Source organism: Pelophylax lessonae (genome assembly GCF_965119305.1).
Source record: "Pelophylax lessonae genome assembly, chromosome: 3".
NCBI lineage: Eukaryota > Metazoa > Chordata > Amphibia > Anura > Ranidae > Pelophylax > Pelophylax lessonae.
In genome coordinates, this window is record NC_138770.1 from 142,881,016 (window position 1) to 143,025,194 (window position 144,179).

General features: G+C 43.8%; 3 protein-coding genes across 4 annotated transcripts; 1 reads left to right on the top strand and 2 right to left on the bottom strand.

Moving 5' to 3' along the window:
* Window positions 1-14,074: 14,074 nt before the first annotated feature.
* SLC66A3 (solute carrier family 66 member 3) lies at window positions 14,075-41,975 on the bottom strand. Its single transcript, XM_082248905.1, has 7 exons — window positions 41,713-41,975; window positions 28,285-28,367; window positions 26,248-26,317; window positions 21,904-21,961; window positions 15,540-15,660; window positions 15,028-15,069; window positions 14,075-14,358 (listed from the first exon to the last, which is right to left on the bottom strand). The coding sequence occupies exons 1-7, from the start codon at window positions 41,859-41,861 to the stop codon at window positions 14,252-14,254; spliced, it is 630 nt and encodes a 209-aa protein (XP_082105031.1). The 5' UTR covers window positions 41,862-41,975; the 3' UTR covers window positions 14,075-14,251.
* On the top strand, window positions 41,947-60,107 carry KRTCAP3 (keratinocyte associated protein 3). Of its 2 annotated transcripts, none has more exons than XM_082248904.1 (6): window positions 41,947-42,068; window positions 52,361-52,545; window positions 56,352-56,411; window positions 57,090-57,290; window positions 58,327-58,461; window positions 60,004-60,107. In XM_082248904.1, exons 2-6 carry the CDS (start codon window positions 52,387-52,389, stop codon window positions 60,082-60,084), a joined length of 636 nt encoding a protein of 211 aa, XP_082105030.1. In that variant the 5' UTR covers window positions 41,947-42,068; window positions 52,361-52,386; the 3' UTR covers window positions 60,085-60,107. The 2 variants fall into 2 exon arrangements, with proteins under 2 accessions (XP_082105030.1, XP_082105029.1); XM_082248903.1 differs by lacking the exon at window positions 41,947-42,068 and adding an exon at window positions 42,088-42,206.
* A 16,973-nt stretch (window positions 60,108-77,080) lies between these two features.
* CIMIP5 (ciliary microtubule inner protein 5) lies at window positions 77,081-97,340 on the bottom strand. Its single transcript, XM_082251979.1, has 3 exons — window positions 96,885-97,340; window positions 79,616-79,655; window positions 77,081-77,344 (listed from the first exon to the last, which is right to left on the bottom strand). Exons 1-3 carry the CDS (start codon window positions 97,118-97,120, stop codon window positions 77,153-77,155), a joined length of 468 nt encoding a protein of 155 aa, XP_082108105.1. The 5' UTR covers window positions 97,121-97,340; the 3' UTR covers window positions 77,081-77,152.
* Window positions 97,341-144,179: the final 46,839 nt, after the last annotated feature.

The window sequence follows — 144,179 nt, forward strand, 5'->3', positions numbered from 1 at the left end:
TCCCTCTTAGGGGGCTGTTGTCTCAGGTAATATCTCCTCAGCAGTGAGGAGCACGTTTCTGCCTCCACCATAGCACAAGAGTGGTGGATGCACTAGTTGTGTCCGTCCGGGAAACCTTTAGTCTTGAGGTTACACCGGCAGAGGTAGCTGAGACTGAGATTCCTTTTTGGTACTTGTTAGCCTACCAAAAGGGCGAAGGATTTTCCTTTACCCAAAATGGGTCGTTTTGAAACGAACCCCTGTTATTTCCAAACGCATGGCTAGGTGCTATCCGTTTGAGGAATTCCTCTTTATAGGATAGACGGTACCACCTGCTGTCTTGCCACAGACTGTTAGGATAAAAAGACCTCGTAACTAACGAGGACCTTCCTTTTCTGCTCATATAGAGTTGTTCGTTCCGCGAGGGCGGGCGATAAGGCGAAACCCTCCAAAGCCCCTTTAGAGGGGTTTCAAAGGGCGCTGGTCGGGTAAACAAAGAGTCCGGCTCAGCCAAGCCTGAAGAATATAGCCTGATGCGCCCCTACCCATCTCTGGGGTGGGGGGGGGATGTCTTCACCGGTTTCTGGAGGACACAGGATCGAGTTTCGATCACTTCCACCGGTGCGATTCTGCCCTTCTAACATTGAACGGTTTCAGGGGTTCTATTCGAACCTATTCACAATGCCCAGGAAAGAGGGCAAGGTGCGTCCAAATCTGGACTTGGGAAGAAATAGAGTCCATCCGTACAGTGGTGGCCTCCCTGCATAAAAGAGATTTCCTGGCGTCCATAGACATATAGGATGCCTATCTTTATATCCCCATCATCGCAGGACATCAGCGTTTTTTCGCTTTCCCAAAGATCATCCCTGGTTCCCACCAGGAGACTGAACTATCTGGGCCTAAGGTTGGATACATCCTGGGCAAGAGAGTTTCTCCTTGCTGGGAAACTCCAGAAGGTTCAGTCAACGATTCGGATGTTGCTGTCCGTCAATTGGCTGGGACTGATGGTGGCCTTCTTAGAGGCAGTACCGTATACCCAGTCTCATACCCGAATTCTCCTGAAGGAGATTCTTTTTTAATGGAATCAGAATTCCGATTCCCTGGACAATCGGATCCGGTTGAGCGAGCGGACCAGGAAGTCTCCGATGCTCAACCAGGGGAAGTCATTTCTTCCGATAGTATCCAGATTACCAATAAGGGTATCGGAATTGAGAGCGATCAGATTTTGTCTGATTTACTGGATCGAGCAGCTCTAGAGCAGCCCGATTCGGATCCAATCGCATATGGCCTCTTCATCCAGAGGTTTTTTCCCTAGCTGTCCCTTCATTGGGACATCCCGGATGTGGATCTGTTGGCACCTTGGCCTAACAGGAAGGTGCGGAGGTTTGTAGCTCGCGCCACGATCCTCTAGCGGACGCAGCAGAAACGCTGATCGCCCCGTGGGGGCAGTATCAGCTACGGCATGCCTTCCATCCTCTCAAGTTGCTGCGGGAACTTCTTCGCAGGATAGAGGTGGAGGGAATTCCAGTTATTCTGGAAATTCTGGATTGACCTCGTCAAGCCTGGTACGCCGACTTGGCGAGGCTAGTCGCAGACGCTCCTTGGAGACTTCCTCTCAGGGAGGATTTGCGGTCTCAGGGACCGATCTTCCATCTTGCTTTACAGTCGCTGGCTTAATGGCCTGGCCATTGAGACCCAGGTACTGAATGACAAGGGAGTGTCAGCTTCAGTTATTCCTACCTCCCAGTTAAAGCAAGGAAAGCGACTTCCAGCACATGGAAGTCTTATATTGCATGGTGTGAATCTATTGGATTTTCCCCACATACCTATTCGGTGACCCGAATTTTGGTCTGTCTGCAACAAGGGGTTGAGCAGAAACTATCCTTGAGCACGATCAAGGGTCAGGTTTTCGGCGTTAGCAATCTTCTTTCAAGAAACCTTTGGCTAATCATTCCTTGGTGCGGAATTTCATCCAGGGGGTGCGACATCTGGCTCCGCCAGTGCGCGCACCCTTACCGCCTGGTATCTTAATTTAGTGTGGTCGGTTCTTCAGAAACTTCTCTTTGAAGATATTAGGGAGATTCCCTTGCTTACATTCCCAGAAGGTGGCCTTCTTGGTGGCCATTACTTCTCTACGCAGGGTGTCAGAACTGGCCGCATTATCCTGTCGTTCCCCAGATCTGGTGGTTCATAGGGATAAGGTGGTTCTTCTTCCGAATCCATCCTTCCTTCCTAAAGTGGTTTTCGTAAGACGGACTCACTTTTTGTGATCACGGATAGCCCTTGAAGGGGGTTGCCTGTGTCTGCCGCGACCATATCTACATGGATTAGTCAGACGGTGGTACAGGCTTATTCTATTAAGGGTCGGAATCCTCCGTTCCCTGTTAGGGCGCACTTCACTCGAGCGCTCAGTACTTCCTGGGCCTTTCGCCATCAGGCGTCAGTGGTCCAGGTATGTAAAGCGGCCACCTGGTCGTCGGTACATACCTTTACAAAATTTTATAAAATTGATGTGATGGCATCGGCGGATGCCTCATTTGGCCGCAAGGTTTTGCAGACCGCAATTTGAGGAGACCGGTGGTCTACCTCAAGGGTTTTTTTCTGTTTGAAAATATTTTTGTTGAGTCTCATCATTAAGGATGAGCATTGTAAACTTCTAGTTGGCACCGGTTGGGCCTTCTAGATTTGGATTTGATTTCCATTTTCCCACCCCTCATTTGTGATACTGCTCTGGGACTTCCCGAAGGTGCTGTATCACCGAGGACTACGTCTGTCAATGAGCGATAGAGAAAAATGGATTTTTGTAAAATCTTACCGTAAAATCCTTTTCTCTTAGCTCATTGACAGACGTAGTACCCGCCCCTCTGTTTTTTTGAGTTGGGTTGGGTTAAATTCTCTAAAGACTGCTTTTATGACATAACTGATTTGCTGAGGCAGAGAGAGAGAGGATATACCCTCTGGGACTGCCCCTAGGGTGTGGCCAGAGCATTTTATTTCCTGTCTAGTCCTACTCCTGTGGAGGCAACATAACCCGAAGGTGCTGTATCACCGAGGACTACGTCTGTCAATGAGCTAAGAGAAAAGGATTTTACGGTAAGATTTTACAAAAATCCATTTTTTTCACATGAATAGCAATTTAAAGCCCAACTCTGGGCTCAACCCCCAACTGGGTAGTATGTTATGCTTAATTATTGTAAACTTATCTTCAGGTCAGGTACATGAAACGCAGGATTCTCGTCTTTGGGCTCATTGGCCTTGAAGATGCAGAGAAGATTGCTGGTGGGATGACATCAGTGTTGCTCTATGCAATGTTACTTTGAATGAAGGGTATCATGGTGACGCCCTGCACTCAATATGTCTCCTAAGTTGAATAACATTGGGCAGAAGACTGAGGACATCTTGTGGCCAGAAAGGTATTAATGTGGGGGACGCTGGGTGGGAGTATTGCTTCCTGAGCTACATTTTTTTTTTTTAAGCATTGGGGGAATATTTTATTTTAAATGTTTATGTGGAGTTGGGTTTTAACCACTGCAAGCTTTTCTTTCCCACAGATTTCTCTTATCAGCTTCATGTTTGCTCTCCTCCACAGATACTTAATAGAACTGGAAAAAAAAGATGAACAGGAGAGCAACACCCAGGAGGTTGGAGTCCAAATTTGCTTTAAATCATTTTAACAAGATCACTCGGTGCAAAAAATGTTTTTTCAGGGGCTCAGAACTGCCCCCTTCTACAGGGCATGTGTTATGTATAGAACAGGCTTTCTTAACCAGTCTTCCTCCAGAGGTTACTAGGTGTTTCTTGAATGGTGAGCAATGACAAATTAATTTCTCATCGCCAATCTAATGGGGTAATTTCCAATTGACACTGATTACCAGTGCAGAGGGGCAGTTTCCCACTAACCACCAAATACAAAAGGGGCATTTCGCCACTGACCACTAGGGTAAGGAGGGAACACTACAATTTTCAGTCTGTCTTTCTTTTCTGGCTAATAATATTCATTTATTTTCATGCTTGTTATTGACATATCGAGCAAAGGAATACTGTAAGATTACTGGCGCTTGGTGTCTTATATTCTAGTAATGCCATTTTCCTTTGTTTAAATCTTTCAGCAACTTGCTGAGCATGCTATTTTACTATAAAAGGAGGATAACTGGATTTTTTACTTACAATAAGATCCTTTTCTCAAGTTCATTGAAGGACGCAGTCCTCTGATCCATATTAGTTGGGTTATACTGCCCCCTGCAGGAGTAGGACACTAGGCAGAAAAAAAGTTCTGGGTACACCCTATCTCTTCCTGCATAGGATGTCAGTTTTGTATCAAAGCAGTGTCAGAAAAGTAACACCAACCCAACTCCAAATAGAGGGGCGGGTACTGCGTCCGTCAATGAACTTAAGAGAAAAGGATTTTACGGTAAGTAAAAAAATCCAATTTTCTCTATCATTCATTGACGGACGCAGTCCTCTGATCCATATAAGTAGGGACATCGCAAAAGCAGTGCCATAAAATGAGGGGTGGGAACAGCAAAAAAGGAACAAGTCCCCAAGGCTAAACACAGCCAACCAGGCAACATAGGACTCATCAGAACAAAAAGATGAGACCCACCTGAAACAAACAGTAAACACCGTCAAGGAAGGCCAAAAGCCTTCCAGACGGCAGCCAGCAAAACTTTGCGGCCAAAAGAGGCATCTGCAGATGCCAGCCCATCCACCTTATAAAATGTGGTAAAGGTGTGAACAGACGACTAGGTAGCCACCTTGCAACCTGAAGCACAGGTGCCTGTAAGACGAAAAGCCCAGGAAGCACTAGGAGTCCGAGTAGAATGCGCCAAAATAGGGAAAGGTAGGACCTGACCCTCAATTGAATAAGCCCGTACCACCGTATGTCTGCTCCATCTGAAAACATTCGCAGCTGACGCAGGCAGCCTTGTTCTTGGGCCATCCGCGAGTACAGAGAGCAAACCAGACTCACAAAAAGACTCAGTAGTCGCCAAGTACACCTTGAGTGCCCGAACTACATCCAGGGTATGCAATGCATATTCCTTAGGATGTTTGGGCTTAGGACACCGAGACAGTAATACAATGTCCTCGTTCAAGTGAACACTAGAAACCACCTTCGGAGGGAAGGACGGATCCGGGCGAAGTACCACTTGTCTCCGTGAACCAACATATAGGGAGAGCAACAGGACAGTGCCAAACACCCTGCTCGCAGAGTGACAGCAACCAAGAAGGCCACCTTCTGTAATAGGCAGGGGATACTCCCTTGAATACTTGCAAAAGGAGGTTCTTGAAGAACCGACTGCACCAAATCAAGGTCGCCAGTTGGCGACGGATGTTGCACCGGAAGTACCAAGTGTCTCACCCCCTGGAAGAAGTTACGCACCAGGGAACCGGTGGAAAACGGCCTTTGGAAGAAAATTGCCAAGCCGAAACCTGACCCTTGATAATACGCAAGGCCAACTTTTGATCAACTCCCCATTGAAGGAGAGCCAAGATCCGGGCCACCAAGTAAGAGCGAGGGGGAGCCCAAAGAGACTCACACCACGCAATATAAGACTCTCGTACGACGAAAAATCCTAGAAGTCGCTTCTCACGCTTTAAGCAGGGTGGGAATCACTGAAGCAGACAATCCCCTGCCCTACAGCACCTGACTTTCAACAGCCAAGCCGACAAAGCCAACGATCGTAAATCAGGATGGAAGATTGGCCCTGGAGACAATAAATCCTCCCTGAGAGGAAGTCTCTGAGGAGCGCCTGCGGCTAGCCTGACCAAGTCGGCGTACCAAGCTTGGCGAGGCCAGTCCAGAGCCACGAGAATGACTGTAATCTCTTCCGCCTCGATCCTGCGAAGAAGTCTAGGCAGGAAAGGCAGACAGCAGCTGATACTGACCTTGGCCCATCCGTGATCGCTCACACACGACTATGCCGGCGTCATCCTTGCGCAGGCGACCATGCTAAACTTCTCAGCATCGTTCATGTTGAACTCAGCATAAGTTCTTGCCTACGACAGAACCCATGGTGCCACCAGTGCATCTGCCAGAGGGTCCCAGGAGCGGGCCACAAACCTCTGCACTATCCTGTAGATACAACCCAACAGATCCACGTCTGAAGTGCCCCAACAAGGACACAACTGCTGGAACACCTCCGGATGAAGGGACCATTCCCCTGCATCCAGGACCTGTCGGCTGAGGCAATCCACCTGCCAATTTTCCACACCTGGAAAGGGCACAGCGGAGAGAGCTGGAACAAGACGCTCTGCCCAACAAAGAATGCCTGTCACTTCCAAGACCGCAAGGACACCCTTGGTGCCCCCTGGATAAATGACATAAGCCATGGTCATGGCACAATCCGAATGAATGCGCACTGGACAGCCGCAGGTGCCCGGTCCAGTTAACTAGGCAAAGTCGGATCGCTTTCAGCTCCAGGACATTGATCGGTAACCTGGATCCTCCAGGGACCATACTCCCTAAGCAGAGAACCTGCCGAGGACCCCCCCCCCCCCGGACAAGCTTGCATCCGCAGTAACAATTGCCCAGTGAAAAGGGGAGGAAAGAATACAGATCAAAACTCCCTGGATACCTGGCTCAGCCGGATTAGAGTGTCCAGAGAGTTTGGAGTCTGGTCCCATTTGAGAAGAATTGCCTTCTGGGGGATCCTCAAGATTTTTTTTTCCCCTTGAGGGATAAATACCCTGACTGAGGACAAGTCCAAAGTCAGACCCAGATAATCCAGTCTCATGGAAGGGACCAGGGATGACTTCTGAAGGTTCAGAACCCACCCGCACTCCTCCAGAGTGCTCATGGTGACTTCCAAATGCGTCATCAGCTCCAAGGGAGAAGCAGATTGGTCAGGAACCCAGGACTGATGCACCCCGCTGCCGCAACAGTGCCAGGACCGGAGCCAACACCTTGTGAAGACCCGAGGAGCAGAAGCGAGACCAAAAGGGCAAAGCCACAAAGCGATAGAGATCCTTCCCCATGGCAAAAAATGGAGAACCCGTTGTCCTGCACAAAAATGGGACACCATCTTTGACGTCTATGGAGGCCAGGAATCCCCCTGATGTTGGGAAGCCACCATCATGCGAACCGATACCAAGCCTTGTCGAACCAGAGCCTGAACTGCCCCTTAGAGCGCCTGTAAGCGATCCAGGGACAGCCTTCCATTGAAAGGGAAAACCTTACTGGAAAAAACAGATTGAAACTTGATCTGCATGACCTGAAACTGCATGACCTCCTGAACCCAGCTGTCTGGGAACCGGGCCAGCCGCAGTTCCAAGAACCGGCAAAGATGTCCCACCACCCCATTTATGGGTGAGGACGCACCTTCAGGCCGAGTAGGCCTTGTCCCCAGGTCTAGAAAAAGCGATCTCTTGTTCGCCAGACAAAGGTGGTTTGTAACCACCTGAGGAAGTCTTGAAGGACTTCGCCACATCGACTGTTATCGAGGGCCGAAGAAACTGTTTGTGAGCGAAAAGGAGGGACCCTTGTTAGCCTGTGGAAGAAAAGCACTCGTCCTCCCGTGATACCCTTACAAAATGTCATCTAGGCCAAACAGGCGATCCCCCTGAAAAGGGAGATCCATTAAGGCTTTCTTAGAAGTTTGATCCCCAGACCAACACTCCGGCCAAGTATACGCCGGACAACCACTGCCGAAACTGAGAGGTGACCCAATAAAGGAGCCGTGTCCAGTGCGGCATGCGCCAGCTGGTCCAACAGCTCCCCCTGGGCAGGAGAGGCTCGCTCCTCACCAAGTCACTGCGTTGGAGCTGCGCCCTTTAGGCAGAGTCTGTGTGGCAATGGCAATCATAAACACTGTTTCCAGTGCAGACCCCACCAGGGAATACAGATCGTGGGCCACAGCCCGCACCATCCTATCCCCCAAGTCCTTAAAGGACGGGGGATTCCTCCACCGGAACAACGGTAGTCCTCTTTAGCCTAGAGACCGGTGAGTCCACCTTAGGCAGAACAGTCCACTTTACTAGAGACTCCTCAAAAGGGTAACGTCTAGCAGCTGCTTAGACACCCCAGGGGACCGTTGGAGACGGTCCCATTCTTCATGAGCATGCTAGCAAATTAAGCTGCTCCGGGTGCCATGTGAGTGCTAGATGCCACCTGTGCCCCAGGCGCAGCTGCTTCCTTCAAATTGCAGGGTGTCACGCAGCGAAACAACCAGTGCATCCACCAGCACCTGTATCATGCGTGGCAGGGGAGGTAGAAATGTGATCCTCCTTATCCGAGCAGACAGGGCACGAGGTAACAGACCCGGCAGGGAGGCCCCCCCCGTCTGCGGCGGCTGAGTCAGACTCAGAATTCGAGACATCAGATGAGGCAGAGTTAACGTTTCAGCGCACATCTCTCAAGGCCACCTCCACCCGGGTCCAAATGCTTCCCGAACCACCAAAAATGCATTGATGGACAGTGGAGAACCGGAAGGCCCTGCGGCCTGTGAGGGGGTGACAACATTTTTTTTTTTAAAAGAGCGGCCCACAGCGCCCCCCCCCCCCCCCCCGAGGTCAGGCACGTGCTAATGAACCCCCACACCGAGAGAGAGAGAGAGACTACCCTCAGTAACTTACTGTAACCAGATAATCATTCGGATTAGGAAGGTCCCAGCGATGGCTCAGTGAAAGGAAGTGAGCCAGGAAGCTGCCCGGGGTGAAGGGAGGGGCTCCTCCCACCAAAAAACACCTCCAGGCACACCCGCCAGCCTTCACAGCAAAGAATCCTCCGCAAAATGGCCGAAAATGGGTGTACCAAGATGGCCACCGTCATGGAAGCAGACGAGGCTACAAGAAAATGGTAACACAGTAACCAGGACCCACAGGGGGACCCCCCGCCAGCCCTCCTAACACCATCCAGCTGGAGGAACCCACCTAACCTAAATGCCAGGACCAAAGATCCCAGCAAGGAACTAGGTCCTTAATCCTGACTAGGCAGATTAAAACTGACATCCTATGCAGGAAGAGAGGGGGTGTACCCTCCGGGACTGCCCATAGGCGTAGCCAAAACTTTTTTTCTACCTAGTGTCCTACTCCTGTAGGGGGCAGTATAACCCTACTGATATGGATCAGAGGACTGCATCTGTCAATGAACGATAAAGAAATATTATTTTTTTTTTTTTAAGAAATTTTTAATCAAGGTTTCTCTAAACCCTCAAAATTATTTCAGGGGTTCCTGCAGGATAAAAGGCTGATATAGCGAAATGATGGGTGGACTCGCAAGACAATTGGTATATACTCGATGGGGGGGAACTGTTCTGGGCCTATGAAATACGATGGCAAAACATATAGATCTTGTTAAAATGATTTTTGTGAAATAAAAAAAGATTGTGGATCTCCTGTTCTTTGTTTTCCCTTGAATTCCACCCAGAAGTGCCCTGGAAGCCTTTCTACACACAAGAGGGGGCCAGCCAATCATTAAAACGCTACACACCACAAACCTCAATAAGGTTGTGGAGAATTACTCAGGATTTCAGCACCATCCGTCCACCTCACTGAATACCTATTTAAAGCGGTAGTAAAGTCCATGGTGTGATTTTTACCTACAGTTAAACCTATAATAAAGCTTACCTGTAGGTAAAATTAATATTTCCTAAACATGCAGTTTAGGAAATATTCACCCAGGGTGCAGCCAGTGACTTCACCGGTGCATGCGCTCTGAAGTTCCGGCCTTCTGCAGGAGCCACTGAACTCAGAAGAAAGACCAGAGGAAGATGGAAGCCCTTTCAGCGGTGACAGCGCGCCACTGGAGGGCTTAGTTCTAGGGCAAGTATTTTATAATGTGCTAGTATGCAATTGCCTTACTTTTTTTTTTTTTTTAACTGCTGTGGTTTTCTACCACTTTAACCTCATAGTGATCACAAGTAAGTATTATAAGCAGTGAAGACCCATGCAAATGTCCTTGTGAGCTGAAAAAAACTGTGCTACAAAACGTTCTAGGATGGGGTCGGCAACTCATTGAGAGCAGCCATGTGGCTGGTACGTTGCTTCCTTGTTTTGCTGACCCCTCTCCCATTACCTATTGACCTCTGCATTACTACCTACTGACCCCCTGCACTACCCAAACTAAATTATAGACTGCCCTGAAAGGATGGAGCCAGCTAGCTGAGCCAGAACTCAACCCATCCAGCTGGGTCAGAATTCAACTCAGGTCAGCCAGATGAGTTAAGCTAAAAGAAAAAGGAAGGATTAGTTTATTTTACAGTAACATTTGTATTATTAGGTTTTCTTCAAACATCCCTTTAATGGTGTCTTGCGCGCTTAGCTTGTTAAAAAGGACAATACACCCTGGTTATCTTTTCTCTCTTCCATGTTGTTCAGGTAGCTCTCCATAGCTCCAATGTTCCCCACCCCTGCTCTAGAGAATGTAAAACATTTTTAATTTTATATATAAGCAAGAAAAAAAAAAAAAAAAAACGACAAGGGTGATGAAAAATGCTTTGTGCATTATGCCTAATGAACCCCCCTCCCTTCCTCTCCAGTCTGTAATAGTTAGAAACCCTTGATTCACATCCAGACTGATGGAGTTCTAGTAGGACAAAATCTAATGTCAAGAAAAACAAAAATGCAGACAAGTTCTACTGTGATAAAATAACCACTTTATTCAGGTTTAAAAGCATTCTTTACTTGATAACAAAATCATCCTTTTTATTTTTCCCCTTATACTCATAGTTCAGTTTATAAAAAAGCAAAAATATACAAATCGCTCCATTTTGCACCAAAATATACATGACCTTTATACCAAAAACATTTCCTCTTGCAGTATACAGTTAATAAAAAAGGCAAAAATATAGTGCCCATTTTTGACCAAAATATACATGACCACTTTCTGCTGCCTGGAATGAAAATAAGATTCAAGACATGTTCCACGAATAAACAAACAAATGTAAAAGAGTAGCTAAAATAGTAATTTAAACAGAAATAAATGCTGTAAAACTGCAGTTCTTTATTAATGCAATATTACATCAAGACTGTGCAAATAAATGCATATACACAGAACTCCCATCATGTGCAGCTTTGAAAACTTCTCCCATTTTTAGGACTCCAGAAAATTGATATTTTCTTTGTTTAAAGGATAATTTCACCCTTGGGAACATGTTACATGTTCCACCCGTTTTTAGGGTGTAACATGTTCCCATTGCTGCAGCCGCTGTGCGATTCCCCCCACCCCACCGTGACAGCATTACGGGGAAAATCTGTCACTTTTTTAAATCAGTGTGGCAGTGTCATTCATTCACACAGCTCCTTAGCGGCTGTCGGCTTGTAGTTCTCAATGAACTACCACTGTGAAACGCCATGGTAGTTCATTGATTCTGCCTGCCCGTATGTCATGTACAAAAAATAGACAATTGGGGCAAGAAATATAATTACATGTCATGTACTGGCACACAGATACTCTGACAGATCTGGAGGAGACGCGCATGTTCGAATCTCAGCCGGTTCAGCAGGAACTAGCTGAAATTCCAACCATTAATGGGTAGGCTGAATGTACTAAGCTGATCGATCAACTTGAGTACAACCAGCCTGTAGGATTCACTTCCGATTATTGCTAGCGACTGCTATAGTCGCTAGCGATAATCATGGTCTTCTCTCGACGGTTACAGCTTCCTCCACCCGCCCCTGTTGGGAGCAGAGAATTGATCAGCAGGAGGGATTCCCCTTTGTACATTCTGGCATTCTGGGCAAGACTTACCCCTCTTTACCCTATAACAAAAAAAAAAAAAAAACTAAAAATGAAAATGACTTGAGATCTACCTCTGTATATGTGTTGCATAACAAACAAAACTGTAATAAAAAAAAAAAAAAAAAAAAAAACACACACCTCTGGATATGCACCATATTTTCATATGCAAGATATGGTTTAGAAAGCCACTTTAGCCTATAGGCAAATCAAAGAGTTTGGTAATACGTTTTAGGTGATATTCCAGCATGCTTAGAATTTTCTCAGATTCTATGCTGATAATGCTACATGCCTGGCTGCCTGAGTACATTGTGAACTACTGACCTGGAACAGGTATGCAAATCAAGAATCTCAGAAGTCTTTACCTCCATATTTGCTTTGGGTCAGTGACCTACAGTATTAAAGCGTGAGGGTCAGCATATTAACTAGCAATGAGGTTAGAGGTCCGCCTAGGGGTTCCTTTAAAAGGGATTATATATATATATATATATATATATATATGCCATGTGCCATACTGGAAACTAGCTGCAGAGAGGCCAGAAATCGGGCTGAACAGATAAAGATGGAAAAAGGAGGTGGTGGGATGGCAGGATAACCTCACTGATGACTCATTCCAGTATTCATGTAACATGCAAAGAAGCACAGCAGTCAGGATCAGAAGCTGGGACTGCTCATTTGAACAAGACATGTCTAGAACAGCCTATTTCAACCAGGGTGCCTTGAGGTTTCTTCAGGGGTGCCTTGGCAAAATGCCTAAAAATGGCCCAAAAATGTATACAAGCCAGTAAGTGGATCAAACCTGCATTTTAGTTACACAAAGCCACAGGTTTTTGTTGTGCACCATTTCAACCTTCCAACCACTGGCGTCCTAACTACCAGTGTTGTCATCAGTGTTAATAGGAAGGGTGTTGGTCACCTGTACAGCATCCTTGTTTGAACCTCCTCCTCTCCGTCAGCACTGGGGTCACATTAGCTGAATGACGGAGAGACACTGAGGGAGAGGAGAAACATTGGAATAGTAGTCAGTACCGGTGTGCAAAAGTGTACTTGTGGAAGAAAAAAAATCACCTATAATGTTTAGTGTCCTACGTGTGTTTATGCTGCCAAATTACAGTATGTAAAAAAACTATTAGAATAGTATTTACATTTTACAATGGTGTGCCTTGAGACTGTCCCTATTTGTTATAGGATGCCTTGAGATAGTGCATAATTTTAAAGGGTGCTTTGAGACTGTCCATAATTTTAAAGGGTTCCTCGAGATTGTCCATAGATTTATAGGGTGCCTTGAGACTGTCCATTTTCTAAGGTGTCTTGAGACTGTCCATAATTTTATAGGGTACCTTAAGACTGTCCATAATTTTATAGGGTGCATTGAGACTGTCCATAATTTTATAAAGTGCCTTGAGATTGATCATTTTATACGATTCCTTGAGACCGTCCATAGATTTATAGGGTGCCTTGAGACTGTCCATTTTCTAAGGTGTCTTGAGATTGTCTATAATTTTATAGGGTACCTTGAGATTGTCCATAAGGTGCCTTGCCTCTAAATTGTCCATAATTTAAGAAGGTGCCTTGAGATTGTCCATAATTTTATAAGATGCCTTGAAATTGTCCATAATTTTATAGGGTGCTTTGAGACTGTCCATAATTTTGTAGGGTGCCTTGACTGAAAAAAGTTTGAGAAACACTGTTCTAGAACACAGCCAACAAGTGGTCACCTTGAGAAAGGGACCCTGCAAGAAACATTGGCTATTGTACCCTTTGTGCTGCTTCAACAATAAAATGAGTGAAATGGACATTTAGGGAGTGCTGGGGATAGAAGCATTGGGTAGGTCTGCTATATTGACTTCATGTCTGACTGGAGGGTCCAGTGATCAGCATGTCCCTGTATGTTCTGTACATAGTCTTGTGGGCTGGATAGCTCTGCATCCAGTAGTGGTTGTCTCTATTACATACTGCAATCAGCATTTCTTTTCTATTAACGAACTGCTGACCTCTTTGTAAACAGTGGTTGACTGGCTTTCTCTGCTTCTAGAAGTATACCTGAGGTGGCCATTCTTGCTGCAGCAGAAATGTATCATCTCATGCACAGCTCAGTGTCAGAGTAAAAGTCTCTGCCTGGCTGCAGTGCCTGGCAGGTGCAGCAGCACTGCACTCACCAACACAGAGCCCGCAGTTCTAACAGGCTGGGCATTGAGCCTTCTAACCCCAGGCCTGTGTTGTTTACAGGCTCACAGTTACTGAACAGCGTTAAGACCACAATGCCGGTGGGGGGGGGGGGGGGGACTCAATGAGTGGGGCTACCGCTGGCCTCATGGATGGAATGGCACTGTTTGCTTTGTGTCATGGAGCCAGGACAAGATTCGATTATTTATTTCTGCATACTTGCTTTTGATTAGGGTCTCAATGTATCAGCACAACAGCCAGGCAACTAGCATTTTCAGAAGTAGATGTCAGTAATGCCAACCTTCATGTTCTCTTTGTACAGGATTTAAATTTTTTTTAATATAACATTGTTAGTCCTTTTTCCTGCTAACCTTGCTGTGGCAGGAATACCCCAAGAATGTTCCACCCATGTGTGGGGTGATGCAGGGGATGCTAGTCTCTTTTCTTGGCGATCTTCTCATCTTCCTTCTTCCTGTATTTCATAATCACCAATGTGACCCAGAGATTGAGGATTAGCAGCACGATGAACCGCAGCAAAACTGTAAAAGGACGATCACGTATATTACTACCTGATGCATTTAAAATCTCACACAACTATCAAACTGAACCCCAGGCAACAATGTAGAAGAGCTGGAATCTCACTTGCAGATTCAGCATCAAGTAGGGTGCATTCACACCTGCTGACCATTCAGTCACGTTTTTTCAAAGAAAAAAAAAACACAGATGAAGTTTACATCCGTTTTATTGCATCTGCCAGCTAGAGTCCTTAACTAATTGAGTCCCAGAGCCATTTTTTCAATGCAAAAAACAGACCGTTTGTCTGCTAAATCTATTTTCTGTTCAGAAGAAAGAGGGCTTTTGATTACCATAAACAGATATTGACGGAAGCAAATGTTAACAGATGTAAATGTTGGTCATCCATTTTCCCATAGGAATGCATTAATGTCCATTTTTCATCCATCAACAGCTGGATGAAAAACAAACGGTCTGTATGTGTGAAAGGGGCCTTACTCTTCTGGGTGGGGGGAATGTACAAACAGTATGTTCTGTATGCTAAACTGTATTCTATATACAGAAACACATTCATAAACAATTTACAAAAGACTGTAAAATGCAGGGAACTGCAGGGGTGGGTTTTAGATCAGTCACGGGGTTTCAATGGTATCGGGGTCAGACCTTGAAGTGCTGTGTCCTGGGAATTCCCTTACCTGCTTTGTCTCCTGTGGTCATCAATGTTGTAAATATTCTTGCTGTAAAGAGAGAATAGTTTTGTTATATGCATGGGTAATTATACAGAAATGAAAACATTTCTCAGTTATGCTGCAGATTTTCTTTATCCTATGTGGTCTCTAATAATTATTACAAAAAGATTGAGATGAGTATTATGCTCATTGATCCTAGACAGACTATTACTCCATAAAAGGTCAGTTTCCACTAAAGAAACCCTGTGAAGAGTGCAACCTGGAGACCGCCATTACTAATCTTGCTTTCTAAAAATGTCTAATGTCCTGGCTGTCCTGCGGTTCCAATGCCTTCAATTTTTTTTTGATTTGCAGACCCGGAACAAGCAGGCAGATCAAGAGTTCTGACTTCACTCACTACATTCTAGGCCAACGGATCCAAGAGGATCAGTATTTCAAAAGGAAGTCAACAATGGCAGCCCCCTCTTCCTTTTAAAATTTGGAAAACGTTCTGCCTTCAATTTTAGTGAGAGTCTTACTAGCAGAGGTATAGGTTGCCATGGCCCATGTGAGGGCGCTAGCTTGTCCAGAGTCTTTTGCGCGCCAGAGATGTTGCAGCTGGAGAAATTTGCTTGAGGCACTGATCACTGTGCAAAGATTCTGAAAGACACAAAGTTATCATTAAAATAACAGCACATGGAATAATCTAAACCAAGTGACAGGCTCATAAAGAGCAAAGCAAAGATTTGGCTAATTACATTGCGATTAGGGGTGGAACACTCCACACTGTATAAGAAGTGGTGCACATCATAGATGCAATCATTGTAAGGTTTTGTTCAGTTCCTTTTCTTTATTGTACATCACGGGACACAGTGTAGGCTAGAACAATGACAATCTGGATTATACACCATCTATAGGTGAATGGACACTGGCAAACCAATAGACAGGAAGTTCCCCCTATATAACCCCTCCCACACAGGAAGAGCCTCCATTTTTTTGAAGGTGATGGTCATGGCCGTTTAAAGCTTCAACCTACGATGATGTCCCAGTAAAGGGGAGTTGTGATCAGATCCATTTGGATGGCTAAGCACTAAAAGGATGTTACCCGAGCCTCGGATGGAGAAGAACGAGGTTTTGCCTGTATTGTGACCCGATGGGTGCTGGACCCTGAAAGTTGGAACCCTGATTATTATTCCCAAGGATTTTCCAGCAGGGTGATATACAGGTCCAAGGTGTGGACCCCGTTATAAAAAGGGGGACCCAGTCCTTGAAGGTCCAGGGATGACAAGGCCCACCGTGATGGGTGAAGTTTGCATCCTGTTTCAGGATTCTGCGGCGGGCCTGCTAAGTCTCCCCCCCCTTTTTTTTTCTTAAAAGAGAAGAACAGGTCACAGGGAAAAGTTTGTGCACCATTATGTCTCCAGTACCTTGTTTGTCCACTAGGGATCAGTAGTCTTTAGCCGTAGATGCCTTGTATAGTGTTACCTTGCTCTTGTGTTTCGCAGAATAGAGCTCAGCTTGCCACAGGAGGAAGCGCCCAGCGGGTGGACCGCGTGGTTAGTGAGTGTGCGCGTATGCAAGATACCTCATCCGAGCATGCGCACGCACGACAAAGCATGCATGCAGGTGGCACTCTGTATCAATTTGAAAGCAGGCAGAAGTTCGCAGGGCTGCTGGCTGAAGCTGCAAGGAACACAGAGCAGGTTTTGCTGGGGCATGCAAGTCTATGGGGCTTGGACATGGCTGCAGGTACTAGTCTGGAAGGGGTAGTAACTGATATCTACAGATGGTTGATCAGTTTTTTCTACAGGATAGTGCAAAGAGGTTTTTACCTCAGAACTGGGTCTTAAAGTAAGCAATGTCTTCTGGAAAAAGAAGGAAGTGGGGGGGGGGGCAGCAGGTAGGGGAGCAAGTGCTCCACCATCAGGATTGGAGGGTCCTAATCTTTTCCCTGCTGTGCTATCTTCCCGATAGGCCTGAAGCAACTGGCCAATCTGAGCCATTACGCTTGTCATGGAATTATTGCTACTTCCTCTGCCTCATCCTAGGTCCCAAAGGATGACTCGGCATCTGCCTTGGCTATTCTGGAGGGTAAAATATCCGGAATGATTGCATCTGTATCACAAGGGGGAGGGGGGAGAAAATGTGATAGATCTCCCTCTCCTGATTTCAGGCCCTGCAGGGGTCCGGCTGAGCATCTGGACACTCAGGCCCAAGGTGGGACCCCTGGATTAGAGCCAGAGTGGGCAGAGGATGTAGAGGAAGTAGCTGTCTTCAGAGGAATCAGGCTCTGAGAAGCCATTTTCAGCCTCTCACTCTCAGATGTTGCTGATTCAGTAACTTACCGAAATGGTCCCGGCTGGTTTTAAATTACCTCCATTAGAGGTGTCAGAAGCTCCCTTCTCTTCATTGGGCTCCTTACGCCCTCAGCAGAGTTCCCAGGCTTTCCCTTTACACCCTCTGGTTGAACAGCTGGTGTATGCGGATTGGAATCACCCTGATAGGGTGTTTATGCCTCCAAAGAGGTTTTCCTTACTATGTTCTATGGAGGAAAAATTCAAAAGAAAGTGGTGTATGCCTTTGGTAGATGCTGCTATTTCTTCTGTGAATAAAAATGTAACCTGTCCGGTTGACAATGCCCAGGTATTTAGGGACCTACCAGATAAGAAGTTGGGAGTTCTTACTAAAATCTTTTGTTGCCGTTGCTGGGTCGGCGGTTCAGCTGGCAGTAGTGCCAGTAGGAATCTGCCAGTCCCTAAAAAAATTGTTTTATAAGTTTGGCTAGGAACCTGCCTAGTCAGGGGGAAGCTACAGAGGAATTGGCAGAGCTTCCTCGCGCCTTTTGTTTTGAAAAAGATGCTTACAAGGATTACATTCAACAGGTGTCTCGCTTTGCTCTTCTCCAAGTACACATGCGCAGAGTCCTGTGGCTGCTGAATTGGTCAGCAGAAATGTAGTGTAAGAAGTTACTAATGGGATTTCCATTCCATGGGGAACATCTATTTGGTGATAAATATATCCAAAAGATTTCAGGTGGGAAGAGTGCACTGTTGCCTGTTAAAAAATGAATAAGCATCCATCTTTTAAAAGGTCCCCAGTGATTCTGTGCCTCCTAATAAGTCATCATCCAAACAGTTTTCACGGCTTCAGCTGTCGGGGTTTAGGAGACCTCAGGGCCAGAAAAAAAACTGGGTCCAGAGGTCTGCCAAAACAGGGGTGCTCCCACTCACATGGGGAAGGCTTCTACAGTTCTCAGAGGCTTGGGAAAAGGTAGTTTCTCTGTCGCTCATTGACAGACGCAGTCCTCTTGATTAATATCAAATCGGGTTATACTGCCCTCTACAGGAGTAGGACACTAGGCAGAAGGAAAACGTTCTGGCCACACCTTAGGGGCAGTCCCAGATGGTATATCCTCTCTCTCCCTGCTACAGGATGTCAGTTTTTTTCTGTCTAGTTAGGAGTAAGGACCCAAGTTCCTTGCTGGGATCTTTGGTCCTGGCAAGATTTTTTTAGAAATTTTTTTTTTAAAGGCAGCTTTTTTCTCCAGTTGTTCCTGTGAGATCTTCAAGCAAGTATGCTGAAACTGGGCGACGGGCTGGATGTTGAGATCCAGTGGTCACCCCAGTCAGCCTACGAGCGCGTGCAGGCCCTAGCTCCGCGCTGGGTCGGCCGCGACATAATCCCACTGGACGGGGACTGACCCTGCGAGTTAAACGTCTCGCCTGGACGCCGACGACCAGTTGGAAACTGAGTCACGGCGTCCGTATTGGTCGACAGCCCCCCCCCCCACCTCGGTGGAGAGGGGTTCTGTCAGGAGTTGGCGCCTGAGGATACATACTAAACATGAACATACACTGGTTATTTCTGTGATCCTACAGTAATGACTGAAAGCCAGTCACTTTCTGGTCATATTGTCACTGCAAAAACCAGTCCAAATGGCCATAGCCAAAAAACATTTAAAGGGATACAACCTAGCTTTAACATGAAGCTACATGGGAGACCCAAACCTAATATGACAAAGATAAAAAAAAAAAAAAAAAAAAATGTAATGTACTGTCTCCTTGAGGTATCTTCTACTGCAAGATATGGCAGTTCATACTACCCAAGGCCAAGCTCCCTTTAAAGAGGAAGTAAACCCTCCTCTGCAAGTTGTACCTATAGGTAAGCCTATTAGAAGGCTTACCTATAGGTACTGTAAATATCTCCTAAACATGTACCGTTTAGGAGATATTTACTTTAAATGCAGCCAGTGACATCACTGGTGCATTCGCTCTGAAGAACGGCCGCTGGCGCCGTTCCTTCAGAGCCCCGTGCCATGACCGTCGACTCCCAGGCGCATGCAATCAGATGGCCGGATGACGCAAACCCGGAAGAAGGGCGACAGAACATGTCACCCATGGGAGAGGTGAGCGGTCGGCACTGCAGGGGCTTCGTTTTAAGGTATTTCATAATGAGTTAGTATGCGATGCATACTAGCTCATTATGTGTTTGTCTTTCAGGTTTTTGCTTTTAAAAAAAATAAATAAATTCAGAGGTTTACAACCTCTTTAAGTGGAAGTCCAAGCTTCTCCCACCAGACTGCTGGAACTGACTCCTCCCTTAACCCAGCCTTACAGTGAGCGAATTTCAGCTGATGTCCAATGTTTAACTGAAATTTAAGCTTTGGGCAGCCTCGCTGGCTCCCCTCTGCCAGACATCCTTCAACTGAAAAATAAAGGAGCCAAGCAGAAAATTTCCAGCTGAACAGAGCCTGCATCCCATCCGACACACTCTGCCGCTAGATGTCAGAAATACTTGCATTGGGAGATTTGTCCATCTGTGCTTTTCAATGGGAATAAAGGAATCGGTTAGGGCTCATTCACACGAGCCGTTAAGGGGTGATAAAACCCCACAATTGAGCTGCATTTTTACCACCCTCTAAATGATCTCCCTTTAGCTGCAGAGGCAGCAGATGGAGATGTATACATGCAGCGTTTGTATTGCTTTGCCGACCGCAACAAGAAATTATACACTGACGCTTTCGGCAGAAATAGCGCTCGCTGAGTGTGACCTACTCAAATGAATGGGGGTCGCTCTGCAACTGCATGCAACACATGCAGTTGAAGAGCACTAGTTTTTGGGTTCAAGGGGTTAAAGCACCTGTGAAATGCTCTCTGTAGAGCAGTCTGAACACGAAGATCTGAGCACCTTTGAGTTTTTTCATTCAGCCCATAGGTTGAACGAAAAAAATCTACAGGTGTGTGGCCAGCTTTACTTCCCAGATTTAGGACCATCACATTTCTACTACACTCCTCCCCACCCCAACAAAATCACAACAATCAAGGTCCCACCATCTCCCTGGACAAGAAGATACACAGGCTGATTTACTAAAGTGTGTGAATATCCACTTCAGTTATCTAATCATGTGAAAAAATAATCTGTTTATCCATTTCATCTGGACATAATCGGATAATTGAGGCGATTTAATTCAAGTCCTGTAGTAAATCAGCCTCATAATGTGCATCAGCAAGTACAGATTGATATATACACCGATCAGTCACAATTTTAGGACTACAGACAGGTTAAGAGAAGAGCATTGATTATATCATTACAATGGCATCTGAAAGTATTTGGGATAGATTAGGCAGAAAGTAAACATGTTGTCCCTGAAGTTGATGTGTTGAAAGCAGAAAAAAAAAAAATGGGCATCAGTTTGTGGTGTATGGGGATGCATAGCTGCAGACCGGTCAGAGTGCCCATGCTGAACCGTGTCCTCAGCCAAAAGCGCCAACAATGTGCACGCGAGTATCAAAACTGGACCACAGAGCAATGGTGGTCTGGTCTAATGAATCACATTTTCTTTTACATCATGTGGATGGCCAGTTGTGTGTGCATCACTCACTGTACCTGGGAAAGAGAACATCAGGATGTAGTATGGAAAGAAGGCAAGCTGGCAAAGGCAGTGTGATGCTTTGGACAATGTTCTGCTGGGAAACCTTGGGTCCTGCCATTTATGTGAACATTACTTTGACACATACCACCTACCTAAACATTGTTGCTGACCAAGTACATTCCTTTATGGAAATGGTATTCTCTGATGGCAATGGTTGCACACCACCGCGGAATCCAATGAAGAAAAGTTCTTTATTCACATGAGTGGTACAAGGCACAGCAGGGTAGGACAGTAGACGCATTTCATACGACTGCCACGTGCTTGTTCACTACCAACAAGCACGTAGCAGCAGTCATGTGAAACGCGTCTACTGTCCTACTCTGCTGTACCTTGTACCACTTATGTGAATAAAGAACTTTTCTTCATTGGATTCTGTGGTGGTGTGTGACCATTTTCTTCTTTTATTCAAAATTCTCCAGATCTCACTCCAATCGAGCATTTGTGAATGTGCTGCAAAAACAAGTCCGATTCACGGAGGTCCCACCTCACTACTTACAGGACTTAAAGGATTTGCTACTGATTGATTGGTGTCAGATACCACAGTATACCTTTGGAGGTCTAGTGGACTCCATGCCTCAACTGGTTATGTTGGGTGGTCATAATCTTATGGCTGATGGTGTATAGTATACAGTTTTTATCATACAAGGTTGCTTTCCTACAATACATGAAAATCAAAATATTCTAGACAACGCAAGACAAGAGATTACATGTCTGGAAGAACCCTGCCTTCCCCTGGGCTGAGTCAGGTTTGGTGAGTACAAAGGATCCCAACTGAACACAGTTCTCTGGAGACGCTTTGCACCACACTATGCAAGCCACCGCAGCATATGGGACCACTGCTCACCATCTTCCCTGAAGAAGCAGGTGGGGGTACAGGGGCGCTGTGGCTTTTCTGAGCACAGCCCAATGCAGGAAGACCTCTCACGTCTTAAACGCTTCTCTATACATGTCCTTATAAACATCAGACTTACCAGTGCCAAGTCTATTATCCATTTCTGGAGGACCAAAACATTCCACAGTGCAAAAAAACTGATGTGCAGTTAAAGGAAAACTATGGTGCATTTTCAGAGAGATCCTACTAGAATGTTTACTTTCTAGTAGGAGAGCAATTTGATTTGGAATCTTTTTTTCTTGCTGTGCCATATTTTTATACAGATTTGTAGTTGCACAATTGAGTGGACGAGTCAGATAATAAAAGGGGGGCAGCCATACTTAAAGCGTTACTAAACCCACAGTAAAATCAGTGTGTATATGCAGTAAAGCATGCTTGGTATACTCACTGTGGAATTTAAGAGGTTAATCCTCTGCATTGTGTAAAAAGGCTGTTTGATCCTGTCTTATCTGATCCTTCCTTCCACTGTCCCCAGTCCATCTCCTGATAGTACAGAGGGTAGGGGACAAGATGCATATGCTCAGATTGGTGTGTATCGCTAGTGAGTCTCCCCCGCCCCCCTCTTAGGTAAGGTGCATGTGATCAGCACAGGGCCAATCAGCACTGTTGAGACAGAGTGTCAGGAGTCCTGCAGGCTCACAGGACAGTCAGAGAATGAAAACTCCTCTGACAAGCTTTAACCAGACACTGCTGGAAGTTACAAGACTGCTATATACTGCTAAAGAGAAAAAGGTATTTATCAGTTTATATTTAGTAAAATAATTTCATTTTCATGTTCTGTGGGAGACCAGATATAGTGAATGCAGGTTCCTGGGTTTAGTAACACTTTAATGCCTGCTGAGACACCCCACCCTGTTGGTGTGAACAAGCCCTATACAAAGCAAAGCTTTTTGCATTGTGACTGCGTGGGCAATGCAGCCAATAGGGTTGGTGTGAACTAAATTTGCCAATTTTACGGTTTCCAAAAAGAAAGCTCACATTAGAGGAGTTCAATAAATTGTAATAAATCTTTAATCTTTAATACCATTGTTGTTTTCTAAAATGTTTTAATTTGAATTCATAAACAGTGTATGCTACACTCAAGGCATGGTGATAACTATAAGGCCCCTTTCACACGGGCGTTCCATATGTCCGTATATCAACCCATCCGTTTGTGGGTGATATACGGACATAATGCATGTCAATGGGATTGCGGATGTCAGCGGATGACATCCGATTTGCGTCCTTTCAGTTCTATTTCGTTCCGTTTTTTTGGAACGGAACAGAACCCTATTTTTTCTTCAGTTTAAAAAAATGGAAAGGACGCAAAAATTGGATGTCAACGGTGTCATCCACTGACATCCGCAATCCCATAGACATACATTATGTCCGTATATCATCCGCAAACAGATGGGATGATATGCGGACATACGTACCGGATGACAACAAATGTCATCCATGTCAGTTAAAATAAAAAAAAAAAGTGCCGGAGCGGATCGCAATACGGTCCGCTCCGTGTGAAAGGGGCCTTACAGTTGCTAGTGTACTTATGTCAGATCTACCCTAAACTTTCATGTCCTTCACTGAAAAATAAAACCCCAAAAAACGCAAATGACTGGTGTCATAGCCCATCACATGTGCAGCACCATGGCAATTGTAGATCTAACCAGAGGCTAAGATAGCGCCGTCTTCAGTGGATAGGACAGTTTAGATGGCATTATGTTCATTGTTAATTATGTATGTCAGTTTAAAATAAATTTGTCTTTAGGGAAATTAAGGACGCTGGCATGTCTGACAACTCTCAAAAATACTAGTTGCCTGGTTGTCATCCTGACCCTTTTCCTCCAACACTTAGGGTATATTATGTAAATGTTTGGTGAATGTCACATTTTTTGCATTATAAATTTGCCCCATAGAGTCACTGATCAATGGCAAATATGCACAAAGATTTGACCGTTCTCTTAAAATTCCTGATGTGCATACTTGTTCAGAGTACTGAGATCCATGGGCCAATTTTTCAGCCAGCAACCAGCATTTTTGATGGTGGTCAGCAAGGGTATCCCTTATATTTAAAGTCAATACAGATCTACTTTATAGTCTCAGTTCACTTTTTGCACCATGTAACGTTACACTAGTATTTAGGGTGGAATTGGGTGCAAATGAATGAACATTTATGTACATGTTTTTTTTTAAAGGTGAAAAATAAATTTCAGAGTACCCTAAAGTGGTATTAAAGGTTCAGTTTTTTTTTTTTTTTTTTTAAATAACAAACATGTTATACTTACCTGCTCTGTGCAGTGGTTTTGTACAGAGCAGTTTTGGCCCTCTTCTCCGGTCCCCCATTTGTGCTCCTGGATCCTTCAAGAACAAGCCGCTTGCTATGGGGGGCACTGGTGCATGCTTGCTGTTGAGCCCTGCTCTACCTGCATCCATAAGACACATAGAGCTGTAGCTTGGCCCCAACTCCCCCAGTTCTCCCCTCATGGGCTCACTGACTGTGATTGACAGAAGTGGGAGCCAGTGGCTCCTGCTGCTCTGTCTCAGCCAGTGAGGAGAGAGAGAGAGTTCCGGGACAGCAAAGGCTCCTGTCGTGCACATAGCTGGACTGCAAGGTGGCTCCGATAAGTATTAGGGGGTTTGTGGGGGGGGGGGGGGGTAGCAGAACAGGTTTTTTTAACCTTCATGCATACAAGGCAGCCTTTACAACCACTTTAAAAGAAAGTTAGGTGGAGTGATGGAAACAGCGAGGGGAAAAAAGTATTTGATCCCCTGCTGATTTTGTACATTTGCCCACTGACAAAGAAATGATCAGTCTATAATGTTAATGGTAGGTTTATTTTATACATGTTCAGTCGCCCGTCTTCCGGGATCGCGGCATCCGGCCATGGGATTGGCCGGAGCCGCGGTGACGTCACTCCTGCGCACGCGCGCAGGAGCCGACGGTCACGCACGGGGCTCTGAAGGAACGGCACGATCAGCCGTTCCTTCAGAGCGCATGCGCCAGTGACGTCACTGGCTGCATTAAAGGTAAATATCTCCTAAACCGTACATGTTTAGGAGATATTTACAGTACCTATAGGTAAGCCTTATCATAGGCTTACCTATAGGTACAACTTCCTGAGGAGGGTTTACTTCCTCTTTAAGCAGGGGGGGATCTTGTGGGCGCTGCAGGATTTCAGTGCTTCACAGAGTAGTGCATTACCAATGGTTTTCTTTGTGACTATGGTCCCAGCTCCATTGAGATCGTTGACAAGATTCTCCTGTGTAGTTCTGGGCTGATTCCTCACCATTCTCATGATCACTGAAAATCCACGTGGTGAGACCTTGTATGGAGGCCCAGACCAAGGGAGATTGACAGTAATTTTTGGTTTCTTCTATTTGCAAATAATCGCATCAACTGTTGCTACCCTCTCACCAAGCTGCTTGGCGGTGGTCTTGTAGCCCATTCCAGCCTTGTTTAGGTCTACAATCCTGTCCCCGACATCTCTGGATAGATCTTTGGTCTTGGCCATGGTGGAGAGATTGCTTCTGTGGACAGAAGTCTTTTATACAGGTAACAAGTTGAGACTAGGAGCACTCCTTTTAAGAGCTGATAGGGGATCAAATACTTAATTTCACTCATTAAAATGCAAATCAATTTATAGCTTTTTTGAATTTTTTTTTTTTTTTCTGGATTTTTTTTGTTGTTATTCTGTCTCACTGTTAAAATAAACCTACCATTAAAATTTTAGACTGATCATTTCTTTGTCATTGGGCAAACGTACAAAATCAGCAGGGAATCAAATACTTTTTTCCCCTCACTGTAAACATCATGGATCTCAAGTGGAGAGACAAGAAGTCCAACTACCTTAAAGCGGAGTTCCACCTAAAACCAAAAAAAAAAAGAAAATACATAAAAATACCCCCGGGACAGTCAGGACTAGTGCATTCCACAATGGATAGCCTCTGAACTGTCCCTGGTTGCACTTACTTGCAAGAAGAAATATTTACCTTGAAAATGTCTTGTCCAGCGCTGCCATCTCAATCCTCCTCTGAGTCCTCTTCCGTCCTCTTCGGTCCCACGATGCACTGCGCCGGCCCCGCCGTCACTTCCGGGGCTGCAGCGTCATCCCTGCACAGCTTCAGCCCATGCCCAGAAGCTGTTTAGCAAGGTATGACGGCACCTGCACCGGAACTGACGTCGGGGCCGGTGCAGGCGCATTGATTCCTGGGAGCGATGACGTTCAGCACCCAGGAATCATTGTAAGCCAGGAAGTGACGAGGGGCTGTGGCCGCCGAGGGAGGAAGAGGAAGTAAGGTAAGTATATTATCTTCTAAAACAAGGTAAGTAAAAAAAAAAAAAAAAAAATTGCGATTATCCATTTGTTTTTCAGGTGACCCGGAGCAAGAAGATGGACGGAAGTGTAATTTTAGGGTGGAACTCCACTTCAATTGTAAAGGATACATGCCAGAGTAAGTCAGGGCATTTTTCATGCTTCCAGTGTAGTAGAAGACAAACAGCAAAAGAACAACGTCTAGAGGAAAAAAAAAAATACTTAGCACAATTTAGTAAATGTAAGACAACAGAATTGCTTTTCCCCAATGGTTGTCTAGAGCCACTTGGTTGTTTTTATGACTGAAACCAGTTGAAATCAAGAAAGTCACAGTAATCAGCACATGAACCAGTAACATGCAGGTAAGACTGGAGTCACATCATTAATAATTCCCAGCAAAAAAAAAAAAAGTAGGGAGGACCATCAGTTCTTCAAAAAGGAATGTATATTTTATTATTTTTTATATTTATAAATTTTAGATTTCCCTGTTCTTTTCAGACAGGGAAGGACCAGGAAGGAGAAAGGATTTGCCCAGTATTGTTTTGGAGAAAGCATAAGAAATTCACTTGACCAACCATTAGATGGTGCCTTGACTAATTTCAAATGATTTTATGTTGGGAGTACCATATCAGGGTCTTGATTTTCATAGACAGAAATGGGTGTGCACAGAAGTGAAGAAATGTTGCTTAATCATTTGAATAGTTACAATTTTTCTCAGCCAGCGCCAATTCAATGATTAGAAATTTGTTTGTTCTCATTAGGTTGGAAAAACCTTTCCATCTTGGTCCTTCAATTTTGTCAAAACCAATTATTGAATCATGACCTATATAAAACTCTTCCATACATAGTCTGGGGGGGGGGGGAAGAAAAAAAAAAAAAAAAAAAAAAACACACCTCACAGTCCAACCAATAGAAGAGGGGGGGGGGGGGGGGAATATTTTGTATACACAATCCCATATCCACCGTTGATCCAGAGGAAGGCAAAAAAAACCCCACAAAAGCATAATCCAAATTGCTCCAGCAGTGGAAAACATTTCTTCCTGATCCCCCAAGAGTCAATCAGATATCCCTCTTAGATAATCGAACAAACATTCTGAAAACGACAACTTTCTAATAAAATTCTACATGGAAGAAAATGGATTCCCCTGGGGTGGGACTTTAATGGCAATTATCCATCGGAATAATAAAAGTGTATGCACAAATGTAAAAATATATATAGATTTATTGTAAATACACAAGTTGAAGAAAATATACAAAATTAAATGTAGCTGGGGAAAGAGTTCCAGCAGCTTACAGTTCTACCATCCCTCGTGGCCTCTCCTTATATATCTAGATACTTTTTTTACACTTGCAACTCGTCCTACCGGGATCCTCGCGGGATAGGTCACGAAGGGTTCTAACACAGTAACATCATCTAATAAACCTCAAATATGACGTCTACAGGGTCAATTTCTTGCTGGCCTCATTTTTCCCCATCCCCCTTTTGGCTGTTTTGCCTTCCCCTGACTGGTGCGCTTCCACTTAACACTGCAGATCCTTTGAACCGCGGCAGAATTTCTCTATGCGATTGCTTCCATCCGGAAACTTGGCGATTGATTATCCAAAGGTCAGTTGGGATACAAAGGGTTTCACCCGAAATGCGTCAGTTCCAATCTTGGGAAACCTTCTCATGTTTTCGCCTTGCAGGTTTTAATAGTAACGCATTTTTACTGTATATATGTTTTTCCTGTAATGTTGGTATTTTCTACATTTAATTTTGTATATTTTCTTCAACTTGTGTATTTACAATAAATCTATATATATTTTTACATTTGTGCATACACTTTTATTACTCCGATGGATAGTTGCCATTAAAGTCCCGCCCCCAGGGGAATCCATTTTCTTCCAAGTCTATATTAGGGATGTCGGCTACTATCGATCTCGACACCATCGTCCGAGCAAGATTTACATTTATAAATAAAATTCTATAGGAGGAGAGCAAGCTTAAATCTCTTCCCATTCATTGCTATGAGTCATACATCATCATTATCAAGGCATCATCCAGTTAGATAAAAATGATTGCATTCCCTCCCATTCACTGTGGCTGGTGGAAGACGACTGGTCAGTTCATACAGCTGTATCCGAGTAATGAACAAGGCTAAGCTGTACATTGGGTCCTTTACACTCACCTTGTGCTATGAGTATTGGATACTCCAGGTAGGTTTCCATTGGGTAGTCATAGTACATCTGGTATCGTAGAAATACAAGAAATCTAGGGAGGAAGAAACAATACAGCATAGTTCAGTGAAAAGTATGACTGGCTTCCAAAGAAAACATAAGATTATGAGAGAAACATGGAGGCTGCCATTGCCAAGCATCTTCTTTATGGCCCTTTTATTTCAATACTTAGGGGTCCCTGACCCAGACCCAGACCACAGATAAGAACTTCTGACTTTTTGCTGATCTGCAGTCATGACTCAAAAAGCATTGGAGAGAGTTAACTGAATAGCCAGACTAGCGATGGTCAGCAATGGTGGACTCCATATTTCTCCCATGGCAGGCCTTCTTTAGAGTGAACCTGTGAGGGTAGGAATACAGTAGTGAACATTGCTGACTTGCTTTATTTAGAAGCAAGTTCCAGTACCGTCATCATTATCCTCCAACACCTAGTAAGTCACAGGCCAAGCACGAAGCTTTTGAAATAAAACTCCTTCCTAGCAGATTTATTCCAGTTCGCTGACACACTAATAAGTTAGAGAATTGCAGTCTGGGAATGTGTACCTTTAAGCCTAGCACACACTCGCTGGGTTAAAGGGAAAAAATCCCCTGAAAATTGACAGCTCAGTTTGGAGCTGCTGTACGAACAATCTGATGTTAGTACAGCGATCTCCTCTGCTATGCTATTGAGTGTTCTGACTGGGGGACCGCCCCCCCCCACCAAAACACACCGGTTGGTAGTCTTTTTTTTTTTTTTTTAGGTTATGCCCCATTCGACAGAAGCTGGCCTAACGGACCCATGCCATTACATGGGTCGAACGTCAGCCGGTTTCCATTGAACTGTGTGTGTGTGCTTGGCTTTAAAAACAAGTCAGCAATGTTATCTCCCATATTTCTATCCTGAAAAGGTTCTGACCTGTCCTGATTTTCTCAACATCAATGATCCAAGCAAAAAATAACATTTTGTCGCATATGCCTAGTGCAAACAGTTCAGGCGAGAAACACATTAACCCTTTAATTTATCATTTGTTAGAATTTTCCAGCTCTGAAAAGTTAAAACCAATTTTATATTGGTGCCCATTAACTGGACGAAAAACGAACAAATGGACCAAATGACAGATTTTTGAAAGATTTTTTGGCTAGTGTATGGGCAGCATTAGCCTGTGAAAAAAATTGCAATAAAACATAAAAATAATGTTAAGGCTATATGCAGGTGAAGGACTGTGTAATTTTATATGCTTAAATCATAGCTCACAACTGTCCCTGATCTGGAACAATGTTCCCCTTTCCCTCATTTTGGTCTGATCTATATAGTTGTATATAAAATGCACTATTTATCTATCAAAAAGTGTTTCCCAGTGCTAAACCTTTCATCCAATTTCTAAATTGCTGCATTTGTAAATGTCAAAAGCCAATGTAAAAAGGAACAGTACTGGTAAAAAACTTGTGGGTTTAAAGCGGAGTTCCACCCATTTTTAATAGGTTGGAATACATAGCTGTATGTAATCCCCTTTAAAATGGCTTTTACCAATAGAAACTTTTTTTTTTTTTTTTTGCTAGTAAGTACCTTAATTTCAGCATTATTGCTCCTCTCCTCACTTCCTGGTCCGATCGGCGATGACGTCATTCGGCGATCCGCAGTGTCTGCTGGGATGTATTCAATTCCAGAAATCTCGGAGTAGCTGTATCTGTACTGAGCCGTGCCTGCCCCGCCTCCGCCCCGCCTCCTCTCATTGAGTTGCATTGTATGAATGTATTAAGGCCGTTCTCTGCCCCACCTCCTCTTACAAATCAATGAGAGGAGGCGGGGCAGAGAACAGCCTTAATACATTCATACAATGCAACTCAATGAGAGGAGGCGGGGCGGAGGCGGGGCAGAGAACAGCCTTAATACATTCATACAATGCAACTCAATTAGAGGAGGCGAGGCGGAGGCGGGGCAGGCACGGCTCAGTACAGATACAGCTACTGCGAGATTTCTGGAATAGAATACATCCCAGCAGACACTGCGGATCGCCGAATGACGTCATCGCCGATCGGACCAGGAAGTGAGGTGAGGAGGAATAAAGCCGAAATTAAGGTATTTACTAGCAAAAAAAAAAAAAAAAAGTTTCCATTGGTAAAAGCCATTTTAAAGGGGTTTACATAGATCTAAAGTTCCAAAAATGGGTGGAACTCCACTTTAACTAATCTTTTTTTTTTTTTTTTTTTGTATAATTCTCCTTTAAGGGGGTGTGTCCTATGCCTACATACTTTGATAATAGGTGTCCCTTGTTCTCTTCTCAAAAAGTTGGGAGGTATGAGCTTGCAGAGGGGTGGAGGTTCCATTAATTCTTAAAGGCACCCCATGCACTGGAATCCACATAACACTAAGCGGTTTCCCTGCGGCTGCGTTTATGAAAAAGAAGCAGGGACCTTTTCCCTGCATTTTCCATAGGTACAGCAGTCCATTCAAATGGCCTAACATGAACCTAGCCTAAGGGCTAATTCACACCAGCCCCTGGCATTACAGCACAGCACCTGATGTGCTCTGACGGGAATCATTGCAGTACTGTACTGATGAGCCAATCTTTGCGGATCACACTGTTCACTTTTACTTTCTTTTTAAATGAGCTTTATTAACCACTTTACCACTAGAGCATTTCGCTGTCTTACGTCTGAGCCACTTTTTGCGATTCGGCGCTGTGCGACTTTAACTGACAATTGCGCGGTCATGCAACGCCGTACCCAAACGAAATTTACGTCCTTTTTTTCCCACAAACAGAGCTTTCTTTTGGTGGTGTTTGATCACCTGTGCGATTTTTACTTTTTGCGCTATAAACAAAAAAAAGAGCGTTTATTTTGAAAAAATAACAATATTTTTAACATTTTTTGATATGAAATTCCCCCCAAAAAAGATGTAAAAACCAATTTTTTTTTTAAAATTTTTGGCCAATTTGTTTTCTGCTACCCATGTTTGGTAAAAAAATAAATAAATAAATAAATAAATCGCAATAAGCGTATTTTGATTGGTTTGCGCAAAAGTTATTGCGTTTACTAACTAAGGGAAAGATTTCTGTAATTTTGTGTTTTTTTTTTTTAAACGAGTAATGGTGGCGATCTGCGATTTTTTTTGCGGGACTGCGACATTGCGGCGGACAGATCGGACCCTTGACTGACATTTTTGACACTTTTGGGGGTACCAGTGACATTACTGCAGTAATCAGTTCTATAAATATGCACTGTTACTGTAAAAATGACACTGGCAGGGAAGGGGTTAATTTTATTGGAGAGGGAGGGGTTAATGTATGCCTGGTGCTTACTGACATGTGGGGGGGGGGGGGGAGGTGACTGAGTGAGCCAGGGACAGATCGGATGTTCAGCTATGCTGAACACTCCGATCTGTCACTCAGGAGATCCGCCCGCTCTGTTTACACAGGCGGGCGGATCTCCAAACTGGATTCCCTGACGATCGGGGCAGAGCAGCGGCGATCGCCGCCGCTCCTCCCCTGGCCCGACTCCCGCTGTGAATGAAAACAGCGGGAGCGCGCCTCCGGCGGCACGCGAGCGCCGCCTACAGGGGGAGGAGTCTAGCGACGTAGGTCTACGTCGCTAGACGATAACGAGCCACTGTGCCGCAGTAGCAGCACAGTGGCTAGTGTTAAAGTGGTTAAAATGTCACACAGACATTTCATTAAGTTCAATTGGCCCTGCAAAGTATAAAGGTGGTGGATTGACTTCACAACGCAGTCCAACCACATCTGGTGTGAATGAACCCTAAATATTGCAAAACATACATTTTTAAACACAGTTCACTAAAAAAAAACACACATTATTCAGACAGTAACTACTTTTCATATAAATGAGTTATTTTAAAGGCAAAAAAAAAAAATCAATGCAGTATCTCTCTCTTAGGGCCAATTCACACCAGTGCGTTGCTTTGCATTTTAGAGCAGCTGAAAAAAAATGAAGCTCAACGGAAAGGACGTCTGAAAAACTATTTCCAATTTGTCCTAATCACACCAGAATGCTGCACGTTATGGTGTACATTACACTGCAGGTCAATGAATGTCAAAATGTAGGTCAACGGACGTCAGTGCGTGGTAACATGAGACTAAAAAAGATGGAAATGTACCTGCATTTTCCATATGTTTTAGCACAAGTCATTGTGAATTGGTTCTTAGGAAATTGACCCCTCTGACCCTAATCTACTTGGGCAGCGTGTAGGGAGGGTATCAAGAGTCTAAATTAAAGAGTTTAAAAATGGTTAACTCTAAACTGATGAGCCGTAAAGGTTTCTAAAGTACTTTCTATGTACAAAATTGGGTATTCTAGTTTTTCACCTTTACATTGACACACAGTTTTGAGGTTAACATATTAAATATAGGTTTACACAATGTTTGATAAACAAGTGGATAATGCTGTGCAAAATGAAAAACTGCAACTATCAACTTTTTATTCTAGAATGCCTCTGCTTCCAGGTAAACCGGATTTTTATTCTATAATGCCTCCACTTTTAGGTAAAAGGGATTTTTGTACTCACTGTAAGAACCTTTTCTTGGAGTCCATTGAGGGACACAGAAAGGCTAAAACCTTTCAAGTTATACTGTTGCCGACAGGAGGATTGAGACCTGGCTAATAAGCTGTAGGGCAGTCCAGGATAAGCCCTTCTTGATACAGTAACGAAAGCATGATTGTAAACAGAGAATGGACTTTGAGAAAATGATTTTACAGTGAGTACAGTGTGCTCTTATTCATTGAGGGCCACAGAAAGCTTTTCACCTTTGGAATGCATTCCAACTAAGGGGTGGGCAACCAGCAAGCAAATGATAACAGGGTCAAGGAAAAAAAGAAAAAACATACACAACAGGGATTGCTTGTAGTGAAACAGCCACCTGAAGGTCCTTATGCCTGTAGCGGACATCAGAAGAGGCTGAAACTTCTACCTGATAAAACTTGTGAATGGATAACAGGTGGCAGCTTTGCAAACTTGGGAAACAGCTTCTTGATACTGAAAATCCCAAGAAGCACTCAGATCTAGCAGAGTGTGCCCTGACTAAAGCCTCGTACACACGCGTCGAAAATCGGCAGGGAATTTTCATCCGACGACCGATCTTCCGATTTTCGGCTTGTTAGTATGATGCTTCCAACAACCGACTCAGACTTTTCGGCCGAAAAAAATCTGATGTGCGGACTATAAAATTTTTGTCCGCCGTCAAAACACGGACGATTTTCGTGCAGTCAGTACAGATTTCGACAGGGAAAAATCTAATGAGCAAGACTGGGCTTGATCAGAGAAGAAAGAACACAAAGAAAGCAAACCAACACATGACATTAAAAGAAAAATGTGTAGCACTAATAATGGTGATATTAATGTCCGACAACATATATAAAGTCCGATTGTAAAAACAACTGAATGGAAATATGATGATGAAAAGTGATGTAAGCTAGTTGTGCAATGAATCCCCACACCAGTAAAGGTAAGAAACAGATTGCGCTCACCAAATGAATTGGACCCCAAATGCCTTATGGCATAGGGGTCATACAGGCTTGAAAGAAATGATGAAGTGTCACCACAGGATTCACCGACCACGATGGACAACGTGCGGATCTTTACATGTTTCAGCATACGTGCCTTTTTCAAAAGATAAGACATATCTTTTGAAAAAGGCACGTATGCTGAAACATGTAAAGAGGACTCAGTCAGCCCTGCTGTTTTATACTCTACATGCTCTTCTGTCATGGTTGTTTGTAAGTGTATCAGCTTTTTTTTTAAAATAAATTGTTTTTAGCAATATTACGCTATATGTCCCCCATCTCTCTTTTTGATACACCATCCATATTGGAAGTGAATTCTCTGATCGATTTCATCTACCGGAGATCTGCATGTTATCCATTGTGGTCGGTGAATCCTGTGGGGACACTTCATCATTTCTTTCAAGCCTGTATGACCCCTATGCCATAAGGCATTTGGGGTCCAATTCATTTGGTGAGCGCAATCTGTTTGTTTCTTACCTTTACTGGTGTGGGGATTCATTGCACAACTAGCTTACATCACTTTTCATCATTGGATTTTTTTAATCATCATATTTACATTCAGTTGTTTTTACAAATCGGACTTTATACATGTTGTCGGACATCAATATCACCATTATTAGCACTACACATTCTTTTAATTTCATTGTTTATCACTTTTTGGTCTATTTGGTCTAGTGATTGGGGTCAGTTGCTTTGTTTTATTTTATTTTATTTTCGAGTTAGCGCAGTATTTTTTGGATTGCACTATTGCAACACATGACATCACTTCTGAAGTAGAATTTTGTCGTGCGGGAAAATTTGTGTGCAGTCTAGGCACATTCCAACCAACAAAACACCACTCTGGACAAAAGACGACGACCGGTCGGCCGATAATCATTGCGTGTGTATGAGGCTTTAGGAGCTTGGATGACTATGTCTGAGCCTCCTAGAGATGGTGGAATAAGAAGCCTGTGCACCCTTATATGGTCCACCTGAGATGAAAAAGAGGGAATCCATCTTCCTGAAAGAAGCAGTGGCTGAGAGAAGGGTTCGCACAGCTGGAAACTCATCCCAATACTGGAGAGAAATGTCATTTTGGTGAATTGGAATCAGACAAAAAAGGATAGAACAATGATCTCCTGGTTGAGGTGTAAGGGATTGTAAAGGCAGAAAGTTTTTTTTTTTTTTTTATCTTAATGCATTCTATGCTTTAAGGTAAAAAAAAAAAAAAAAAAAAACCTGTGTGCAGCAGCCCCCCTCAGCTCTCCTAATATTTACCTAAACCTGTCTTTATCCAGCAATGTTGCAGGAATGTCATTCAGCCCATCAGGAGAGAGGGGGCCAGGTTGCAGTCCTGTGTCTGAATGGACACAGGGAGCTGTGACTCAGCTCAGGTGCCCCCTTAGCAAGTTGCTTGCTGTGGGGGCACTCAACAGGCAGGAGGGGCCAGGAGCACCGAAGAGGCCTCTAAAACAAAAACAGAAAACTTGCCCCTTAATAGTGCTTAGAGCCAAATGCTGGTCTTGACCCAGGTGCAAGAAGCAGAATTTAGCCCACAGGGAAAAACCTGGGATGAACTATGTCTTCTATAGTATGATGTCCCCATAAGAAGCAGTTTTCCTAGCTTTTATCAAAAGAGTCAAACTCAGAGATGCCCAGGTTCCCAGGGACAGGGCATCAACCGCCATGCTGGTAAAGCCAGAGAACATGACAAATGGGTCCTCAAGAAAGATAGATATTCTCATGATCGACAATGCCCACAGAGCATTTGCCAGAAGTCTTAGCAGGTCGACATACCATTTCTATGAGAAACAAAATGGCCCCTGCACCCACCTATAACTGGCCTTCACAACAAGGAGCACATGGAAGGGCAACGCATGCAAGACAAAACCAGAAACCACCAACCAGTTTGCTTACCAACTGAATTAACCTGTCTAACAGTATGCGTTAAAAACAGGGGGTTTAGTTAGCACACATTTGCAAATGCATATGTAAGCTGCAGGGCCACTTCAGGGCACCCTGAATTACCTGCAGTCCTAACTCCTTTAAATCTATGAGAATCTCCAATGGATAGATAGGGGACAGGTGGGCCTGGAGGTAGCCAATCCCTCCTAAATGCACAGGGGCACAATGGACGCCCAGCACATAACACAATGGCAGCAAAGGCATCCAGTGTGCCCCCTCACCAGTAGGGTTGCCACCTCATCCCTTTAAACCAGAACACACATTATTTACACAGGTTCTGTGGCTGATTAAGGTTGTAATTAAATCACTTGGTGCATCTCATCTGCATTATATCAGCCTCAGAACCTATGTAATTAGTATGTGTCCTGGATTAAAGGGATGAGGTGGCAACCCTACCTCACCAATATACATCAATAACAAACAAAATGGCCCCTGCCTCCACCTATAACTGGCCTTTACAGCAAGGAGCATATGGAAGGGCAACGCATGCAAGAGAAAAAAAAAAAAAAAAAAAATCAGAAAAATTAGTTAGCATGCGTTTGCAAATGTGTGCCAACTAAACTCCTGTTTTTAAACATACTGTTACAGGTTAATTCAGTTGGTAAGCAAACTGGTTGGTAAATTCGGCTGGGAATTTTTCTGGTTTTGTCTAGCGACATACCACTTCTACCTGGAGAGTTCAGAGCAATGAGGATCACCGGAACACCTACCGGCTCGGTTCACACATATGCGATTTGGATGCGTTTTGAACTGCATCCAATACACATAATGTGAACCGGCAGCCTTTTCTATTGAGCCGGTTCAATATCTGCAGGCCGGCCATGGCCTGTTTTTAAAAAGAGCCCAGTGTTTTTTTCCAGTCCGGTTCAGGTGAGATTTCAAGTAAAAAGTCACACCTGAATCACACCTGCACGGGTGACCAAAACTGTACCAGACTCCATTTAAAAAACACAGGGAAACTGCGGCTGGACATATGTTAACTAAGCATCCATCTCAATCCTGTAATGCAGATTAGAAAGACGTTTTAGGAAAGGAGAGGCATACATCAGGGTGTACTGATCCCACAGAGCATCTGCTACCCCCACTAGACCAGTGGTTGCCAACCACAGCATCTGAGGGTGAGTAAGCTGCAATATTACCTTTTTGCTCTTGGATTTATATACACTTAAAGGCATATTCCAAGTTTTGTAAAAGAAAAAACATAATATATTAACCACTTGATGACCTCCCCATAGCAGATTTACTGTGGCAGTGTGGGCAGGTACCAAGTCCTGCTAGAAAATAGAATTTTTTTAAGAACTTGCCGTAAAATTATTTTCTCTGAGTCCTCTGACAGTCGCCGCCCACTCATACAGTCTTCACTACTGGGTATTGGTCTTATCCACAGGAGTAAGCTAGGCAGAAGATTTTGTTAGAAAACATTCACAAAACCTTGTATAGACACACCTACAGGCGGCCGTCCCTCTGGTCCAATACCCCCCTGCTAGCAGCATTCCCAATTCAGTTTGGTAGCAAGCAGTAGATGTCCTTGAACCCCAAAAAGAGGGGTGGGGGGGGGGGGGCGACTGTCAGAGGACTCAGAGAAAATAATTTTACGGTGAGTTCTTACAAAAATTCCATTTTCTCTTACGTCCTCTGACAGTCGCCGCCCACTCATACAGTCTTCACTACTGGGATGTCCCAAAGCAGTGTAGATGTGAGGGGTGGGAAACCTAACCGTCTAAAAAGGCAATGCAGCACCCAGGTCAGAGAAAAGAACCTTATCTGAACCAGAAAGGTAAAACACTGGGTAACAATAAAGCTAAACAGGAGCGAACAAACCCAGGAAACTAAAATAACCAAGGGGGGAAAAAACCCCAACAGGAGGGGACAGTCTAAAAAACGCCATGTCTCCCCTAAAGCACTGCCGCACTCAGAACTTTGCGGCCAAAGGAGGCATCTGCTGATGTCAAAACATCAAGTTTGTAAAATTTTGTAAAGGTGTGCATGGACGACTAAGTCGCCGCTTTGCACACCTGGGACACCGACGCCTGATGGAAGAAGAAAGAAGAAGAAGAAATGCTGCTAGCAGGGGGGTATAGGGCCAGAGGGACATCCCCCCCCTGTAGGTGTGTCTATACAAGGTTTTGTGAATGTTTTCTAACAAAATCTTCTGCCTAGCTTACTCCTGTGGATAAGACCAATACCCAGTAGTGAAGACTGTATGAGTGGGCGGCAACTGTCAGAGGACGCAAGAGAAAATGAAATTAGCAACTCCATATAGCCATTCAGCAGAGAGAAGCATGAAGGGCTCTAGAATTTCCTTGTAGAGGGCTGCGCTGACTTTGGACTTGATAAAACACAGTGGACCAACACCAGATGACATGGCTCCCCAAATCATCACATACTGTGGAAGATTTTGCATTGCATTTGGAAATCAAGGGCCCAGAGTCTGGAGGAAGAGTGGAGAGGCACAGAATTTTGAGGTTTTCCAGCACGTCGCCAGGATTTGCCCTGGCGAAGTGCTGGAAAACAAATGCCACCAGATCAGGGACCCTCTTGTACCCTGGCTCACCCAGATCAGATTGTCTATAGACTGGATTCCTGTCCCATTTGATCAGAAATCTCTCTTTGCAGAGTTCTCAATTGGAACTGTGCAAACAGAACCACTTTGAAGGCAGACACCATCAGGCCCAGCACCCGCATGCTAGTCTGAAGGGATGACCGTCTGCTGGACAACAGAATTTGAATTGCTTCCTGCAGTTTCTGGAGTTTTTCCCAGAGAAAGTAACACTCTGGTGAAGTCCAGAGTCAGACCCAGATAGTCCTGATTTGTGGACAGAACCAGAGCAGACTTCTGAAGGTTCAGAATCCCAAACTCCAAGTTGTCCACCAGAGCAGTCGGAGACTCCGCTCGCAGCAAAAGAGCGTTCAGGTTCCCCCGTACCGTGATCCCCCACTGACGCAACAATGCCAGCACCGGAGCCAACACTTTAGTGAAGTCCTGAGGAGCAGAGGCAAGACCAAAGGGCAACGCCAAAAACTGATAATGCTCCTCTCCCACGGGAAAAGGAAGCTCCAAACAGGAGATCCCCTCGGAAGGGGAGATCAGATAAGGCCTTCTTAGAAGTCTGGTACGCAGCATTTAAGCCAAATAACATGCCGAAGGACCACTGCTGAGACAGACAGCCTCGCAATCAGGAGCCGAATCCAAAGAGGCATCACAGACAAACTGCAGCCCCTGGACCAACTGGTTGCCAGCTCAGCAAAAGCAGGGGGAAGCTGCTCCCCCTCCAAGTCCCGATGTAAAAGCTTGACCCACTCGGTCAGTTTGCAACACATGGATAATAGTAAAAACCGGCCTAAGTGCTGAACCAGCCAGTGTACATATGGTGGGCCACAGCCTCCGCTTTTCTGTCAGCCAGGGACTCCTCAACCGAATCATGGTTGCTTTGTTTAACCTAGAAACCGGATAGTCCATCACAGGTGGGACAGTCCACTTTTTAAGCAAAGAGTCCTCATAAGGGTACCACGTAGCAAAACACTTAGGGACCACAAGGGAGCGTTTTAGACAACCCCACCGTTTAGCGACAATTTTGTCAAAGTGAGCGGGAAAGGGAAACACCCTTGCCACTCTGTGTTGGCATTTGATCACTCCCAGTGAAGTATAGAATTGATAGACTGCCTCGGTTGCACCACAAGTCTCAGCGGGCCCGGAGATTACTCTGAACAAAGAGACATCCGAAGCGTATAATTGCTCAAAGTCATCTGACGCTTTATTCATTCCATACAGTTTATATGATAAAATATCCCCAACAGGAGAACAATGGGAACACAGTTACGCCTCCTTGACACGTTCCCAAAAAATATACATTGTTTCATTAGAACTTCATGTAGAGAGACAAAAACCAGCTGTGTCTGGGAATTGTACAGCTATTGCTTGGGAAGAACAAGATAAGAACCAAATGAAGGACATTGAGGTCTAACTAGATTTTGTTCTCAGCAAAATATAAATCTCATGCATGCTCAATGTTCACAAAATGTCTTCTAAAACTAAGATGGTTGAAGTCTTGCTCAAATAAACTAATAAAGAAGAACTCTTGCTAAAATTCTTCTTTCACTCTGGAGGGCTTGGGGGTCCCTCCAATGCGGCAATTAGCCGCATCCTCCATTTTTTTAAGTCTCACGCACAGATACAATCAGTGCATCCACCAGTACCTTTTCATGCGCGGCTACAGGAGCAGAGAAATCATCTTCACTGAGAAATCAGGGTGTGTGGACACAGACCCAACAGGGTGACTCCTGTCCGTGGCAGCCAAATCAGATTCAGGATCAGGATCAGATGAGACAGGTGAAGGCGGGGGATGCTTTTTGCTAGCCTATTTCCCCAGGACCAAATACACCTTGGCCAGCAAAGACTCCAGGACCGCCATCACTGCAGTAAGACACAGAGGGGATCAGGTGGGGAAATGTGCTCCAGGGACTCCATGAGTGAAAATGGGGGACCCACAAAAAAAAATAAAAAAGGGTGTAAAAACATTGCTAGAGACACCCCACCACTATGGCAGCACCACAGGTTGTCAGGCACAGAGCACCAACCGATACCATAGCAGAGAGGGAGGAGACCCCACCAGACTCACCCCCCCCCAATCAGGCACCGTAGCACCAGGCTATCTGCACACACATGCTGCGATCAGGAAGAGAAAGATCCAGAAGTCAGCACCAGGGGATAAGGAGGGGCTCCCACCGCCAAAATTACCACCCCTATATGCCTTACAGTAGTGACCGCTGCTATCAACAATGAGAATCCACTAAAAAATGGCCACCGAGGCTACAGCACACAGGCTACAAGAAAATGGCAACACTACGCAGCTCCCAGGGGCCCAGGAGGGGTCCCAAGAGCCCCCAAAAATGACACCAGCAGGAAGGGGGGGGGGGGTCCTGGCAGGAGCTCCCACCAGGTTCAGCCCCCTCCCAAAAGCGAATCGCCCAGTCCCTGGCAGCGCCCCAGACCATGTGGTATGGCCACCCCATGGGTAAGGGGGGGGCAGGTGAGGGATGAAGTGTTTGTAGGGACCACCAAGAGAGAGGGGACGCTGCATGTGAAGGAGGAGAACCCAGGAGTCCGACCGTCCCTGGGAGAGACCTACATGCAACCCAAAACCCTATAGGGGGGGGGGGGCAGCTACTTACCATACCAAGAACAGGGTGGGCACCGCTCCAGACAGAAGCTCCTCTCTATCAAAATGGGAGGGCTGTCAGCCAGGAGAAACGCTGCAACTCAGGCCGAGACCCGGTCATATGCGACCTTGTGAGACGTTTAACTCGCAAGCCAGCCCCCATCCAGTGGGGCTAAGTCGGGGACGACCTAGCGTAGAGACGAGGCCTGCACGTGCTCGCTGGCCTGACTGGGGTGACCACTGGATTTTAAAAAATATCCAGCCCGGCGCCCAGTCTAGCAGTTGATTGTAGAATAATAGAAAAATCCATATAAAAGGAACAAAATTGCCAGGACCGAAGATCCCTGCAAGGAACTGGGTCCTTACTCCTGACTAGGTATAGTTAAGCTTTTATCTGCCTAGTGTCCTACTCCTGTAGGGGGCAGTATAACCCAATGGTTAAGAAGATCAGGAGCTGTGTCCATCAGAAGAGAAATCTTTTTTTTTTTTTTTTTTTTTTATTGATCTTATGTAATTCATTTTCTGAGATACGGGATTTTGGGTTATCACTGGCTGTAAGCCATAATTACCAAAATAATAAAAAATATGATTGAAATATATCATTCTGTGTGTAATGCATCTATATAAAATATAGGAGTTTCATTTTAGATAATACTTTTATGAGATCACCTGTATGTATATTATGCAAAGTAAAAGGTGTGTCCCTTTAAGTGGGTGTTGGTCAGGAAAGGGTTACAGATCTGACTCTCCAGCCTTCCTATTGGTCATCAGTGGTCTTACCCGGTTACCTCCAGCAGCACACTGGCCTGGCTCAGCCCCTCCGCACTCCGGGCTCTCATAATGGACAGGATCTGGGGGAATTTCAGCACCATGCACACCAGTAGAGTACTCAAGTTAGCGAACACCAGCAGCTCCGTGTCCAGCCCCATGATGAGTGATGTGCAGGATGGAACCCTATCCCGTACTAACTCTACCACTGTCCGCTCAGCATTTCCTTTTCCTGACCGGGCGGCTCCGCCCCTCCTGTACGGACTCCTCCTCTACTGCCCGGACACCGCTGGAGAGAGTACAGTGAGGGGCGGGGCTCTATATACAAGAGGCGGGGTTTTGAGAAGTTCGAAGCCTGACATTCCCAGGTGGGTGCTGAGGCGGCAGGTGCGATGACGTCAGTGGGCGGGTCCCGGGAAGATGATTTCTACCTGGGCGGGTCTCGGGTGAAACTTGGAAAGCAGACATGGCCGCCGGGAGGAGTGGGGAAGCTCCCTGTGGATTTAGTGAGTACCGAGCACCCCGGGGATGAGGCTGACCTCACCAACCTCCAGAGTGCGCACAGGGGGGTCTTATGAATAATGACCGAGCAGGGCGACATGCAGCCTACATAACAGCCAATCAGACGGCAGTGGCATGTAATCTTTACGTGATTGGTTGTTGTATTTTGCTTTCCAAGAGATTGCAAACCTTTAAAAATTATTTTGGTGCAAATTAATATATATGAATATTTCTTATTCTACACATTCATATTAGATTTTACTTTTTTTATTCCCCGCTTGGATTTAATACATTATAAGATGTTGGGACACTGGCCATGTGATCAGCGCTCTGACATTTATCATGTAGTTGGTACTGGGCATGTGATGGGCATTGGCCATGCGATCAATGCTCTGACATTTTATCATGTAGTTGGCACTGGGCATGTGATCAATGCTGACATTTATCATGTAGTTGGCACTGGGCATGTGATCAATGCTGACATTTATCATGTAGTTGGCCCTGGGCATGTGATCAATGCTGACATTTATCATGTAGTTGGCACTGGGCATGTGATCATCAATGCTCTGACATTTATCATGCGATGAGCACTGGCTATGCGATGGGCATTGGCCATGTGATCAGTGCACTGGTGCTTATGTAGTTGGTACTGGGCATGTGATGGGTACTGGCCATGTGATCAATGCTCTGACATTTATCATGTAGTTGGCACTGGGCATGTGATCAATGCTGACATTTATCATGTAGTTGGCACTGGGCGTGTGATCAATGCTGACATTTATCATGTAGTTGGTACTGGGCATGTGATGGGTACTGGCCATGTGATCAATGCTGACATTTATCATGTAGTTGGCACTGGGCGTGTGATCAATGCTGACATTTTATCATGTAGTTGGCACTGGGCATGTGATCATCAATGCTCTGACATTTATCATGCGATGAGCACTGGCTATGCGATGGGCATTGGCCATGTGATCAGTGCTCTGGTGCTTATGTAGTTGGCACTGGCCATGTGATGGACCACTGGCCATGGAATCTTGGCTGGCAAATGATGGTTCAAGTGGTGAAGGCACATCATGGCTCCACTTGAGCAAGCAATCTTTTGACATTGTCCTTCCTACAACCCCCCCCCCCCCCCCCAATTATCAGCGGTCCCATTCCCTGTGTCAGTGAATTATGCCCCACTCACCTAGTCTCTAAGCTTTTGTTGCCCCCTTCTGTAACCTTGCACATTGTGCTATCTTATCACAAATAATTCCAAATGAAAAATTGTGTGAATGCCTGTTTTCTGTTTTTGCTCGGAGAATTCAGGTGGTATTTTCCCAAAATTGTCCTACTGAAGAATGTGCGGTGTATATGTTGTGTGGATGGGGGTGGTAGAGATGGTGGACTAGTACAGGTGGGGACTAACCTTCCCATTCTCTGATCCCCCTTCTTGGTCCCCTCCAAATATTGGCTTTTACTGCTAGTGGACACTTGCACACCACCAGACATGCCCCAAGTGTAGTACTCCATCCCTTGATTGGCTACATTGAATTGTACATTGCTGTGGAAAGAATGGGGGCGGGGTTGGTGAGTAGACTTCATCAGGTGCACCTTGTACAGTGAGGGTTATTATTAGATATGGCTTTAAAACCAAATTTTATTTTATCAACAAGTGTGTCCTGTGAGCTGCTATAATGTGTTGGTGTATATATTGCAATCACTCTGTGCTTTCTATATACACATACCCATATTATATACTTATAGTGCTGCGCATACACAAATGTGACTGATTGGTGAATAACGGTAAGATATGCTAATAATCTATACAAAAAAATCCTGTGCTATAAAATCAGAATCCATATACATTGAAGGTTGCTACCTTGTATATCCCAAGTGTTTGCCTTGGTGCACCAGATTAGTGCATATTAGAATGTGTGTCAGTTTTTATCAAAATGATCAATGTGACAGTAAATAATGCATATAATATGAGAAAAGCAATGTAACATAAAAAATAAAGTTCATGCGATTTTATGTACAATTTTAGTGAGTTATGAGTTTGCTGCTCTGTGGGTTTGCTTCCAATTACTACGCCACTATGTGTTGACACCTTAGATGGGTTCTCACCTCTATTATTATAACCTTGCTGTGAAAGCTTGGTCAAAAATCGCTTGTTATCCACACTGGGTTATTTTGGGCTTGTTGTTCCTCCTGTCTCCTTAGGGGGGTGCTCTCCTCTGGGTGACGAAGCTCCTCATATGTTGTAGTTAGACTTTTTTCTCCCTCTTTATGAAACAACACTAATAGGGCTTTACCCTTTTAAAATTCCCCTGAGGAAGGCACGTGACCCTGTGCTGACACGTGTAGAGGAGGGGCCAGAGTGGAGATGGAGCCAGGCTGCATACAGAGAGGAAAACACTCTGCACTATCCAAGTGCATATACTGCATTCTGCCTGTACAGATTGGTGCGCTACAAGCATCTAAGACGTGACTGTACCCTTGAATATGTCTTAATAAAATTTTAAAAAGGTGAAGCACTATTAGACTTTTTTCTCCCTCTTTATGAACCAATATGCACTAATTCGGTGCACCAAGGCAAACACTCGGGATACACAAGGCAGTAACCTTCAATGTATGTTGATTCTGATTTTTATAGCACAGGATTTTTTTGTATAGATTAGATTAGCATATCTCACATTATAATATCACCGGATTTCACCCATCAGTCACATTGCGCAGCGCTATAAAATGTTATGTTTTTCATACTGATTGAAAGACTTTCACTGTTTGTTTTTTTTTCTGATCTGTCTTTCCTTCCTTTTCATGTAATCCCCCATTCACTGGACCCGATTCCATTGCAGGGGTGGCTCGTTGGCTTGTAGGTTCCTATGGAGCCCCACCTACATGCAGCCACTGCCTGTGCTAGACACTCCACAGGCAGGCCAGGGGAATGGTAACAGTGACATCTTGATGGGGCGTGTATGCACAGCGGCGCTAGGGATGATGGAGCGCAAAGCCCTGAGGAATGCTGGAGACTTCGGTTTACATTCAGACTGCAAAGGCAAATAACCATGAACTGTCTGGTGATTAACCACTTAAGCCCCGGAGGATTTGGCTGCTAAACGACCAGGGGCTATTTTGCGATTCGGCACTGCGTGACTTAACGGACAATTGCGCGGTCGTGCGACGCTGTACCTAAACTAATTTGGCGTCCTTTTTTTTTCCCACAAACAGAGCTTTCTTTTGGCGGTATTTGATCACCTGTGCGATTTTTTGATCACGCGCTATAAACAAAAAAAGAGCGTCAATTTTGCAAAAATAGCAATATTTTTCCCTTTTTTTTTATATGAAATTCCCCCCAAAAAAAATGTAAAAATCAAAATTTTTTAACATTTTCGGCCAATTTGTTTTCTGCTACCTATGTTTGGTAAAAAAAATTGCAAAAAGCGTATTTTGATTGGTTTGCGCAAAAGTTATTGCGTTTACTGACTAAGGGAAAGATTTTTGTCATTTTTGTTGTTTTTTTTTTAACGCGTAATGGCGGCGATCTGCGTTTTTTTTTTTTTTTTTTTTTTTTTTTTTTTTTTTGCGGTACTGCGACATTGGGGCGGACAGATCGGACCCTTGACTGACATTTTTGACACTTTTGGGGTTACCAGTGACATTTCTACAGTAATCAGTGCTATATATATGCACTGTTACTGTAAAAATACACTGGTAGTGAAGGGGTTAACTTTATTTGAGAGGGAGGGGTTGTGTGTGTCCCTAGGGGCGTGATTCTTACTGTGATTGGCTGTGGCTTCAGCTGTATGCAGAGTGATCAACGGATCTACATAGTAGATCCATATGATCAGCTCTCATACAGAGGGGAGAATGACAGGCAGCTTGTTTACACAAGCTGCCTGACTTTCTCCCTCTCCCCCGCCGATCGCAGAGTGGCCGGCGGACATCGGGTCCGCCAGTCACACGCGCGGGGGGGTCCGTGACCACGCGGGAGCGCGCCTCCGGCAGCGCGCGCTTGCTCCCTAGACCCTCACAAGCTAGTGACGTAGCCCTACGTCACTTTGCCTGTGAGGGGCTGACCGCCGACGTAGTTCGGCGTGCGGCGGTCGGCAAGTGGTTAAGGACTGTCCGCTGCAGATTTACTGCGGCAGGCTGGCCCTCCTACGCGAACCAACGTAGCTCTGTTGGTCGCACGCCTGCCCCCACTAGGCAGCGGGGACTCCGATGCACGGGGCCGGTGACTCTGATTGCCCCCAGGCACCCGCGATCACTCCCCACTGAGAGAGGACGGTCTGCTGTTGTAAACACAGCTGACCATTCTTCTCTCTGGAATGATCACAGAGCACCTGTGATCCTTCTATATAGGATCACAGATTTCTGTGATCATTAAAAATGCCCATCCCCCATACAGTTAGAATCACTTCCCTAGGCTTACATTTAACCCCTTGAGCACCCACTGTTAACCCCTTCCCTGCCAGTGTCATTATTACAGTAACAGTGCATATTTTTAGCACTGATTACCGTAGTAATGTCACTGGTACCCCCAAAAGTGTCAAGAGTCCGATCTGTCTGCTGCAATGTCTGTCCTGCTCAAAATTGCAGATCGCTACCATTACTAGTAAAAAAAAAAAAAGACCTAAATCTCTCCCGTAGTTAAGACACGATAACTTTTGTGCAAACCAAACAAAATACGCTTATTGCGATTTCCCCCCCCCCCCCCCAAAATACGTAGCAGAAAACAAATTAGCCTAAAGTGTTACATTTTAGATTTTTTTTTTTTTTTGGGAAAGTTGTATAGCAGAATGTGAAAAATATTTTTTTCTGAATTTTCGGTAATTTTTGTGTTTATAGCGAAAAAAAAAAAATTTGTAGAGGTGATCAAATACCACCAAAAGAAAGCTTACGGCCACGCAATTGTCCATTAAAGTAATGCAGTGCTTAATCGCAAAAAAAAAATGGCCTGGTGATTAAGGGGGCAAATCCTTCAAATCCAGAAGTGGTTAATAATAAAGGCAAGAGAGATGTATTTCTAAAAATCCTAATAATTTAAGCTTTAGTACTACATTAAGGGAAAAGTGGTAATAAAGTGAAGAAAAAGACAGGCAGGGTTTTTATAACATAAGGGACCCTAGAGGTTTTTTCTGTCATAAATGTCTCCCCTGCGTGTCAGCGGGTAATGCGATCTGAGCTGCGCATGCGCAACTCAGACTACATTTATGACCCGCACTGTGTGCAATGGCCTTTGGACTCCCGGGCGCATGCATGGGAATGACTTCTCCGCCAGCCATTAGTTCGGCCAAAGATATGAAACCTGGAAGGAAGACCAGGCAAGGATGGAAGCTGCTGGGTAGAGGTTTTTCTTGACCATCTGCCATGGTTTGGATTGAAGAGTAAACCGATTATCCAATACTCGTTGTATTTGTATTGCTAGGACAGTTTGCCCAAGAGGGGCTTTGCATGTCTGCAACCTACTTCTCATGTATTCGGTCATGTGCAACCTCCCTCTATAGGAAGTGCAGAGGGTGGAGCTTAGAACAGGTGGACATGATATCTCCCAAATGGGAACACAGAAAACAGTCTTTCCCCACCATATGCAAAAAAATAAAGTGACAAACTACCAACCCTCTTCCCCCATTGGATAGTTGGAGCGTAAAAGTTGGAATGTGTGCAATGATGGAATTTGTATTTTTTTTGCACAGTGCTGGGGTTGGCAGGAATTCTGGGAAAGGACCCCACAGCTGCCATATTGTTGGCACCTCAGAATGGGGAAAAAATGGACACCACGTCCGATTCCTGCGCCTGATTCCTACATGATTTTTAGCAGAATTTTTAAATTGTAGCTCTGTAGATAGGCTGTCTATGACTAATCCCAGCCTTTGTGTGTTATCTGCTCCTCAGTACACCTTACCTGGTTTTATTAGTGACCGGTTTTCTATTTTCTCTCTGCTATTCAAATAAAACGTAGTCCTGTATTGCAGAGGAGAGATCATGGCTTCCACACCCAGTCTGTATTGTGTGCTGCTAAACCAGCAAGACCTTACTCAGCCCTGATCCTTTAATCATGTAAATACAGGACTTGTATGTCATTTCCAGACTCCCGAGGAGGGACGCAAACACAATGAGCCTTCCTACATGAACATTCCCAGCGGTTTGTGTTGTCCAGAGTACCACACTGGAAACATGGGGGAGAATCGGATTGCCTGGTACAGATGCACAATTCTAGTTTTATCAGGCATGCTTACACCAGCAGTGCACACCCTGCTGGTGTTTGACGTGAAGGCAGTGGTGTTAATGCACTGTACCAAAAAAAAAAAAAAATATACTATATATATATATATATATATATATATATATATATATATATATATATATATATATAAATATTGTATCTCACAAAAGTGAGTTCACCCCTATTTTTGTAAATATTTTATTATCTTTTCACGTGATAACACTGAAGAAATTACACTTTGCTACAATGTAAAGTAGTGAGTGTACAGCTTGTATAACTGTGTAAATTTACTGTCCCCTCAAAATAACTCAACACGCAGCCATTAATGTTTAAACTGCTGGCAACAAAAGTGAGTACTCCCCTAAGTGAAAATGTCCAAATTAGGCCCAATTAGCCATTTTCCCTCCCCGATGTCATGTGACTCATTAGTGTTACAAGGTCTCAGGTGTGAATGGGGAGCAGGTGTGTTAAATTTGGTGCTATCGCTCACTCTTACTGGTCCACTGGAAGTTAAACATGGCAACTCTGAGGATCTGAAAAAAAGAATTGTTGCTCTACATAAAGATGGCCTAGGCTAGAAGAAGATTGCCAAGACCCTGAAACTGAGCTACAGCATGGTGGCCAAGACCATACAGCAGTTTTACAGGACAGGTTCCACTCCAAACAGGCCTCGCCATGGTCGACCAAAGAAGTTGAGTGCGCATGCTCAGTGTCATCTCCAGAGGTTGTCTTTGGGAAATAGACGTATGATTGCTGCTAGCATTGCTGCAGGGGTTGAAGGGGTGGGGGGGGGGGGTGTCAACCTGTCAGTGCTTAGACCATATGCCGCACACTGCATCAAATTGGTCTGCATGGCTGTCGTCCCATTATGAAGCCTCTTCTAAAGATGATGCACAAAGCCCGCAAACAGTTTGTTGAAGACAAGCAGACTAAGGACATGAATTACTGGAACCATGTCCTGTGGTCTGATGAGACCAAGATAAACTTATTTTGTTCAGATGGTGTCAAGCGTGTGGGGGCAACCATGTGAGGAGTACAAAGACAAGTGTGTCTTGCCTACAGTCAAACAGGTGGTGGGAGTGTCATGGTCTGGGGCTGCATGAGTGCTGCCAGCAAGGGGGAGCTACAGCTTATTGAGGGAACCATGAATGCCAACATGTACTGTGACATACTGAAGCAGAGCATGATCCCCTCCCTTTGAAGACTAGGCCACAGGGCACAATTCCAAACACACCTCCAAGACGACCACTGCCTTGCTAAAGAAGCTGGAGGATAAAGGTGATAGACTGGCCAAGCATGTTTCCAGACCTAAACCCTATTGAGCATCTGTGGGGCATCCTCAAACAAAAGTTGGAGGAGCGCAAGGTCTCTAACATTCGCTAGATCCGTGATGTGATAGAGGAGTGGAAGAGGACTCTAGTGGCAACCTGTGAAGCTCTGGTGAACTCCATGCCCAAGAGGGTTAAGGCAGTGCTGGAAAATAATGGTGGCCACACAAAATATTGACACTTTGGACCCAATTTGGACATTTGCACTTAGGGGTGCACTCACTTTTGTTGCCAATGGTTTAGACATGCATGGCTGTGTTGAGTTATATGGAGGGGACAGCAAATTTACACTGTTATACAAGCTGTACACTCACTACTTTACATTGTAGCGAAGTCGAAGTATCCTTTCTTCAGTGGTGTCACATGGAAAGGAGTTGATAAAATATTTACAAAAATGTGAGGGTTGTACTCCCTTTTGTGAGATTATGTATATATTCTCTCAAGAAAAAATGTCCATCCTACTCCAATTTTTTTGTCACTGCGAACATAAATGAATGCCGATTTGACACTACGAATAATTTTACATAGTTACATAGTGAGGTCGAAAAAAGACATAAGTCCATCCAGTTCAACCTATGATGTGTGTGTGTGTTTGCTTTTAACCGTACATTGTATACCCCTGTATGTTGTGGTCTTTAAGGTGTCCATCCAATAGTTTTTTGAAACTATCAATGCTCCCCGCTGATACGACTGCTTGTGGAAGAGAATTCCACATCCTTATCGCTCTTACAGTGAAGAACCCCTTACGCACTTTAAGGTTAAACTGCCTTTCCTCAAGTTTTAGTGAGTGGCCACGTGTCTTATTGTATCTCCTTTCTCTGAATAGTTTGTTCCTTATGCTAGGGTCGCCAGTACAGTATTTGTACATTGATATCATATCTCCCCTCAATCGTCTCTTCTCCAGAGAGAATAGGTTCAGTGCTTGTAGTCTTTCCTCATAGCTGATGTCCTCCATTCCCCTAATTATTTTTGTTGCCCTTCTCTGGACTTTCTCCTGTTCCAGCACATCCTTCCTGAGGACCGGTGCCCAGAACTGGACAGCATACTCCAGATGTGGCCGGACCAGAGTCTTGTAGAGTGGAAGAATAATCTCTTTATTTCTGGAGTGAATCCCATTTTTTTATACATCCCAGTATTCTGTTGGCTTTGCTTGCGGCGGCTTGGCATTTCATGCCACTGCCAAGCCTGTTGTCTACCAGTACCCCCAAGTCCTTTTCCATCCTAGACTCACCCAGAGGTTCCCCCCCTAGTGAGTAGCTTGCTTTCTGGTTTCTGGCCCCCAAGTGCATTACTTTACATTTTTCTACATTAAATCTCATCTGCCATGTAGTTGCCCACCCCGTTATTTTGTTCAGGTCTGCTTGCAAGATTTCCACATCCTGCATAGAAGATATTGGCATGCCTAGTTTAGTATCATCTGCAAATACTGAGATTGTACTAGATATCCCCTCCTCTAGATCATTTATGAATAAATTAAACAGGATTGGTCCCAGGACAGAACCCTGGGGGACCCCACTTTCCACACCCGCCCAATCTGAGTACTCCCCATTAATCACCACCCTCTGTACTCTCCCCTGGAGCCAGTTCTCTATCTAGGTACTCACCTTATGGTCCATACCTACCTTCCTTAGTTTGTACAGTAAGCGTTTGTGGGGAACGGTGTCAAAGGCCTTTGCAAAGTCCAGATACACCACATCCACGGGCTTACCTTTAATTTGAAAATTGAGCATTCCTAAAACTTAACGTTTCAAATAAAATTCTACTAGTGTATGGTCAGCTTTAGACCTCTTGGGGTAACTTCCAACAGGAAAGTGAGAATGTTTTATGACCATTCCAAACCCAATGTTCCCCACACACACATTCAAGAAAACTGGCTATTCAGTGATGCTGGGTGTTGTAATGACCAAAGGCTGGAAACTGGATAATCCAAGTTAAGGAAATGTCATTCACACACCAGGGATTCCTCAAAAGGGTCCAAAGCTTTATTCTGTGGTCCCATTCTAAATCTACAGCAACGTTTCGGAGCCACGCAGATCCCCTTTGTCAGGAAAGTGACGAAGGGGCCCTGCATGGCTCCGAAAATGTTGATGTATATTATGTGACCACGGAAGCTTTGAACCCGAGGAATCCTTGGTGTGCTGCTGACATTTTTTGCTATGTTTTTTCCTGTTCCTCCTTCCTGGCTTGTTTTATCTATAGTAAGGCATCCAATATTGAGCAATTGGTTTAGAATAAATATACCGTCAAAGCCTCCCAATGTCTAAATACTGTTGACAAGTATGCATATTATTAAAGAACATATACTGGGCATTCTCCATCGGGACCATATGTACACACGTCAATAAAATCTCACCATTCCACCATAAGAAAAGTTGTCTTGTCTGAAGTCCACAAAAACTTTTATCCATTTTCAATAGCTGTCAAGAAGATAGTATGAAAAAGCTGGGGAGCAGCAAACTGGATCTGGTCACAAACTTCCTAACCAGAAAAATGTTTGTACTTGCATCTTAGAAGCATATACAGTGTATGGGTTATATGTACTGGTTTACTATGGCAGTGTTGTTCATCCCTTTCATTATAATAAAAACTTAAGCCCTTGTTTTACTGTTTTTTTTAGGCCTGGAAAAGGGGCCCCGGCAGTTGATGAGAGCTGGTATTGCCCTGATATTTGTTGGCCATATCAATTTTATCTTGGGAGCCATTGTTCATGGAACTGTCTTAAGGCATGTGGCCAATCCAGAGAAGAGAGTGAGCACGGAATATTGCACTGCCAATATTATCTCTGTCGTGTCGGGACTGTTGGTGAGTGGGGATGGGGGGTGGGGGGTCAATACTTAAGACTCAGGTCTGTGCAGTGTTGCATTATGGGGGTCTATTCCTTATGAGAGTACTGCCATTTTAAGCACTTTTTCAATGCACCAGCCCAGTGGTGTGAACTAAACTGAGAACTCAAGGCAGATAACCTTGCATTGGGGGATAGGCTGGTGCGAAAGGACCCTTGTGAGTTAAATATACTAAAAAGGGCCCACGCAGTCACCATCACATATAAATATTCAAAATTCACGTGTAGATATAGAGATATATATATATATATATATATATATATATATATATATATATATATATATATATATATATATATATATATATATATCTATCTATTTCTGCGCATGTCTACCCAGCAAAATGTGTATATAGTAGTAAGCACTCTTTCTGTACATAAACCAGTCCTTCACCATGTATATGAAGAGTGATTTCTTCAAAATCCTTCATCCTTAATGCAAAGTCCAGCCCACAAGTATATATCCTTATAGATTAGATAAAGGTACTTTCACTTATGTTCTGTGTTTTTAAAGAATTTAACTTCTGTCTAAACTCCAATAATTAAAGTTGACTCTAACATCTGGTGGATAGCTCAAGACTAATGAGTAATTGTCACAAATAAAACAAGTATTTGTAACTAGGAAGTTCTTTGATATGTGCTTAAGGCCTCATGTACACTGCTGCTGATAAACGGACATTTAGGTACAGTTGGGTATCTTTTTTTTTTTTTTTTTTTTTTTTTTTTTTTTTTTTTCCCAACCTCTGAACTTCCCCACTGTTATCTTATCTGTCCACTTACAACTGATAGAGGCAAGGTGAGTTTAGTGGCATTTTTTTTCAAAGTAAAAAAAAAAAAATGCATTCAGATGGAAGTTTATTGGCAATTGAAACGCCAAATGCTTGTAACCGCGTGTAAACATGGTAACTTGCATTTTTTATAAGCGTTTTCAATGGGGATTAATTTTTGATCATTTTACAATGTAAAAACGCTTGTAAACGCTACTAAATTGGCATAAACACGGCATGTAAACGTGCCAAAACAAGTTTTTAACCGTTGGTTACTAGCTGTCCCAGCATTCAGGAGAGGTTTTCAAACGTCCCGTGTACATAAAGCCTAAATGTCAATGGAGATTCCTGTGCCGGGCTGGCAATGGCTTCTGTGAGGTACCGAAATTACTTTGTGGCTATGGAGTACACACTCTGAATACTCCAAAAAATGGAAATGGTTAGCGTTCCTCTAATACACACACCTTCCTCTTGTGGAGTTGCACACGAATACATACCTATGTTGGAAGCATGCATTATTTGTACAGACACATGTGAAGTCAAGAAGAATGAAACCTGTCCACATAAATGTTACTTTCCACTAGAGCTGCACGATTCTGGATAAAATGAGAATCACAATTTTTTTTTTTTTGCGTAGAAGAAAGCTCATGATTCTGAACTTTTTTATTTTAACGATTTATAACCCCAGTACATTAGGTTAGCAAACAAGATGGCAATAAAATAAAACCTAATAACCTTTGTATCAGACAAAGATAGCCTTAGTGGGTGTGATTTAATCATACAGGAGGCCTCCAATCCTGATTAACAGATAAAAAATGAAAGGAACTGATCCATACACCCTAAGGGTGATCGGGTACTGGTGCCTAAAGATAAAATGATGGATATGTTGAGGAGGGCTCCTGATGGGTGAGCATAAGACAATTAATTCACATATTGAAAAAATATCATTTATTTAATAGGTCATCAAAATAAAATGAACAAACAGTTAAAAGAGAGAGAACATTTTTCATGGTACATTCAATACAACAGTCCGAATAAGTCTCACATGCGCCCTGGGACAAGTCTGACGCGTTTCGCCCTTGAGTGGGCTTTTTCAAAGACCATAGGCAGTCCCGGGTGGACACATTAAAAGAGACTGAAGATAGTTGCTGACGACCAGGAGGTTCCACAAACGGCCCGATGCACAACTCCGCACCTGTGCTCAAAGAGGTTCAGGCTGGGTACTTCCGGCCCCAAATAGGGCCAAGAAGAATTATCCCAAAAGATGGGGTGTCGAGCCCCGCCCCTTGATTTGGGGGTGATCAGAATTTATAACCTCGGGGGAGAGGGCTGCCCAATAGTGGATTGAGTTTTCCCCCTGAATAGGGTAACTCGGTTAGGCTTGCTTCAACGACCGGCCGAGCCAGGACGCCCCCGCCGCCACAAACTGATCACCCCCAAATCAAGGGGCGGGGCTCGACACCCCATCTTTTGGGATAATTCTTCTTGGCCCTATTTGGGGCCGGAAGTACCCAGCCTGAACCTATTTGAGCACAGGTGCGGAGTTGTGCATCGGGCCGTTTGTGGAACCTCCTGGTCGTCAGCAACTATCCTCAGTCTCTTTTAATGTGTCCACCCGGGACTGCCTATGGTCTTTGAAAAAGCCCACTCAAGGGCGAAACGTGTCAGACTTGTCCCAGGGCGCATGTGAGACTTATTCGGACTGTTGTATTGAATGTACCATGAAAAATGTTCTTTCTCTTTTAACTGTTTGTTCATTTTATATTGATGACCTATTAAATTAAATAAATTATATTTTTTCAATATGTGAATTAATTGTCTTATGCTCACCCATCAGGAGCCCTCCTCAACATATCCATCATTTTATCTTTAGGCACCAGTACCCTATCACCCTCAGGGTGTATGGATCAGGTTCCTTTCACCGAATACCCCTTGCTTCAATCAAAAATAGTGTATTACGTAAAGGATTGAAAAAAAATCAGCAAGAAAATAAATGACATGGAGAAAGAGAGTAAGGGGTTATTAAAAAAAAATAAAATAAAAACCAGACCGATATTCATCCCTTTTGATCTGCTAATTAACAGAAAGATACAATGTTTCTTTTTATCTCTTTGTGCACAGGGCAATGTTGATAGATATTGTCGTTTTTTTTTTTTTTTTTTTGGGGGGGGGGGGTGCAGCTGGGAACTGCTCTGCACTTGTTATGTGAATCGTGGAAATTCTGGATTAGGATCATGGGTGGTTGACTGGAGATCACAATCTTTTTAACAATTGTGTAGATCTACTTTTCACACAGCAATATATGTTGGTATAGGTAGGAAAGTTGTGTTCACAATAAATTAATGCTGAGTAATAGTGCTTACAAATGTTGCTTTCAACCGAGTAGGTTTTATAAGCAAGGCATGTTGCATGATTGCATGATTTGGGTCGACCAGAGTTTCTCAGCTAGAGTTCTGTGCAACCATGGGGGGGGGGGTTGGTGGACCTCCATGAGGTTGATGGGGGTTCCTTTAGAAATAATGTACTGATCTCCCACCAATACCAGGGGACATTTTTTAACTTATTATTAATGGTAGAGGACACCACATTTTATTTAAATAATTAGTAATTGTACTGAAACATTTTTTGTAGGAGGCTGGTGAAAAGATCTTGGCTCTAGATGTCAAATACTGGAATGATAATTTACCATAAGCCAAAGGGTGGATAGGATTAGCAGGGTTCTCCAGGAACCTGAAAATCATTTTAGGGGTTCCTCAGGCGTAATGAGGTTTACAAAGGCTCTGGTATTTTTCTTGCAGACTCCCATGTTGAACAACTTTGCCCCTGTAGTCAATTTGTGCACCTTTACCAGACTTTAGTTGTTCATATTAAATTCTTTTGTTCACGGTTTATAAATGATCTCTGTACAGCAAAGATGGGTAAAAAGTCATTCAGCCTTTACTGACTCGCACTCTTTCAGTAAAATGTTGAAATTTTAATAACTTTTCTGTGTCCTGCAGAGCATCACTACGGGCATCTGTGCTATCCTAGCCTCAAGGAACCTTGCAAGAGCCAAACTTGTAAGTACCACATTTTTTCAATGTGTGCCATTTCTTTTCTTTGATCTGAGTTCTGCCTTGCAGCACTAGGGTCCTTGGTTCCAACCCCAAGCAGGACACTACCTGCATGGTGCTTGCATGGATTAACTCCCACATGCCAAAGACAGCCTGTTAGGTTATTTGGTTGCTGTCTAAATTGGCCCTATTCTGTGTATGTGAGGTAGGGATATTAGATTGTAAGCTCCTTGAGTTCAAAGACTGATGTGAATTTACAATATATGGTAAATTGCTGGGGCTATATAATTACCTGTAGTAATAAAACCTGCTGGGGGGCTATAGACAACCTAGATGGGAGACCAGTGAAGCAGTTATCTTGCCTTGGTAATAAAAGAATCTAGTTGCTGTGTGCAGCCCTTCACTTTTCTCTAGATTTACTCCTGTGATTATAATCTATCTTCCAGAATGACCATAGACCTTACTATATTTGCATGCAATGTGACAGATCTTTGATCTCCCTGCTCCTTGATAGTAGGCTATTTTCTGTGTCTATTCACCTTTTATTTATAGTGTCCTGTTCTACCTTGTTCTCGATCTCTCCTCATGTCTTGGTTTACCACTCGTCTCCTGTTATCTTCTCTTGTTCCTACATCAGGACCCTTTTAGTACTAGGTCATTAACCTGTTCTTTGTGTCCATGCAGCACTGGGCACTCCTGGCCCTCTCCTTGCTGAACGCTCTGCTATCGGCGGCCTGTTTCGTGGGTCTTATCCTATCCATCTCGCTTACAATTGCCAATGGAGGCAAGAACCTCATATCTGGATGTAATGCAACGGTCCTTCCTGCAGACACCCGCTCTGTCATCATGAGTAATGAGTGCCCCTTTGACACTACGCGGATCTATGTGAGTTTGACAAGGCTGGTAATGCATGCCGGGTTTGTTTTGTTTCATATATTTTTCAATAGATTTGATTGGCATGTGTCGATTTAAAACCATACTCTAGTAAGATAACTACACAGTTGACATATGTATATGCAAATTGTATTACCTGCCAAAAGATTTTGAATTAATCATTCTTATGATTACCACCACCACCACACTCCATAGCCAGGCAAGGCAATTACTGGTTTAGGGTTACAGCTTCTCTTCCTGCTTGTAGGACAGAGGTGGTGATGATTTGTTCAATAAATTACTGTGAAGGGGAGAGGAGGATACACAAAACAAAGCAGGGCTAGGAAACTGGGGTGTGACCTACCTGCTTATACATAGTGTGAATCACAAGACTGGCTGAACAGAATTCCATCCCTTGGAAAGTTGGGTCTTTAGATGTTTGCATGGTGTTCTTTTTTTTTTTTTTTTTTTTAGTTGAACCCATTATGGTCTAGCGGACCACTCCAGCTGTAGAAAATGGTTAAAATTCATACATGTTACAACTTAAATATAAGAAGCAGCCCTTGGTGTCGGTGATCACACTTTTTGATTCAACATCACAGTTTGATCATACAGAAAGATGAACACAGTAAGATTTCCAAACCATATTGACTGAAAAGTTAATTTTAAATGCTGGTAGTATGGGTGCTCCATGTGGACCATGGTCTATTTTTTTTTTTTTTTTCCTTTTCATTCATGGGGGCACGGTAATGCATGGTATTGGCCAGATTATCAGATGAAAACTGAGGGAAATGATCCTAAAGAAAAAATGAAGCCACCAACTCGGATTGGTGAGCTGCAATATGCAAAATTCTTGGGGTTTAATACCGCTTTAATCACTTACTAAGATTGCAGCTTCGTCTTTTTATTCTTTGGCTGTGTTCCAGTGAACGCTGGTGCCATGATCATTGTCCCAGTTTTCAAAATGGTAGAGGAATTAAAATGTTAGGTCCTGATGCTCTAGGCAGTCTATCTTATCAGTGATGTCTCCTATTTCTTATCTGTGCAGGACACAACCCTGGCTCTCTGGTTCCCCTCCATGTTCCTGTCTGCAGTGGAGGCTGCACTGTCTACTCGCTTCTGTGTTGTGGCATTCATATTGAGGGGCATTGGCCCATGTGGGGAGACTTACCTCAGAGAAAAGGTATATGCTAAATTCAATGGGCCTAGCCTAATGTCTTGGAAAAGATTTGTCTGTCTGAGCGACCAGAATCCTCCCTAATTTATCTATGCAACCTGAGGGGGTGCAGTGCTGATGGGTCTTAAAACTACATGCTTACCAGAAAGCAGCCCAAAGCGCGATGGGTATGACCCAGATAGCACCGGTAGGCAGGCTCACTGTTAAGCATTCCTCACATCAGACGGACACCATATGAGATGAACCATGGATGGCACGTGTGTGTGTGTATGTATATATATATATATATATATATATATATATGTATATATATGTGTATATATATGTGTGTGTGTGTGTGTAATATATATATATATATATATATATATATATATATATATATATATATATATATATATATATATATATATATATATATATATATATATATATATATATATATATATATATATATATATATATAAAAAAAAAAAACAGAAGACACATAGCGTAATCCAGATAAGACAACTAAGCTTTATTAAAATTCCACTTGCATAGATTCCATCAATAGACTTATAAAACCATATCCTGATAATTGTAGGCGTCCCCGTAATACACTGGAAGCCGGCAAGAAGGGGGCGTGTTGACGTCACGTCTGGCACCCTCCGACGCGTTTCGTCATAGGTTGACACGTGTTTTCTTAAAACAACATACTTGATAAATGTTTAGGGGACCCACTCAGGCTGACAAGGTTGGTTGCATTGGATGCCGCTGACTAGTAAGGGTGCAGGCTGGGGAAAGGTTTGTCCAGACCCAAAGCATGCTGTAGAAAAAGGGAGAGAGAGCCCCACCACTGCACACTTTGCCCACCCTGGACTGGTTATCGGGTAAAAGCAGCCTCCGCTTGATTCATCCAGACCACACCAACATGTTTCACCCCGCCCCAAAGGGCCTACTCGGAGGTCCATGATTAAATCTCGGAGGAGGGATAAAATGTGGGACGTGGTCCGAATTATTCAAGCTGAGGCTGCTTTTATCTGTTAACAATTTAGGCCGGGCGAGCTGTGCGGCAGCCACATATTTGAGACTTTGCATTTTTATTTCAATTCATTTTTTATAATTCGCATTAATGGCTGAATAAATATTGGGACATTTGGTTTGCATGCAATGCCATTGCAAACATTTACGAGTTTTTAGTTAAGGTTGTTGCAAAACCTTTGGCAAATCAAATCCTGTTTCACCTGTGAAGATAATGCTGCCTGCAGTTCATGGCTGCAAAAAGAACATCTCCAGCCATGATAAAGTGATTGCTCAAGAATTGCACAGAACTACCTTACAAGGACTTTGGTTAAGCTCAGCTTACTTTCAGCATTGCTGACTGTGTAACCCAAATAGTTTATCCACCCAAATTCAAAAATCGTTGGTTTAGGAACTGGAGGTATGAAACTTTAGGACAGGGGCTCCTAAAGGTCCTATTTAGAACTATGAAGTACCAAGTGGTCGTGTCCTGAAGCATGCACGTTTTTGATTACTAATGTTCTAAACCAATTGTACTACATTGTTTTTCAGCTGCAGGAAGAGGAGGCTGAGAGAGAAAGGCTGGATGATGTTAGACCAGAAACCCACCAGCTGATTGAAGCACGGGCCTAAGAATTGCACTGAGGTGAGTGACCTGTCTAGACTGCAGATACCTCAAGGGGAGGATATCAGGAGACTTTAAATTTAATACACTAGTGGGCCTGTTGAGGGTCTGAGCATTGATCTTCTACCTGGATGTCCAGCATTCTAAATCCCTATAGTAGCTGATGGTATGCACACCAGCCCTGGAAGTGAGTTTGTGAAAAAAGCAGACCTATATATTCAATTTTTAGACACAAAAGCTGCAGTCTTACTCGGAACTATTGTGAGAAGTGTGTAAATTTGGAGGTACCAGGTTTCTGAAAACTAGGACTTTGGCAGAGTACCCACTCTTCTCACCTTACAGGTTAAAATGCTTTGCACCCTAGATTTGTTTTTTTGTCTTACTCCAGTTATCTGCTTTGTATTTTCATCCAGTGCAGGCAGAACCCTGCTAAGTGATTGCTAAGATATTTGTTGGCCACATAGAGTCGGCAGGCAATCTGTGCTGACTTGGGGGCTTGCATTGAGAGGGGAAGTGATGCTGAACCGTATTAATAAGGGCCTTTTCATCCTGCTCCGCAGTGAAAACTAAGATGCATCTTTGATGTGTTTTTAGTGCGTTTTTCTGGTTGCCTGACTCCCAGCATGCACCTGTGAACATGGACATGTGCCTCAAAAAGTGCACCAAAAATGCAACGGTCATGTATTTCCCATTGATTCAATGTGGAGGGGCAATTTTTAGGTGTGTGTTTTTTTTTTTTTTTTTTTTTTTTTTTTTTTTTAACCGGTTGCCGACCGCCGCACGACTATATACTGCGGCGGTCAGCCCCGGCCAGGCAGAGTGACGTATCGGTACGTCACTCGCCTGTCACTGACTTGCGAGCCTATCGCGGGCGGGCGCGCACCCGCCGAGGCGCGCGCCCGCCGCGGCTCGTTCACAGGCAAGTCAGTGCGTGTGACCGGCGGACTCTATGTCCGCCGGCCACACTACGATCGCTCCTGTGAAGGGAGAAAGACAGAGCAGCTTGTGTAAACAAGCTGCCTGTCAGTTCTCCCTGTGTAAAAGTGAAGATCTGACCGTTCTACTATGTAGAACGGTTGATCTTTGCTTTTACACCAATAGCCATGTCCCTACACAGTAGAAAGCACGCCCCTAGGACACACTTAACCCCTCCCTGTCCAATAAAGTTAACCCCTTCCCTGCCAGTGTCATTTTTGCAGTAACAGTGCATATGTATAGCACTGATTACTGCAGTAATGTCACTGGTAACCCCAAAAGTGTCAAAAATGTCCAGTCAAGGGTCCGATCTGTCCGCCGCAATGTCGCAGTACCGAAAAAAAAATCGCAGATCGCCGCCATTATGCGTTAAAAAAAAAAACACCAAAAATGACAAAAATCTTTCTCTTTGTTAGTAAACGCGATAACTTTTGCGCAAACCAATCAAAATACGCTTTTTGCGATTTTTTTTTTTTTACCAAACATAGGTAGCATAAAACAAATTGGCCGAAAAATGTTAAAAAATTTTGATTTTTACTTTTTTTTTTTGGGGAATTTCATATAAAAAAATGTGAAAAATATTGTTATTTTTGCAAAATTTACGCTCTTTTTTTGTTTATAGCGCGTGATCAAAAAATCGCACAGGTGATCAAATACCACCAAAAGAAAGCTCTGTTTGTGGGAAAAAAAGGACGTCAAATTCGTTTAGGTACAGCGTCGCACGACCGCGCAATTGTCCGTTAAAGTCACGCAGTAAAAAATCGCAAAAAAACCCCTGGTCCTTTAGCAGCCAAATCCTCCGGGGCTTAAGTGGTTAACATGCACCAAAAATGCAACATTCGGGACTTTTTTTAAAAACACACCGCACCTGCGTCACATTGGTGTAAAGAGTTCTATAGGATTTAAAGGGATACACTTTTCATGCATTTTTTCTTAAACCGCAAAATCAAAAACTGATCAGTGTGAAAGGGCCTCAAGCAGGAAATCTAGCCTGCATATGTAATGAGCAAATATGAATACATCCATATACTGTATATAGATTTACATTAGACTTGTTACACTTAAACATGCTCCTTTGTGTCCTGGCTAACTTTTAGGCCTCATGCAGGTGCACTGGACGTTTTTACAGCGGCTGTTTTTGGCTTCAGACGTGTTTTTTTTTTTTTTTCTACAGTCCATAAATTCCCCAGCATGTTATCCTATGTGTCTATGCACACAGAGGCTGTTATCAGCAGTTTTTGGCAGGGGCAGTTTCTCGCTGTAAAAAAAAAAAACTAGTCTTGAGTGGCGTTTTTCAGCTGTAAAAAAAACGTCAAACGCTGCTAACTGGCGGTTTTTGACTTTTATTTATTTTTATTTCCATTTCTTTTTTAAGCCTGGGTTCTGTTTCGAGGTGTCGTTCATGGAACATAGCCTGGGTTCACACTGGTGCATGCTGAACACCAAAAAAACACATTCCTGTGCACATCACATTTGATGTCTGTGCGATGCAATTTGAGCCATATATTTTGTATGGCTCAAATTGCATCCCATTTGCACCAAAATGTTGTCGGACCCTTTTTTCCTCCACACCTAATCGCATTGCAGGAGTCTGAACACCCATGCGATGCTATTCTGGCAAGCGCACTGCATTTTGCAATCTGTTTCCGGGTATCGTTCATGGAACGAACATGAAGCCCTGTTGACGTGCTGATTTGGCATGTGATTTGTCATGTTGGATTGGAGCCTATTGCCGGCAACGACTGGCAATGGGCTCCGGTAAACAGGCAATAGGCTCCGGTAAACAGTTTGAAATCATTCAGCTGAACCTGCACAATTTCAAACTCGCATGTCAGCGTGACTTCGGGGGCGATTTGACAGTCATCTGTATGGTTTCATGCACAGATGTCTATTGAAATCGGCCTGAAGTCACCAAAAGTAATGCAGAAACTACTTTTGGCAATCAGAGCGGTGCCGCAAAGTCAGGGTTGCACCAATTCCGACAGTGACGTTGCTGGCAATAGCCTCTGATTTGACATGCAATTTGACAAGTCAATTCTGCCCAATGTGAACGGGGGCTTAATGTTCCATGAATGACACCCTGAAACAGATTGCAAAATGCAGTGAGCTTGACAGAATCGCCTCGCATGGTTGTTCACACCAATACAATGCGATTTTTAATGCAGGAAAAAAGTCCACATTTGCACCAAAAAGTTGTAGGACCCTTTTTTCCCCTCACATAGATCTTATCGCATGGGTGTGAACACCCTTGCGATGCAATTCTGGCAAGCATTGCATTGTGGGAAAGTTGGAGTTAATAAAATGGCAGAGAGGTAATTTCTAGCTAAAAACTCTGAAAAACTCACTACAAAGCTACTGGCGTTTTTTATAACGTCCAGTGTGCATGAGGCCTTAAAGTTAATGTGTAATTGTTAAAGGGCTGTGGTATTGTCATTGAATGTGTTGGGGTTTTTTTTCCCCTTCAGATGTTTGAATAGGAGGGCTGTGGACGCATGTCTGAGAAGTATCGCCAGGCTGAGAGAGCCAGGATATGAAAATCCGAATGGTCATAATGCTTTTCTAAAGGGCCCTTGCAACCAAGACACTACCATTACCTGTGACCGCAGGAGCTGCTCTGTTTTTTTTTTTTTTTTTTTTTTTTTGTTTCCTCTGTGAAGATTATTGTTCAGGTTTTTTTAATATATTTTGTATTAAATAAAACACAGCCATTGTTTCCTGTTTGTTCTGCATAGATGAGATTTTATTGTTTCCAAAAAAAATTATTATAGTTACGTGTGTGTGTGTGTGTGTGTGTGTGTGTGTGTGTGTGTATTAAGCTTCTTGGAAATCACAATTCATATATTCCATGTTCACTGCAAGTTTTATAGATTTTAGCGCTGCACTTTTTTGTATTTTTTTTCTTTTTTTTTTTTTTTTTTTGTCGGGTGTCAAGATATTGTGTTTAGCAGCTCTTCTTGCAACTTTTTTAGCGCAGATTTAATTAGTGTTTTCCCAAATCGTCTTTCAGGACAGGCACCTTGAGAGAACCTGGCTCCTCCCTTCTGAGGAAACACCGCCCCAATTTCTTGGATTTAAGCCCCCTGCCAGCATGCTGCCTCAGTTCTGGTGTTTCCTCCGGAGCCAGGGGGCTGAGGCTAAACATCCAAAAGGGAGCCAGGCTCTCTCAAGGTGGCTGTAATGCAGAGTGCAGGCCCGAGGACTGAGTCCACTCACCTGCAAGGACACCGCATAGCGTCACCCCAGGTCCGGCTCACTGGAGTAGAGGACTGGGGGGCCCTGCTCTCCACGCTTGGCGAGAGCGTTGCGGCGGAAGAAGCGACCCGCCTCCCGCTTTTGCGGCAGGTTCTCGTGGAGTGACCGGGCCGGAATGGTGGGTGACGTCATGTCCGGCGGAGGCGGGCACTTCCGCCTGCAAAGGTCGCGACTTCCGGGTCGCATATAGGAGAGCGGGCCGGATGAACAGTGGCTGGTGCAGTACAAGCTGGAGGACAGCTGAAAACGGACGTGGCAAGCTACCCCTGGAAGATGTCGGAGGCACAGGCCACAGCGACTGCTCCTGGGGAAGTCAAAACCAGCCTGCAAAAGGTAAGGAACCCTGGGGAGGTGTTCCCTTACCTTTTCCCTCCTAAACTCCACAGTGTTTTCCCTTTCCTTGTGTGGCTTCAGGGAGGAAGGAGGGGTGTTAGGGGGGTACACTGGAGTCCTTGGTGATGGTTGTCCCTAGTAACACTCCCTAGGGGGTCCTTTCCTCAGCTCGGGGTCATTGCATAAGGATGGAAATTAACATTTCAGACTAAATCCCTGGACAGCTCCAAGTCATCTTATGTCTTTAAAAAGAAATGCCCATCATGCAAAGTTACGATGAGAAATTCCTGGCCCAAAGCACTCTGCAAAGAGTGTCTAGATAACTTAGTCAGGGAACATGAGGAAGAAAGGAATATGGACCTTGCTACCTCAATCAAAGAGCTCTCTAGCACTGTTCACTCATTTAAAGACTTGTTTTCTAAAATTCAAATACCTCAGAGTTCCCCCCAGCTGGCTCAACAGGAACCGACCCCACCCCCACCAGTGGTACCCTCAACTAGCAGGGAGGCACTGGGGGGTTTGCAAACACAGGACGAATGTGATAGTACCCCCCCGGCTTCGCAGGGGGAGTCAGACACGGAAGGTTTGGATGGTGAATCCCTAAAACCTTCCAGATACAAACTAACTCTTGAAGAGGTGGAAAAGCTCTTGGGAGCTATTCATACCACCTTGGGTATTCAGGAGGAGAAGAAGACTTTGTCTCTTCATGACCAGATGTATCTTGGGTTAAGCGAACAAAAGAAAAAGGCATTCCCGGTACATGAAGTGCTAATAGACGCGGTCAAAAAAGAATGGCAAGGCCCTGAAAAGGAGATATCCTTATGACGAGGATGAAACATCAGTTTGGAATAAATCGCCAAAACTGGATGCAGCCTTTTCAAGGGTATCTAGGAACACGGATTTGGCCTTTTGAGGACATGGGTTCCCTCCCTGACCCTATGGACAAAAGAATGGATTCCCTACTTAGAAAGACATGGGATTCCACTCTGGGTAATCTAAAGCCTGCTATGGCCATTACAGTGGTCGCCCGCAACCTTGAGTACTGGCTAACGCAGATTAAAGCACACATCGAGGGGGACACTCCTAAGGAGACAATTCTGTCTTCCTTTCCCGTACTACTCCAGAGCGTAGCTTATATTGCGGACGCCTCAGCAGAGTCAGTGCGGATGTCAGCAAGATCCTCAGCCTTAGCCAATTCGGCAAGAAGAGCTCTCTGGCTGAAAACATGGCAGGGAGACGTCGGTTCTAAAGCAAAGTTCTGTGGCATTCCTTTCACAGGGGATCTTTTGTTTGGCCCCGAGTTGGAAAGGTGTTTAGACCGAACAGCGGACCATAAGAAGTCCTTCCCAGTCAAGCAGGGACGTAAGGAATTTTCTAAGAAGAAATCATATTCACAACATTTTTCTGTCCCCAAAAGATTCGAGGGACAAAGGAAGCCATGGGTCCAAAGGGGGTAGGGGCTGAGGAGGGGCTATTTTTCGCCCTCCTGAACCCCCCCAAAAAAATCAGTGACACTCACCACAGTGGGAGGAAGACTGGGGACCTTCCTCACACAGTGGGAGGAGATCACCTCCAGTCAGTATATTCTACAGATTATACGAAGAGGATATCGGCTGGAGTTTTCAGCAACTCCACCTCACCGGATGTTTGTCACCAATCTTCCAAATTCCGAAAGGAAGGCCTCGGCCCCTTACTGTCCTCCTTAGAGGACCTGGAGAAACAGAGGGTCATATGCAGGGTATCACCAGAACAGTTGGAAAGGGGGTTCTACTCCCACATCTTTGTGGTACCCAAGCCCCCAGGAAAATACAGACTTATCCTAAATTTAAAACCCCTGAATCTCTCAATCGTGTACAAGAGATTCAGGATGGAGTCAATTTTTTCAGTAAAAACTATCCTTCCCCCAGACTGCTTTATGGCTTCAGTAGACCTGAGGGATGCCTACCTTCACATTCCAATCTCAGAGGAGAGCCAGAAGTTCCTGAGGTTGGCCATAAGAACGGAGAGGAGCGTAAGCACTTTCGGTTTCAGGCTCTTCCTTTCGGACTATCCTTTCCCCCCCCCCCCTGGACGACCTGCTCCCGTTTGCATCCTCACAGGAACAATTGTCCAGAGACTTAGTGGAGACGAGGCAATTCCTGGAAAGCCTAGGGTGGCTATTAAACCTGGAAAAGTCCAACCTGATTCCGTCTCAGAAAGTTACATTCCTGGGATACGAGTTGGACTCCACGCTACAACAAGTTTTTCTGCCCCTGACAAAGAGCCAGAAGATAGACGCGGCAGTCAGCCTTTTACAGGACAATCAAAGGATTTCAATAAGACAGGCCATGTGGACTCTGGGCTTACTTACAGCCACACTCCCAGCAGTTTATTGGGCAGGACTTCACTTCCGCCCGTTACAGCTATTCTAGAGATTTGGGATCACATGCAACACTCTCTGGATGCAGTAGTGCAAATCCCAACGCAGGTAAAAAGATCCCTGTGGCGGTGGAGAAAGATTGCGAATCTGTCGCAGGGCCTCTCCTGGACTCAAACGCCGTCAGTAATTCTCACCACAGATGCAAGCGGCACAGGTTGGGGGGCGCATCTCGGCTCCATGCCAGTGCAGGGGCACTGGTAAAGCAAGGAATTGGAGCACTCCTCCAACTGGAAGGAATTAAGAGCGGTGGAACTGGACCTGAAGAACTGCAGGGTTACAGAGTACAGGTCTGCTTGGACAACGCCACAGTGATGGCTTATATCAACCGGCAAGGGAGTACAAGGTACAAGGAGCAAACCCCTATCGGCCTTGACGGAGAAAATACTCCAATGGCCTGAAGCCCATGTTCTCTCTCTCAGCAGTTCACTTGAAAGGGTAACTGAATTAGGTGGCCGACTTCCTGAGCAGGAAGACCCTCAGAGAGGGTGACTGGACACTCAATCAAGAGGTCTTCAGTTCCATCACCCAGAAATGGGGTGTGCCGGAGATAATTTGTTTGCCTCTTGGCAAAATGCGAAAACAGGAATCTTCTTTTCCCTGAGCAGATGGGACGGAGCACTAGGAGTAGATGCTCTCGCACAGGCTTGGACATTCCCCATGTGTTATGCCTTTCCCCCGCCAGTATTAATACCGGCAGTCTTGAAGAAGTTTCGGGAGGAGGATACCATCCTAATACTCGTAGCACCACATTGGCCCAAAAGACCATGGTTCTCGGTTCTGAAAAAGCTAGCGGTAGAACCCCCCCTGGATTCTACCAGCACGGAAGGACCTTCTTTATCAGGGCCCAGTATTCTGCCCACAGGTGGCACGCTGGAACCTAGCAGCTTGGTTTGTGAGAAAGAGATACTGAAGAGCAAAGGGTTCTCAGATCAGCTGGTGGAAATGCTGCTTAAATGCAGAAAGAAAGAAACGCAAGCCATTTATCTCACAACTTGGAAATGTTTCAATCTCTGGTGCAAAAAGAACTCCTTGAATGAAAGTAGTCCTATTACAGTAATGGAATTTCTTCAGGCGGGTGCAGACAAGGGCCTAGCCATCAGCACCCTAAAAAGCCAGCTTTCCGCAATAAGCGTATTCTTAGAAACGTCCTTAGCCAGTAATCCCTGGGTAATTCGTTTCTTCAAGGCCTTAAGTAGACAGAGACTGGTAAACAATCTCCCGTTCCCTATGTGGGACTTGTCAGTGGTCCTACAAGCCCTCCTAGAGGAACCTTTTGAACCTATTACGTCTTGTGAGGTAAAGTTTTTAACCCTCAAGACTGTTTTTTTGGTAGCAATCACTACCGCAAGGAGAGTCAGTGAGCTTGAGGCACTCTCGATTAGATCTCCTTTTTTGCAAATCTTTGCGGATCGTATTATTTTCAAGACTGATCCGGCTTTCTTGCCCAAAGTAGTCTCTATATTTTATAGGGATCAGGAAATAGTATTGCCAACTTTTTGTTCGAATCCTGTGAGGGAACAGGAGGTTAGATTCCATAAATTAGACGTTAAAAGATGTGTTCTTCAGTACATAGCTTGTACAAAAGAATTTAGGAAATCAGATTCCCTTTTTGTTCTTTTTTTTTCTGGCTCTAACAAAGGTACGAGGGCATCGAGATGCTCGTTAGCAAGATGGCTTAGGTTAGCCATTAGCCAGGCCTACATTTCCTGTGGGAGAGAGGCCCCTATAGGTATTAAGGCACATTCCACTAGAGCTATGGCAACTTCTCAAGCGGAAAGAGCTGGTGCTACCCCGGAACAGATCTGTCGGGCTGCAACTTGGTCCAGTTATGGAACATTTACCAAACACTACAGACTGGACCTACTCTCCGCTAAGGATCAGGCTTTTGGCCGGAAGGTCCTTCAGGTGGTAGTCCCACCCTAAAAGTGAGTACTCACCGATCTCTCAAGGTGCCTGTCCTGAAAGACGATTTGGGAAAAATAGAGTTACTTACTGGTAACGTCTTTTCCAGTAGTCTTTCAGGACAGCACCGCTACCCACCCGATAAGGTCTGAACATAAGACGGTCAGAGGTTGGAGCTTGGTATAATTAACTTTGGTGTCTCCCCAGTGGCCGGAGGTGCTCTCGAAGAACTGAGGCAGCATGCTGGCAGGGGGCTTAAATCCAAGAAATTGGGGCGGTGTTTCCTCAGAAGGGAGGAGCCAGGTTCTCTCAAGGTGCCTGTCCTGAAAGACTACTGGAAAAGACGTTACCAGTAAGTAACTATTTTTTAATATGTAAGAACTATTTTATTTTGAAACTCTGTTTTAACTGGGGGTGCATAAAAACACGTGTGCAATGCCAGGCTCCTGCAGACAGAGGTATGAACTTTCAGTTCGAGAACTGGATGAAGTATCCACAAACTACGAATGAGGTGGGGAGGGGGCGCATTCACTAAATACAGTTTTAACCTGGTGAAAAAGGTGGAGTTGGCCTTTAAAGGTAAACTTAGGTCTAAAAAAAAAACTAAGCATGCAGTATCTCTACTGCAATAAAATAAACCTACCTGCCTGCTCAGTCTTCTCTAGAATGTATACCCAAGCAGAGATTATATTTTCTTTCCTGACAAATTGTTTTTCTTCGTACTTCAAATTTTTCACATTGTTTGCCTAGAAAGTGTAATGTGCTATACCTTTTTAATGCAGGTCTATTCCTATCGGATCAGAATTGGGGATAGACATCCATAGTGGTAATACCTCTCGCACCTCTTAGGGCTCATGCCCACAGGATGTTTTTTGCAGCTGCTTCCAGGGGCGTCATCGGGTTACCCCCCCCCCCCTTTTTTTTAAATATATAAATTGTGTTCAAAGTACAGTGAACAAATCATAAAGTGCAAAGGATGCATATATAATACCAAAACAAAAGTGTCAATATAAAGTGACTTGGTGCCAGGAGCAAATTAAAAATTATGCTTGATATAAAAATAAGTATGCATAATGTTAAAAATATTTCTTTCAATCAATAAATTCAAACAAAAGTCCAAGTTATAGAGTGCAAAAAAAATAAAAAATAAAAATTCGGTGCCAGTGATTTGCAATCAGCCATGAGTGTGGGTACACTAGTGCTCCACTTCTCTCCAAGGTCTGCACTCACCAAAAAGAGGAACCGCTGCAGGGGGTCATAAGCATTGATCATAGAACTGTATATCTTCTCCTAATATATGCCCAACAGTAGAGACCTCTGATATGGACCACAAACAGCAATCTCTTAAGGTACTCAGTTCCAGTGAATTAGCCAGGTATGCAGAAATGGAAACAGATGTCTCATAGTGTGAATCCATTAAAAACATAATCCAAAGCAATAATGGAAATACAAACAAATGAGGGACAGAAAGCTTGTATAAAACAATGCCAGCCCCACTCAAACTACTGAATATTTGGTGGACTATATCCGATTGTAAAAAAGGCAATACTGCCCCCAAAGGTGAAAATAGTCAGAACGGCCAATTATCAATTTAAGTATATTCTAAAACCACATCGCCTCTGCTAAGCAATCTACATATCGATAAATAAAGGCCACAGAGCCATATTTACATACCAATAAATACAAAATATAAAAACAGAAAAAAAGGCATAATATCTAAACATTCAGTACATCATACTATTTGATTAAAAATACATGAAAAATGATGTGTATAATATATATGTAGATACATAAAATCATATGCGTAAAAAGTATTACATTTTATATATATATATATATAAAAAAAAAAAGGGGGGGGGGTGGATATATAAAGGTATATGTATAAGGAGAAGTGTTTATATACTCGAATCTACCTAGATTAGTTGTATGGGAACTCACTCCATACGAACTCATGCACATAAGGCAAGTAAGTCGGATCTACCTCTCCCGAAAACCCTATCAGCCCGCCTCTACTAATGCCGTATAGGAATCAGCCCAGGGTATGGGTACAAACACTAAGGGAGAGGAGACAAAATAATCTATCATGAGCTTAATTATAACATGGGGTCAGAGTATATCTGTATAAAGGGAATGGAAAAGCATGTATATAACGTGTGCTATGGTACAAATTATAAATAAATGTCAACGATATAAACAGTAGGCGAGATCAAGCATAGGATATGGGTGCGAACACAGAAGGCGAGGTAGTAATTCGGTGTTCTTGCATGGCAAGACCACTTACTGTTATCTCACATACTGTTATAAATTCTTATTATTGCCAAATTTACCACCCTAACTCCTCCCACACTTTTTACACTACATAGACAGTAATATACCGAAACTTGTGGATTGTTCCTGATTGGTGTGCTATTACTTCAGCTATCCCTGCTGCCACTAAAAATGTAGTCCTGATCGTTTTCACAATATGACCATTTGTTTGCAACTCACGCCGCCCATTGACATTCATTGAAACTCCACTCTAGCCACCTAAAATTTGATGGGCAATTTCTAAACTGCGACTGTGCCTTCATTTTTAATATTTCAGAGACATTCTATGCATTGAAATGTAGGTCTGGGTCTTGTGATTATCACAATAAAAAGCTCTTCGCTGTAGGATTTATAGTTTTTAAAACTACGACCGTTAGAAGTTGGCAACCGCCAGTGAAGTGAGCAATTTGGAGCAGGATGTTTGTTTTTAACCGCTCTTCTCTGCCCTATTTGAAATCTAATTTTGAATTTGTGACAGTTTGTTTCCAACTGCCAAAATTTCAACTGCTGCCACATCCACACATACCACACAAACTGCTGCCACTCCCACACACATACGGCAAGAACACTTCACACAATTTCACCAGAAATTGTACGTTTTCTAGTTTAAATTATTGTTTGGAATTAAACGTTTTTTTAATGGATTCACACTATGAGACATCTGTTTCCATTTCTGCATACCTGTGGTAATTCACTGGAACTGAGTACCTTAAGAGATTGGCGTTTGTGGTCCATATCAGAGGTCTCTACTGTTGGGCATATATAGGAGAAGATGTACAGTTCTATGATCGATGCCTATGACCCCTTGGAGAGAAGGGGAGCACTAGTGTACCCACACTCACGGTTGATCACTGAAGATTGCAAATCACTGGCACCGAGTTTTGATTTTTTTGCACTCTATCACTTGATGGACTTTTTTTTTATTACATTTTGCATACCTTTTTTTTTTTTACTTCTGTCACCCTATTGGCACCAAGTCACTTTATTTTGAAACTTTTTTTTTTTTTTTTTTTTTTGTTTTTATATATGCATCATTTGCACTTGAGCACTTTATAAACAATTTTCTTTTATGATTTGTTTATTGTACTTTGTTTGAACACTATTTTATTTTAGATATATGATAGATTTAATTAATCTAGTAGCACACCCTCATTAGTATTTTACTAAAGATCTGTATTTTTATCTACTGCTTGGATACACACGTAGCTTGTCCCTCAGGCAGCGCCACCCATTGATTTTCATTTTTCATATCCCGTTAATATGATATATGAGGTACGCTGCAGCCTGTCACTAATATCCTTTTTTTCAAATAGAAGAAAGGCGAGTGTTTAGGGATAGTCTCTTAGTGTATCTGATTCAACAAATGCCATACATGATCTAAAAGATTCATCTCTTTATTACAAAAATAATGAAAAAAAAAAAAACACACACTCTGGGGAATCTACTGTAATTCCACCATGTATCCCATAAAATCAACGAGGCAACGGTCAGACTGGTAGAAGAATGTCCTATGTGTTTCATGGTCACAGCTACTTCCTCAGGGCTTCAAAGTCTCTTCATATGACTAAATGCTGGTGAGGGACCTCTTGGACATTGGGCCAGTGATGCCAATGGTAAGTATAGCTGAGTTTCTTTCCACTTTAAAGTCCAAGTCTTGTTATTGTCAATTTGGTTGGAGCAGGGAAGGGTTAGAGAGGAATTAAAGCGATGTTTTTTGTAATGCCCTGCAAAGTAAAGGCATAATATGCTAGTATGTATCGTTCGTTCCTTCAGAGCGCATGCACCGCTGACATCAGCTGCATATACAGTAAATATCTCAAATGGTGCACGTTTAGGAGATATTTACAGTACCTATAGGTACAAATAATCAATGGAAGTTTACTTCCCCTTTAAGCTTATATCAAGGTATTACTGTCTGTTAACCTCTTGGCAAGATATCCCCTTTTCTGTGCTGATCTCACTTATAGTGACAGAAAATGACAAAAACAGATTTTCTTTTCTTAATGTGGAAGGGTTTGAATCTGCCTTTTTTTTATTGTGGTTTACGATGTACAACTCCCAATTTCCTGAAATCACAACTCACTGTTGCACGTGCCTTCCTGTCCAGGTGGCACTTACACTCCTTCACATCTTTTAGACAGGAAGTGAGAAAACACCTCCCTAATGGGGTCACAGACAGACAAAAAATTGGAGGAATATTACATTTGAATTTCTGGCAGATATGAAAGGCAGGCATGAATAAAGCTCTATGTTCATTAAACATTTACTCATTGCATTTCATCCGCTGCTTATACCAAGTCAAACTCTGGTACATTAACCACTTCCCGCCTGCCCTATTACAGAATGACGGCGGGAATGTGGTTGTGTTATCCTGACCGGACGTCATATGACGGCGGCAGGATAACACAGCTCTGGGCGCCCCCCGGGGCGCAGAGCGGCGATCAGTGATGCGAGGTGTCAGTCTGACACCCTGCATCTCCGATCTCGGTAAAGAGCCTCTGACGGAGGCTCTTTACCATGTGATCAGCCATGTACAATCACGGCTGGTCACATAGTAAAACAGGAACAGCCGTTGATCGGCTTTCCTTAGTTCGTGCCTGACAGGCACGAGTAAAGGAGCGCCGATCGGCGGCTCCCCTGACAGGGGGGTGGGTCGGCACTGGTAATCAGATCATTGATTACCAGTGCAGAACCTCGGGGGGGGGATGCCACTAGATCCACCAGGGATGCCCACTATGACCCCAGGGATGCCCACCATGACCCCAGGGATGCCCACTATGGCCACCAGGGATGGCAATCAGGGCTCAGGGAGCCCCCCATTGCCCTCCCCATCAGTGCTGCCCACCAGTGTCCTCCCTATCAGTGCTGCCCACAAGTGCCCATCATTGCCATCCTTTAGTGTCGCCCACCAGTGCCCATTATTGCCCACCAGTGCCGCCTATCAGTGCCCATTAGTGCCGCCCGTCAGTGCTGATCAGTGCCGCTCCATCAGTGCCCACCAGTGCCCCCCATCAGTGCCACCTATCAGTGTCCATCAATGCCGCCTATCAGTGCCCAGCAGTGCCGCCTATCAGTGCCCACCAATGCTGCATATCTGTGCTACCTATCAGTGCCACCCCATCAGTGCCTGTCAGTGCAGTCTCATCAGTGCAGGAAAAAAATTATTTATTTACAAAATTGTATAACATAAACAAAAAAACTTTTTTTTTTTTTTTTTTAAACTTTTCGGTCTTTTTTTATTTGTTTAGCAAAAAGGAAAAAACCCACAGGTGATCAAATACCACCAAAAGAAAGCTCTATTTGTGGGGGGAAAATTACATAAATTTGGTGTAGGTACAGTGTTGCATGACCGCGCAATTGTCATTCAAAATGCAACAGCGCTAAAAGGGGAAAATTGGCCTGGGCAGGAAGGGAGGGAAGTGCCCTGTATTGAAGTGGTTAAATACTGGATTAAACATGCTTGTATTTGTCCATCCAGTCATGCAATTAGCATGTGCTTACTGAAGTACAGCTATTTAGCCCCCCATCTGAGTTCTACTGTATATGCAAGAAGCTGATGTCAAGGAAAATTCAGGCACTGCTTGCATTAAAAAAAACTTTAAGTACGAATGATTATCGGGCTGCATTAATTTGTGCCTTATAGAGCCTAGAGTCTGGACTTTTGAGATTGGCTGTACTAGGTGCATTAAAAAAATGTGCGCAAAGATTTACAGTTTGATTTCTTTAAAAAGCAGTGACAGCCAGAGTAAAAAGATTTTCCCCTGCAAGCATGCAGTGGAAGGGGGACCCTTGCTCATTGCAAGTAATAGTGATCTCTTTTGGAGAGGTCCAACATGCCCCCTGCTGAGTAAGCCCTCGGTCACCCCAGTTCGACTTCAGGCACGAAATGCAATTTCCAAATCGTACCTAAAGTAGCATCTAATGTGTATCTGTGGCAGTGTCTTAATAGATATGATTTCAAGTAGTACGATTTGAGAAGTAGCTCATGTATTACTTTTTAATGACTTCAGCACAATTTGACTGCCATAGACTATAATGTGAATCCTGCTGCAAATTGTTCCTGTGTCCTTATCAGCACTATTTGTGCCCCGAAAGAAGTTAAATATTACCCTTTGCTAGTTAAACTCTTGTTCATAACATCACTGTTCCTCAATGTGACATGGACAGCCCCTCTCACTGAAGTAGCACTGAAGTCCTATCAAATCGTTACAAAGCTCACAGAAGTAGTGCTGAAGTCGGACTTTAAATCGTACCCGGTGTGACTGCAGGCTCAGAGCTCTCCAAATCAGTGGGGAGTATGAGCTTTGCTAATCAGAGCTAAAGGTCTGCCTCAGTAGTGGTTGCGTTGGACCTCTGCTATGAGACCACTGCTTCCTCGCAGCCAGCAAGGGTTTCACTCTCTATCTGTTGCCTGAGGCCAGGCTTTTCTTATTGAGTTGTTGCTGCTTTCTAAAGAAAAAGGAAAAAAAGATTAACTGCACTAACTATATACAACTAAAGCCGCTAGCACAAAAACCAGACATATGGTCAGCAAAATATAAACAAAGTAAATAAAGTAATAATGACTAAACACACTAGTCCATGTGCATAAGGATTCACCAAAGATGAATACATAAAGTCCTGTGTGAATGGTGCAGAAAATCATCCAAAAGTGGTAAATGTGGTCACAGTGGCAGCCAGACCCCAACACCATCAGAGGAGAAATGATAATGCGCTAACCGGAGACTTTGGACCCAAACTACCATATGGCAAAAGGGTCAAATAGGCTGGTATCATGGAATTCTTGGTATCTCCAAATGCCCGCAATGCCCTCAGATGTTCCAAACAGTGGTCATAGATTGAATTAAGAAGAAAGAAAGTCTCAACCCACAGATGACATGAGGAATAAAACCAGAGGGAACAAATATAGTGTAAATCCGCTAAACAGATTTATTAAAAAAGAGGAAGTACACTTACAGACATCCAGAGGTACAAGCATATAATAAGCAAGCAAATCAGGCTGTCCTTGGCATCGAACTGACGCGTTTCGTTAGAGACAACTTTCTCAAAGGATATAGCCATTTACATTGTGTTTGTTCCCTCTGGTTTTATTCCTTATGTCATCTGTGGGTTTAGACTTTCTTTCTTCGGAATCCATCTTAAGACCACTGTTTGGAACAACCGAGGGCATTGCAGACATTTGGAGATACCAAGAATTCCATGATACCAGCCTATTTGACCCTTTTGCCATATGGTAGTTTGGGTCCAAAGTCTCCGGTGAGCGCATTATCATTTCTCCTCTGATGGTGTTGGGGTCTGGCTGCCACTGTGACAACATTTACCACTTTTGGATGATTTTATGCACCATTCACACGGGACTTTATTTATGGATTCACCATCTTTGGTGAATCCTTATGCACATGGACTAGTGTGTTCAATCATTATTATTTAGCGCTGCACTTTATTTACTTTGTTCTAAAGAAAAACTGCAAGACATTGATCACCTTTTTGGTTTGATTCACCTGGAATTTTAAGTTAGCCAATTCAAACTGAACGGTCAATTTGACTTATCTGTCACTATGTACAACTCCCAGTCTCTAGAAATCACAACTCCCTGTTCAGGTTTTTAGTATAAAATGGAGAATTAAATGGAGCTTATTTATTTTTTTCACCTTATTTGATGCAAGCAGTGAGACCGTACCCTGAAGAATGTGGCCCATGTTACCAGAGGTTGCCTTAGTTAGGGGCATCTGGTTCTATCTTGTTTACAGTGCAAACTTATAGCATGGGTTCTTCTTTCCTTCAAACCATGTGTAGAAAATGTTCTGCTAAGGTATATAGACATTCATGACCGTTTATCAGCAATTGCAGTGTTATGTTAATAAGTCGTCAGTCCAATGGGCTTCTAATTAACAGGGCAGAAGTTCTGTTCCCAACTTCTTCTTTTGATTTCCACTGGTCAGAATGAAATCCATGTGTATGAGGCTCTTCCCTAGGTCTGTGTTCATTCTGCTTCCGATGTTCTGATTGGTGGTGTTGGGCACTTGGTCTGAAAAAACTGCCACTTGTTCAGGTAGCTGCTCTACTTCTTTTTTATTGCCCTAAACAGAACAGAAAACCAGAAAGCTGGGTTAGTCAGGGGGGCAAGAGATCAAGGGCCCTGTACAGCTTACCTGATACCCTCCACCACCAATATGTAGTAACTTACTGCTGGCCTTGGGCCAGGCAGTTAATATTTAGGTGGGGGGGGGGGGGGTCAGCAATGGCAGATGGCAGCTCACACATGATGGCGATCCCACTCCCTTAACCACTCTACTTGGTCAGCGTGTGATTAGTGCAGTCCTTGGCATCACCCTGTACAATCTTCCCCTCTGCCAGCTTTACTCACAGGCCAGCTACTTTCCATGCCTGTCACATGACTAACCAGCCCTAGGAAATTGTCATAAAAATTCCAAATAATACACAACCTATACTCTCCAATCTTGCTGGCCAGAGAGGGATTGGCGTATCAAGGACTGAGTCCCCCTTGCTTCTCATCTGGTTCTGCCAATCCTACTCTAGCCAACCTACCCTGAATCACCATACTCCATCCTCACTACTGCCAATCTCACTAACCACCTTCTTCCTATGACTGCAGAGTTTCCCTACTCACCGGATGTAGCTCAGGCCCAGTCCTGGAGGACTGGCTGTATCCCCCAATCGGTGCCTCAACAAAGTTCTCAAAAGAAGAAAAAAAGATCTAAGGCCTAGTTCAAACAGGATACACACTGGGCTGCTTCAGAACAATGGGCAAAGCTAGGAACTCTCTGGCTTTCACCCAGAGACTCCAACTAATCAGTTTTATTACTTTGGCTCTGAGCCAGTGGCTAGTTTGATTACCTTGTTTGTCTGGGACATTGTATCAGGGTCAAGATCATAGTCAGGCTCAGCGTGATTACAAAGGAGGAAAAAAAAAAAAGCAGCTAAGGGGCACTATTATTTCTTGGCTGTACTCTGGCTAAAAACAGCAAATAATATACAGATAGGAGGTATTGTTGTGAATGCCAAGAGTAGAATCTATTTCCATTGCTTTTTTTTTAATTTACTATTTTGGGGCAGATTTTTAACATTTTTTGCATGTTTTTCTTAGAGGATACTTAACACTAAGGCCCCTTTCAGCCAGTCTGACCGATCCGGTCAGCCTGTCAGTTTTTTCTTAGGCAAGCCCATTTGGACCATCCATTGCCCTCTTTAGAGCGTTGACACCCACCGACATTTGATCCAATCCTATCCACTAAAAAAAGGCAGATGGGGGATCCAATCCCCATCCATCGATCAGATGGCCGACAGGCGGTCTGTTTATATCCAACTGCTCGTAGAGGACAGCGGGATGTGTCTGTATCTGCTCTGCATAAGCAGAGCGAATATGGACAAGCCCTCAGCCTGCAGCAGGGATCAGCGGACAGATTTCCTGCTGGGTAGGTGGACTCTTTGCGGAGTCTGCCCCATGTGAAAGAGGTCTGAGGGGTTAGTGGGCAAAAATGACAAGCATTTTCAGAAGGAAAGGTCCGCAATGACAGCACATATACCTCTCTCACTGAAGGTTCTCTTTTAAAGAGACTGGGGGGGGGGGGGGGAGATTTATTAAAACCCAAACACTCAGAATCTGGTGCAGCTGTGCATGCTAGCCAATCCGCTTCTAGCTTCAGCTGGTTTTATTAAGCTTTGACAATAAAACCTAATAGCTGATTGGTTTATATGAAGAACTGCACCAGATTTTGCACGCTCCAGTTTTAGTAAATGTCTCCAACTGTCTTTGCCAAGGCCCTGTTCCTTATACGCACCATACCAGCACTCCCTTTCCACTCATTCCTCTGTTATAGCTAGCCCTGAAATCACTGGCCCAGGAGCCTAACAAGGGCCTAACATCTCTCTTGACTGTTTGCTAGGCCTGAGAACTGTCACAGGGATGGAAGTCAGATGCTCCCCCATATCTGGAAGCACCAGATAGTGTCGCTGGCTGCAGCAAAGGAAGGATTTCCGGGGGGGGGGGGTCACTATTGCTAGGTTGGAGAGATTCCTCTGCAGATCCACTGTCACATTTGATGGGAAAGCGGACAGTGAGAGAAGTATGTATGCTGTCATTGTTGACCTTTCCTTCTAAAAATGCTGGATGCCTGGCTGTTTTGTTTCGCAAATTACATTAGTACTCTCAGTCACAAAACAAGTATGCAGATTAGGAAATCTCTTGCTTTATGCTGGTTCTAGGATAGACACTCAGCACCAAAGCCAGATACAGCTAGAAAGCTAGAATTTCCAGAAGGTTAGTTTTAGCAGCCAATATTTGTTTTCCATTTAAATTTTTAGTAACAATCATTTAAAGCTTGCCTTACCAGTGCATCATACTCCTTTAGGAAGCTCCAATTTTCATGCCTACATGAAGCAAAAGAAAAATCATCTTCATTACATATTTATTATTTCATACTGGTAGCAGCTTTGACCAACTTAAAGAAGAGGTATGGATATTTTATACATAGTTTTATTGGTCCAGCTTGGTCCAATGCAACTATGCATATACCATACCTGACCGATCCCCTTGATGTCCCTGCCCGCCTCTCCACATCTTCCAATTAGAGAACATTATTCATTCAGAAAGTGCAAAACATTCTTTGAATGGCACCTGTGGTCACGTGGCTGACCTCCTGTTTTCAGAATACAGCAAGGCAACCATTTGGCGTGGGACCTGGAAGTAAGTGTAGATCACTGGAATAGCGGTGTCTACTTCAGTGATTTCCGGTTTCCAGATACATTGGCCAGGTATGGTATATGTATAAATAAGTATGTAAAAATATACAGTACCATGCTTGGAATTTGTCTTTAATATACTCTATAAGGACACCCCCAAACCGATAGGTAGCTAGACAGACAGACAGGTATTTACAACATATATCAGCACCCTCCCTTCTGGTAACATATAGAAACTTTATTGTAAAAAAAAAAATGGAACAACTATGAACAGAAGTGTGACTCAACCTTTCCATAATAAAAGTGAGGGAACATATCCTGAATAGGTTAAAGCGGAGTTCCGGCCACAAAATTTTTTTTTTCAATAAAAATACCCCCGGGACAGTCAGGGCTAGTACATTCCACAATGGATAGCCTCTGTACTGTCCCGGGTCGCACTTACCTTTTAGAAGAAATACTTACCTTGAAAATTTCTTCTCCAGTGCTGCCATCTCGGATGTGGGCAGCTGATGCCAGAGTGTCCTCTTCTCCCACAATGCCCTGCACCGGCCCCGCTCGTCACTTCCGGTGCGGGCGCGTCATCCCTCCACAGCTTCTGGGCATGCCCAGAATCTGTTTAGCAGGGAATGAGCGCCCGCACCGGAAGTGACGAGCGGGGCCGGTGCAGGCGCATTGATTCCTGGGAGCGATGACGTTCAGCTCCCAGGAATCAATGCAAAGAGGAAGTGACCGTGCGGGCTGTGGCCACAGAGGGAGGAAGTGGAAGAAAGGTGAGTATATTTTTCTTCAATAACAAGGTAAGTAAACAAAAAAAAATTGTAGCTATCCATTTCTTTTTCAGGTGACCAAAAGCAAGCGGATGGCTCAAAATCGATTATGTCGATTTTGTGGCCGGAACTCCGCTTTAAAGACAGAAATGAAAAAGAGAATGAAACATTTGTAATCATTGTTCCCCACTCCATCCAAAACAACAAAAAAAAAAAAAAAAGGTGCTGGAGTTTGGTTCTCTACAGCTGTACAGTTAAAACAGTGGCTTGAAAATAAAACAATAAAATTGAATTACAATTTTTTCATGCGCTGATACATAATCCCTCAGCATTTGGTAACATTTGTCTCCGTTGCTTCTGATGAATGCTTTAGGGGATGTCAGACCAAGGGTACCCATTTACAAATATGTTGGGAACACCTCAAAATTAGAAGATACTGGACTGTTGTATCAATTGTTCTATAGGCTTCTGGGGAAAGATATTCCAAAAAAACCCAAAAGAAGCTTTATTAAACCTAAAAACCTGAGTTGTAAGTATGACCCATTTCATCTACTGACATTTATTTTCATGGTGGCTAAACACATTCTAGCAAATTCATGAAGGTTGTCAACTCCTACAATTGGCCAAATGAAACCGTAAATTAATTTCTCTAGCGCTCATTGACAGACGTAGTCCTCGGTGATACACCACCTTCGGGTTATGTTGCCTCCACAGGAGCAGGACTAGACAGGAAATTAAAAAGCTCTGGCCACACCCTAGGGGCAGTCCCAGAGGGTATATCCTCTCTCTCTCTGCCTCAGCAAATCAGTTATTTTCTGTCTAGTTAGGAGTAAGGACCTAGATACCTTGCTGGGATCTTAGGTCCTGGCAAGAATTTTTTTCTTAAAGGATTTTTTAGACAGCTTTTTTTCTCCAGTGTTCCTGTGAGATCTTCAAGCAAGAAAGCTGAACTGGGCGACGGGCTGGATGTTGAGATCCGGTGGTCACCCCAGTTCAGCCTACGAGCGCGTGCAGGCCATAGCTCCGCGCTGGGTCGGCCGCGACAAAGTCCCATTAAAAGGACTGAACCCGCGAGTTAAACGTCTCGCTGAAACGCCAAAGACCATGAGTCACGGCGTCCGTATCGGTCGACAGCCCTCCCGCCCCGGTGGAGAGGGGTACTATCAGGAGTTGGTGCCCGCCTGGTTCCGGTATGGTGATTAGTATGTTCCCCCTTTTTCCCTGACGGGTTTTGTGGTGAACACGGGCCCCTCTCTGTATGGTAAGAAAGAGTCCTTTCTATCCTATAACATGTCACAGATCCTCCTACTTTGAGTGTGATTTTATGTGTGCAAAAAGCCAGGAGGCTTGGTTTGGGAGCTAACAATCTATTGTATACATGTTTAAAAGATGTAATCTGTGGCATTCTGGGAATCTTATGGGTTAAGTATAAGCTACCTACCAGTCAGAAGCCACGGACATGTAGACTGCCTTCCAAATCAGATCTCCAGCTATTAGCAGGCCTCCCGAACGGCCATGCGGTCCGCCAGGGCCGGTACCGCCAACCACGCCATATCCCCATGCAGAGAGAGTGTTGTGTGCCCTGCAGCACACCGCTATTCAGTACAGGCCGCCGCCATTTTTTTTGCTGGATCGCACGAGCCGCCATTTTGGCGTAGCCTCGTGTCTCCAGCATGGGGGCGGCCATGTTTGAGGTGATCCAAACACCTCGTGGAGCTTGGGGGAGGCGCCGGAAGGCGTGCATAGGGGCGGAGCCGCCTCCTTTCTTCCTGGGCAGCCAGCCAAAAGACTTCCTGTTTGTCAAGACAGCGCTGTAACCTGTTGCAGTTAAACTCTGAGCATCAAGTGGTGAGCCTGGGGGTCTATCTCTCTCTCTCTCGATCGATAGGGATCCCTAGCAGGTAACACTAAGGGGCTTTTTGTGGCGCTGGGGGTCAGAAAAAGAAAAAAAAAAAAAAAAAAAAAAAGTTTTTTTCTTTACTTTTGAATTATATTATCCAGGAAGTAACTGGAGTTATCATGGACCCTGCCACACATATTCCCCCACCTGTTTCCCTCGAGGGGGCCTCGGGACCCGCCGGTGCACAGAGTATAGAGTCATTTACAGCAATTTTGGAGTCTATGGTGGCTCGGGTGGAGGCGGCCTGTCAGGGACGGGGGTCAAGGAAGCGACCCCCGCCTACCCCTATACCATCTGACACCTCTGACTCAGATTCAGAGATGGTCACGGCAGTTGCAGGTTCCTCTGCAAGGGCTGTTATCCCAGGTAAAGCCCCCTCAGACAGTGAGGAGGATGCTTCTTCTCTTGCTATAATTCAGGAAGAAGCATTGGTGGACGCACTAGTTGTGGCAGTGCAGGAAACCTTAAACTTGAGGCTTTACCGGCAGAGGCAACTGAAACAGAGATGCCTTTTGGTACTAATAAGCCCATCAAGACGGCGAAGGCTTTTCCTGTACCTAAATGTTTTGGTAATCAGATTAAAGGAGAATGGGAGCATTCTAAACGTACCTTTACTATTTCCAAGCGTATTGCTAGACGCTATCCGTTTGAGGAATCCATCATTAAGAAATGGACGGTACCACCAGTCGTGGATCCGCCTATTTCCAGGCTGAATAAAGCCACGGTTATTCCAGTGGAGGACACTTCGTCCTTTAAGGATCCGGTGGATCGAAAGATAGAAGCAGAGTCCCGCACTATCTTCTCTCTGATAGGGTCAGCATTTAGACCAGTAATTGTTATTGGTCTAGTTTCCCAGACACTTACGGAATGGGCGAAAATGGTACGCCAAGATCTTAGGGGAAAAGATATTCCCCAGGAGACATCTGATTTGATGGAACAGATTATACAAGGGCTACGGTTTATCTGTGACGCAGCCTTGGACACTACTCCCTTATTAGGGCATGCATCTAAGTTAGCAGTGATCCTCAGACGTGTGCTGTGGTTAAAATGCTGGTCAGCTGACCTAGGTTCCAAAAAGACCTTGACCAATCTCCCTTTTCAGGGGAATCGTCTATTTGGGGCCAACCTAGATGAAATCATTAAGGATGCCACTGGGGGCAAGAGCACTTTTTTGCCACAGGCTGCAAAAGCTAAGGGACCTCGCAACAAGCGAGGACCTTTCTTTACCGCCCATAAAGGGCGCCCGGCTGGTACTAGCGGGAAAGGCAAGACTCCTCCAGGAGGGTTCAAGAAGGGCTGGTCGGACAAGCAGAGGACCAACCCAGCCAAACCCGAAGTAAAGGAGTACACAGCCTGAAGGTGCGCCCCCACCCGGTTTCAGGGTGGGGGGACGTTTTCACCGGTATTCAGGACATTAGATCGAGCATCAACCACTACTACCGGTGCGATTCTTCCCTTCCAACATTTAAGTACCACAGGAAGCGGTAGTTACCGTTCCCTGAATAGATCTTTTCCTTTACCTTTTCCTAAGATTAGTCCCGATACCTCACAGGAATCGGATCTGGTTGACCAGATAGGCCAAGTAGCCTCTAGTCGGGTGACTTCGGTCCCTGAGGTTCAACCAGAAAAGATCACCTTTCCTGATAACTATCAGGTATCTGATAAATGTGTGGGAACAGAAAACGACCAGACTTTCTCGGATGGTCGGGGCCAGATAGCTCTAGGGACGCCTGGTTCAGATCCAATCAGCGCCAGTGGTCCTAGAAATTCTAGGCTGGCCTCCTCAAGCCGGCCTGGCCGACTTGGACATGTTAGTCGCAGACGTTCCGTGGGAACTTCGTCTCAGGGAGTGTCTGTGGTCTCAAGGACCAATTTACCATCGTGCTTTACAGTCGCTGGTTTTAATGGCCTGGCCATTGAGACCCAAGTACTGAAGGACAGAGGTTTGTCTACTTCAGTCATTCCTACCCTTATTAAAGCAAGGAAAGCGACTTCCAGCAAAGTCTATTATCACACATGGAAGACTTATATTGCGTGGTGCGAATCTTTAGGATTTCCTCCACGTACCTATTCGGTGTCTCGAATATTGGCCTTTTTGCAACAAGGGGTTGAGCAGAAGCTAGCCTTGAGCACCATCAAGGGTCAAGTTTCAGCATTAGCAATCTTCTTTCAGAAGCCTTTAGCTACCAAATCCTTGGTGCGGAATTTCATCCAGGGGGTGCGGCACCTGGCTCCTCCAGTCCGCGCGCCCTTACCGCCCTGGGATCTTAATTTGGTTTTGTCGGTTCTACAGAAACCTCCCTTTGAAAACATCAGGGAGATTCCCTTGCTTACTTTATCCCAGAAGGTGGCCTTCTTGGTGGCTATTACTTCTGCTCGCAGGGTGTCAGAACTGGCTGCATTATCATGCCAGTCCCCATACCTAGTGATTCATAGGGATAAGGTAGTACTTCATCCTAAGCCATCTTTTCTTCCTAAGGTGGTTTCAGATTTTCATCTGAATGAAGATATTGTACTACCTTCCTTGTGTCCTCAGCCCAAGCATCATCGGGAACATGCGTTGCATTCCTTAGATGTGGTTCGGGCAATCAGGGTATACCTGAAAGCTACGGAATCATTCCGTAAGACGGATTCACTTTTTGTGATCACGGATGGCCCCAGAAAGGGTTTGCCTGCATCTGCCGCGACCATTGCCAAATGGATTAGACAAACGGTGGTACAGGCTTATTCTATTAAGGGTCAGAGTCCTCCGTTCCCTGTTAGGGCGCACTCCACTCGAGCGCTCAGTACTTCCTGGGCCTTTCGCCATCAGGCGTCAGTGGTCCAGGTATGTAAGGCGGCCACATGGTCGTCGGTACATACCTTTACAAAATTCTATAAAATTGATGTGACGGCATCGGCGGATGCCTCATTTGGCCGCAAGGTTTTGCAGGCCGCAATTTGAGGAGACCGGTGGTCTACCTCGAGGGTTTTTTTCTGTTTGAAAAAAAAAAAAAAAAAATTTTTCTCTCTTTTGTTGAGTCTCATCATTAAGGATGAGCATTGTAAACTTCTAGTTGGCACCGGTTGGGCCTTCTAGATTGGGATTTGATTTCATTTTCCCACCCCTCAGTTGTGATACTGCTCTGGGACGTCCCGAAGGTGGTGTATCACCGAGGACTACGTCTGTCAATGAGCGCTAGAGAAAAATGGATTTTTGTAAAATCTTACCGTAAAATCCTTTTCTCTTAGCTCATTGACAGACGTAGTCCCCGCCCCTCTGTTTTTTTGAGTTGGGTTGGGTTAAAATCTCTAAAGACTGCTTTTTCACATAACTGATTTGCTGAGGCAGAGAGAGAGAGGATATACCCTCTGGGACTGCCCCTAGGGTGTGGCCAGAGCTTTTTAATTTCCTGTCTAGTCCTGCTCCTGTGGAGGCAACATAACCCGAAGGTGGTGTATCACCGAGGACTACGTCTGTCAATGAGCTAAGAGAAAAGGATTTTACGGTAAGATTTTACAAAAATCCATTTTTCTCCTCAATGCTAATATAACAGCGTTCCTCCAAGACCCCATCTAAATTAAAAAGGATTTGGATGCCCTGGATTGAGCTTTAACTTCCATCTGATTTTGATTGCATGTTGTTGGAACTTTGAAGAAGTGGCCATTAATCCGAACAATAGGGTGGCGTGAACCCAACCTTGACTCTAGGCTCCCACTCATCTGTAACACTCCTTTCTAGAACCCTCTATAACTCCCAACACTTCCATTATTTTACTCTAAAGCTGAATACACACTGTACAATTGTCTTTAGATTTTTTTCCTTTAGATTTACCAAAACCATATAATATGAGGTCAAACCTAAACACTTTCAATTTGTATGCAATCAGGCAGGCCCTTGTACTGCATAGTTGAAGGTAAATCTAAAGGAAATCTATCAACAAAAGTTGTATAGTGTGTATCCAGCCTAAAGGCCCGTACACACGATAAGAAAATCTGTAGGGAAAATTCATCCGACGACCGATCTGCCGATTTTCGAATTTTTAGTATGGTGCTTTCGACAGCCGACTCCGACTTTTCGGCTGACAAAATCCTGATGTGCAGGCTATATAATTGTTGTCGTCCGTAATACAACGTCCGATTTTTGTCTCATTAGTACAGATTTTGACGGAAAAAAATCTTAAGAGCAAGACTAGGCATGCTCAGAGACGAAAGAACACATACAAAGAAATCCAACACATGACATCACTTCTGAAGTAGAATTCTGCCGTACGGGAAAATTTGCATGAAAATAACCTCTTCACTTTCCACATCAGACTAGCATGCCACAAAAAACGGACGACAGATCGTTTGATAATCTGATTGTGTGTACGGGGCTTTAGTCTGACTTCCAACTTTCGCCTACCAACGATTTCATACCAGGAGTGGTAGATCTCTACGATGAGCTCTCCTCTATTTGGTTCCTTCAGGAATTTCGGAGCTTTGATTAAATGAAACTTAGTTACATAGTTACATAGTTAGTGAGGTTGAAAAAAGACATAAGTCCATCCAGTTCAACCTATGATGTGTGTGTGTGTTTGCTTTTAACCGTACATTGTATACCCCTGTATGTTGTGGTCTTTAAGGTGTCCATCCAATAGTTTTTTGAAACTATCAATGCTCCCCGCTGATACGACTGCTTGTGGAAGAGAATTCCACATCCTTACCGCTCTTACAGTGAAGAACCCCTTACGCACTTTAAGGTTAAACCGCCTTTCCTCAAGTTTTAGTGAGTGGCCACGTGTCTTATTGTATCTCCTTTCTCTGAATAGTTTGTTCCTTATGCTAGGGTCGCCAGTACAGTATTTGTACATTGATATCATATCCTCCCCTCAATCGTCTCTTCTCCAGAGAGAATAGGTTCAGTGCTTGTAGTCTTTCCTCATAGCTGATGTCCTCCATTCCCCTAATTATTTTTGTTGCCCTTCTCTGGACTTTCTCCAGTTCCAGCACATCCTTCCTGAGGACCGGTGCCCAGAACTGGACAGCATACTCCAGATGTGGCCGGACCAGAGTCTTGTAGAGTGGAAGAATAATCTCTTTATTTCTGGAGTGAATCCCCTTTTTTATACAACCCAGTATTCTGTTGGCTTTGCTTGCGGCGGCTTGGCATTGCATGCCACTGCCAAGCCTGTTGTCTACCAATACCCCCAGGTCCCTTTCCATCCTAGACTCACCCAGAGGTTCCCCCCCTAGTGAGTAGCTTGCTTTCTGGTTTCTGGCCCCCAAGTGCATTACTTTACATTTTTCTACATTAAATCTCATCTGCCATGTAGTTGCCCACCCCGTTATTTTGTTCAGGTCTGCTTGCAAGATTTCCACATCCTGCATAGAAGATATTGGCATGCCTAATTTAGTATCATCTGCAAATACTGAGATTGTACTAGATATCCCCTCCTCTAGATCATTTATGAATAAATTAAACAGGATTGGTCCCAGGACAGAACCCTGGGGGACCCCACTTTCCACACCCGCCCAATCCGAGTACTCCCCATTAATCACCACCCTCTGTACTCTCCCCTGGAGCCATTTCTCTATCCAGGTACTCACCTTATGGTCCATACCTACCTTCCTTAGTTTGTACAGTAAGCGTTTGTGGGGAACGGTGTCAAAGGCCTTTGCAAAGTCCAGATACACCACATCCACAGGCTTACCTTTATCTAAGTGGCAGCTCACTTCATCGTAGAAGGTTAATAGATTGGTTTGGCACGAACGATTTTTCATGAATCCATGCTGATTACTACTTATAATACCGTTGTCAGATCACTGGGTGGAGGCCGATGTGCTGAGAGGGCTTCCCTTGCAGCTCGGTGCGAATCACCCCTGGAAGTGAGACAGGAGGTGACGCGACCCAAGTAGCACTGGATGCTTGTGGTGGTGCAGGTGGATGGCTGAGAGGGATATCCGGGTCCCTTCTGAGAAGCTCCAGTGAAAGCAAGCAGTGCAGTGGTAAATGCCAGGCCGGGGGTCATACACGTGTGGTCAGTCCAAGTAACAGCAAGCCGGGGTCAGTACACAAGTTAGCAGGCAGAAGCAGATCCGTAGAGCAAGCCGGGGTCGGTAAACAGGTTATCAGGCAGAGACAAGTCCGTGGAGAAAGCCGGGGTCGGTACACAAGCAAACAGGCAGAGACAAGTCCGTGGAGCAGGCCGGGGTCACAACAGGAAGCAGGAAACAGGAAACAGGAAGCTGTCGATAATCCAGCACTGGATGAGAGGGTGAGCGATCCTTAAGAGGAGGCTGGGTTGGTACGATGTGCGACATGACGCACACGCATGCGCACTCGCCTAGATGGATCGTAGGCTGCACAGCGGCGTCTGAGTCCCTGACAGTGCCCCCCCCAAAGGGCAGCCTCCGGATGCCCAACTGGGCTTGTTTTTCAGGGAACTTGTCATGGAATTCTTTTATGAGTTTAGGGGCGTGAATGTTACTTACAGGTTCCCATGAATTGTCCTCAGGGGGGTAACCTTTCCATTTGATTAAGTATTGCGTAGAATTACCCTTCTTCCGACAATCCAGGATGGACTCGACCTCGAATTCCGATTCGGCTCTTCCCTCCCTGGGAAGGGACTAGGCATTGCAGGCTTCAGCAGGGAAGCATGGAACACAGGATGAATCTTGTAGGAGCCTGGTAGGGCTAGTTCAAAGGCCACAGGGTTGATGATCCTCCTGATCTTGAAGGGTCCGATAAACCTTGGTCCTAATTTCTTAGAAGGACATGAGATCTTTAGGTTGATTGAGGAGAGCCAGACTTCATCCCCAATCTTAAATGCAGGATTTTCCTTTTTCCCGAGATCATGGAATCTTTTGTACTCCTGTTGCGCTTTTGCAATGTTATCCTGTAGCAGTCGATAATTGGTTTTAATGGTAGTTATCCGATCCTGTACTGCAGGAACTAATGACTCAGGTAAGATGTTGGGTAAAAAGTATGGATGGAACCCGTAGTTTGCCCAAAACGGAGTCTGGTTAGTTGCAGAGTGCAAAGAGTTGTTATATGCAAACTCCGCGCAGGGAAGAAGCTGGACCCAGTTATCTTGAGAGCAGGTACAGAAGCAACGCAGATACTGTTCAAGGGTCTGATTGGTTCGTTCGGTTTGCCCATTACTCTGCGGATGATAGGCAGACGATAGGCAAACCTCAATAGACAGAGACTTACAGAGTTCTCTCCAGAACTTGGAAGTGAACTGAACACCTCTATCTGAGACTATACTGTCCGGGAGTCCGTGTAGCCTGACCACTTCTTTTATAAAGGCATTGGCTGTGTCAACTGCAGAGGGTGTGCCCATCATGGGCAGAAAGTGAGCCATCTTAGAGAGACGGTCTACAACCACCAGAACGGTGGTAAACCCTTCCGAGGGTGGCAGTTCCACTATGAAGTCCATGGAGATTCCCTTCCATGGTTGTTCAGGGATTGGCAGTGGTCTCAGTAGACCCCAGGATTTAGTTTTAGCTCCCTTATTCCGCTGGCACGTGACACATGAACTTACATAGTTGGTACAGTCCCGGACCAGATTTGGCCACCAGAAGAGACGCTGAATGAGCTCACACGTCTTCTTGACCCCGAAATGGCCGGCCAGCTTGTGGTCGTGTAAGGTTTCCAAGACCTGTAGTCTAGCTTGTGCTGGGACAAAGATCTTTTCACGGTACCATAAGAATCCTTCTTGTCGTCTCAAGGAAGAGACACCCGGCTCTATACAGTGAACGGAAGCTTGCTGGATTGCTGACCGTAAATCAGTCTGGATAAGTAAAAAATTTTGAGCCGAAAGAATGGTGTTAGGCTCAGTCGTATTTGGAATGTCTGGAAACATCCGGGAAAGGGCGTCTGCCTTCCCATTCTTTGATCCTGGTCTGTAGGTTAGGTGAAAGTTAAATCGAGAAAAGAATAAGGCCCATCGGGCCTGACGGGGTCTCAGGCGTTTAGCTGTCCTGAGATACTCCAGGTTTTTGTGGTCTGTGTAAATCATGATGGGATGAGCAGCCCCTTCCAGTAGGTATCGCCATTCCTCCAAGGCGCATTTTATGGCCAGAAGTTCCCGGTCCCCCACATCATAGTTCCTCTCAGGAGGAGTCATTTTCCGGGAGAAAAAGGCAACGGGGTGAAGAAGGGCCTTTGGGCCTAGACGTTGAGACAGAATTGCTCCAGTGGCTATTTCTGATGCATCTACTTCAAGCACATAGGCCATGGTTGGGTCAGGATGCTGAAGAATAGGTGCCGAGATAAACAAGGTTTTTAACTTGTCGAAAGCCATTTGAGCATCTTGCGACCAATGGAAACGCACCTGTTGACGAGTCAGCTGGGTAATAGGTGAAATAATTGTGGAGAATCCTTTTATAAATCTTCTATAGAAGTTGGCAAACCCCACGAATCGTTGGACCCCCTTCTTATCGGTGGGGGCTGGCCATTCCAGGATGGACTTCACCTTTTGTGGGTCCATGGAAATGCCGTTGGTGGAAATAATAAGCCCCAGGAATTGGATGGAGCTCTTTTCGAACTCACACTTTTCTGCCTTTACATAAAGACCATGTTCCCTTAGGGTAGACAGTACTCTCTTAACATGGACCCGGTGGAGCTCGAGGTTGGGAGAAAAGATGAGTATATCGTCCAGGTAGACGATGAGAAAGTTATCCAGAAATTCCCGGAAGATATCGTTGACCAGATGTTGGAAGGTGGCCGGAGCATTACATAGCCCGAAGGGCATGACCAAGTACTCGAAATGGCCAAAACGAGTTCTAAAGGCCGTTTTCCATTCATCTCCCTTCCGGATGCGGACCAGGTTGTAAGCTCCGCGGAGATCCAATTTTGTGAAGACCCGGGCTGAGCGGAAGCGTTGGAACAGTTCTGGAATAAGGGGTAGAGGGTACCGATTTTTAATAGTGATCTTATTAAGTTCCCTGTAGTCCACACAGGGTCTGAGGGTACCGTCCTTCTTTTCCACAAAGAATATGCCCGCTCCTGCTGGTGAAGAAGAGGGGCGAATAAAACCTTTTTCCAGGTTTTCATTAACATAGACTCGGAGGGTCTCCAATTCTTTTTCTGACAGAGGGAATATCCTCCCGAAAGGAATCTCTGCACCTGGAAGAAGCTCGATAGGACAGTCGTAGGGTCTGTGCGGAGGAAGAGCTTCGGCCTTTTTCTTGTCGAAAACGTCTGTGAATTCCCCATAGACTGTGGGGACGTTTTCGGGAAGATCCGATACTGGACCGACGGCCAGGCAGGCAGCAGGGATATTGGATCCTGAAGGAAGGCAATGATTCAGACAATAGTTAGAGGTAAAGGCGACCTTTTTATTAACCCAATCAATTTGCGGATTATGGGCCTGAAGCCAAGGAAGTCCTAAGATGATAGGAAACATAGGTGAGGACAGGACATCAAAGCAAAGGAACTCTTGGTGATGGGAGTCCGTTGTGGTGAAGATAGGGTGTGTCTCTTCACTGACTGGTCCAGAACTGGGCAGGGTGCCATCCGCTAACAGGATATGGAGTTGTTGCTTCTTGGCTTGCAGAGGGACACCCAATCTCTTGGCTAGTGAGTGGTCCAAGAAGCAGCTGCTTGCCCCAGAGTCAATGATTGCCAGGAGCGGAATCTTCTCTTCTGCTACCTGTAAAGAAACAGGGAGAACCAGATGAGCAGGGGATGGTTTGGCAATTTGACAATTCAGCAGAGGTCGGGTGTAGCACTTACTGGGCCTTACTGGGCAGCTGCGCAAGAAGTGGCCAGATTCCCCACAGTAAAGGCAGAGATTGGCCTGGCGTCGACGTTGCCTCTCTTCAGGGGTCAAAGAGGAACGGATCAGCCCTATTTGCATAGGCTCCCCCTCAGGTCCCGTGGTGGCAAAAGGCTCAGGATGCGGTGAGGCAGCAAGTGGAACCTTGGGCATTACCCAGGTGGGCCGAGCCCCTTGAAGACGCTCCGAGCGTCTCTCCCGCAAGCGCCTGTCCAGCTGAATCGCTAGCGAGATCAGGTCTTCCAGAGATGCGGGGGCCTCTACCCGAGCTAGTTCGTCCTTAAGGGCTTCAGACAGTCCATGTCGGTACTGGTACTTAAGGGCTGCCTCATTCCAGTCCGTGTCCGCGGCCCATCGGCGGAAGTCAACGGTGTAATCCTCCACAGGACGTTTATTCTGCTGTAGGGCGTGCAGAGCGGATTCGGCCGTGACTGTACGTTGCGGATCCTCATATAGTTGGGCCATGGCCTCAAAGAAAGAGGTCACGGAATTCAGGGCTGGACTCTTTTGCTCCAGGAGGTTATGAGCCCAGGTCTGGGGCTCTTCAGCCAGCAGAGAGATTATAAACCCCACTTTGACCGTCTCGGAAGAGAAGGTTCTAGGTTGAAGTGCCAAGTACAGAAGACAGGCGTTTTTAAAAGACCTGAATTTTCTTCGCTCCCCACGAAAGCGTTCAGGAGTGGGGACCCTGGGTTCAGGTGTGGTAGCTGTAACTGGTCCTTGCGGAGGGGAGACAGGCACCGAGCTGGCAGGAGGTTGACTGGGGTTAGCAGGAGGTGGTGAGCCTGCAAGATTTAATACTCGACCCTCCAGCTGGAAGTAGCCATCCTGCAGTCTTTGAACTGCTTGGGTCAGACTGGAAACTTGCTGACACAGTGCCTCGAGCTGGGAAGCGCCTCTGTCGGCCTCTGACATGGCTGGATTATACTGTCAGATCACTGGGTGGAGGCCGATGTGCTGAGAGGGCTTCCCTTGCAGCTCGGTGCGAATCACCCCTGGAAGTGAGACAGGAGGTGACGCGACCCAAGTAGCACTGGATGCTTGTGGTGGTGCAGGTGGATGGCTGAGAGGGATATCCGGGTCCCTTCTGAGAAGCTCCAGTGAAAGCAAGCAGTGCAGTGGTAAATGCCAGGCCGGGGGTCATACATGTGTGGTCAGTCCAAGTAACAGCAAGCCGGGGTCAGTACACAAGTTAGCAGGCAGAAGCAGATCCGTAGAGCAAGCCGGGGTCGGTAAACAGGTTATCAGGCAGAGACAAGTCCGTGGAGAAAGCCGGGGTCGGTACACAAGCAAACAGGCAGAGACAAGTCCGTGGAGCAGGCCGGGGTCACAACAGAAAACAGGAAGCAGGAAGCAGGAAACAGGAAACAGGAAGCTGACGATAATCCAGCACTGGATGAGAGGGTGAGCGATCCTTAAGAGGAGGCTGGGTTGGTACGATGTGCGACATGACGCACACGCATGCGCACTCGCCTAGATGGATCGTAGGCTGCACAGCGGCGTCTGAGTCCCTGACAACCGTTTTCATTACTAAAGTCTTGTATGTGGTCCCTTATCATCCCCTCCAAAATTTTGCAGACTACTGATGTTAGGCTGACAGGCCTATAGTTACCCGGGATATATCTCGGCCCCTTTTTAAATATTGGTACCACGTTGGCTTTTTTCCAATCAGCTGGCACCATACCCGTCTGTAAACTATCCTTAAAGATCAAGAATAATGGTCTGGCAATCACCTGGCTGAGCTCATTAAGAACCCTTGGGTGCAAGCCATCCGGTCCCGGGGATTTATTTATGTTAAGTTTCTCTAGTTTAGCTCTAAGTCTATCCTCTGTTAGCCATGGCTGCACTTCCTGAGGTGTATTATTTAGTTCGGCCTTACAAGCGAGGTTCGTGTAGCCCCCCGATTCCTTTGTGAAGACTGAAGAAAAGAAATTATTTAACACTTCCGCCTTTTCTCTGTCCTCTGTGGCCATTTTTCCTTTATCATCTTTTATGGGGCCAATGTGCTCTGGCCTCGCTTTCCTACTGTTTATATACTTAAAGAACTTCTTGGGGTTCTTTTTACTCTCCTCCGCTATATGTCTCTCGTGTTCTATTTTAGCCGCCCTGATTTCGTCTTTACATTTCTTATTACACTCTTTGTAGTGCTTAAATGCTGCCAATGACCCCTCAGTCTTGTATTTTTTGAAGGCCTTTTCTTTAGCTCTAATATACATTTTTATGTTGGAGTTTAGCCACCAGGGTTTAGTTTTGCTCTTTTAAATTTATTTCCCTGTGGAATGCACTGGCCCACCCCCTTGTTAAGTATGCTCTTGAAGCACTCCCATTTTTGAAACCCAACAGACACATCCATACATGATCAATGATCATTCATAGCTGTTTACTTTTGAGAAGGGTAATTTTATACAAATTTTGAAAAAATTCTCAACATGACGTCTCAAGTAATGTATCACTGTCTTGTACCTCTCTGTCTCAGATGTTTAAAATCTTCAGTAAAAAATGTATTGAAATGCAAACTATCACTTGAAATGACTTAGTGAGCAAGTGAGAGGTCATGACCATACAGCAGAACTTTTTCATTTTCGTCAACTTTCTAACGCAATTTCTCTCAGCCATGGTTGCTAGGGGTTCTCTTTAGCAATAGGCACTTTCTACCTCCCAGATAAGTACCGTATATACTCGAGTATAAGCCGACTTTTTCAGCACATTTTTTGTGCTGAAAAAGCACCCCCTCGGCTTATACTCGAGTGAGCAAAAAACGAAAGTGGAGAAATGGCAGGAACGTTTGAGGAATGACCGGGAATAAGTGTGTATTTCACCCCGACCCTCCCGCCCCGCATCCGCCGCCGTTAATATGATAATAGTGTATGCCAGAATGACATGACCCGCCGCTTGACTCCTCTGTAGCAGAGGAGACAGTCAGCGGAGAGTCAGTGGATGAGCTGCGCGCGCACGTCACATCGTGGGAGGAGCCAGTGCTGGCAGCCGCGCTGCTGAAGAAGAAGTGAAGAAGCTGCCGGGAGCGGGAGGCACTGAGGGAACCGTTACCCACACCTGCCACTATGCAGATCAGCAGCATCCAGCACCCCAAGGTTCCTAAATAATTATATTTAATAGTTTATTTTACAGTATATATTTTTATTTATTTATTACCGGTATTTATGGTTGACCTGGGTTGAGGGGGGGGGGGGGGAGGCCTAATGTGCTGTAATGTACAGTGTAATGTGCTGTGATGTACAGTGTAATGTGCTGTAATGTACAGTGTAATGTGCTGTGATGTACAGTGTATTGTGCCAGTAGCTGCTGCATTTCCCACCCTAGGCTTATACTCGAGTCAATCATTTTTCCCATTTTTTTATGGTAAAATTAGGGGCCTCGGCTTATATTCGGGTCGGCTTATACTCGAGTATATACGGTAACCACCAACATCTTTTTAGCATTCTCCACACTGACCATTAATATAAGAAGTATTCTTCCCACTGACCACCACACTAATGTACCATGAGCGGTTATGATAGTAATTATTGGCAGGTGTTCCCTGAAATCTGAAATTTATTTTAAGGGTTCCTCCCTGCTAAGCAGGCTGAGAAAGGCTGTTCTAATGGTGAGGTCAAATTGATGCTTGTTTTCAACCGTAGTGATGAGAAAATTCAAAGGAGCAGGATGGAAAATTGTTTGTGAATTGACAAAGTTCTAAGTGTGAGTGTGATTTTTGTTCAGGAAAAAATTGTACAAATTGTTATGAAGCCTGTTTATTACATCTGGTATTTCATGCAAATAGTATGTCAGGACAAAGGGCTTTCAAATGAAATGACTTGACTCAATGATAGAAAGAAAGAATGTTCTAATTAATGATTTTTCTACGAATGTTCAAGTAGTGCCAGTTACAGACAGTTGTCACAAGAACAAATGCCCCCTTTGGAAGATTTACCCTATATTTCAATTTTGGTTGCAACTCAAAATTTTAGATTTATGCCCACTTTCATTACCAGTGACATTGGTCATCAGAACAGTTCAGTTCACACAGGTGGTAAAGGAGTGTTAAAAAAAAGAAAAGTTTGTTGTCCCAAATTTGTACCCACTCCCCGTCGTCCCCGACCACCTACTGTACCTACAAATTACCTTAATGATCAGGTCCATTCACATTGCCACAGCCATGATGCTTTTGAAAATTGAACTTAGCAATGGGTGGTAAAGTCCTCCGCCTGTGTGAAAGGGGCCTTTAAGACCTATCCCTAAAGGGGACACAGGTTGCAATAAAAAAAACCTGACAGTGGTTCAAACCTTTCTTTATCAAAATCTAAAAAAAAAAAGGTTTGCCTTTAGTAATAATGTAATCCCTACACATTGGGAACCAATGGTTGCCTATGGAGTGAGGTTGCATCTGGTAGTGATTAATCGCTCACATTGGAAGCATTGTGCGATCATTAGCGTATCAAATTGTGAAAGTTGTAGAAATGCACCAACAAGCTCAACATTTTTTTCTCTTTTACTCTTAATGACTTACCATTTTTTTTCACCTCTCCTTTCTGCTTCCACAAACTCTCTCCATACGTGGTCCTGCCTGACCGCATCACCCCAAGTTTGCGTCTCCTTAGCCTCCTTTGACAGAAGAGGGGAATGTTTGGTCCCAGCGTGGCTCAGTGACACTGAGGAAGTAGATGTCAGCTTTGTTTTGGGTCTGTCTGGCATCCTATACCCGGCTGAAGTGGCCCTCCTTAATTGAATCTGTCTGCTGCCCATTTTCAGCGTCTGCTTAAACAAGACAAGGAGATAAAGTTCCAATGATGAAATCCCTTGCTTCTTGTACCTTGTGTAATTAGGCGAGCGCTCAGAATGATTTCATTAGTGCGTGGAGATGGAGGAAGTGAGCTGTGCTTTGGCTGTGTTGTGGAAGTAAAAAGCACAGAGAAGTATACACATTCCCGGTGTGTTTATTGTAGCCATGGGTAACCAGATCTACTGCAGGGATCATGATGAATACTTAGCAGAACAAAAGAACTAAGCAGCCAAGACTTGCATGCATTACTTCATAGGGGACTGCTATGGAGATCAGGGAGGATCACAGAGGACACAAGGGCCAGATAGATAGAGTAAAAGATCAATAGGGCTGGATTATATTACATGCACTACATATAAAGTTTTTTTTATTATTGTAAGGGCTTGTCCATATAAGATTCACTTTCAAGCATTTTGCACAGAATACAATACATACAACACATTTTCTAGGGCATGCAATGTAAATGGAGAAGAGGAAATGCACATTTCCAGAGGATCTCCAGTGCTGAAGACAAAAATAGCAGGGCCGAACAATGATGGTTTTCAATTGACCAAACTTCAGGTGTGGAGAAAAAAACTGATCTTAGTCACTTCTGGGTTCATAGTCAGCAGAAAGATATAAGTACGGATGTTCTTTGTACCCTGAGAGTACCAAAAAATGACCGAACGACTCAGACCAGATCCCTTTTAGGGTCTATTCATACCGCACATTGTGCGTTAATGCCGTACTAAACCCATAAGCTTACCAATTTCTAGATGCGATGGCTGTATTATTTTCTTTTTTAGCCTTTCCTTCTTCTATTTTCATCTGGTGATCCAGCCAACAGTCTTGTTTTTCACAAGCTCAAGCTCTCAAGCAGAATTTATCAGTTTACATGGATGAGATAAACCACTTAACCCTGGCAGGGGTGATTATTATTATTATTGTTATTATAATATAGGATTTATAAACAGCCATCAGTTTGCGCAGCGCTTCACAACTGGATGGCAGACAGTACATTTACAATACAATTTAATAAAGGAGGAATCGGAGGACCCTGCTCATTAGCGCTTACAATCTATTAACATTTTCAGTACATTTACAATACAATTTAATAAAGGAGGAATCGGAGGACCCTGCTCATTAGCGCTTACAGTTACAATCTATTAACATTTTCAGTTTTTTTTTTTATTCATGCAAAACCTTTATCCCAAAGGGAAAAAAAATAGCTTGTTGTAAGTGAGCTGGAGTTTGGCTTCACTTTGTTAGTGTATCCAAATCTAGACAAGGTTGCGGTCTGCTGTACCTCCTGTGCTCATCCCTCCAGAGTTGTGTCTCACTTATACAGTAGGTGTGTTACTAGCCAGATCAACAGGTGAATATAGAGGGAAAAAAAGCCTAAGAAAATAAAACTAATGATTGATAAGCTGCAATATAATACCTTTTTGGTTGTGGGTTTAATACCACTACACGCACATGAACTTTAACTGCATCCCAGTCTTAGTCTGTGGGGTTCAATATTGAGTTGGCCCACCCTTTGCAGCTATAACAGCTTCAACTCTTCTGGGAAGGCTGTCCACAAGGATTAGGAGTGTGTCTACATAAATGTTTGACCATTCTTCCAGAAGCGCATTTATGAGGTCAGGCACTGACGTGGACGAGAAGGCCTGGCTTGCAGTAATTGGTCAGTGTCAGTGTGTTTTTGGCAGGATAAAAAAAAAATGCTAAATGCGCACCATTCTTTCTGGGCTGTTCTACGGGTAAAACAACAACAAATTTTCAGGAGCAGGAAAATGTATTTTGGGTTGTTTGGTGGTAGGTTATAGTAGTACCAAGAAATATACAGCTTAATTAAAAAAAAAAAAAAAATGTTTTTTTTTTTTTTTTTTATTATTTTGGGCCAGTTTTACTTTGATAATAAAAAAAAAAAAAAAAACAATCAGGGGATATCCATAACCATTTACTACAAATAAAAGCCCAATTTGTCCTGAAAAAATAAAACAAGGTATAATCCACCTGGATGCACTAAGTAGAGTTTTGCTAACATATGTCAAAGTTGCAAAATTGTGCTTAGGCATTTAGATTTGTTTTACCCTTAGGTGTGAAGGGTTAAGAGCTCACTCCTGTGATGGTGGAGGTGAGCAGTAAAGACTAGGCCTCACTTAGCAACGTCCTGGTAGTATTTCAGTCAGGCTTCAGGAAGTATGTAAATGGCCTATACCTATAGCACGGAAATTATTTACCTTTAGTCAGAGCTGCACAGTTTGTTCTTATTTACAGACGCCCCTTATTTGCATAGGCAGTTTTTTGTAAAGGTGAACTAACCCTTTAATGTTTGAGAGCTCACTCCTGTGATTGTGAAGGTGAGCAGTAATAGCTGGACCTCTCTTAGCAATGTCCTTAGCAACATCCTGGGAGGTTCCAGTCAGGTTTCATGAGGTAAGTAAATTAGGGTGACCAGATCTTTCAAATGAAATCTGGGGACATATTTAACGCCTATAGTCGGGCTGCGATATTTCAGCGGACAAATTGAACACTTTAGACACTTTGTGGGAACCAGTGACTCTAATACAGTAATCAGTGCTAAAAATATACATGGTCACTGTACGATTGACACTGGCTAGGAAAGGGTTAACATCAGGGGGGATCAAAGGGTTAAATGTGTGCCTAACAAGTGTTTTCTCACTGAGGTGTTTTTACTAAGGGCAGGCATAGATCCTTGTCCCTACTTTGCAGGAACACAGCATTGATGCCTTCCCTACTGACAGAACAGCAATCTGCCTTGTTTTCATAGGCAGACCGCCGTTCTGCCTATGTACAGAATGATTGGCAGGTACCAGCGGACATTGAGTCTGCCGGATCTACTGATTGGCTTAGGTACCCGGAAATACAGGATCACACACATATATATATATATATACAGTGGGTACGGAAAGTATTCAGACCCCCTTAAATTTTTCACTCTTTGTTTTATTGCAGCCATTTGCTAAAATCATTTAGGTTCATTCTTCTTCCTCATGAATGTACACATAGCACCCCATACTGACAGAAAAACACAGAATTGTTGACATTGTTGCAGATTTATTAAAAAAGAAAAACTGAAATATCACATGGTCCTAAGTATTCAGACCCTTTGCTGTGACACTCATATATTTAACTCAGGTGCTTTCCATTTCTTCTGATCATCCTTGAGATGGTTCTACACCTTCATTTGAGTCCAGCTGTGTTTGATTATACTGATTGGACTTGATTAGGAAAGCCACACACCTGTCTATATAAGACCTTCCAGATCACAATGCATGTCAGAGCAAATGAGAATCATGAGGTCAAAGGAACTGCCTGAAGAGCTCAGAGACAGAATTGTGGCAAGGCACAGATCTGGCCAAGGTTACAAAAAGATTTCTGCTGCACTTAAGGTTCCTAAGAGCACAATGGCCTCCATAATCCTCAAATGGAAGACGTTTGGGACGACCAGAACCCTTCCTAGAGCTGGCCATCCGGCCAAACTGAGCTATCGGGGGAGAAGAGCCTTGGTGAGAGAGGTAAAGAAGAACCCAAAGATCACTGTGGCTGAGCTCCAGAGATGCAGTCAGGAGATGGGAGAAAGTTGTAGAAAGTCAACCATCACTGCAGCCCTCCACCAGTTGGGGCTTTATGGCAGAGTGGCCCGAAGGAAGCCTCTCCTCAGTGTAAGACACATGAAAGCCCGCATGGAGTTTGCTAAAAAACACCTGAAGGACTCCAAGAGGGTGAGAAATAAGATTCTCTGGTCTGATGAGACCAAAATAGAACTTTTTGGCCTTAATTCTAAGCGGTATGTGTGGAGAAAACCAGGCACTGCTCATCACCTGTCCAATACAGTCCCAACAGTGAAGCATGGTGGTGGCAGCATCATGCTGTGGGGGTGTTTTTCAGCTGCAGGGACAGGACGACTGGTTGCAATCGAGGGAAAAATGAATGCGGCCAAGTACAGGGATATCCTGGACAAAAACCTTCTCCAGAGTGCTCTGGACCTCAGACTGGGCCGAAGGTTTACCTTCCAACAAGACAATGACCCTAAGCACACAGCTAAAATAACGAAGGAGTGGCTTCACAACAACTCCGTGACTGTTCTTGAATGGCCCAGCCAGAGCCCTGACTTAAACCCAATTGAGCATCTCTGGAGAGACCTAAAAATGGCTGTCCACCAACGTTTACCATCCAACCTGACAGAACTGGAGAGGATCTGCAAGGAGGAATGGCAGAGGATCCCCAAATCCAGGTGTGAAAGACTTGTTGCATCTTTCCCAAAAAGACTCCTGGCTGTATTAGATCAAAAGGGGGCTTCTACTAAATACTGAGCAAAGGGTCTGAATACTTAGGACCATGTGATATTTCAGTTTTTCTTTTTTAATAAATCTGCAACAATGTCAACAATTCTGTGTTTTTCTGGCAGTATGGGGTGCTATGTGTACATTCATGAGGAAGAAGAATGAACCTAAATGATTTTAGCAAATGGCTGCAATATAACAAAGAGTGAACAATTTAAGGGGGTCTGAATACTTTCCGTACCCACTGTATATATATATATATATATGAGAGAAGATGGCAATAAGGAAAACATTACCAAAGTGCGCTAACAAATAATGAACCAAGTATTCAAAAGGTAAATAGATGGTAACCAGATTTAAAAAATCATATACATTCAGTCCAAAACAAAAGTGCAAAAAATTGTGAAAAAGTCTTTCTTTTCAAATTGGAGTGAAGGTAAGGGAGTGTTGGGAGGTGGGTGGGGCCTCGTCCCAAAAAATGATCCAAAGTGATTCTCAGTGGCCTGATATACACCTGTGGACACCCAGTGTTAGGAGTGGACTCTTACCACAATGTGGAGAGATGTGAGCATGTACTCGGTTGTGTCTAGAAGTCCCCAACTGATCAGGCTGGCAGGGATGGCTCTCGGAATGGACCGGAACAATCAGCTGCTTCCAAAGTGGGGGGGGGATCTGTAGGCTTCCAAGCAGGGGGAGATGCCAAGACAGAGCAACCCAGAGAAAAGAAGAGGACTATAGTGCATTACCTTCGACTTTAATGATAAAACGAATAAGGGTACACTTACACATTCCGGACGAACAAACAGCAAATACAGGGCGGTCGCGGGTGTCTGCAGTACAAACCGGGACCTATGACAGCACGGCTGGCTCCCCCCGACGCGTTTCCACTAACAAGTCGGCTTCTGGGATTGGAGCTACAGCCGCGCTGTCCACATCTCTCATTTAAATGTTGGCAAGTGGAGACTTCCGGTGCGAGCTCGGCGGGGACTCGGAAGTGCAATGACGCACTTCCGGTTGCGGAGTTGGCCAATCATAGCATATTCCTCCGAAGACCCGGACGTGCAATGACGCACTTCCGGTTCCGGAGTCGACCTATCATGATCGTAATACTTCAAAGACCCGGAAATGTTACGATATCTTTCCGGATTCTTGTTGGGCCAATTGCAGCGGATGTCAACAAAGCAATTGATAGGTGGTGCTAAAGTGTCCAGAAAAGGAAACGTACTTTACCTAACAATGCATGGACTAGTGGTGCAATGTAAGAAGGCAAGCAGTGTGGCCATGTTTACCTTTCTTAACAGCTAAGAAGAGAATAATTTAATTAAAAGGCAAAAATTATGATTAAAAAATGCTAATCTTCACGGTGAAGGAATTATCTATTGGTGAGAATAAGCAATTTTGGAGGATAAGTTATAAATGGCCACAATTTGGACTAAAAATTAAAAATCCAATGGGTGGACATATTTTAATCAATGTTAAAAAATGGATTTATTTTAAAATTATTAAAAAACTTTTATATGTAAAACAAAATTGTTGGTTAGGATGGATCGCAATGGAAATCTCCAACCGCCAACTGGTATATTTAATAACAATGCATGTATCAAATACCAAATATTCCATATATAAAAATATAAAAGTTGTCTAGAAAATTTTTAAAAAATTTTTTTAAAAAATTATTAAACACCAAATTTAAAAAAAGGAGAATAATAATGAAGGAGGAAAAGATTGGCTGAAAGAGAACAGACTATGAAAGAAAATGTGTATCAATTGTAGGAAGGACTAGTCATTGTTTATATGGGCATTAATGTCCCACTCTACATTCATGCCCCAGGGCTGGTAACACTTTAATTCATGAATCCAAAACGTTTCGCGCCTGGAGATGGTCCTTTTCATATCACTCCCTCTCCAATGGGGGGAGTAGCCTTCAATCACGACAGCTTTCAGTTGTGCATAGTTTTGATTATGACATCTGTCGTGATGGGCTGAGAGGCTGTGTCCAGGGAATCCAATTTGTATGTTGGTAAGATGCTCCCCAATTCTTATACTAGGGGTTCTAATCGTTCTTCCAACATACTGCAATCCACATCCACAAGTAAGGAGATATATAGCTCCCCTACTTTGGCATGTAACAAAGTTTTGGATATCATACTTTTTCTTGGTTACTGTAGAGTTGAAAGTTTTAGTTCTCTGTGTTTTTAACTCTTTACATACCCGGCATTTTTTACAAGGAAAAAAGCCTTTCATATTAGAAAACATTCTAGGGATGGCAGGCTTCTCAACTGGAGTGGGAGCAATCAGGTCTTTCAAATTCCTGGTTCTCTTATATATGATGGGGGGTCTTTCGGGAAGATTTGGTCCTAGGATTCTATCTCCCTTAAGTATATGCCAATACTTCCGGAAAGTCTTGTTAACCCATCTGTATCCAGTGGAGAAGGAGGTAACAAAGGCGTATTCGAATTTAGAAAAGGCGCCAGTTTGTTTAGGTTTAGGGACCACTAGTTCTCTTTGTGGTACATCTTTAACTTGGAGGATGCTTTGTTCCAAAGCTTCTTTTTTGAAACCTTTTTCCAGGAATCTATCCTTCAATATGTCGCTCTGAACCTTGAAGTCGTGAGAGTCCGTACAATTACGGCGGATCCTCCTAAACTGACTGGTGGGGACCGAAGATAGCCAATTTGGGTGGTGGCAGCTATCAAGGGGGATGAACCCGTTCTTATCCGTGGGTTTAAAAAATGTCCTAGTGCCAAACTTACATCCTATCCTATAGATGGTAAGGTCTAGGAAGTTGATGGAGACCTCACTGAACTGGTAGGTGAGGCGAATGCCCCAATCGTTGCAGTTCAGTCGTTCCATAAAGAGTTTGAGGGAAGGGGTGTCACCTTTCCACAGCAGTAGGACATCATCTATATATCTCCTCCATAGGAAGATGTTAGGTTCACGGTTATCATAGATGTTACGGTCCTCCCATAGTGCCATAAACAAATTTGCAAGGCTGGGAGCAAATTTTGCTCCCATCGCCACTCCGGTCTGTTGCAAATAAAAATTCCCACCGTAATAGAAATAATTGTGCTCCATTCCGAACTGTAAGAGCTCCAGAATGAACACTTTTTGTTTGAATGGGAGGTCAAAATGGTTGTCAAGGAAAGTGCTGACAGCTTCATATCCCATTTGGTGAGGTATGATGGTGTACAGGGATGAAACATCCGCTGTAACCATCAATACCTCACCATCTGTCTCCAGGTTGGTGAGTTCCTGGATGCACTGGGAGGTGTCTTTTAGAAATGCGGGGGTTTGCTGCACAAGAGGCTGGAGGAAATGATCCACATACTTACCTATACGTGAGGTGACTGAATCTATCCCACTTATTATTGGTCTACCTGGGGGCTTTATTAAGCTTTTGTGGACCTTGGGTAGATAATAAATAAGTGGGATTCTGGGGGCTAAAGGAACTAGATGTTCTTTTTCTTTTTCATTAAGAATGCCCTCTTCATAACCTCTCAAAATTAAGCGTTCAAGCTTCCTCTTGTATAGGTAAGTAGGATCATTTGGGAGGATCCGGTAAGTCTCACCATCAGACAATAAACGGTCCATCTCCTTCACATAATCATCTTTTTTCAGCAGCACAACCCCACCTCCCTTGTCGGCTGGGCGTATGATTAAATCTTTACGCTCACAAAGTGATTTCACTCCTTCCATCAAATCTTTCTGAGTATGGTGAGAAAATTTAGCTTCATCAAGGTCCTTCAAAACCAAATCCTTGAATACCGTGATGTTACTACTTTTGACACCTTGGGGATTAAAGAGTGAGGCATTTTTTAAATTAGTGTGACTGTAAGGAGAAACTTGATAGCTGGTATAGTTTCTTTCCTTAGCATTTGACAAAAAATGTCTCTTCACATTTAATTTTCTGACATATTTGTGCACATCTATGAATGTGTCAAATTTGTTGATGCCTTTCTTTGGTGCGTATTTCAGGCCTTTGTCTAGGGTTCTTTGTTCTGAATCTGTCAGGGTGACTCCACTTAGGTTGAAGATGCCCTGCCCTTTCATCTTTTCCTTTTTCCTGGAGTCACCTCCCCTGCACCCCCTTGTTTTTTTCTTTTGCCTTTGTTGTGGCCCTTCCCTAAAAAACCCCTCGGTTTTTGGCTAATGGGGGTATTGGTAGAATGATTATGTTGAAGTTCATAATCATCATCCTCACTCTCGTCTGTGTCCTCTTGTAAAGATTCATATCTGTTATTGGACACTAACTTTCTTGGGTCTTGATAAGAAGGACCAAGATAGTTTCCCTCATAGTCCAAAGACAATCTTCTAGATTTTTTAGGAGAGGGTGAGGTGCGGTGTTTATAAGCGGATCTATGGTCATCCTCTTCCCATCTCAAATTTTTGGTTTGAGAATGGGTAACCCCTTTTCCACTTTTTCCTTTCCCTTTAGTAGATTGGGAGAGGGATTTCTCCTTCAAAGGTTTAAATTTGGAGTGGAAAGCTCCAGATGTAGAAGGTACCGGATTTCCCGCAGGGGGGAGTTTCCGGTTGTCAGGCTGAAAATTTTCCTGCATTTCTATTGAATTTGAATTTCCAACTTCAGCATTGGCTACAGTATTGGTGGTTGCACTAGAACCCTCCCCAGTGTTCAATTGCCACTTGAACACACGGGTAGAGTTATAGTCTTCCAAATCTCGGAAATATTTTTTCCGTTTTTTTATTTTCTGTTCCTCTTCCTCCATGGTGAGGATCTCTCTTAGCTCTTGTGTATACATTTTGTAGGCCTCTTCTTCTTTAAATGGAGTCAGTTTCTCTTTGATTTCTAACATCTCCTTATTGAGTCTAATGGTCTTCCTCCTTTTTTTGTCAACAAGGAAGTTTAGCAGGCTGATGCCTGCACCATTGAAAAACTGACTCCATTCCAGAAGTTCTGTATCCCCTTGGTCAGGGTTCAAGTTCCACCTGAGGCTACGGGGAACCATTTTTTCTGCTATATATCTCTCTAGGAAGACTATATCCCATGCGGCATGTAACTCTGCCACCATTACATTTTTGAGTCGCATGAATATTCCCCTGAGATCAGTGGATTCTGGTTTGGTTCTAGTAAACACATCATCCACTGCTAGTTTGCGGGAACTGTGATATTCAAAGATGTCCATTCCCTAAAAAAGGACGCAGCTACCTGTGAAAGTGTAAATAGATTGTGAAAGAAATTAGGTGCGCAGTCCTGAAGTGATGAAAAGTGAAGTGAAAGCAGCACTGAAATTTGAATTAAACGTGAGAAGATGGCAATAAGGAAAACATTACCAAAGTGCGCTAACAAATAATGAACCAAGTATTCAAAAGGTAAATAGATGGTAACCAGATTTAAAAAATCATATACATTCAGTCCAAAACAAAAGTGCAAAAAATTGTGAAAAAGTCTTTCTTTTCAAATTGGAGTGAAGGTAAGGGAGTGTTGGGAGGTGGGTGGGGCCTCGTCCCAAAAAATGATCCAAAGTGATTCTCAGTGGCCTGATATACACCTGTGGACACCCAGTGTTAGGAGTGGACTCTTACCACAATGTGGAGAGATGTGAGCATGTACTCGGTTGTGTCTAGAAGTCCCCAACTGATCAGGCTGGCAGGGATGGCTCTCGGAATGGACCGGAACAATCAGCTGCTTCCAAAGTGGGGGGGGGGATCTGTAGGCTTCCAAGCAGGGGGAGATGCCAAGACAGAGCAACCCAGAGAAAAGAAGAGGACTATAGTGCATTACCTTCGACTTTAATGATAAAACGAATAAGGGTACACTTACACATTCCGGACGAACAAACAGCAAATACAGGGCGGTCGCGGGTGTCTGCAGTACAAACCGGGACCTATGACAGCACGGCTGGCTCCCCCCGACGCGTTTCCACTAACAAGTCGGCTTCTGGGATTGGAGCTACAGCCGCGCTGTCCACATCTCTCATTTAAATGTTGGCAAGTGGAGACTTCCGGTGCGAGCTCGGCGGGGACTCGGAAGTGCAATGACGCACTTCCGGTTGCGGAGTTGGCCAATCATAGCATATTCCTCCGAAGACCCGGACGTGCAATGACGCACTTCCGGTTCCGGAGTCGACCTATCATGATCGTAATACTTCAAAGACCCGGAAATGTTACGATATCTTTCCGGATTCTTGTTGGGCCAATTGCAGCGGATGTCAACAAAGCAATTGATAGGTGGTGCTAAAGTGTCCAGAAAAGGAAACGTACTTTACCTAACAATGCATGGACTAGTGGTGCAATGTAAGAAGGCAAGCAGTGTGGCCATGTTTACCTTTCTTAACAGCTAAGAAGAGAATAATTTAATTAAAAGGCAAAAATTATGATTAAAAAATGCTAATCTTCACGGTGAAGGAATTATCTATTGGTGAGAATAAGCAATTTTGGAGGATAAGTTATAAATGGCCACAATTTGGACTAAAAATTAAAAATCCAATGGGTGGACATATTTTAATCAATGTTAAAAAATGGATTTATTTTAAAATTATTAAAAAACTTTTATATGTAAAACAAAATTGTTGGTTAGGATGGATCGCAATGGAAATCTCCAACCGCCAACTGGTATATTTAATAACAATGCATGTATCAAATACCAAATATTCCATATATAAAAATATAAAAGTTGTCTAGAAAATTTTTAAAAATTTTTTTTAAAAAATTATTAAACACCAAATTTAAAAAAAGGAGAATAATAATGAAGGAGGAAAAGATTGGCTGAAAGAGAACAGACTATGAAAGAAAATGTGTATCAATTGTAGGAAGGACTAGTCATTGTTTATATGGGCATTAATGTCCCACTCTACATTCATGCCCCAGGGCTGGTAACACTTTAATTCATGAATCCAAAACGTTTCGCGCCTGGAGATGGTCCTTTTCATATCACTCCCTCTCCAATGGGGGGAGTAGCCTTCAATCACGACAGCTTTCAGTTGTGCATAGTTTTGATTATGACATCTGTCGTGATGGGCTGAGAGGCTGTGTCCAGGGAATCCAATTTGTATGTTGGTAAGATGCTCCCCAATTCTTATACTAGGGGTTCTAATCGTTCTTCCAACATACTGCAATCCACATCCACAAGTAAGGAGATATATAGCTCCCCTACTTTGGCATGTAACAAAGTTTTGGATATCATACTTTTTCTTGGTTACTGTAGAGTTGAAAGTTTTAGTTCTCTGTGTTTTTAACTCTTTACATACCCGGCATTTTTTACAAGGAAAAAAGCCTTTCATATTAGAAAACATTCTAGGGATGGCAGGCTTCTCAACTGGAGTGGGAGCAATCAGGTCTTTCAAATTCCTGGTTCTCTTATATATGATGGGGGGTCTTTCGGGAAGATTTGGTCCTAGGATTCTATCTCCCTTAAGTATATGCCAATACTTCCGGAAAGTCTTGTTAACCCATCTGTATCCAGTGGAGAAGGAGGTAACAAAGGCGTATTCGAATTTAGAAAAGGCGCCAGTTTGTTTAGGTTTAGGGACCACTAGTTCTCTTTGTGGTACATCTTTAACTTGGAGGATGCTTTGTTCCAAAGCTTCTTTTTTGAAACCTTTTTCCAGGAATCTATCCTTCAATATGTCGCTCTGAACCTTGAAGTCGTGAGAGTCCGTACAATTACGGCGGATCCTCCTAAACTGACTGGTGGGGACCGAAGATAGCCAATTTGGGTGGTGGCAGCTATCAAGGGGGATGAACCCGTTCTTATCCGTGGGTTTAAAAAATGTCCTAGTGCCAAACTTACATCCTATCCTATAGATGGTAAGGTCTAGGAAGTTGATGGAGACCTCACTGAACTGGTAGGTGAGGCGAATGCCCCAATCGTTGCAGTTCAGTCGTTCCATAAAGAGTTTGAGGGAAGGGGTGTCACCTTTCCACAGCAGTAGGACATCATCTATATATCTCCTCCATAGGAAGATGTTAGGTTCACGGTTATCATAGATGTTACGGTCCTCCCATAGTGCCATAAACAAATTTGCAAGGCTGGGAGCAAATTTTGCTCCCATCGCCACTCCGGTCTGTTGCAAATAAAAATTCCCACCGTAATAGAAATAATTGTGCTCCATTCCGAACTGTAAGAGCTCCAGAATGAACACTTTTTGTTTGAATGGGAGGTCAAAATGGTTGTCAAGGAAAGTGCTGACAGCTTCATATCCCATTTGGTGAGGTATGATGGTGTACAGGGATGAAACATCCGCTGTAACCATCAATACCTCACCATCTGTCTCCAGGTTGGTGAGTTCCTGGATGCACTGGGAGGTGTCTTTTAGAAATGCGGGGGTTTGCTGCACAAGAGGCTGGAGGAAATGATCCACATACTTACCTATACGTGAGGTGACTGAATCTATCCCACTTATTATTGGTCTACCTGGGGGCTTTATTAAGCTTTTGTGGACCTTGGGTAGATAATAAATAAGTGGGATTCTGGGGGCTAAAGGAACTAGATGTTCTTTTTCTTTTTCATTAAGAATGCCCTCTTCATAACCTCTCAAAATTAAGCGTTCAAGCTTCCTCTTGTATAGGTAAGTAGGATCATTTGGGAGGATCCGGTAAGTCTCACCATCAGACAATAAACGGTCCATCTCCTCCACATAATCATCTTTTTTCAGCAGCACAACCCCACCTCCCTTGTCGGCTGGGCGTATGATTAAATCTTTACGCTCACAAAGTGATTTCACTCCTTCCATCAAATCTTTCTGAGTATGGTGAGAAAATTTAGCTTCATCAAGGTCCTTCAAAACCAAATCCTTGAATACCGTGATGTTACTACTTTTGACACCTTGGGGATTAAAGAGTGAGGCATTTTTTAAATTAGTGTGACTGTAAGGAGAAACTTGATAGCTGGTATAGTTTCTTTCCTTAGCATTTGACAAAAAATGTCTCTTCACATTTAATTTTCTGACATATTTGTGCACATCTATGAATGTGTCAAATTTGTTGATGCCTTTCTTTGGTGCGTATTTCAGGCCTTTGTCTAGGGTTCTTTGTTCTGAATCTGTCAGGGTGACTCCACTTAGGTTGAAGATGCCCTGCCCTTTCATCTTTTCCTTTTTCCTGGAGTCACCTCCCCTGCACCCCCTTGTTTTTTTCTTTTGCCTTTGTTGTGGCCCTTCCCTAAAAAACCCCTCGGTTTTTGGCTAATGGGGGTATTGGTAGAATGATTATGTTGAAGTTCATAATCATCATCCTCACTCTCGTCTGTGTCCTCTTGTAAAGATTCATATCTGTTATTGGACACTAACTTTCTTGGGTCTTGATAAGAAGGACCAAGATAGTTTCCCTCATAGTCCAAAGACAATCTTCTAGATTTTTTAGGAGAGGGTGAGGTGCGGTGTTTATAAGCGGATCTATGGTCATCCTCTTCCCATCTCAAATTTTTGGTTTGAGAATGGGTAACCCCTTTTCCACTTTTTCCTTTCCCTTTAGTAGATTGGGAGAGGGATTTCTCCTTCAAAGGTTTAAATTTGGAGTGGAAAGCTCCAGATGTAGAAGGTACCGGATTTCCCGCAGGGGGGAGTTTCCGGTTGTCAGGCTGAAAATTTTCCTGCATTTCTATTGAATTTGAATTTCCAACTTCAGCATTGGCTACAGTATTGGTGGTTGCACTAGAACCCTCCCCAGTGTTCAATTGCCACTTGAACACACGGGTAGAGTTATAGTCTTCCAAATCTCGGAAATATTTTTTCCGTTTTTTTATTTTCTGTTCCTCTTCCTCCATGGTGAGGATCTCTCTTAGCTCTTGTGTATACATTTTGTAGGCCTCTTCTTCTTTAAATGGAGTCAGTTTCTCTTTGATTTCTAACATCTCCTTATTGAGTCTAATGGTCTTCCTCCTTTTTTTGTCAACAAGGAAGTTTAGCAGGCTGATGCCTGCACCATTGAAAAACTGACTCCATTCCAGAAGTTCTGTATCCCCTTGGTCAGGGTTCAAGTTCCACCTGAGGCTACGGGGAACCATTTTTTCTGCTATATATCTCTCTAGGAAGACTATATCCCATGCGGCATGTAACTCTGCCACCATTACATTTTTGAGTCGCATGAATATTCCCCTGAGATCAGTGGATTCTGGTTTGGTTCTAGTAAACACATCATCCACTGCTAGTTTGCGGGAACTGTGATATTCAAAGATGTCCATTCCCTAAAAAAGGACGCAGCTACCTGTGAAAGTGTAAATAGATTGTGAAAGAAATTAGGTGCGCAGTCCTGAAGTGATGAAAAGTGAAGTGAAAGCAGCACTGAAATTTGAATTAAACGTGAGAAGATGGCAATAAGGAAAACATTACCAAAGTGCGCTAACAAATAATGAACTGGGATGGGAAGAGGATGACCATAGATCCGCTTATAAACACCGCACCTCACCCTCTCCTAAAAAATCTAGAAGATTGTCTTTGGACTATGAGGGAAACTATCTTGGTCCTTCTTATCAAGACCCAAGAAAGTTAGTGTCCAATAACAGATATGAATCTTTACAAGAGGACACAGACGAGAGTGAGGATGATGATTATGAACTTCAACATAATCATTCTACCAATACCCCCATTAGCCAAAAACCGAGGGGTTTTTTAGGGAAGGGCCACAACAAAGGCAAAAGAAAAAAACAAGGGGGTGCAGGGGAGGTGACTCCAGGAAAAAGGAAAAGATGAAAGGGCAGGGCATCTTCAACCTAAGTGGAGTCACCCTGACAGATTCAGAACAAAGAACCCTAGACAAAGGCCTGAAATACGCACCAAAGAAAGGCATCAACAAATTTGACACATTCATAGATGTGCACAAATATGTCAGAAAATTAAATGTGAAGAGACATTTTTTGTCAAATGCTAAGGAAAGAAACTATACCAGCTATCAAGTTTCTCCTTACAGTCACACTAATTTAAAAAATGCCTCACTCTTTAATCCCCAAGGTGTCAAAAGTAGTAACATCACGGTATTCAAGGATTTGGTTTTGAAGGACCTTGATGAAGCTAAATTTTCTCACCATACTCAGAAAGATTTGATGGAAGGAGTGAAATCACTTTGTGAGCGTAAAGATTTAATCATACGCCCAGCCGACAAGGGAGGTGGGGTTGTGCTGCTGAAAAAAGATGATTATGTGGAGGAGATGGACCGTTTATTGTCTGATGGTGAGACTTACCGGATCCTCCCAAATGATCCTACTTACCTATACAAGAGGAAGCTTGAACGCTTAATTTTGAGAGGTTATGAAGAGGGCATTCTTAATGAAAAAGAAAAAGAACATCTAGTTCCTTTAGCCCCCAGAATCCCACTTATTTATTATCTACCCAAGGTCCACAAAAGCTTAATAAAGCCCCCAGGTAGACCAATAATAAGTGGGATAGATTCAGTCACCTCACGTATAGGTAAGTATGTGGATCATTTCCTCCAGCCTCTTGTGCAGCAAACCCCCGCATTTCTAAAAGACACCTCCCAGTGCATCCAGGAACTCACCAACCTGGAGACAGATGGTGAGGTATTGATGGTTACAGCGGATGTTTCATCCCTGTACACCATCATACCTCACCAAATGGGATATGAAGCTGTCAGCACTTTCCTTGACAACCATTTTGACCTCCCATTCAAACAAAAAGTGTTCATTCTGGAGCTCTTACAGTTCGGAATGGAGCACAATTATTTCTATTACGGTGGGAATTTTTATTTGCAACAGACCGGAGTGGCGATGGGAGCAAAATTTGCTCCCAGCCTTGCAAATTTGTTTATGGCACTATGGGAGGACCGTAACATCTATGATAACCGTGAACCTAACATCTTCCTATGGAGGAGATATATAGATGATGTCCTACTGCTGTGGAAAGGTGACACCCCTTCCCTCAAACTCTTTATGGAACGACTGAACTGCAACGATTGGGGCATTCGCCTCACCTACCAGTTCAGTGAGGTCTCCATCAACTTCCTAGACCTTACCATCTATAGGATAGGATGTAAGTTTGGCACTAGGACATTTTTTAAACCCACGGATAAGAACGGGTTCATCCCCCTTGATAGCTGCCACCACCCAAATTGGCTATCTTCGGTCCCCACCAGTCAGTTTAGGAGGATCCGCCGTAATTGTACGGACTCTCACGACTTCAAGGTTCAGAGCGACATATTGAAGGATAGATTCCTGGAAAAAGGTTTCAAAAAAGAAGCTTTGGAACAAAGCATCCTCCAAGTTAAAGATGTACCACAAAGAGAACTAGTGGTCCCTAAACCTAAACAAACTGGCGCCTTTTCTAAATTCGAATACGCCTTTGTTACCTCCTTCTCCACTGGATACAGATGGGTTAACAAGACTTTCCGGAAGTATTGGCATATACTTAAGGGAGATAGAATCCTAGGACCAAATCTTCCCGAAAGACCCCCCATCATATATAAGAGAACCAGGAATTTGAAAGACCTGATTGCTCCCACTCCAGTTGAGAAGCCTGCCATCCCTAGAATGTTTTCTAATATGAAAGGCTTTTTTCCTTGTAAAAAATGCCGGGTATGTAAAGAGTTAAAAACACAGAGAACTAAAACTTTCAACTCTACAGTAACCAAGAAAAAGTATGATATCCAAAACTTTGTTACATGCCAAAGTAGGGGAGCTATATATCTCCTTACTTGTGGATGTGGATTGCAGTATGTTGGAAGAACGATTAGAACCCCTAGTATAAGAATTGGGGAGCATCTTACCAACATACAAATTGGATTCCCTGGACACAGCCTCTCAGCCCATCACGACAGATGTCATAATCAAAACTATGCACAACTGAAAGCTGTCGTGATTGAAGGCTACTCCCCCCATTGGAGAGGGAGTGATATGAAAAGGACCATCTCCAGGCGCGAAACGTTTTGGATTCATGAATTAAAGTGTTACCAGCCCTGGGGCATGAATGTAGAGTGGGACATTAATGCCCATATAAACAATGACTAGTCCTTCCTACAATTGATACACATTTTCTTTCATAGTCTGTTCTCTTTCAGCCAATCTTTTCCTCCTTCATTATTATTCTCCTTTTTTTAAATTTGGTGTTTAATAATTTTTTAAAAAAATTTTTTAAAAATTTTCTAGACAACTTTTATATTTTTATATATGGAATATTTGGTATTTGATACATGCATTGTTATTAAATATACCAGTTGGCGGTTGGAGATTTCCATTGCGATCCATCCTAACCAACAATTTTGTTTTACATATAAAAGTTTTTTAATAATTTTAAAATAAATCCATTTTTTAACATTGATTAAAATATGTCCACCCATTGGATTTTTAATTTTTAGTCCAAATTGTGGCCATTTATAACTTATCCTCCAAAATTGCTTATTCTCACCAATAGATAATTCCTTCACCGTGAAGATTAGCATTTTTTAATCATAATTTTTGCCTTTTAATTAAATTATTCTCTTCTTAGCTGTTAAGAAAGGTAAACATGGCCACACTGCTTGCCTTCTTACATTGCACCACTAGTCCATGCATTGTTAGGTAAAGTACGTTTCCTTTTCTGGACACTTTAGCACCACCTATCAATTGCTTTGTTGACATCCGCTGCAATTGGCCCAACAAGAATCCGGAAAGATATCGTAACATTTCCGGGTCTTTGAAGTATTACGATCATGATAGGTCGACTCCGGAACCGGAAGTGCGTCATTGCACGTCCGGGTCTTCGGAGGAATATGCTATGATTGGCCAACTCCGCAACCGGAAGTGCGTCATTGCACTTCCGAGTCCCCGCCGAGCTCGCACCGGAAGTCTCCACTTGCCAACATTTAAATGAGAGATGTGGACAGCGCGGCTGTAGCTCCAATCCCAGAAGCCGACTTGTTAGTGGAAACGCGTCGGGGGGAGCCAGCCGTGCTGTCATAGGTCCCGGTTTGTACTGCAGACACCCGCGACCGCCCTGTATTTGCTGTTTGTTCGTCCGGAATGTGTAAGTGTACCCTTATTCGTTTTATCATTAAAGTCGAAGGTAATGCACTATAGTCCTCTTCTTTTCTCTGGGTTGCTCTGTCTTGGCATCTCCCCCTGCTTGGAAGCCTACAGATCCCCCCCCCACTTTGGAAGCAGCTGATTGTTCCGGTCCATTCCGAGAGCCATCCCTGCCAGCCTGATCAGTTGGGGACTTCTAGACACAACCGAGTACATGCTCACATCTCTCCACATTGTGGTAAGAGTCCACTCCTAACACTGGGTGTCCACAGGTGTATATCAGGCCACTGAGAATCACTTTGGATCATTTTTTGGGACGAGGCCCCACCCACCTCCCAACACTCCCTTACCTTCACTCCAATTTGAAAAGAAAGACTTTTTCACAATCTTTTGCACTTTTGTTTTGGACTGAATGTATATGATTTTTTAAATCTGGTTACCATCTATTTACCTTTTGAATACTTGGTTCATTATTTGTTAGCGCACTTTGGTAATGTTTTCCTTATTGCCATCTTCTCACGTTTAATTCAAATTTCAGTGCTGCTTTCACTTCACTTTTCATCACTTCAGGACTGCGCACCTAATTTCTTTCACAATATATATATATATATATATATATATATACACACACATGATCCTGTGAACCGCGACCATCCTGTAGCAGTAAATCTGCTAATGGGCGGTTGGCAACTGGTTAAGATCATCAACAATATGATGACTTACAGGCAGCAGGCACTCAGTCATGGCTCTGGATGGCTCTGTCACAGTGTGTCACATGACATGCCCGCTGGGTGCTTATTTTGTTAAATTATGACCAATAAGCAGCCATGTTATGGGACACACTGTGACAGTGCACTGCCAGCCTCAGCCATGATAGAGTGCCTGCTGCCTGTGAGTTATGATACCATCCATGATGCCAGAGAGACACACAGTGTAGTCTTTTCAGAGACGCCCTCAAAGCACACCTGGGTTGAAGCCTTTAAGGCGCTGGCAGCCCCACGATGGGATCAGCTTCCCCTCTGTTCCTGCTGCTGGACACTGTCAGCTCACTCAGCTGCCTCTCTCTGCCTGTCACCGTCACCGCCTGCCTCTCAGGTCTCACTCTCTGGGCCCCAGCTACTACTGGGTGGGGAGCAGAGCTGAGCGAAGGAAGGCAAGGAGATAGACAGCTGGCTTGACTTGAGCCAAGGTAGAAGAACATGTGAGTGGGAGTGGAATGGGCATGCGCCCAAAACTGAAGAATAGTTCCTCCTCTCCGACCAGCACACGATTATTAGAAAGAGGCACAGATAATGGAAAAAATACAACCCCACATACCCCCCCCCCAAGCTAGTAGGAGCGGCAAAGCGGGGAAGTGTGCAATTCAGAATTTTTAATTCTGCACTGACTGTCTGAAAATGCCCAGGCCTCTGTTCAAATCTAATCTGGGGACAAAACGAGGGACAGACTATACTTTGTCTGGGGACAGCAGTGTGCTCAGTCTGGGGGCTGTCGTTGGAAACCAGGGACGTCTTGTCACCCTAAAGTGAATGGACTTTACCTGTAACAAGGGCACTATTCAACTTTAGTCAGAGTTGCGCAGCTTGTTTTTATCTACAGATGTCCCTTATCGGCATAAGGTGTTTGGCATTAAGACCGAGGAGTAAGATCATTGATGCACGTTTAGTTTTTGCCTGGATTGGGCTTTAAAGTGGTTTTAAAGGCAGAACGTTTTTTACCCTAATGCATGCTCCGAATTAAAGTGGTAGTAAATCCTTTACATATACCCAGTAAAGTGACTGGCCTCAGGTGATAAAAAAGAGATGATACAAATCCTTCTACATAGGTTTTACCTGTTTATCTTCAGCCCTCTCTTCTCTACATCCGTTCAAAGTGCTGAATTAACAAAACTTCTCTGAGAGTTCAGAAAAAAGGTTGCTGAGAGCTGAAATTACATTCTGCAGAGTGCAAGTGAGGAGAGCTCTTAAAGCTGATTGGAGGGAAGGGGCACTCCCCCATTCATATAGCACACAGGAACAGAGCTGAGACTGTCAGCCTGCTGGAGATCCCTCCCCTGTCACCATTTTTCTTTTGGTGTCAGGAGAACTTGTCAGAAGTGACTCATGCGGATAGCAGAGGAATGAAACAGCAGACAGAAATTACACTTACAGCTGCAAGAAAAAGTACGTGAACCCTTCGGAATGATACGGATTTCTGCACAAATTGGTCATAAAATGTGATCTGATCATCATCTAAGTCACAACAATAGACAATCACAGTCTGCTTTAACTAAAAACACACACAAAATGAAATGTTGCCATGTTTTTATTGAACACAGCATGTAAACATTCACAGTGCAGGTGGAAAAAGTAAGTGGATTTAATAACTGGTTGAACCTCCTTTGGCAGCAATAACTTCAACCAAACGTTTCCTGTAGTTGCAGATCAGACGTGCACAACAGTCAGGAGTAATTCTTGACCATTCCTCTTTACAGAACTGTTTTAGTTCAGCAATATTCTTGGGATGTCTGGTGTGAATTGCTTTCTTGAGGTCATGCCACAGCATCTCAATTGGGTTGAGGTCAGGACTCTGACTGGGTCACTTCAGAAGGCGTATTTTCTTCTGTTTAAGCCATTCTGTTGTTGATTTACTTCTATGCTTTGGGTCATTGTCCTGTTGCAACACCCATCTTCTGTTGAGCTTCAGCTGGTAGACAGATGGCCTTAAGTTCTCCTGCAAAATGTCTTGATAAACTTGGGAATTCATTTTTCTTTTGATGATAGCAATCCGTCCAGGCCCTGATGCAGCAAAGCAGCCCCAAACCATGATGCCCCCACCACCATACTTCACAGTTGGGATGAGATTTTGATGTTGGCGTGCTGTGCCTCTTTTTCACCACACATAGTGTTGTGTGTTTCTTCCAAACAACTCAACTTTGGTTTCATCTGTCCACAGAATATTTTGCCAGTACTGCTGTGGAACATCCAGGTGCTCTTGTGCAAACTGTAAATGTGCAGCAATGTTTTGTTTGGACAGCAGTGGCTTCCTCTGTGGTATCCTCCCATGAAATCCATTCTTGTTTAGTGTTTTACGTATTGTAGATTCACTAAAAGGGATGTTAGCATTTGCCAGTGACTTTTGTAAGTCTTTAGCTGACACTCTAGGATTCTTCTTCACCTCATTGAGCAGTCTGCGCTGTGCTCTTGCAGTCATCTTTACAGGACGGCCGCTCCTAGGGAGAGTAGCAGCAGTGCTGAACTTTCTCCATTTATAGACAATTTGTCTTACCGTGGACTGATGAACAGCAAGGCTTTTGCAGATACTTTTATAACCCTTTCCAGCTTTATGCAAGTCAACAATTCTGAACCTTAGGTCTTCTGAGAGCTCTTTTGTGCGAGGCATCATTCACATCAGGCAATGCTTCTTGTGAAAAGCAAACCCAGAACTGGTGTGTGTTTTTTATAGGGCAGGGTAGCTGTAACCAACACCTCCAATCTCATCTCATTGATTGGACTCAAGTTGGCTGACATCTCACTCCAATTAGCTCTTGGAGATATCATTAGTCTAGGGGTTCACATAATTTTTCCACCTGCACTGTGAATGTTTACATGGTGTGTTCAATAAAAACATGGCAACATTTCATTCTTTGTGTGTTTTTAGTTTAAGCAGACTGTGATTGTCTATTGTTGTGACTTAGATGATGATCAGATCACATTTTATGACCAATTTGTGCAGAAATTCATATCATTCCAAAGGGTTCACATACTTTTTCTTGCAGCTGTAGGTGGCACAAATATGAAAAAGGCCAGTAAGCAACCTTTCCCCCAGAAGTGGAGCTCTTTGGTGACTACTTGGTTGAGGATTCTCTCTCTCTCATAAATTCTTTCTGGACTCCAGGCCGGAACTTCAAGAGCAAACTTTTGGAATTAGACACTGACTCTTGAACTGCATTCTTCTTTCTTTCAGCAAACATGTACTCTGAGGGAAGGAGGCCAGACTAAACACAGCTCTTGGCTGTCAAATGAGGCTAGCCCTTGAAAGGGACTGTTTAGTCTCTCACAATGAAGAGAAGGTTGTCCTACTTGTAGAATTATTCCCAGCTATTTGCTGTCAAATAAAGCTAGCCCTTGAAGGGGACTGCTAGGCTCTTGCAATGCAGAGATGATTGTCCCACTTGTAGAATTATTCCCAGCTATTTGTCATCAAATGAAGCTAGCCCTTGAAGGGCATTGTTTAGACTCTGGCAATGCAGACAAGACTGTTCTACTTGTAGAATCATCTCCAGCTATTTGCCATCAAGATAAAGCTAGCCCTTGAAGGAGCAGAATAAACTTTTGCAATGCAGACCAGATTGTCACACTTATCATAATTTATATTTAGGATAGAATATTCTTCACCCCAACTTCCTTTGCATTGGAAGGGAGGCAAGGGTTAAGGCAGGCTCCCAGGCTGCAACTGCAGACAGATATACCCCTTAGGGACAAGTTACTCACAAGGCTATCACCAGAAGACGCTACACCCCCCCAAGGACACAACCAATCATCCTGAATGAGTATACCCCTGAAGGACACAGCATCCTCCAATGACAACTCCATGTATATGGCTAAGCTGATGAAGGCCAAATCAACCAAACAGGCAACTCATTATGCTGAAAAATCTCTTCCCCATAAGTGCCTTAAGCTGACATCCTGCAGTGCAGGTAGAAGTGTCCTTGTTGGGGTTTGAACTTGAGCAACCCAGTACTGCAATATGTTGACCACTAAGACATTCTGCTGCTCTGTCCTTCTGTTCAATTTGCATCTCTCTTGAAGAATGAAAGGAAAAGGGTAGGCATTTTATGTGCCCCTTTTCCACATGGGAGAAGTGGCGGGGAAAGTTACAATTAAGAAAGGTCAGTTTCAGGTCATTAGGTCTTCCCAGGTTTTTTCCTCAAGGAAAAAAGGCGGGATGAGGTACCTGAGGTAAAGAGTCACGTGTAGCTGCAGGTGACTGGGATGCGCCTGCAGTGGCGCGGGGAGCTCTGAGGAGAATCTAGGCAGGAAGTTAGGATATAAATAGGTGAGCTCAGCTGTGAGGGGCTCATTCACCTCAGGAGCAGCAGCAGAAGAGGTTCCAGTAGTCTGCTTGGAAGAAAAAATACTCGCCCCCGGGAAGAAAATGAGCCTTCTGAGGCAATTAATTGAAAGGGCAGGTGAAGCTGGAGGTGAAGATTGGATCCGTACTTGCCTGAATATGCCGAGAGCGTCGAGTCAAGAGTCTCCGGTGGGAGCCGCACCGGCCGTGGAAGTGGCTGAAGCCCCTGTGCTTACCGGAGCATCTGGAGCTGAAGGGAGGTCGAAGCAGCGGGAAGTGGAGCCGGGTCGTAGTGAAGGCAGCAGCGTCATCTCCGGCGGAAGAACGAAGAGAAAGAGGATGCCGGTCCGGCGTCATTCGCCGTCGCCGGTGAAGTCAGTTCCGGCAAGGGGTGCCGGTCGCATCCCGGTGCGCAGGCGCGAAGATTCCGGGAGCCCACCGGACAGAAGAAGTGCGGGAGGAGAACAGAGAAGTGGGTCCGGACACCGGAGGAAGTCCCCGAGAGCGATGGAAGGCGCAGCAGGGCGTCCAGAGTATCGCCAGGAAGAAGAGGAAGAGGACATCCGTGAGGAGTGTCGAGCCATCCCAGTCATCGGTGCGGCAGGTCCATCCAGCGAACAGAGAGATGTGGGACAGGGTGAGTCAAATAGCATGGCTATCCTGTCAAATTGAGTTGAGGTAGTTAATAAGTTAGCTAGAGAGGTTGATGTAATTAGTAATAGACAGGTTAGTCAAGAAAGGACAATTGCTGAGGTATGGCCTCCATCTTGTGGCCAAAATACAGATAGCACATTAAATGTAAATACTGTTAATGATGTTTCTGTTTTAGAAAATAGTGTAGTAAATGTTCCTGAAACTTGTGTTAAGGAAGTTTTAGCTTTTGAAGTTTCTCCTCTAGGTTTCCACCTTGCATCAGCAGTGAAGGAGAGGATTTGGAGGGGGGAGTTCATAGATATTTTATCATTACTCCCCTCTGCTAAGGAATTCCTTTACAAGGCTGATAAGAAGGAGGAAAAAAACGAGGAGGATAGGAGAAGACCAGTTACAAAAAGCTTTAATAATTGGCTTCAAGCTTATTTAATTTATGCTTCTGTTTTATGTGAACGTTATCCTGAGAGGAGTGTAGGTCTTTTTAGACATTTAGACATCATATTAGAAGCATATAGGAACTTTGGTAGTTCTGCATGGTTCTCATATGACAAGTCCTTTAGACAGAAAGTTTCCATACATAAGAACCTAAAGTGGGGGGAAAAGGACATAGGATTATGGCTTAACCTTTTTGTCCCTCAGAGACAGCCTTTAATTAGACAGAATGTTAGCAGTCAGAGTAATACTAATAATTTTCATAAAGGTATATGCTTCAATTTCAATGAGAGCCAGTGTAGATGGGCTGGAGCATGCAAGTATAGGCACGAGTGTGCCTTTTGTTCAGGGGCACACCCGGTGTCAAAATGTTTTAAAAAAATGGCTGGGACCAACCAGCAACAGGTTAACCTTCAGAACAGCACAGTCCCCAGTGAGATTAGCAGAAATGTACCCCCATCTACAGGCCTACCCAGACAGGGTGAGTTCACAGCTAATAATTAATGGTTTTAGTGAAGGTTTTCGTCTTCCTGAGTTTTTAGGTTTGGGTTGCAAATGCTATAGAAATTTGAAGTCTGTAGATAGATATTTGGATATTGTCATAAGAAAGGTGAACAAAGAAATTCAGGAAGGTAGGATAGCAGGACCATTTAGGGACCCCCCTTTTGCAAATTTCAGGATCTCTCCTTTGGGGATTGTTCCAAAAAAGGAGCCTGGATCTTTTAGATTAATTCATCACTTATCATTTCCCAAGGGTGGGTCTCTTAATGATCAAATCAATGAGAGTATTGCATCAGTAGAATATTCATCATTTGAGGATGCTCTGGTGGTGTTGAGACGGTTGGGGGTAGGAACATTTCTAGCAAAAGCAGATATAAAATCTGCTTTTAGACTATTACCAGTTCACCCCAGTTGTTTTAGTTCCCTTGGTTTTTCCTTAAATGGGGAATTCTATTTTGACATGTGCTTGCCAATGGGGTGCTCAATTTCCTGCAGGTATTTTGAGACATTTGCTTCTTTTCTGCAATGGGTCACAGTGCAAGAGTCGGGTAAGGACAGTATCATCCATTACTTAGATGATTTTTTATTTTTTGGAAAGCATGGCACTGATGATTGCTTATATCTTTTGGAAATGTTTTTTAATATCTGTGGGCGTTTTGGTATCCCATTGGCAAAAGAAAAGACTATGGGTCCAAATACTTGTTTGGACTTCCTAGGGATCATGATAGACACTGAAGAAATGGAATTTAGGTTACCACTGGAGAAAATAGAAAAGCTTAAGGACAGCATATTGAGAATAGTAAAGAGAAAGAAAGTGTGTTTGCATGAGATGCAGTCTTTGTTGGGATTGCTAGCATTCACCTCCAGGGTCATGCCAATTGGCAAGGCCTTTTCTAGGAGGTTATACATGTCAATTTCTGGTCTAAAATCTCCATTTTCTCACATAAGAGTGTCTAGTGACATGAGAGAAGACTTGCTAGTATGGTTACAATTCCTGTTAAATTTCAATGGAAGGGCGGTTTGGCAGGAGGAGTTTATTTTGGACAGTGACTTCATGTTGTTTACAGATTCTGCAGGATCAGCTGGGTTTGCAGCTATCTGGCAGACACACTGGTGTGCCGGTAGTTGGGATCCCAGCTGGAAAGTGAGAGGTTTATTGAAAAACATAGTCCTGCTGGAACTATTCCCAATTATAGTAGCTTTAGAGATATGGGGGGAGCAGTTCAGGAATAAGAGCATATTAGTCAGGACAGACAACAAGGGTGTATTATATGCCATAAACTGTTTATCATCCAGGTCTCCGCCTGTCATTGTCTATCTAAGGTACATGATTTTTAAATGTTTGTCGTTGAATATTTGGCTGAAAGCAAAACATGTGGCAGGTAAAGACAATGACATGGCGGATGCCTTATCTCGTTTCCAGATGAAAAAATTCATTCAACTGCACCCGGAGGCGGATCTGAATGGCAGCACTTGTCCAGAAAAATTATGGACCTTGATTTGAATCTAGTCCCTGCAATGATCAAGAATTCAGGGGCACATTCCACCTGGGTGGGATATCAATCTGCCTGGGGGATGTGGCGGTCCTTCTTGAGTACAAAAAGAATGAGGAAGAATTTTCAGAGGGTTTAGTGTTAAAGTTTTTAGAGTCATTGTTTAGGAATGATTATTCTTATGCTCATGTGATAAAGATTTTAGCAGGTGTGTCTTTTTTCTTCAAATTAAATAATATTCCACCTTGTAACTCCTTCATTTCAGTTAAGCAGGCTTTAAAGGTTTATAGAAAAAGAACGTTTAAGAAGGATGTGAGAAATCCAATAACTCCACAAATATTAGGTAGTATTTGTGAAGTTACACGGAAGGTATGTTTCTCAAGTTTTGAAGCTACAATGTTTAGAGCTGCCTTTTCTTTGGCATTTTTTGCAGCTCTCAGAATTTCTGAGATTATTGATTTACAATTTGAAGATGTGCAAGTTTTTCCAAGTTCTATGAAATTGTTCATTAGAAGATCAAAGACTGATCAGCTGAGTAGAGGGTCCTGGGTGAATTTAAATGTCTTTCAGGGCTCAAAAATTTGTCCGGTTAATTTATTAAATGAATTTTTGAAAATAAGACCCATTGATACAAATTCCCCTTTCTTCATACATGTTTCTGGCCCCCCGCTTACTAAGTATCAATTCAATAAAGTTCTTAAGTTGTGTGTGGCTAGTTTGGGTTTGAAGGATGTTAAGCTAACTTCACACTCATTTAGGATTGGGGCAGCTACGGAAGCATCAGTTTTGGGTTTTGATGCTAAGGCAATAAAGAAAATGGGTAGATGGAATTCAAATTGCTATAAGTTGTATGTGCGCCCTAATGCTATTATATGATTTATTTTAGGTCCTGTCAGGGTGGTATGGATAGTCGACCATTTTTTTATTCACTGGGCCCAACAAAGACCAAGATCCAGAATTTATTCTGAGAATTTGGGACTGAATCCTGAAGAATTCAAGGTTTTTTGGTGTGGTAGGAGGGGAATGTTGTGGGAGGATCTAGGTTTGGAACTATGCAGGATTCATCAGGTGTACCCCCCCAGATGTGTTGTTAATTCATCTGGGAGGTAATGACATAGGGCAAATTAAAACTTTGGAGTTAATTTTCAGGATTAGGAATGACTTGTGTATTTTAAATTGTCATCTCCTAAAACTACTGTGATTTTTTCAGAAATTGTGCAGAGGCTTAGGTGGCTTAACTCCCCTTCTCTGCGGCCTTTTGAAAAAATCAGAAAGAGAATCAATAGGGCTTTGTCTAAGCTTCTTAGGCAAGTAGGAGTTTATAGTTTTAGACATACAAAATTGGAAGGGGGGATTGAAGCATTGTATAGATATGATGGAGTCCATTTATCCAATATTGGGCTCAACATTTTTAATGCAGACTTGGCAACCAGTATTGAATTGGCCGCGGTTGTGGATGGTGACAGAAGGGTATCATTTCCCCTTTTGTCCTGTGGATGTTTTAATAAATTTTATTGAATTTTATTTATTTGATAAAGCCTGAGCCGTAGTGGCTGGGCTGGTTTTAAGATGATATTTATTGAGTATTTAATATGTTTTAAACCAGTAATAAACGACCGCGGCCAGATTATTCCACATTTTTGGTGTCTGCATTCTTTATTTAATATTTATTGTTAAAGTATGATTTAATTAAGGAAGGAGTATACACTGCCTACTCTCCCATGAAAGGAAAAGGGTAGGCATTTTATATGCCCCCTTTTCCACATGGGAGAAGTGGCGGGGAAAGTTAGAATTAACAAAGATCAGTTTCAGGTGATTAGGTCTTCCCGGGTTTTTTCCTCAGGGAAAAAAGACGGGATGAGGTACCTGAGGTAAAGAGTCATGTGTAGCTGCAGGTGACTGCACCTGCAGTGGCGCGGGGAGCTCTGAGGAGAATCTAGGCGGGAAGTTAGGATATAAATAGGTGAGCTCAGCTGTGAGGGGCTCATTCACCTCAGGAGCAGCAGCAGAAGAGGTTCCCCAACCCCCCCTCCCCTGTTGTCGCGGCTTTTATTACGTGGTGAGTCACCTTTGTTTTACAAAGGGGGAGAAGTGTTTTATTACTGGATGTTTTAATAAATTTTATTGAATTTTATTTATTTGATAAAGCCTGAGCCGTAGTGGCTGGGCTGGTTTTAAGATGATATTTATTGATATTTATTGAGTATTTAATATGTTTTAAACCAGTAATAAACGGCCGCGGCCGGATTATTCCACATTTTTGGTGTCTGCATTCTTTATTTAATATTTATTGTTAAGCCCCGGTTCACACTTGTGCGTGTGCGGGGTTCGCATGTAATGTCGGAGCGCACTGCTCCGACATTACATGCGATCAGCTGTGCAGTGCGAGTTTAGCCATACAAACTGTATGGCTAAATTCGCATCGCTCCTGCAGCAAACACGCACAGGAGGCATTTTTGCAGCCGCATCAGGATCGGATCGCACAGCGGTTCACACTTGTGCGATCCGATCCTGTGCGAACTGCACGATCGCACTGCGATATGCGATCAAACTGGGGGTGTCGTTAAGATTACATTGACACCCACAGCGTATCGCATATGGCAGTGTGAACTGCCTTGGGTGCGTGTGCGATGCGGGAACAGGCTGCGAGTTTGCAGCCTTCCCGCATCGCATCAGTGTGAACCGGACCTAAAGTATGATTTAATTAAGGAAGGAGTATACACTGCCTACTCTCCCATGACCTTCTAGCTTAAACATCATAGCAAAAAAGGCAATGCACTCCTTTGGAAGTGCTAATTGCATTGCAGGTATCTCTGCCATTTTAGGCATCCTAGCAGCCTACAATAGGAGTTATAAAAAAAAAAAAAAACTTAAAGATCTTCCTCAGCTGCATATTCCTTTTAGGAATTGTTTGAAGAGAGGTAAATGGCCAATGGACTGGTCCCTCAAGGAAAAGCTTTACATTGTCAGAGTAGAGAATCCTTGAACAGGGATAGTTGTAACAGACTCCTTCAGAGTGTCTTGACTACCCGTAGCAACCTGATGGTTGCTGTCATCTAGCAACCTGGATGCCTGAACAAGACAGGAAATACATACAGTATTTTACCAGCCAAGGCATGAGCAGCAAAGGCCCAGTTTATGGTGTGCATAATACATGTAGATCTGGAGACGCTTAATAGCAAGAGTCCATAAGTCAGCTTTTATACACTAGCTTTAAGAGACCTGCAGAAGGGCTGCCAATCCATGAACAGTATCAGTAGGGAGACACTGCCCCCCTCCTGCATAGAGCAGACAAAGTACAGAGGTATAAGGCTGCAGAGGACTTGTTGCAGAAATAAACAAATCTCAGTAACTTTAAGAGCCGGTTCACACTACTCTGACTTGTAAGGCGACTTGGTCGCCTGACAAGTAGCTCCCAATGCTGTGCAATGGAACCGTTGTAATCGGAGTGACTCAAGTCCTGCACTATTTTTTGGCGAAGTCGGAGCGACTTGCATTGACTTCTATTATGAGAAGTCCTTTGCAAGCCGCGATGAAGTCGCGCTGCACGGGCGACTTCAAAGTCGCCCAAAGTCGGGGCGACTTTGAGTCAGATTAGTGTGAACCGGCTCTAAGGGAGAATTCAACATTGGTAAGAAAATAAATATTATAACATGTACAATTGCTACTCAAGCCACGCAGTAATTTATTAAATAACGTTCCCAATACAAACTGCAGCTGCTAAAATTTAAGCTGTTTAACCACTTGCCGACCGCCTAACGACTATTTACTGCGGTACTCAGCCGCTTACAGGCAAAGTGACGTAGTACTACGTCGCTCGCCCTCGAGCCTGTAGGGGGCGAGCGTGCTCCGCCAGCGCCGCGCTTCCACCCCCGCTCGTTCCCTGGGGAGCCAGCGCGTGTGACTGGCGGCTCCAATGGCCGCCGGCCACTCACGATCTCCCACAGGAGAGGGAGAAAGACAGACGGCTGATGTAAACACAGCCGTCTGTCATTCTCCCTGAAGTAATCACAGAGGCTATGTGATCCTGCTATGTAGGATCGTATGTCTCTGTGATTACATCACAAGCCATGCCCCCCACAGTTAGAATCACGCCCTTAGGGACATACTTAACCCCTTGATCACCAGTAAAGTTAACTCCTTCCCTGCCAGTGTCATTTTTACAGTAACAGTGAATATGTATAGCACTGATTACTGTAGTAATGTAACTGGTACCCCCAAAAGTGTCAAAAATGGCAGTCAGGGGTCCGATCTGTCCGCCGCAATGTCGCAGTCCCGCAAAAAAAATAAATAAATCGCAGATCGCCGCCATTACTAGTTTAAAAAAAAAACAATAAAAATTACATATATCTTTCCCGTAGTTAGTAAACGCAATAACTTTTGCTCAAACCAATATGCTTATTGCAATTTTTTTTTTACTAAAAATACATAGCAGAAAACAAATTGGCCTAAAATGTTAAAAAATTTAGATTTTTACATTTTTTTTGAGAATTTCATATAAAAAAATTTGAAAAATATTGTTATTTTTTCAAAATTGTCACTCTTTTTTTGTTTATAGCGTAATACCACCAAAAGAAAGCTCTGTTTATGGGAAAAAAAGGACGTCAATTTCATTTGGGTACAGTGTCGCACGTCCGCGCAATTGTCCGTTAAATTCACACAGTGCCGAATCGCAATATAGGGCCTGGTCTTTGAGCAGCCAGATCCTCTGGGGCTTAAGTGGTTAAGCTGTTCAGGTAGACAAAGTAACTGTTGTTTGTTTGCTAGGTGAGAGAAAACCCCTAAGGGGTTAACCACTGCTAAAGGAATACTATCACAGCAGACTTCTCCACACAGGTGATTTCATTAGACAGAGACTCCAACAGAAAGAAAAACCTTGCTAAAACAAACAGATATTTGTTCAGGACAGAAAGCAACCCCAAACTTTGATAAAAATGCTACAATGCACATCACAGCATAGACATCTCCATATGTTTGCATTTTGAATAATTATTTTTCTTTTCTAACATAAGTGGAGTTACTCCCTAGCAGCCCGCATGGTATCTGGTCCAGTGGCGGCTGGTCTATAGGGGGCGCCCCCCAATCAGTATCATCAAGGAAAAAAAAAAATTACCTTTTAAAGGCCATTAGGGCTGCTGGACCTATTGCAGTCTATGGGGGGGTGGGCTTTGGCATCCCACGTTCTGCCAGGCAGAGGCGCCGTTCTGGGTGTCATCGGGGCGCAGAGCAATGCCCCCCGACACTCCCCACTTCTACACTCCTAGTCCTGTGATTGGTCCAGACTCCAGCCTGGACCAATCATTCAGGACTCCCATCTGACGTTGTCGTGGGGGCGGTACGTGCGTCAGTCATTCTGACTCACTCACCTTCCCGGTTCCCGCCCGCCGTCAGACTCAGAGCGAGGAGGAGCAGCGTGGTCGGCGGTCGCGAGACGTCTCAGCCAGGAGCAGGTAAGTGAAAATGAAGCCGCTGCCTCATGTGTGTCTCCTCTGCCGTCGGCCGCCACTGATCTGGTCCCTTCTGCTCACCTCAAGCCAAACATACTCGCATATGCTGGACCTCGTCCGCAGAGCAATTGATGCATCCACAGGGTGAGCCGGATCCCAGGAACAGCAGAGCACACTGTCATGCTGGGCACACTTTAGAGGTCATCTGCTTTTAGCAGGGCATCTATTCTGGCACAGCTGCTCACCTTTGGCAGAGCTTCCCTTATTACAGGTGTCAATCTTCTGAGCATTTGTGCTATTCACCACCCTGCTGTTACCTGGGCATTTAGTAGCTACCTGAGCCATCCATGCCGTGGAGCATAAGGGGAAAAAGGAGATAAATATACATAAATGCTTCAAGCTTAGTGGGATTCAGTACCTTTGGGTCACCACAGAGAGATCGGTTATCTGCATTTCACATAGGATTTCTGACAAGGTGTGGACTCATCCGCCCTATGTGCTCCTCGTGAACACAATGTGCATATGGCCATTGGGGATTTGAGTGAACCGCCGGTACTAACATTAATACCCTGACAACGTGTGGAGGGACTTGTATTCTCTCAAGTCCATATACTTGTTGCACATTCAAACTACAGAGCTGCACAGTCAGACTGCATGAATATAAGGTATCCTTTGCCATACAAACAGCCACCTTTGCAGTATACCTTCTGTGAGGAGACAACTAAAAGGACGCTTTTTGCTCCATACTCCCTCTAGGGATACACAGGTGGTGAATGCACGGTTATGTGTATATAAACTTCCCTGAAGAAGGAATTAGATGAACAAAAATTCCGAAACATGTTGGAGGATACACTCCCCTGCTTCATGAACCCCTAATGTATTATCCCTATCAGGATATGTATATGGAATGTTATTTTAAAGTCTAAATATGTTATTTTTTGTATTTTGTTGAATTTTAATATAAATCAATAAATGTTGAAATTTTATATATTCTGTTCTATACCTTTCATTACTACACTTACCATCTCCAGCCCTTCCACTCAAATTCCCCAGGGACACCTATAGTTGTTTCTTACCTGAGCCATCCTAGAACTTCTGGACACCACAGGATGCTCCCAATATCCGCACTGCTGTCTCGCATGAGACCCCAGTCACCACATCTTCCAAAAGGTAGGAAACTTCATACAAAATGGTTCTTATGAGTGAGGAGGACAAAAAAGGAACACAGTCTTAGGCTCAGCCTGAAAATATATGGGAGTGGGATCTTATGGGGTAGGAACGACTGCTGCCATGGAAGTCTGCCAGGAAAAATAGTTTTACAATCACTTTAAGCTGCAAACTTTCTATGTATAACATTTCAATTTTTGTTTGGTTCTTTGATTTTTTTTTCTAGCCTTTCTCCACTTTCTCTAATTTTAACAAAAATGTTTTTGCTGAACATTCACCTCAAATGAGCCTGGCGCTTTGCTCTCTGTGTGCGGTAAGAGCTGACAAGCTAATGACTGTTATTTTTTTCTTTTTTCTGCCTTTAGTCATCATTATGGTGCCAGCAGGTACAGCTTTTATTTAAACTTTGATTTTAGTGATGGAGTCACTTTAACCCTCTTTACTGCCATGGATGTATGGCTTATGCTGGTGGCGTTGGGGGTTTACACAAACTCCTAGCTGCTGTAGCTGTGTGTATATATTATGAGTCGACTGTTGGCTGTCAGATGAAAGTGATTAGGTGGCTCTACAGCCAACCAGATGCTTTTACAGACCACCAAAAGGCTGCCCCCCCCCCCACAACTTACCCCTCGCCCCCAACAATGTATCTTGGATGCCATGTCTCTCTTACGGGCAGAGTTTGACCCTGTGAGGAGCAATTCCATAAGAACTGAAGAGTGATCTTTTTTTAAGATCATGTTGCTAGTTAGTCGCCACCAGTGACACTATTATCTGAAAGTTCTCACAGAATCGGATCGCACTAGTGTGAACCACCATGCTATCCGATTCTGCTGTGGACCAAAAAAAGGGTCCTGTGCAAGCTGGGTGCGATTGCGGTGCGAATTCAGCCATACAAACTGTATGGCTAAATTTGCACCGCACAGAGATCGCATGTAATTTTAGGAGCAGTGTGCTCCGAATTACATGCGGTCTCTGCGATCGCAGAAATGTGAACCGGCACTTACTAGTAGAAAGCTGGCCATACACGTGGATGGATGAATCTCCCACTGTGGCTATTATACTTTCACAGCCAGCCTGGCCAGCTGCCTGGATAACTGAACAATTTCTAAATGGATCCCGCCACAGGTCAGCATAAATTTTCTGCCTGGCTTCTTCAATCTTTGTAAGGGATGTTGGGCATGGGCACCCCAGGACAGTGCCCAGGGGCCCCAAGTGTACATGGGGCCCATCAGAGCCAGAACTAGGGGAAGTGCTGTTGTGGGCTTGGATGAAGGAATCCCTTTTTTATTTTTTATTTTTTTCCGGCCTACTGACTAAACAAAAAAAAAAAAGATTACTCTATTGGCATCTTTACTCCTGACTCCTGCACTCTCTATATATTATACATTACAAAGCCTTGACCAAAGTATTCATTCTCTCAAAAGTTCTGGTTTTAATAAAGTTATACTTTAAGGTAGGCTGAGTCAGACAAAATGATATCTTTTTGTGTGCCAAACAGCATCTGAAAAGCAAAGCTTTAATAGTTTTTTTTGTTGATCCTTTGTACTGAGGTTTATGTGTGTCTGTGAGACTGTCACTTGCGTCACAGTAATAAGGACTATTTTGCGGGTACAAGGACTTTGGTATACAGTAAGGATTGAGGATCAGGTTCTGTTTAATCATCCCCCTTTGAGACTGGGTTCACACTTTATTAAAGGATGCGGCTCACAGAATGGGTCCTGTGCATCCCAAACTTTTGCCTGAATTTGAACCTGAAACTGAGCCAAAGACGCAATCCATTCCGCAGCTGCCACAGAGATGTGTGAACCAGCTTCATTCAGAGCCGGGCACACTCTCCTGTCATGCGAACTGGATGCGGGGAAACCTGCATCCAATTTGCACTAGTGTGAACCCAGCCTAAGCCATTCCCACTGTCAGGCCTAACCTGACCATGACCACCATTTGCAATGGAGAGCTACATGCGCTGCTGATCTTGAATTTTGGTATGTTTTCTTATTGTTTAAAATCTATTTTATCAAAAGTACTAAAAAAACACTATATTGTCAAAAGTATTGGGGACACCTGCTTTTAGACGCCCATGAACTTTCCCAGTCTTAGTCCGTAGAGTTCAATAGCTATAACAGCTTCAACTCTTCTAGGAAGGCTGTCCACAAGACGAGAAGGCCTGGCTCTTAGTCTCTGCTCTGATTCATCCCAAAGGTGTTCTATCAGATTGAGGTCAGGACTCTGGGCAGGCCAGGAAAGTTTCTCCACCCCAAACCCGCTCATCCATGTCTTTATAGACCTTGCTTTGTGTACTGGTCCAAATCATTTGGTGGAGGGGGGATTATGGTGTGGGGTTGTTTTTTTAGTTGGGCTTGGCCTCTTAGTTCCAGCGAAGGGAACTCTTAGGGTGTCAGCATACCAAGGAATTTTGGACAATTTCATGCTTCCAACTTTGTGGGAACAGTTTGGGATGGCCCTTTCCTGTTCCAACGTGACTGCGCACCAGTGCACAAAGCAAAGTCCATAAAGCCATGGATGAGCGAGTTTGGGGTGGAGGAACTTGACTTGCTTGCACAGAGTCCTAGGCACCAGTGTAAAAAGTTAAAGTTCTTGTGCGTGTAAAGGCAGGTGTCCCAATACTTTTGACAATATAGTGTATGTTTCATTCTATCAACTTTTTATATTTTAATTCTTGAGAGTAGATGTGTAAATTGGGGCAGGCTGGTAGGGGCCACAGTGCATTACTTTGCCCAGGGACCCATCAGGCATGTGACTTTGAATGATTTTTTCTCGTCAGGTGCTCTTATGAATGCTGTTTCATAATGCTGTTATACACTCTATATATGTAAGCAACTTTTCTTCTACCTATGTAAATGTGTAATAAAAACAGTATTACACAATTGGCTTTGCTTTTTGTTTTTTTCTGGCAGGGTGAGATCAGTAGCCCCTCGCTGCTGGAGTAAGTTCTTAGATGAGCTGCCCTGTTTGAATTAGATGTGGCAGATCCCATTACCAATTTAGAGCATCATTTGGCCTTTCGTAATTAAAAAGTCAACTCCATTTAAGGCCCGTACACACGAGGCGAAATTCGGCCGGGAATTTTCGTCCGACGACCGATCTGCCGATTTTCGGATTGTTAGTATGATGCTTCCAACAACCGACTCTGACTTTTCAGCCGAAAAAAATCTGGTGTGCAGGCTATAAAATTTTTGTCCTCCGTCAAAACACGTCCGATTTTCGTGCAGTCAGTACAGATTTCGACAGGGAAAAATCTTATGAGCAAGACTAGGCATGCTCAGAGAAGAAAGAACACAAAGAAAGCAAACCAACACATGACATCACTTCTGAAGTAGAATTTTGTCGTGCGGGAAAATTCGTGTGCAGTCTAGGCACATTCCAACCAACAAAACACCACTCTGGACAAAAAATGGACGGCCGGTCGGCAGAAATTCGTTGCGTGTGTACTAGGCTTAAGTTAGTTAGTTTTCTAACCGTGGTGAATGGTGTTCCTTTGGCTGCACACATTGCACCAAGAACTTCACTTGAGGATATATCACAAATAGTGGGACTATATACTGTATGTGTTTTTTACATTGTATTACTTATCATGACACGTTTCTTGAATGAGCAAATTATGTATTGTTGGCTTTAGGGTGTTTTTTTCATGCTTACAATGAACAATTTTATGTGAAATTTAAAGAGGACCTGTCACTTTCACACCTGCCCTCTGTAAGCTGCATAGCAGTCTGTATTGGAGCTTACATGATCTTCCCTTCACCACCTATGTGACAAATCTCCACCCTGTACCCATCCACCAAGTACCCATCCACCAACCTGGAAGGAAATCATTTTTAGCAGAAAAGGAGACTGGAAACCAATGTAGTGGAAACATGCTTGGCCACAATCCTTTATTTGGGTCAAACAAACTTTTACTTAAAAAAAAAAGAAAGAAAAAAAAAAGCAAACATTTGTATACAACAGTTACCTATGAAACAAAACAATACTGCAGATAGCTAAAAATCCCTACATCAGACAAGAAGAGCCAGAGAGGTTGTCAATGCTTCAGGTCCTCGCATCACATGTGAAAAATAAAATCAACTATGGATAAAGGTCAACCTAGAAAAGCATTTTGACCAAACACAGATGGAGAAGACCAGAGGAAGAAGACCGGAGGGGAGAAGATCAGAGGAAGATTTTTAATAAAGGACTTCTCAAAACTGTCTCTTGTCATAATTTACATACACTGCCTTTTATGGGGTGAATGGGTAGGAGTACAATGTACCCCATACCCATTCACATAGGGAGGGGGTCCGGGATCTGGGGGGCCCCCTTGTTACAGGGGGCATCCAGATTCCGATAAGCCCCCCTGCCCGCAGACCCCCAACAACCACCGCCCAGGGTTGTCGGGAAGAGTCCTTTGTCCTCATCAACATGGGGACAAGGTGCTTTGGGGTAGGGGGTGCAGAGCCTCCCTGATCCAAGGCACCCACCCCCCCATGTTGAGGGCATGTGGCCTGGTATGGTCCAGGAGGGGGGCGTTTTTTTTCAGCATGGGGCTCCCCTCAAAATCCATACCAGACCCCAAGGGCCTGGTTTGGAACCTGGGGGGGGGAGGGGGGGGAACCCATGTCAGTTTTTTTTCCATTTCAGAGCACAAGTCGCACCACAAGTCGGATCATCCTGATCCGACTTGTGATGCGACTTCCATTTAAATCAATGGGTTGAAAGCCGTTTCTAAGACGGCTCATAGGCAACTATTAATTTTGAATCGAGGCAGAAAAACGCTGCTAAAAGTCAACGTGGCCAAACGTGCAATAACGCCAATGGAAAAAGCTACTAAAAGCATGTTTTTACAGCTGCTTTTTCCTGGCGTTAGAAGTGGTTCTGCAGCTCGTTTTTCTAACGCCTTGTGTGCATGAGGCCTAAAATTGATAAAAAGAAATCAGTAAAATATAAATATTTAAAAGCATTTGTACTTGACATGATTTTTCTCAGCTGGCTAAAACTTCTGCACAGTACTATACATAGTAAAATGTTAAAAGTAAGATACTACTTTTATTAACTAGAACACTTTGCATATATTGAAAAAAAGTATTATTTTTACAAACAAGATCAATGTGTAAAAAAACAATCAGATGTTTGGTTACTCGTGTGCCGCATTCAAATCAAAATTTTTTTTTTCGATTCAAATGTTTCAAATCGAGAAAAAAAAATCAGTAGATTTGAAGAAAATTAAAAAAATACATAGAATTCTGAAATACGAATTCCAAATATGAATTGAATGAATGAATCAAATTTAATGAAATTAAATAACTAGATTAATGAATCTAAACTAAAAAAAACCAAACACATTTTTTTCATCATGCACATGTTTATGAGAGAGAGTGGAAAAAAAAATATTTTTAAAATGTAACTTCACTCTCTAATCAACGTTTGCTATTTTTAATCCTTATGCTGCAAGCATTAGTAAATAGGAAAGGAAATCATATTTACTTCTTTTAATATTTTTTTTTTTTTTGGGTTTCTTTGGCTTCATATAGACTGCTGCTGATAAACGGACATTTAGGAGCAGTTGGGTGTTTTATGCAGCAGCCCCTGAACTCTCCTCTGTTATCTTATCTGTCCATGTACACTGGGATATTTATAGTCAATTAGAGGCAGTTGAGTTTAGTGGCAATTTTTTTAAAGGAAAAAAAATGCGTTCAGAGGGAAGTTTATAGCCATTTGAAATGCCAAATGCTTGTAACAGCGCGCAAACACGTCTAAACGTGGTAATTTGCATTTATTAGGGTTTCTTTTATACAGTAGGTGTTTTCAATGGGGATTCATTTCTGACCACTTTACAATGTAAAAACGCTTCTAAATGCAAACACTGCTAAACGCGCATAAATGCGGCAAAACTGACGTTTTTAACCGTCAGTTACTAGCTGTCAAATTCCAGCATTTAGGAGAGGTTTTCAAATGTCCTGGGTGCATTAAGTCTTACTCCCTGACTTCTAAGGCCCAGGCCAATGATGTCATACATCCCAGGAGACTTCAGGAGGGGAGAAAAGATGTTCTCAGCTAAGCACACCCTCCTGCCTACATGCCTGAGCTAAGGGCAAATGGAATCCAGGAAGTAAATGACTGATCTGCCCTTACACAAGATGGCCCTGGGCCCCTGGCCGGGAATGCTAGATGTTTTTCAAAGTGATTTCTCAGGAAAAAAAAGCTTGGAGACATTGATAGATGGGGGAGTTTTCTTTGAATAATAACCACTTCCTGTCAGTAGGATGTCATATGACGTCCTGCACTTTGATTGGTGATATCTGAATGATGCCTTCAGTTGCAGGCATCATCTAGATATCATTATTTTCCGCCGGCGATTCCCTGCACAGTAAGAACAATCATAATGCCTGTTCACCTGCTTGATTGTTTTTACAGGTGGCGGGAGGACATCCTGCGTTCGGAGAGCAAGAGAATGATGGTCCCTGGCTATCCCTATGACTCCTGGAGGCCAGGCACAATGACATCACTTCTGGCATTGGCAGAAGTAAACACTGCCGTGTTTTCGGCGGAAAGGCTGAAATCCTTTTTTTTTTTTTTTATCTCATGTTTTTATGTTTTTCAACCTAGGGGAGAGATGTGGGGACTTATAGTAAAAAAAAAAAAAATTAAGCGCCCGCGTGCTCGCACACAGATGCGAACGCATACGTATGTCGCAACCACATATGTAAACAATGCTCAAACCACACATAAGGTATCCCTGTGAAGGTTAGAGCAAGAGCAATCATTCTAGCACAAGACCTCCTCTGTAACTCTAAAGGGGTAACCTGTAAACATTTTTAAAACATTGCCTATGGGTATTTTGAAGTAACGAAGTTTGGTGCCATTCCACAAGTGTGCGCAATTTTAAAGCATGACATGTTAGGTATCTATTTACTCAGGGTAACATCATCTTTCACATTATACAAAAAAATTGGGCTAACTTTGAAACTGTTTTTTTTTTTTTTAATAAAAAATTGTGTTTCAACAATTGCTGAGAAAATATTGTGTGACATAAAAAGTTGTAACAACCGCCATTTTATTTCCTAGGGTCTCTGTTAAAAAAAACATATATAGTGGCTGGGGGTTCTGAGTACATTTCTATAAAAAAAAAAAAAATGATGGTTTTTACTGTACATGTAGGAGAGGAGTACCAGAATTGCCTTGGGCTGGAAGTGCTTAAAAATGAATTAAAAAAACATTTTTGGTTTGTAGTCCTCAGATGCAGTGTAGTTCCCCTTTAAATTGCAATTCTTTTTTGGTTTCTTACTATTTTTTAGAAGGATCATCCAACAATAATAAAGTAGAACTCCGCAGGCTTCCTGTAGGTTTGGACAAAATGGAGAAGTGACAGAACTTCTGTGGAGAGGAGTGCTTCATTTTTCTCCACCGAGTCTAAATTTTAGAAAGAAAAACTTGCTGAACGTCCACTTCCAATGAGTCTGGCACTCTGCTCTATGTGTTTGGGGTTCATGGTCAGGGCTGACAAGCTAATGACCATCATTTTATGCCCTCTATCTTCAGGCAAAGTTATGGTCCAGGCAGGTAGAGCTTTTATTTACACTTTAAATTAAGAGAAGGAGTCACTTTAACCCTTTCACTGCTACCAACATATAGCATAAATATCTATATTATGGGGGTTTTAACTAATCTTATGGCATTTTTTTTTTTGTTTATATACACACACATTTGCCTTTGCATATATGCGCGGGGAGGGGAGGTGCTTTGGATTTTTTTTTAATACATTTTTATGCATTTCACTACAATGTTTTTACACTTTTAATTTATTTCTTTTTTTTCATTTTTATTGCTACCACAAGGAGGCTAACAATCCCTTCTCTACACTAGTTAGTTGTAGATCCACCTGGGTCACTTTTACTGAATAACTGATTAATGTCTGAAAAAAAATGACACCAAGTTCATTGCTGGAGCTGCAGTCATAAGCTTGTTTTATCCACTTCGAGTCCATTTTAAAACGGCTCACGTGATGAGTTAATGTAAATTGGAATTGGGTTTTTAGGCTGCATTTAGACTTGTTAATAGGTTTGACTTCATTTATATGCGAGAACCCTAGTAGGGGTTCTTGGCGATTAGCTTCAAGCCACAGCCCCATTAAATGCAATGGAAGACTGCAGTCTCCCGCAGCTAATCGTAACCACTCGCATGTGATCGCTTATGCAATGATTACCTGCAAGCGATCAGCCCTTGATGCAAACTCACAGTGCCCAGTATCCCATGCCCCCCTACTTTTATAATTCTTTAAATACTTAGCCTATTAGTCCTTAAAATTGAAACAAATTAGTATCGGAATTTGCCCCGTAGACTTTTTGGGGTTTACTGTTTGGGTTTTGTGAATTTCAAGAATTTGATGAGCCCCTACGAATCAAACCTGGGCAGAACTGCTAATGCCTACTCATGAGTATGAGAAAGTATGCTTGGTTTTTGGTACCGTAATAGTAGTGTAGTTATCGTGTAAAATAATTATTTTACATGATGCATTTTCATATTTATCCAGTAGATGGCATACTTTAGCTATATTGTAGATTGCAAGACATTATTTACCTTTGGCACACTCAGTGTACTTTTAATAAAAATAATATTTCAAAGGTTTTCAATCCCTGAAAATGAAAGAAGCTGCTGCAGGTCAGTGACCAGAGCAGTGCCCAAACTCTGATCCATAGGATAGAAATGTTTCCCCTTAGCTGTAGCACCACTGGAGCACTTAGCCTGCATTCACAGCTTTTTTTTTTTTTTTCCAAAGGGTTTGGGGAAAGAATCGTTTATTCCAGAATGCATACAACTGTTACACACTTTTTGGTCATCATCAGTGTTGTGTATGGAAATCAGGGCTTCTATACAGAAGGGTTTGAGACTCAACAAGACAGTATAATTAATCTTTCAGGTTTTGGAAACAAGGGACAGAAGGAATAAAAAAAGCCCTCAAACCAAATCAGTGCGCAGCACAGTAAAGCCTTCTGAAAACTAAGGTGACCACCTTTTTACAATAAAATCAGGGGTCATCCTACTGGCCAAACAAACTTATAACTACACTACACATAAGATCACATCTACATATTTAGCCACATCCCTATTTTTAATATGTCCTCAAACAAATGGTTACAAAGTCTTGAAACAAGAGGCAGACATTCAATGTATAATAAAAAAAAAAAAAACTAAAAACGAAAGAAATGTCAAATAAGAGGCACCAAAATATGCACGCTTAGCTAGGAGGTATTAGGAAGAAAAATGCATACAGTGCAGCCCGCCGAAATGCATTTAATGGTTGCAGCAGGGGCTGACTGGCAACTTTTGGCCCAGGGGGCAAGTACAACCCAGAGGCCCAGGGTGCAGCAACTTGGCCCCTCTCCCACTCTCCCTCTTTCCTGCCTCTTCTCGACCCCCCCCCCCATCCTAGGCTGAAGTTCCGCTCCAGGTATTCTCTACTCACCAGGCGGTTGCACGGGTTCCCGAACTGGCTGGCAGGGGGCAGCCTGGGGGAGCCAGGAAGCTCAGTCAGGGCTGGCTGGGGGAGGAAAGCCTCTGGTGGAGCATGAAACCAGCCTTTGCTCAGACACAGCGTACACCATCAATGTCAGGGTGGCGGCCTGCGCTCTGTACTCATCTATCCCGCACTTAGTAGGATACAAGATAATTTTTACGCCTCTTTACCAGGAAACCTTTAGGCATGTCTGCGGTCGAAGCAGTGCAGAGCTGCCCATGGGGCAATTGCCCCCTTGCCTTCCAGTCCAGTCCACCCCTGCAGTGCAGTGAACTGAGTTTCATAATGGTGCAAACCATGGGGCTAACAGTGGCAAAAGAAGAATTGTGAAGAAGAACAGTCCTTGTGTCAGTGGTGTCCCCGGGGAAAAGATGTCCCTATTATAATTAGGTCTGAGGAGGACTGCCTGTCAGTTGGATAAAAGCGGGGAGCTGGGAGGCTGGGTGGGAGGCCCTTTTGAGTGCACTGAAATATGGGGCCCTGTGAGGCTCTAGGGGCAGGAGGGGGCTGAAGGACACTGACATATGTATTGGTGCTAACTGGGGCACTGTGATCTATAGTGCTCACCAAATAGCCTCCCACCCGGGCATTATTAGTATGTCACAGGGTTGATTTTCTAATCATACTTATAAAAAGGTTCCTGTACATCTGGAACAGGGGTCTCCAGACTGCAGCCTGCAGGCCAGATATGGCCCTTTGGTTGCCTTTTTCTGGCCCTTGGGGCACTATTCCTCCCACTGACACCAACGATCGACTAATCTTCCTCCCAAATCTTCCTCCCACTGACACAAAATTATGTTTTCTGTTTACTTCCACTGACCCCCAAGCCCATGGCATTGCTTACTCCCACCGATGCCAGGGCATTTTTAAGTTCCACTGTCCACAGTTTGGCCCCCCTAAAATTTGAAGGGCAGTAAACTGGCCCTTTGTTTCGAAAGTTTGGTGACCCCTGATCTGGAATATTCTTTATTTTAAAGCCATTAATTGGTAGAGAGGTTGGGAGACTTCTTTGCATGTATAAAGCACCCTGTGTAGCAGTGGTAGTTCCTCAGGTCTTTACCACTGGTAATCTTATTTGCATGTATACGTTGTTTAGATACTTGCTAAGGACTGCTAACACACCTGGTAGTGCATAAACCATTGGTGCTCAACCTGTGGCCCTCCAGCTGTTGCGGAATGATGCATTGCAAGGCTGACAGTTACAAGCGTGACTCCCAAAGGCAGAGGCATGATTGGACTTGTAGTTCTGCAACAGTTGGAGGGCCACAGGTTGAGCACCCATGGCATAAACTATGGGGCTGGTTTATCAATAATTTGCATAGCCATTTGCCTAGTAAATGTGCATGTACACTTGTTTTGTGCGGAACAAATGGGGGGAAAAAAAAATAATGTAAATAGGCTATATTCTGAGCTGTTTTAATGTAAATCAGAGGTGGTTAAATGAAAATTATAGAGGGCCTCCAGTGGAGCCCCTAACACTTTGATAAGGCAGCACAACAGCAGTGCATTTACACATCTCAGCGCCCCCAAATGTTGGTTCATCTTTTTTTGTAGTGTATTCTAATTTACACCAAAGAAGTTGGAGTACATAAAGACCAGCATTAGTGTCACTGAGTGTAATAATAACCCCCAGAATTGGTGTCAGTGGGTGTAATAATAACCCCCAGGATTGGTGTCAGTGGGTGTAATAATAACCCCCAGCATTGGTGTCTGTGGGTGTAATAATAACCCCCAGCATTGGTGTCTGTGGGTGTAATAATAACCCCCAGCATTGGTGTCTGTGGGTGTAATAATAACCACCAGCATTGGTGTCTGTGGGTGTAATAATAACCCCCAGCATTGGTGTCAGTGGGTGTAATAATAACCCCCAGCATTGGTGTCTGTGGGTGTAATAATAAACCCCAGCATTGGTGTCAACGAACAAAGTATTAACCCTCAACACTGGTGTCAGTGGACACAATAATAACCCACAGAATTGGTGTCAGTGGGTAGAATAATAACCCTAAGCATTGGTGTTGGTGGACACAATAATAACCCCCAACATTGGTGTCAGGGGATGCAATAAAAACAGCTTATTTCAGTGTCACTTAACCCAAAAATAACCCCCAAGATTGATGTCGGTGGATGCAATAATAACCTCCAACATTGTTGTCAGTGGATGCAATAATAACCGCCTATATTAGTTTCCATGAGTGCAATTGTAACCCCCAGCATTAATGTCGGTGGAAATAATAATAACCCCCAAGATTGGTGTCAGGGGATACAATAATAACCTCCAGCATTGGTGTCAGTGAACGCAATAATACCTCCCAACATCGGTGTCAGTTAACCTAATAATAACCCCCAACATTGATGTCAGTGAACGCAATAGTAACCCCCAACATTGTTGTCAGTGAACAAAGTAAAAGCCCCCAGCACTAGTGTCAGTACTGTTAACTCAGTGGCAGTGAATTTAACCCACATGCATTGGTGGTAAGTGGCAGTAAAAGTTAACCCACGCATCCCCCCTTACCTGATCACCAGCTCCCGTGACACTTTCTTTAGGCGGGATTTTACTTGTACTGTGCAAGGAAATAACTTTGCCCACACTACAGTCTTTCTTCCAGTGCTGGAACATGAACAGCATTCCAGCACCTGGCACCCTGCTGTCACTCTGCTATCTATATAATGCCCAATAGGTCACAGCCACATGCAACGTGTTGGGTACCAGGGATGTAAACCATTGATTTAAAATGGAAAATAACACATTTAATCACTTTTTTATATAATACTTTGTTCCATCCAGCGACCTATTGTATTATATATTTTAACCACTTGCCGACCAACAGTACATTTACTGCTGGTGGGCGGCTCCCCCAGGCATCACAATAGACCCCTACGTCACAGTGCACATGTGCGCACCCCCTATGTGTTTTTTTTTTCATACCGTTGCCAGTCTGTATCCCTGATCACTGCCACACCATATGAAGATGCTGTACTGAACTGGTGACAGTATGTAAAAAAAAACAACAAATTTTATTTAATTTCTTAATTTTCCAAAAAATTGTGACAAAAAAATTACAATTTCAAGAAACTCCCTGTGCCTCCTACATACATTGGACTGTCTACTTTAGAAACATTGGTCATTTGGGGGTATTTGTACTGTTCTGGTGTTTTAGGGCCTCAGGAAATTAGACATTTAGTACATTAGGATTGATCAATTTTCAAACATATACAGTATATGCCATCGTTTGCAGACTCACTGATTTGGGTTATTTTTACCTAAAAAAAATATAGAAGACTACATTATGGCCTATGTCCCCGTTCACACTAAGGCAACCTGTGAGGTGACCTGGTTGCCTCACAGGTCGCCGTAGGTCACCTTCCATAGGGAAGCTGCGGACCCGTTCTAATAGTCGCTCCGACTTAGAAAAAGGGTCCGGAGCTTCTTAGGGGCGACCCAGAGGCGACCGCCATAGACTTCAATGTTATGAAGTCCGTGGCGGCCGCTCCGAGGTCGCGGCGCGCTGCTCGCACCGCGACCTCGGAGGTCGCCCCCCCAAGTCGGATCGCGGCAATGTGAACGGGGCCTTAATGTGTGAAGAAAGATTGTTTGTTTGCAAAACTTTATAACAAAAACATTTTTTTGATTTCAAAATTTTCTGTATTTGTTTTCCGTTTATATAGCAAAAACAAAATTAAAAACCCAGTGGTCATTAAATACCACCAAAAGAAAGTTCTACTTGTGTGGAAAAAAAATGATATTTGGAAACAGTGTTGCATGATCAATCAATAGCCAGTCAAAGTAGCACAGTCCTGAATAGCAAAAAAACTCCCTGGTCATGAAGAGGTAAAAACTTCTGAAGGTCAAGTGGTTAAATCAATGATTTACAATTGGAACAACACAGGATATAGCCTTGTTATAATTGTTTTTGTTTTTTTTTGGTCCCATTCACACACAACAAATGTACATGCACTATCACTAGGCAAATAGCTATGCAAATTCTTTCTAAATGAATCCCTAGGTGTTTTAATGATGTACAGAAATCTCCATGTGGCATGTATATCACAGTGAACAGAGGGATATTGTACACCTCCCTAGCTAGCAATACCGTATATTGTTCCAATGTATCTTTTTCCTGTGTAGAGTCACACACATAATTGTTACATTAGCTTTGTACAAGTTTGGATCTCTGTTATTAATGTACTATAGGGAGGTGGGTGTTAATCCTAGTATTGTACACACAATGAGTATATCAGACGAATGATCGTCTGTTTTATTTTTGCATGCCAGTCTCATATCGAAAACCATACCTGCCAACTGTCCCGTTTTTCCCGGGACAATCCCGGCAAATAGGAGCCTGTACCGGGTAATTTACATTGTCCCTGTTAATCAGGGACAATGTAAATAATTTTTATTTTGTTCCACACAGTGTCCCTCTCACCCCAGCTATGTGTTGTAGTTCTGGCAGCAGGTTGTCTCTCTCTCGGTGCCCGCTCACTCTTCCCGTCTGTCGCAAATTTAACGTGTCACCGGAGGCAGGGTGTCAGCATGGTGCACTTTCCGAAATCCGCCAGCAGGGGGAGGCAGAGC

Excerpts from the sequence above, each read along its gene's own strand:
- KRTCAP3 (XM_082248903.1), top strand. The coding sequence starts at position 42,167 with ATGGCCGCCGGGAGGAGTGGGGAAGCTCCCTGTGGATTTA. Across the intron at positions 52,546-56,351 it reads CTGTCGTGTCGGGACTGTTG|AGCATCACTACGGGCATCTG; the intron begins GTGAGTGGGGAT and ends TGTGTCCTGCAG. Across the intron at positions 58,462-60,003 it reads AGACTTACCTCAGAGAAAAG|CTGCAGGAAGAGGAGGCTGA; the intron begins GTATATGCTAAA and ends ATTGTTTTTCAG.
- SLC66A3 (XM_082248905.1), bottom strand. The coding sequence starts at position 41,861 with ATGGGGCTGGACACGGAGCTGCTGGTGTTCGCTAACTTGAGTACTCTA. Across the intron at positions 28,368-41,712 it reads GTGCTGCTGGAGGTAACCGG|ATTTCTTGTATTTCTACGAT; the intron begins GTAAGACCACTG and ends CTTCCTCCCTAG. Across the intron at positions 15,661-21,903 it reads GGATAATAGACTTGGCACTG|AATCTTTGCACAGTGATCAG; the intron begins GTAAGTCTGATG and ends TGTGTCTTTCAG.
- CIMIP5 (XM_082251979.1), bottom strand. The coding sequence starts at position 97,120 with ATGGGCAGCAGACAGATTCAATTAAGGAGGGCCACTTCAGCCGGGTAT. Across the intron at positions 79,656-96,884 it reads AGGAGAGGTGAAAAAAAATG|GCATGAAAATTGGAGCTTCC; the intron begins GTAAGTCATTAA and ends TGCTTCATGTAG. Across the intron at positions 77,345-79,615 it reads TAAAGGAGTATGATGCACTG|GGCAATAAAAAAGAAGTAGA; the intron begins GTAAGGCAAGCT and ends TGTTCTGTTTAG.